This window comes from Salminus brasiliensis, chromosome 13 (genome assembly GCF_030463535.1).
Source record: "Salminus brasiliensis chromosome 13, fSalBra1.hap2, whole genome shotgun sequence".
In the NCBI taxonomy this organism is placed as follows: Eukaryota; Metazoa; Chordata; class Actinopteri; order Characiformes; family Bryconidae; genus Salminus; species Salminus brasiliensis.
Window position 1 is genome coordinate 35976266 of NC_132890.1, and position 144179 is coordinate 36120444.

Here is a 144179-nt window from a genome sequence, read left to right on the forward strand (position 1 = left end):
TCCTCGGCTGATTTCATGTGTGTAGAATATTTGGCGAACCCAAATTCTCGTCTGGCAGCGCCTTCACATTTTTTCTGGATCGACCTCATAACCTGCTTCAGCTGACATCTTTAATATCCACTTCTCAAATGGAGATTAACGTTATAGGCCAAAGGAGCTCCACAATCCCTTTCCTATGAGCTCCCCCCCACTGTTACATAAGAGAGAGACTGACCAGGGATTACTTGGAAATTCTTTGAAGGCATACAATACTAAGTAGGGGGAGGGTGAGGGGGCAAACTCATATACCTCAAAGCTCAGCAGGATCTGATATGAGGAGTTACCCAAATGCCTTGGAAAGGGACCAGTAGAACCAGCCCTTACTGACTGACAGTCCAGTAGAACCACAAACCCAAAAATCTCAATATCCCAGCAAAGTCCAGTTTACCAGCCGAGGCATGTCTGCCAATGGAGCCACAATCCACTATGCACTATATGTCCAAATATTTGTGGACACCCCTTTCTGATGAATGCATTCGGCTACTTTAAGTTGCACCTCTTGCTGACACAGATGTGCAAATGCACACACACAGCGTGTCTAGTCCCTGTAGAGAAGAAGTACTGCCAATAGAATAGGACTCTCTGGAGCAGATCAACATCATGAACCTATTGGCTCCATGCTGCCTAATGCCAGGTGTGGGCTATAGAGGGGTATAATTAAGCCCCCCAGCATTGAGCTGTGGAGCAGTGGAGGAACTGTGTTCTCTGGAATGATGATGGTGAGATGTGGTGTCCTGACCTGACTAAGGCTCTTGTTGCTGAATGCAATCAAATCCTCACAGCAATGCTTTTCCAAAATCTAGGAGCAAGCCTTTCCCCTCCCCCAACAAAAGCAGGATCAACTCTTTTTAATACCCTTGAGTTTAAAAGAAACAATAAATTCGCAGGTGTCCCAATACTTTTGTCAATTTAGAGTAGGCCTATTTTTTCATTTTAGCAGTATGCAAGTCAGTTTAACCCACACAAGTAAACTGATTAGACATCACTCAGACAGTCGAAACAGGTTGAGGGCATTTTGTGAAGCCTAAGTTTAGCCTCTTAGCTTCATCAGCTACATTTGCATGAAGTGTCGCTACAGCACGTCTCCTCCACCGCTGTATCCAATCTGTCCTGTTCAGTATTCTCCAGCAGCTTGCTAATCTCAAACATATTGCACCCCCGGGGCAAGGGGCATTAGAATCATGCTACAGCATCTCAGGCCGGGCCAGTGGGGTCGTTCAGTGTGTAAGCATACCAGCCCCCCCGCGGTTCCGCTCGCTTTCATCTCGGCCCAGAAACAGCACTGAACCCAGTGTCACTCTTTACACCCGGCTTTCTGAGACCTCCCTCTTTCAAACCCTGAAAACCTGAAAACCAATCAAATCCAGCGTTACTTCTTAATGTCTGTAGGGAACAAAGCCATTGAGGATTTGTTGGCATGTCTGATTTAAAGATGTCTAAGTTCACGTAGCTGGTGTAGCTGGTGTAGGAGGCCCAAATCTGATTTTCCCACCAAATCCGAGTCTCTTTAGGCTTTTTCACACTAAACTGACGTGAATGTGCAAAAGAGCAGTGAGTCACATGACCCGTTTTTTCCCCCCACATGACTAGCTTTTATACGAATGTCGAGTTGGATTTACGTAAAAAATCCGATCTTGCATTGCCACGTTCACACAGCAGATAAAGTGGCCCAAATCCAATTTTCTCATCCAATCTGATCGTTTTCGGCTGTTCTTTTTAACGTGACCCATATCCGACGTTCATCTTAACAGTCCACCCCCCCCATCTAAACATCTAAGTGGAGCATGAATTCCAATCTGACTGTTCAGACCGACCATCATTGCCGCGTATCAGATATCCGATTTCAGTACCACATATGAAAGTGGCCCAAATCAGAACCGAAAAAGTCTGATTCCTGCCGTTCACACTGCCACACAGATAACACACCCGTATCACACAGGACAAAAGAGATCGGACTTGGGTCGCTTTTGCCTGCTGTGTGAACGTAGCCGACGTTCTGATGCTGCAACATTGAAATCAGACTCGGATTTCCAATCCGACTCACGGCACGTTTATGGGTTTCTGGACATGTGAGTGTTTTACACTTTGCATCAGATGACTGGTAATCAGACCATGTACACGTTTCTCTGGATTGCAGGAAAAACCCAGAGTGCTTTGTGACTGGATTAAGATCCGATCACCCAAACCACATGGATCAGACATGGATCTTGACCTTTTCAGCGTAATCTGATGCATGTGTGTATAATAAGTAGTGACTTATGAATTCTTATGACTTCAATAAATAAGGTATCAGTAGACAAAACATACAGCGGCTCAATAGACCAACATCTCCAACATCTTCAGGACATTTAAGCCATTTACAATATTAGGACAAAAGTATTGGGACACCTGCTTATTCATTGTTTCTTGGTATTAAAAAGAGCTGATCCGGCTTCTGTTGAAGTAACTGTCTCTTCTGTCCTGGGAAGAAGACTTTCTACTAGATTCTGGAGGGAGGGAGCATTGCTGTGAGGATTTGATTGCATTCAGCAACAAGAGCATTAGTGAGGTCAGGATGTTGCAGGATGATCACCACCCCACCTCATTCCAAACGTACTGGATGGAGCTCCACCATCCATCATTCCAGAGAACACAGTTCCTCCACTGCTCCACAATGCTGGGGGGCTTTATACCCCTCTACTAGCCCACGCCTGGCATTATTAGGCAGCATGGTGCCCATAGAGTCATGTTTATCTCCCATTCTAATGGACGCATTCATCGGAAGGGGTGTCCACAGTTGTACAGAGTGGTTATCTGAACTACTGTGGCCTTTCTGTCAGCTCCAATTTATTGGAATTGTCTGACCATTCGGTCGACCCTTTGACGTCTGCAGTGTTTTCTTTAATGGACCATTATGAGTAAACCGTTGCGCTGAAAATTCCAGAAGATCCGCAGCAGAATGGCCACTAGGGGACCTGCGGGAAGAGGCTTTCCACACCTGCTTTAGGTACTGGGAGCTAAATGGACGCAATAAAAGGGGACCATGTTGGGGCCCTGAGGACGAGTTTGAGGTGCACGGCTGTACTGCCATAATGCTGCGTTTGGGACAGTCTATTAGACACAGACTGAACTATATGACCAAATAAATAAGACTAAGCTGAGGAGCTTCACTGAATATCCTTTAAAGCCTAGTGTTAGCTCAGGCAGCTTTACATGATACAAATAATAATAATAATAATAATAATAATAATAATAAACAGGACAACCAATAATATTTATTAAACCTTTGATCCAGTCTCTGGACGCTTTGATCTCTTCAAATAAAAGAAACTCCAATAAACTCCATATTTTAAATAAATCTGACCCTCTGTGCGACCCTCTATTAGCACCAGCTCGGGAAGAGGGCAGTGGAGCTCAGCGGTTAGAGCTCTGAGCTACTATTGAAGACAGGGTTGTGGGTTCGGTACCCAGGCTCGGCAAGCTGCCATTGTTGGGCCCTTGAGCAAGACCCTTAACCCTTTCTCCTCCCTAGTTAACTAGTGTGTGTGTGTGTGTGTGTGTGTGTGTGTGTGTTCACAACCACAGACGGGTCAAATGAGGAGGACACATTCAGCTGTACACAGTACAGTGACAGATATGTGCACCGTTACCTTTATACATAATAATAATGATGATAATAATAATAATAATATTAATAATAATGATAATAATAAAAAAGAGACCTAACCAGACTCGTACTTTCTGGTCATTACATGCATTTATTTGAGAGAGAAACAAACAAACAAACAAAAAAAAATGGCCATACACATCTCTTTGTGGTTACCAGCACATTTCTGATTAATTTAACAGGTCATTTAAAAATTACTAAAAATTAAAGCATTACAAACGTTGGGCTGGGGCAGCACAGAAGTGTCAGTTATTAAGGCCAACGGCCATCTGGACACGGAGGCCAACCTGTCCCGGGGCTTCAGCTTCGTGAACTTATTTCATTTCATACTACACACACCTGCAGCCAAAGTGCTCAAGATAGCAGCCAGCGGGCGCAAGCCTACACCTAGACCTTGGAATGGGGCGTAAAGCACACACACACACACACACACACACACACACACACACACACACACACACACACACACACACACACACACACACACACACACACACACACACACACAAAAATGGCTCAGAGCGTTGAACAGCACTGTATAGCCAGAGGTTTGTGGTCACTGGCCTAGCCCTGGAAACTGTAGGCTAACTGTAGCTTCTGGCTCCCCCCGCTGGCCGCAGCTTCACCCGACAGTAGTGTCTTCTTTGTACAGCATTCGTTCAGCCTCAGCCTTAATAGAGCTTTTTTCCCTCCCCTGAAACAGTCTGTGATCTCACACGGGAAAACAACAACAAAAAAAAATAACCCTGCACTCTCCCCAAAGTTCCAGCCCCGATTTATATATATATATAATATATGTATATATAGAACAACTTGAACCCCCCCAAAACGTAACTCCTTAAAAAAAAAGAGAAAAAAGTATAATTGCTCTTTATATCATCTGAAAATATACACCAAAGGGGAGAATCTTTAAAACCAAATCCCTCAGTAACAACTAATAAAAGACGAGGAAAGGGTGAGGAAAATAGAAATCACGCAAAAGAAAAAAAAACACGGCTCCAATAAGCCAGTAAAATAAATAGAAAGAAAATGATTCCTCAAAAGCAGCGAAGAAAAAAATAAAAAGGAGGAGAAGGACGCTTAAAGCCGAATCGAATCATGGTGGCACAAAGGGTGAAACCGGAAGAAGGCAGAAAGAGTGAGAGAGTGAGAGAGTGAGGGAGATCAGGAGCTACAAAAAAACACGTGACTTGGTTTTGACCTCAGAGCGCCAGGTCTCGTGTACGAGAGCGGTCCACAAACTCAGAAATTCGCTGGAAGGGGCGGATCTGAAAAATTCAGCAGTTTCTCGCTACAGAACAGCAGTTTGTTCAGCCAATGAAGAAACAACCCCCCCCCCCCCCCAAAAAAAACATACACACACACACACTCCTAAACATTCACTTGGGTTTCCAGAAGGCTTTAAAGACTGATCTCCTGCTTCGGTGGCCGAGAAAAAGGGTGAGATCTCAGAGTGTTTGCGGTCTTGGTCAACAATAACAACAACAACAGCAACGACAACGACGACGGCGGTCAAGGAGAACGTACAGCTAGCCGGACACCAAGACGGTTCCTGAGCAGGACCAAGAACCAGCAGGAACAAACAAAAACCAAGGAAAAGGGAATGCGGGTCACTTTGGCAGGTGTTTCTTTTCTTTTTTTTTTTTCCTTTTTTCTTTTTTCCTACATTACGCACACACACACACACACACACACACACACACACACTTATAAAGCAACCACCCAGCCACACCTCCTCAAGAAGCCCCCCAAACACACAAAATCAGTCCTGAAAGCCGAGGAGCATGACTGATTCAATGTCCCGCACAATCAGATCTTGTCAGTTCTCCAGGACCTTTCTCCTGCTACAGTAACTTCTGGCTGGGTGGGAGGGGCCAGTGAGAGATGGAGAGAGGCCGAGGTACGCCGCTGTCCACTGCTGGGTGTAATGAGAAGGACAGGAGAGAGAGAGACAGAGACAGAGTGTGTGTGTTTTTTCTTTTCTTTTCGGGGTGTGTGTGTGTGTGTGTGTGTGTGTGTGTGTGTGTGTGTGTGTGTGTCTTTGGTTTCTGTCTGGCTCCCAAATGTGCTGAAATCCATCACTGAAGGGGAATGTAGTGACGATGACAGAGAAACTGAAATGATCCTCTTCTCAGAGACGTTCAAAAAAATTATAATAATAATTATAATAATAATAATAAAGAAGGAGGAGGAGGAAGAGGAGGAAGAGGAGGAGGAGAACTGGTGTCCCGTTGGGTTTTTGAATGTAGTGAACGATTGGTGGCGGCGTCTCATGAGCACGCGATCCACAAAGTGTCTGTATTGAAGAGGAGGAGCTGTAGCTGAGTGACGTAGCACAGGGAGGATGGGAGCAGGAGACTCTGAGGTCCAGTGGCCAACAGACAGGACTACGTCTCTCTCTCCATGGGTGGACCCTGTGGGGGACAACAGAAGAGAGTTAAAGGGACAAACTGCCGGACCGCCGTCAGCAGACGCGTCACTGGCTGTATTTACGTGACCTTTTCACGTGACCCTTTTAACTCGCCGATCCTCCATCAAAATGTAACCGATCTGCCTCTGTAACGCTTTCTGACTGTTATCACGTCACCATGCACCAGGTGGTTGCTATGTGGTTGCTATAGTGTTTAGGTATTTGCTAGATGGTTGCGTTTGTGTGGCTACGGTCTCCCGGGTGGTTGCTATGGGGTTGCTACGTGGTTGCAAGATGGGTGCGCTATAGTGTTAATATCAAGTTTCTATGGCATTGTTTAGAAGTTGCTATGGAGTTACTATGGCATCCCACATGAGTGCTATTAGGTTGATATGGTATCCCACATGGATGCTACTGGATTGCCGAGTGGTTATAATAGTGTTGCTAGATGGTTGCTTTGGTGTTGCTATGATCTCTAAGTTGGTTGCTATGGGTTTGCTAAGTGGTTGCAGGATGGGTGCTATAGTGTTGATAGGTAGTTGCTATGGAGCTGCTAGGTGGTGGCTATGGAGTTACTAAGGTATCCCACATGAGTGCTATTAGGTTGCTAGATGAGTGCTATATTGTTGATAGGTAGTTGCTAATGAGTTGTTTAAGGGTTGCTATGGTATCCCACATGGATGCTACTGGGTTGCCGAGTGGTTAGAATAGTGTTGCTAGATGGTTGCTTTGGTGTTGCTACAGTCTCCCAGGTGGTTGATATGGGTTTGCTAAGTGGTTGCAAGATGGGTGCTACAGTGTTGATGGGTAGTTGCTATGGAGCTGCTAAATGGTTGCTGGGGGTTGGTATGATATCCTATCCTGGTATGATATGGATGCTACTGGGTTGCTATAGTGGTGCTAAGTTGGTGCTAGATGAGTGCTATAGTTTTGATAGGTAGTCGCTATTAAGCTGCTGGGTGGTTACTATGCAGTTACTATGGTATCCCACATGTATGCTATTACTAGGGGTTGCAATCTAATAGCACTCATGTGGAATACCATAGAAACTCCATAGCAACCACCTAGCAGCTCCATAGCAACTACCCATCAATGGTGCTAGATGAGTGCTATATTGTTGACAGATAGGTAGTTGTTCATGGGTTGCTATGGTATTCCACATAGATGCTATTGGGTGGCCGGGTGGTTGCCACGGTGTTGCTATGATGGTGCTATAGTGTTGATTTCCTCATATGTGTAAACGTAGTTGGCCATTAAAGCCTGATGCTGATTCTGACACAGGCTCTGGGATCCTCTGACTTACAGTGTGGGATAACCACATCCGCCTCATACCAGCATCCTGGAAAATAAAGGCAAAATTAGGACACTAAACGCGTCCCTGGCTGATCGGCTACATCCGAGGAGGACGGGATTTCAAATAAATTAGATTTTTAGCGGAGTCATTTCTGTAATAACCGAACAATAAGCCTTCAGATTAAGGGGTGAGATCAGGGAGCATTTGCTTTAAAAGGTTTTTACCATAACTACACCTCTAAGGCGTGTCTCTGCTCGTATCCAGACTGGCCTCTAAGAGGAGCTCTTCCAGGTCCTGTCCGCAGCTCAGCTCCGCGGTCACGCTCACTGCAAAAACACAGAAAACATGAGCATAAAAGGACCGGCTCTGAAGAATTAGCCACGATAATCCTCATCGTTCAGATAATCCTGCTGGAACTCACTGTGCTCCATGACGCAGCAGGCAGCTTTTGGTGCCTCCGGCTCCAGCAGGTGAAAGGCGAACTCTGGCTTGAGGCCGTTGGGCAGGGCGACAGTCTGGGCACTAATACACTCCGCCTCCTCCGTGGAGCTTTCGTCAGGAGAATCGGTCGAATCCTCCGTCCCTGTGGATGCGATGCGGCCTTGCTCCTCTGGGGGACCCTCTATGACAGGCTGCGAGGGAGCAGATGATGGCTCCTCCTCACCGGACGAGACCTGTTCCAGCGGAACCGACGTGTATGTTTCAGACTTGACCGGCTGACCCGTTTGGGGATTCTCCCTGTGTGGCTCTGGAGTCTGTTTCTCCTTCTGGGAGTTCTCTGGAGCTGGCAGCTCTGTTTTAGGGTCAGTGGGCTTTTTTGGGAGTTCACTGTTTGTTATTGGCTGTTTCTTATCAGCATCTATTAAGTGCTCAACCCGAGAGAGCGGGACATTATTCTCTGGACGCTCCTCACTGAGAGGCTTCCTCATGTCTCCTGGTGCTGAAGTCTGCTGGCTTGGAGTCTGTTGATCTTTTTCGGTCAGTACCTCTGCTGTCTCCTCAGTAGCCACAACTCTCTGGTGCTGCTCCGGCTGAACGGCGGCCTGTAGTAACGCCTGAGCGTCTTCCTGCTGTGGAGCTTGTGATCTAGACACAGGTTCTATTAGCGGTGTCTGTTCAGGCGGAGATGGCTTCGCTGCTGTGGCCTCAGACGGAGCTTGTGAAGATTCCAAGGTGCTGTTTTCTGTACTTGAACGTTTCTGCTTGGAAAAGGATTCAGAAGGTGCTTTAGTATCGGCTGGCTTGGCTGCTGCAGCTTTGCTCTCTGGCGCCCTCTCCTGGAGACTTTTGGCCAGGGCAATGAGCGGCTGCTGCTGTTCTGGTGGGCTCTCCACACGAGTTACCATGAAGATCTTGTGGCCCCTCCCGGGACTTGACACGGAGATGCATCGGCCAGGGGAAGGAGGGGCACCTGAAGGCATGCTGGCTTCTGTCACCATGATGCTCGAGACCACGGCTGGACTCTCAGATGAAGTAGGGGTGGGGCTGGGGATGGGGCTGGGGCTCGAGGTCAGGACAGTCTGTGAAGCACTGACTGCTACAGTTACCACTGACGCGGGGGGTGGGGTTTGTTTCAGGGGTAATGTCGGCACCGGGGGATTTACCACTTCGACATCATCCTCATCTTCATCATCGTCATCAGTATCGGAATCAGAATCATCCTGGGTGAGGGGATAGAGGTAGTCAGGTTTTACACTATTTTAGGACTAATACCTTTACCTGTACTGATTAATATACACACTTGATGCCATAGAAGAACCACTTTCGGTTCTATAAAGAATCGGAACCACTGACATACCATGAAGCATCAACACCATCCAGCTTTGCACTCATTTATAACTGGTTCCTGTTCAGAACTGGCTATCAGAAGACGGCTGTACCTGCGTGACGGGTGCTTGACCTTCATCCTCTTGGCTTTTGGCTGGCTTCTCACCGTCCTCCTCATCTTGGTTTATCTCTTGTGCAAGTTTCTCTCCCTCTACCTGATCTCCGGGCGTGGCGGAGTCTTCCTCCTCTTCTTCCGGAGGAGGCTCCTCAGTGGCAATTTCTGCCATGGATGCCGACTGCCTCATCTGCTGCTGCGACTCCTCTTTTTCTTTGGCCAGGACGAAGTTCCGCTTGCAGCCGTTCTGGATCTCAGCCAGGAGGGCGCGCTGTGTCTCAATAAAGCTTTTCACCTGAGAGGAACGGAGGAGGAAAGGCCGAGACAACGAGAGAGAGCGAGAGAGAGCGAGAGAGAGCGTGAGGGAAAACCTCAGCAGAAACTCTGTGCAGAGTGTGTTTATTCATGTTACCCCAAGTAAACAAGTACAGAGGTAAGCTGAGAAGTCAGAGGTTTGCGTGTTCAGCCAAGCTTTGTGTATCCACACTACACGGACAAAAGTATTGGGACACCTACAGGGTTTTTAAAACATTTAGGACATTCCATTCTAAATACATAGGCATTAATATGCTGTGCCTTCTTTGCAGCTTTGCAGTTATTGCCTATTCAACAGGAAGATGGATAAAGGCCTGACCTTCTTTAAGGTACGATCACATAAAAGCCGGGTGGGTAAAGTACACCTTTCACGGAGGACGGCTTCAGTAACTACACTCAGAAGGCAAGTTGCACGGGTCGAGCGTTCTGCTACACCCTGAGGAGAAGCCCAGCTAGATCCCCGGGATTTCTGTCATTGTGTGGACCAAGCTTGAAGGTTCGTACATGTTTGGCTGTAGAATCCCTATTCTCCCTATGTGCGCCATTATGTTGTGTATCTATAGATGGGCTGGAAACTCTCTTACAGATATCTGAACCTCAAGATCTGTGAAATCACAACTGCAGTTCAGAGTAAAAAGCTAAAAAAGCTGTATGAAGATGATGTGCCATCCTCCTCTTGTTTAGTCTTACTGTCTCTTTCTTGGGCTCTCGATCCAGGTCGAGACGGAGCAGTGAGGTGTTGACCTTCAGTGCGAGCGAGAGCGCCATCAGCCCCCCAGTCTTGATCTCGTTCTCCCGAAGGTCAAGGCGCAACAGCCTTGGGCTCTCAGCAATAAACTCGGCCACAGCCACGGCCCCTGGAACATGAGGGCACAGACTCAGCACACAGCAGGATTTTACAATATGGATGAAATTGTATCACTGACATTTTACTGAGTGTCTACTGTCTTTAAATAGGTGCACACTGCAATCACAGCATGTATCATGGCAAAACCTCAGATCTGCACCTCTGCTGTTCACATAATGTGATTCTGGCAGTTGTTTTACAAATTGTGTCAAAAGTAGATGAATCTGATTAATAGGCCAATAGAAATGCTCCAAAATGACCTGGAACATAGATATGACACACACACACACACACACACATGTATGTAAAACTGCTTTATATATATATATATATAAAAGCAGGTTTTCGCATGAAAAGCAGGTTTTCGCATGACAGTGATGATGTATACACCTTTTCTACACCTCCCTACATGTGGTTTAAGTTTTACCTTCACAGGCGAGCTTGGTGGAGGCCAGGCCCAGTCGGAGGACGGAGCGGTTGGCTATCAGTCCGTCCTTCAGCTTATGTACTCCTTCATTGCCAATCACGTTATGACCAAGGTTCAGAGTCTCCAAACTCTGGGTACATGGCTAGAGAGAGAGAGAAAATGAGAGACAGGCAGACACAAATATAAATACATTAGACAGGACATCTGGACGCTCTGACCAACATATTTATTAATTCATGAAAAAACAACTGAAAACTAAGAGACAGGAAAGCAGGGGAGCTTGTAAACAGAGCTTGTGCTTTGTTGTAAAAGAGAAAGAGAGAGAGAGGAATGAATGAGAAACCTGATCAGAAGAAAGACAACCAAACAAAAGACAAAATCTAAACAACCCATCAAAATAAGACACAGCGGCTGATCCTTTCTGTGTGATGCAACACCCATTCAACCCATTCTACACATGTAGCTTCAGTATCGCTGTAGTTAAACTAGTGTTACTCCACTGTTATCTCACATGGTCCAGACCGCCACTCCTCTTCAGAGCATTAGTTAGCAAAATATATAGGTTCATTAGTTTGGATTACTTTAAAAACACTTCAAAAGGAGGAGCTTATTTATATATTGTATATGTACACACACACACACTCTAAATGGACAAAAGTATTGGGACTGCTTGTTTATTGTTTCTTCTGAAGTCAAGACTATTATTATAAAAAACCCTGCTTTTGTTGGAGTAACTGTCCAAGGAAGAAGGCTTTCTACTAGATTTTGGAGGAGCATTGCTGTGAGGATTTGATTGCATTCAGTAACAAGAGCCTTGGTGAGGTCAGGATGTTGGAGGATGATTATGATGATGATGATGATGATGATGATCACCAACTCTCCAACCCATTCAAAAGTACAGAATACCACCATCGCAGCTCTTCCACTGCTGCACAGCTCAATGCTGGGGGGCTTTATACCCCTCTAGCCCACGCCTGGCATTAGGCAGCATGATGCCAGCAGGTTCATGTTTAGCATTGTTTGATTCTGCACTCAGCTTTGAGGCTCAGTATATTGCCCGTCTCCAGCCTTTACTTAATACTAGCGATGCAACAACCCTGATTCATTCCTCTATACTGGTTTCCAAGCTTCAGGACATTCAAAACCCAGCAGGACGTGTCACTCCTATTCTCAAAAGCCTTTCAGGGTCTGGCCCATACTCATCTTAGAGAGCTACTCCATCCCTACTGTACCTCTCGTACCCTCAGGTCCTCAGACAGCAGCTTTCTCACTGCCCACTACACTCTCCACCATCACAGCAGATCCTTCAGTGGTGTGGAAGCAAAACCTCTAAAATTCCCTACCCCAATCTCTTCAGGACTGTACTACTGTCTCGCACCTGTAGACCTTCCTCTCTAATCAATACTTTTGTCAATCATAGTTGAGTGTTTTTCATTCTCTCTGGTTGTTTCTGATATAAGGAATTATAATTATATATTTGTGACGCGAACATGAGAATATAAAATGCTATATATATGTATATAAAAACTAAATAAGAAACTACCCTACATTCTCAGTTTCTCTGGTTTTACTAGTTATAGGCAGTGTGTTTTAAGGAAATTAACATTTGTGTTGTATTTTATAAATCATGGACAACATTTCCCCTAAATTCCAAATAAAAATATTTACTATTTAGAGCATTTATTTCTTTGCAGAAATTACAACTGCTCAAATAATGCAGAGAAATGATGATGATAATTATAATGTAAAGAAGTTATTATTCAGATTTAAACACAGTACTAACATCTGAACTTTAAGAGCATTCAGAATCACTATGGTGAAATAATAACCTCGACGGCCAATCAGAGCCCTCATGTCTCGGCCGGCTCTCCACTAGTCTTTCACATTGCTGTTGGGACTTTATACCATTCATAGTCTGAAAATTCAGCGAACTATTATTATTATTATCATTCCTTTTCTTTTTATTATGTTTATCTGCTCCAGATAGTCATATTCTACTGCCTATACATCTCTACAGGGAATTAAAGTAGCTGAATGCATTCAAAAGGAGGGGTGTCCACAAACATTTGGACATACAGTGTGTGCCTGAACAGCAAGCAGCGCAAGTGAGCGGCAACGACGATCACGAAACGGCAAAATATGTCAAATAGAGCCTTGTTGATCATAATGGGAGAATTTTAAGGTGGAGCATCAGTGCGTCACTCTGCACTCTGATAAAGCTGCTGTTTATCAAAGGCAGTTAAACTATGCAAAACTAATAATGAGAAGCTGTGTGACTCACTGTAATATTTATAATGATATTGATCATGATGACGCAGTTCAGGAACATTTCAGTCAGAAATACCATCTTTTTTTCTATCACCAATATTACATTGGATATGCACTGAGGTTAAGGCACACGCCTCCGCAGTCTGGAGTTATTAACTCACAGGCACGTAGTTTGCTTCAATTTTGCTGCGACATACAAACAGCACTGAGCAGCAGTTATAGGCAGCAGTTCTTAAATATAGGTCGGAACTACTTTTCGTTGCGGATGTAAACAGCAGATGTCTTGTTAATCAGCTTTGTCCATTGTGTATCAATCGTCTCTGAATCTAATCATCAATTTATGTGATACAACGGCAGTATGATCATAATACATAGGAGACTGCATTCAAGTGCTGAAGGAGGCTTGCGCAAACACTCCCTCCTGAGTACTATTACATAAACAAACAAACAAACAAACAGAATTACAGGTATAAAGCTACTAATATATGAAATTAGACACAAAAAAAGACGATACATGGCTAAGCTTTGGGTTAGTTTTAGGTCACTAATGGAAAAGTATCTGGAACTCACACTGGCCCTTAGCTACTGGTCCCGTAATACCATAAAACCCTTACAGGCTGTGACAGCAGATGCCTTAAAATGGGCTTCTGAGTAGAACTCACCCAGACCCACAAACACACACGCCATCACTTCCACTGAGCTGCTGAAGCAGCATTACACTCCTCTGGGAGAGAGAGAGAGAGAGCGCGCGAGAGAGAGAGCGCCAGAGTATGTCCATCTCAGTCACACACTTCATTAACTACAGGATGCCAATGGGAGAGGCAGCAGGGCAGCAGCCACACACACAAACACACACACACTATATTACAATACTGAGATAGATGAAGGGAACTGGACAAGAGTAGAAGGGCACACAGACAGAAAGATGAATATGGCAGACAGCGTGTGGGTGTGGTGGTGCTGAGAGTGATGCATCGAAGCGATAGCAAAAGCACCGTCTGCCCGGGATCCAAATCAAGCTATTTTTGCTGCCTCCTACATGGAAAAAATACAGGTTACTGTCTGCATGGTAAAGTGGGAAAATACCTTCTGCAGACCATGGGATCCAAAATAGCTTGAGATTTTCGAGGACAGTGATTCCCAAACTGTTTACAGCCCTGTACCCCCTCAGACATTACACTCCCTACTGCGCCGCATAATCATAATTATATAGTCTGAATGTATCAGGACGTTTATGAAATGAGGACACAACTTACCGAATGCACTAAATAAGGCTATATTATAATATGTAATGTAAATAATAGGAAATGTGGTTGTGTATTATAAAAGTACGTATGTGTATGATAAAGAGGGGGGTTTTGCGTCAATATATTGTGCTATATTGTGATACAGCAAGCTAGGCAATATATTGTGTATTTTTTTTATCCATTTTTACAAAAACTGTATAAAACATATACACAGTAAAAATAATAAATAAAAAAACCCACCATCATATGCATTAAAGAAAAGATTACTTTTCATCCAATCAGAACAGTGGATGTGGACTTTTAAGCACCAAGCCAGCAGCTCAAAGGCACATATGGGAGAATCTGTGTATTTATTTGGATTTTTGTGTTTATTTATTTTAGGTTAAACACTACTTAAAATGGTAGAGGTTAATATCAATAATTAAAAAAATCAATAAATAAATAAAGTTTTGTTAATCTTTAAATTATGGATTTTGGAAAGGATCCATATATACATAGATAGATATACTGACAGACAGAAAGACAGACAGACACATCTCCATCTCTATATATATATCTATCTATACATATCTATCTATATCTATATATACACATATCTCTCTCTCTCTCTATCTATATCTATATCTATATCTATATCTATATATATATATATATATATATATATATATATATATTCCACTGTCCTCCAGCTGAGAGGCTTTATACCCCTCTAGCCGACATTTTAGTGCTTTTCCGTTTGTCGGAGTGTCTCTTGGATGATATGTGAATGTGTGGTATGCGTTAGAATTACCAGTGCAGCAGCGAGGTAACCCATGCCATTGTGTGTAAGCTGGTTGTTCCAGAGCACCAGGGTCACCAAGCCTTTCCTCTGCTCCTTCAGGCCCTCACACACGTATGCCAGCCCTGCACAGGACACTTCTATTTATAACAGTTTTATGATATTTAGAACATTTACCATAAAGCTAATCCATATCTGTGCTTATTCATCATGATGGCACAAAAAAAATAAACACAAAGAATTCACCACCACACCCTCAGAAACAATACACTGAAACACCAGCCTGATGCTCCGTATTTGGTATAAGAAGCTTCCACTGGTAAATAGTGCACCAATTCATTGTGTAAGCTCTGTAATAAGCTCTAACAAGCAAAATAATGCTAAGCAGGAACTGTGATGATTTTAATTACATAATGATATTGTCGCTGTCCAATGAAAAACATGCATCTCCAAAATAGCAACTTTACAGGAGAAGGAAGTCATGTATAGGCATGTATGGGAAAATCTGACATTGTATTTATTTAATATTGATTGTAATAAGTGTTTGTTGACTTTACGTTAAGTACATTTTTTTTCGTTAATTTAAATTCTGATTTACTTGTTTTTAAAAGAAAATCCAACAGTTTTGAAAAAAAAAATGAAGTGTATTTTTATAAGAGAACTGCGTTTCAGGCAGCTCGCCATGTCTGTCATTTAGTTAGTTAGTTAGTTGTGCCCCCGAGGATACAGGTCCCACAGTTTGGTAAACACCACTCTAAGACTCTTTATATAGGAACCTGATACATTATCATATTTTATCATCATAATACACTATATTTCTAAAAGGCTGGCGACTCTGGCTTGCCTACTTGCCAACAACTGCAAGGGTTTCTTCCAAAAATGTTCTTACGTATTTTCTTAACCTTACGACGGCCTCACACCTGTCTTACACTGTAGGAGTTCAATAGGTCCGCCTCTAAAATGATCAGTTTAAACATAAATTACAGAACTAATGTCTAATTTAACTGGATTAAAGTGGAGTTTGTTCCTAAAGTGCTGCTCGTGTCTATGCAAGGAAAACTCACTTTTAGCTCCTTTACTGAGGAACACTACATTCTGCTCTCCACTGCTCAGGTTCAACAAATATAGGAAGGATAAAAAGAATATTTAGCATCGTTTATGATGAGCTGTGAAATACAGCCTGAAAGACGATGTTCTAATCAATCGGTCTAAATCAGAAAAGGACACGTGTCTTAAAAAGAGCCTTTAAGAGAATATTTGATATTTTTTAAATTACTTTTTGAAGATTTCTGAATTCTGATGAATTTCTACGTTTTTTCTTAGGAAAGCTTTTGTGAATCCGGCCCCTGAAGACCTCAGCGCATGGCCGGGGGTAAGGAGTACAGGACCTTCAGGTCAGTTAAGTAGGAGGGCATCTCCAGCCACTAACACCCAAATGAGAGCGCGATGAAGAGAAATCTGTGCTCACTGCCCACTGACCTGAGTCCAGTATGTGGTTGTTCCTCAGGTCGAGGATCTGGATGTTGTAGTTGAATTTGAGAAGGTTGCCCAGCTGAGCCGAGTCCTGCAGGCCGTTCAGCTTATTATCAGCCAGATACAGCTCACGCAGGTTCATGTTCATCTTCAGAGCTGTAGCTGTGGATGGACACACACACACACACACACACACACACACACACACACACACACACACACATTATACATTAACTGGAATTTTTGAAGTAATTAAAATGTATTCATGTAGTATTTAATTACACTATGCACTCCTTTATAAAATCCAATAATTACTGTATTGTTTTTGTCTTCATGCCACTACTCTGAACAGCTCCTGCAGTCACATTCAGGTACTGACTCTACGTTTTAAACTGGTAACACTATCTGCAGTGGTGTTTTCAGATGTACACACTTCCCAGTAACATCTCAACAACATGATGATGAAAGGTGATGAAAATGAAATATTATTAAACCTTAATACTATTTGTATTCTTCTTGATGCGACTATACTTCTTATGTGTGTGTAGGTATGTGTGTATATGCAGGTAAGTTTGTGTGTGTGTGTGTGTGTGTGTGTCTTGCTTTGTTTTTATTTTTTTGTATTTCTTTTATGTTTGTCGGACCCCAGGAAGAATAGCTGCTATTGCAATAGCAGCTAATGAGGATCCAAATAAAACACTAAAACATAGCAGTGACAGAACAGAAGGGAAGCGCCTGAATACACTCCAATTATCAAGAGACTTTTAATTAACTGTATAAATTCATTAGTTTATTAGTTTATAATCTGCTGAATTCTGCTGTTCTTCACTTTATTCAGAGAGAGTCTAAACTTAGATCTGTAGACGTTCACCTGAGAGATCACTGATCATCTAACACCAGCTGCTGTAGACCTGCTGCTGACACCAGTCTGGAACTGGAGACTAACTGGAGTGAGGCTACGAGTGAGGGGCCAGGATGACTGTTAGGAAGTTAGGAGGTTAAGATTAAGACCAGGGTTAGGGTTAGAATTAGGTCCAGGACGATGATTAGGGTTAGGTTATGGGTTGAGGGTAAAATTGGGATTAGGACCAGATTTAAGGTTAGAATTAAGCCCAGGAAGATGGTATGGGTTAGGTGCTGGATTGAGGTTGAGGTTAGGATTAGGATCAGGGTTAGGGTTAGAATTAGGTTTTGGGTTAGAATTAGGTTTTGGGTTAGAATTAGGTTTTGGGTTGACATTAAGATTAGGGTTAGGATCAATGTTAGAATCAGGGCCAGGATAAGATTAGAAATCCGTTTCGGGTTGAGGTTAAGATTGGGATTAGGATCAGGGTTAGGTTTTGAGTTGAGGTTAAGGTTAGGATTAGGATCAGGTTGTGAGTTAGACTGGGTTAGGTTTTGGGTTGAGGGTAAGGTTAGGACCAGGGTTAGGGTTAGATTGTGGGTTGAGGTTAAGGTTAGGTTTAGGATCAGGGTTAGGTTGTGGGTTAGGCTGGGTTAGGTTTTGGGTTGAGGGGGTAAGGTTAAGATTAGGACCAGGGTTAGGGTTAGGTTTTGGGTTGTGGTTAAGGTTAGGATTAGGACCAGGGTCAGGTTGTGGGTTAGGCTGGGTTAGATTTTGGGTTGAGGGCAAGGTTAGGATTAGGATCAGGGTTAGGGTCAGGTTGTGCAACGACCCAACAGAGTGCACAAATCAGACGTTTGTATTTTTGGCAATACTTTGAAAACCTTTAATTAACATAATCCTAATAATAAAATAAATGTAGCCTAAGAGTGTCTAGCAGTGCTTCACTGCCCTCCCACTCTAATCCAACACTCCTAATCCAGTTAATCAAGACGTATTCTGGACCTTTTGAGAGGAAGGTGTGTTCCAACAGTGCTGCATCTACACCCTGCAGGGCGGAGTCCCTCCAGCAGCAGGACTGGGCACGTTTCAGCTGAATAATCCTCTAGCTTGGAGGCCGTTCTTCCTCTCAGTCTCACTGCTGGACACCTCCTTTTCTTTTCTGAACCACTGATAGTCTGATTAGATCCCAACTTCTCACCACAATGACCTCCCCAAACTCCACAACAGCAGCAACAGAGCTCGGGGTCATCTTCCCTGAGCTCCGATATATATATATATATATATATATTTAGTGTTGCAGATTAAAAAGTATCTCTCAAATCATCTTATTTTAATTTTCTACCTTTTTGCCATCTTCTCCTTCCCAATTTTATTTATATTAGTATAAATAAAGTATATAGAACTTTATATTTAATTAGCTACCTCCTGTCTCCTCTCTCTCTACCTCCCCTCACCACCACTGTGAACAATTCTGACTCAGAGTTTCTCACTTACCCAGTAGCATCAGTGGGCGTCCAGAGATACCAGCGTTTTCCAGGTGCAGCACTGCCAGACTACCGCTGATGCGCAAAGCGCGGGCCACAAATGGAGCCGAGTGATCTAGCAGAGGAGTGTTCCTCGCATCCAGGTACTGCAGGGAACTCGTCTGGACACACGCACCAAAATGCATTGTAAACATAACCCAGAAAACGCAGTTGCTAAACGGTTGATGCGTGGCTGCTATGGAATCCCAGGTGGTTTCTATGATGTTGCTAAGGACTTGGTTTTTGTTAAGTTGCTTCTATGGAGTTGCTAGATGGTTGCTATGCGGTTGCTAAGGTATCCCAGATGGATGCTATGGTGTCTCAATTGGGTATCATCATCATTATCGTATCCACTTAGTACAATTATGGGCCGTGGTGGCAATAGAGGGTATGCATGTGGCGTCACATCGCTGTCCATGGACTGTTGGTTCTTTGTTCACTTGGATGGATCGCGGTCAGGTCCAACTGCCTCTAACTTGAGCAACTGGGCTGTTTCCATCATAAAAGCAGCTATGCTGCAGAATGCTTTACCACTCAATCCAGCTAAAGTGGGCGTGCTCCAGCAGGATGTGACATCAGTGCATACCCTTTATAGGGCAAGCACAGAAGCTCAGGCATCCCTGTACCCAGCCTGTTCCACCAGCTCCTCCTGAAGGGCTCCCCAGGGCCTTCCTCGGGGCCTCCTCCCAGCTGGTTGTCTCTGGTATATCTTCAACAGGAGGCAGCTATAAGGCATCCTTATTAGATGCCCTAGTCCACCTGCCTCCACCTCCCATCAAAGCAATGCAGAAGCAGCTCTAGTTGCAAGATGTGACCCCAGACACCCAAAGAAAACTCCTGTCTGAAGGACTTGACATATATTGGAGGTGGAGCAACATGCAAAATCGAATCAGAAAGTCTAACTGTACAAAAAAAAAAGAAAAGGAAATGTGGGATAAAAAGAAGACCCAGTCGTCCTCACCTTCCTCATCATGTGGGCGGCGGCCTGCCAGCCACGGGTGCCGATGTGCTTGTTAAAGGAGATGTTGAGGTGAGTGGCAGACTCATAGTACTCGATCATGTCAAACAGCGCTGAGGCTCCCTGAGACAGAATGGAGAGGAGAAACGGAGTACATTAAAAAGTTCTAAAATTTGACTACCCAGTGTAAAAGCATGTGGCTAAAATCTCATCAGGATACAATGCAGATACTCTGCATTGATTAAGCAACAAAACACACAGCTGGCCGTCTTGGTAGCCAACAATAAAAATACCTAACCTTTTGCTCACTGTTTGATGGCTTTTGAAGACAAAAATCGTTAAAAAAAAAAAACATGACAAAAAACATGCAAAAACTAAACCAATTCTGCTCCCGAAACTCTCTTTTCAAAATCTGTATACATGGTTTGGACCAATAATGACCAAGAACTGCTGCTGAACTGTTTTATAGGAAGGAAGAGCTCTCTGCAAGTAGTAGAACCCCTCCCAGGGGAAAAATAAGATTGGCATCTCTGCTTTCCAAACGGATTTAAATATATAAATATATTATTACCATTATTTTAAAACAAACAATATCAGTCACCTGCAGCTTCTGATGTATCTGTAACAGATCTGCACTACATACCTGAAAATGCGGCTTTACTGCAGGGCTAAGAAAACCATAACCACAAGTTAACAGAGCATCTGTTCCAACTACTTAGCCTCTAAAAATAAAACAAAAAAAAGCTTAAAATTAAGTGTTTGTGGGACATCATATACTCTACATAGCTTTTTAGATTATAAGATAAGATAAGACACGATTGAGCACAGAAACAGCCACAGCTTAAAAATAAATAAATATATAAATACTGCAAAATACAGAAAATGAGTTTGGAGACGTTCCATCCTATAGAGAGTCTAAAGCTCAAGTAAAACAACCTTTAGAAAACCAAAAACCCTGTTTTTAATAAGTATCCATGTAGACCAGCAGCATTAGCAGCCCTTAAAACCTGTATGTAGAATTAAGTCGTGTAGTTTAGATGAAAGCGCATCATATATATTCATCCACAGCGGTTTCTGTATTCACTGAAGTTAAATCCGCTGTAAATCCGCCAGCGATCTATTTCAGCAGGTCTCATTCCTGCTGTGGATGTTCTACAGATGCTCACCACGCTCACTTTTCCCCGTCTGTCTGTTTCAGCCAGCGATGTAAACAGGACTCCTGAACTTCACCAACATCAAGTTTTAATAAGCAGTTTCAATTAATGCAGATCTAAACAGTTCTCATCATCTGAGGCTAAGCAGGGGTGCGGAGCTGCTCCAGCAAAACCCCAGGGATACACGGCAGAGGGCCTGCGTTACCATGGCGACGATCGGTCACACCTGCAGGGAGCTCCTACGACGGCAGGGCGGACCTGCTCTATTCACCTGTTCTCTCTCTCTCGCCTACCACAAGTGCATCCTGACGGGCCTAAACGCTCCAAGGACTCCGACATCATCTAAGTGTTGTTCAAATCGCTGAGTTTGCACCTTTATATCTTCCAACCTTTGAGGACATCAGAAGTGTGTGCATCAGGAAACGTGGATAACATGCGTGTTATCGTGTTAGTGTTAGTGTAGCTCAGTGTAGTTTCTTCTCCAGGCACTAGTAGAGCTCTCGAACACGAACCCTTCACACTCGCTTGCCCTCAGAGAACGATCCACTAGAGCACAGAGTGGTGCTCTTTATGGCACACGGGACAAACAGCCTACTTACAGAACAACAGACACACTACACTGTCTCTCTCTCTCGCTCGCTTGCTCATTCTCTCTCTCTTCCACATACACAACACTCTCGGAGTTCGGCATCATGCCATGTGGTCTTCTGCCTGTGGAACTTCGCACTGATCACTGCATACACAACCCAAAATAGGCAAAAACGCAGTTATGCACAGTTATAATTACAAAGACACACACTAGGTCTGCTAACCCAACCAGGCCTGACAGGACCCAATAAAATATCAGGTTTTGGGCTGATTCTACATGTAAAACATTCGGATCTTGATTTTATCTGGATGTAGTTGTCTGATAGTAGTAGTAGTAGTGTAGTTCTATCACTCTCCTGAAGGAAAACCGTGTGACCGTAGTGTGTGTGTCTCATATTGGAAACCTAACTCGGTCTTGCTGGATTATCCTCCACAATATTCAGAGGATCCATCCCTTTCTTACCCAGGCAGGTACTAGTTCAGGCTCTGGTCATTTCTAGGCTTGACTACTGCAGCTCGCTCCTGGCTGATTCGCTTATGATGAGGACCATCAGGCTCGGCTTGTCTTCAACCTTCTGAAGTTCACTCACGTCACCCGTCTGCTGCAGCCCCTTCACTGGCTCCCTGTAGGCCCTGATTCAAAACCCTGATGCTGGCCTACAAAGCCAAAACGGACCAGCCTCTGGCTATGGTCAGAACTGGATCTGTACCTCGAGTCCTTCGAGCCCCCTATCCCTTAGGAGGCATGGTAGACATGCATCCAGACTGTTCTCGGTCCTGCACCGAAGTGGTAGAACAAACTTCTCTTGGGTGTCCGAACAGCAGAGTCCAACGCTCGCTGTCCTCAAACCCAGACTGAAGACCCTCCTCTTCTGAGAGGACTTAGTGTGCAGAGTGTGTTGAGTATTAGGGTCTCCAGACTGACTTCTGTATTTAGTAGAGTCTAAGATTAGAGGGTCTTTTGGATTCTAGCAGATATAAACTAGCTAAGGGTATTCTCTGAGTGAACAGTGAAGCTCTTTTGTGAGTCGCTCTGGAGAAGAACTTCTGCTAGATGCCCTTAATGTAAATGAAAAATGCTCTTCCTCATTTATTTCACTTGTCTTGCACTCTATAGTTTATGGACAGAATATGAACTACTATTTGCAATTCTAGTAGATGCTATTTAATAAGCAAGTCACACAGTAACACCAGAAGTTCAACACCGGCATATAGAGTGAATAAGCTAGCAGTACTGGAGTTCACAATCATCGCTAAGCTGAGTTCAACTGGTGGAGGCAAGGTAATTACTTTTAACTGATTCAGCTCAGTTCTACACAACTACTCACGAAGACCTAATCCGAGATGCGATTAACAGGAAACAGAAGCCTTTCAGTAATTAAGCGTGGGAGAGCCAAAGAGCTTTGAGCTTTTTTTTTTTTCAGTGTGCTGGTTCTCTCAGATCTTCTGCTTTTAATGTCCAGTCGTGAGTAATGAGTCTGGAGTAAGCGCTCTGTGGGGTTAATGGGTTCCTGTAATAAAACAACAGACCCTGGAGTGACCACAGAGGTGACGGTTTGCAGTACTCATAGATTGAAAAGGATTTTGCTGTTCGATATAAAGATTATTGCTTGCAGACTCACCACATTAAACCATACAGGTCAGAGTACCACACCTGAGAGTTATAGAGCCTGAGGCTACAGTTCAGCTCTCCTGGCAAATAATGTACTAATAATTGATAATTTATAGTAAATGTACTTTTTTTAATGTATCGTATGCTCTTATTTTGCAGATTCCATTAAACGCTTGCGGTTGTATATTTTAGAGGTGTGGATCTCTTAGATTTGGAATATGCTGAGCAAGAATATGAGCATCTAAACGTAGACCAACATGCCCGTATTGCTCATATTTCCTAAACACAAGAGTATATATATATATATATATATATATATATATATATATATATATATATGTAATGTGTGTATGTGAATATATATATATAATATTAATAAATACATACATACAAATCTTACCAGGGCACAATTCAGATACTACTCACATGAAGTGACCAGGTGTAAACAGGTGTAAACTGGGTCCGTCAATATACCAACTGCCATCTCCAGAATAAAAGTTGGTAAAGGTTACTGATGAACATAACTCACATCCTCATCCAGGTTGGTCTGCTCCAGGTCCACCACTCTGAACTGCACTCTCTTAAAGATCTCCTCCAGAGATTCACATGCCTTATAGTCCAGTTTCTCTCCTAGAGTAGAGTGGAGAAAGAGTGACAAGCAAGATAAGCATCCAGTTAAGGGGAGAGGAAAAACCACCCTAACCCCCCAAAAAACTGACAAACAGACATGGCTAAAAAAAAGAAAAAGTGTACTTTAACGGGGAAACATTTGGTGAAAATATCTGATAATAATTATTATTATATTTATAATTTCTATAACAAAGTGAGATTATTTTTCACGTTTTGAACAGCTTTAAAAAGATCAAATAAAGGTCCTGAAGCTAATGTTTAAGCACACTGCGCGGTCAGTACTTAGTAACACCCCCTTTGGCAAGCACTTTCTGGAGCCAGCTAAGAGTCTCTTAGTTCTTGGGCTGTCTGGCAGGAGCTGCTCTTTCGAGGTCTGTTCACGGATTTTCGATGATGTTTAGGTCGTCATCTGAGGTAGTCGTTATGGGCTTTGTGGTGTGTTTAGGACCATTCTCCTGCTGTAGAAGCTCCTCCTCTTTTCATCTTCAGCTTTTTCCACAGACAGTGAGACGTAAGCCAGACGCTACTCTTCCCTCTACCAGTGGAATGGTCACTGTGCCACCGGCTGCAACACGAGCCCAAAGCATGACTGACCCACCCCTGTGCTTAACAGTTGGAGAGGTGTTCTTTTCATGAAATTCTGAAAATTCTCTTTTTTGCTGACCTGTGCTCATTGTGGCTAAAAAGTTCTGTTTTAATTGCTTTGCCCCACACAATGTTTTTATTGTTTAAAGAAATGAGGCTTATTAAGATTTCTGTTGATAATGTCTGATGATGAAATATGTGGTGAGGCTGCAGGAAAGGTCTTCTTCTAATTACTCTCCTATAAAGGTCATATTTGTGCAGGTGTCTCTGCACGGCAGAACAGTGCCTCTCCACTCCATACTCTGCTAAATCTCCCTGTTTTTCTTCTTCTTCAGTATACTGGGGTTTGATTTGCCTCTCTGGCAACCCTATTAACTATTGTCTCAATGTTTTTAGAAGTATGTTCTTCCAGACCTCAACCTCACCCCCACTATTCTTGTTAACCAGCATTTCATAATTCAATTTAATAGAGTTTTATGAACAAATTAACAAATTTCAAAAAGCAACTTTACAGAGATCCGGGTCCGAACCTCCTTTGAGCAAACTAGTGGCAACAGTGGCCAGTAAAAACATCCTCGGGTCGAGAGGAAGAATCCTTCAGAGGAACTGAGACTCAAGGGGAACTCGTCCTCCATTTACAGCATTTAGCTGATGCTCTTATCCAGAGCGACTTACAAGGTTACTCGTATTACAGTAGTGGGTCAGTGTAGCGTTAGGAGTCTTGCCAAAGGACTCTTATTGGTGTAGTGCAGCATAGTCACCCAGACCGGGATCGAACCCCAGCCTCCCACATGGTGTGGTAGCGCAGTGGCAGGTAATGGCATCATCTGCTTTAATTTAGAGAGCTAGGGAGCTGCTGATTGCTCAAATCTTGTCCCAACAATCAGCAGCCAACAATCAGAGCATTCATAAAGATAATCCTTTATCCTTTATTAGGATACACAGTGGGGAAATCCTCTGTCACAGCAGAAAAGGGATAGCAGGACACTCAGATGCCAAAACGTAGATAAATTACACTATATACACAATATAAAGTGCATACAAGACAGTGTCTTGTATGCACTGTGTCTATGTTGCACCATGGTCCTGGAGGAACGTTGTTTCGTTTCACTGTGTACTCTGTATGTAGTTGAAATGACAATAAACCCACTTGACTTGACAATATAAATAATAGAAGTAAAAAGCAATAACAATATTATTTACAGATTATATACAGGTAATTGCAAATGACTCTTAATTGCACATAATATATTTATAATCACCTGGCCTTTCCTCCCCAGGATCGTGCACAAGCCATAACCCTAGCGAGCGAATTGAGGTTTTGGAAAAGTTCAAATATCAGATCTTGCGGTTTCCAAACTTTTGCATGGTGCTTCTGTCCATTTTCCCACCCGTAAAATTGTCCACAAAATGATTCAACACGAATTTTGAACTACAAATGTTGAAAGTAATGTTTAATTTACTTAATAACTTCTGTTCATATTCTCCTCACTTACGTATTCGCAGAACACGAGAGAGATTTTGTCCTCAAAACTGTACTTAACTACAAAGCCTGAGGCTCAATGACCGAAATAAACAATGCGGTCAGAGCAGAAATGAGAGGGTATGGGGTGGGACGGGGTGGGACGGGGTGGGGTGGGTTCACAGTACACAACACACAAGCCCATTATACTTAACAATAATGCAGGCTTTACATAAAGACACAAGCCTGAGGGTGAAACAAATAAGGCTTGACTATTTAAAGCAACTCGAGTGACGAGTGACGTGTGTGTGTGTGTGTGTGTGTGTGTGTGTGTGAGAGAGAAAGATGGGGCCTCACCTTTAAGATCCAAGCACTCATTTCGCTGAGTCAGGTCTGTCAAGTCCTGCAATAAAGAAACATAAAGACTAGGCTGAAGAGACATGGAATACCAGCACTGCACTATAAGAACAAAAGTATTGGGACACCTACACCTCCCATTCTAAACCCATAGGCTGTATTAATCTGGAGCTGGTCCTCCTTTGTTTTGCAGCTCTACCAGCAGCAGCAGCAGGTCTGGAGCTCTGCTGCAGTTACTGAGTCAGTTGGAGGCTTTTCTGCACTCTGCTCTGAGCTCAGCACTCGGCCCTGACCCCGCTCTGTAACTTTACGTGGTCTGACAGACACTCGGTGGCTGAGCTGCTCTCTGTGAGCTGTTCCTCCTAAACTCTTCCACTGTTCAATAATAACACCACTCACAGCTGATGGAGGAAGATCTAGGAGGGAGGAAATGATAAAATTTCACCAGTTGACTTGTTGTTGGTGCAGCGGTGTCTCCTATTACATACAGAACCACGCTGGAGTTCAGTGAGCTCTTTAGGACCACCCATTCTTTCACTGATGGGTGGAAGAAAGGCCTACTGCAGGGCTTGGGGCCTGATTTTACACACCTGTGGGAACGGGGCTGAATCAGACACCTGAATTCAGTGAGTAAAATAGCACTGTTACATTTCACACAGCATTCCTCAATGCCACTACATGCAACTTGGTGAAAATTATATAAATTAAATCTTAATAAATTAAACTTAGTGTCCAGATTTTGCTTATTTGGTTATTATTTTATTATGAGGCTAGCATTGCTAACCAACACCAGACCTCAAATAGACCTCAAATATTTTTCCCCATCAAAATACACGCAAACACTTTTCTCAACCAGCTCAAACTGCATCCATGTCCTCATTAAGGGTGTGCAGAATGTGCAGAAGAGAGATTCTGGGTGACTGCAGACCTCCACGGTCTGTGTTTAAGGGAGTTAGCAAAGTTTGGACATCAAACCTGTGAAATTGTGTCTAAAAATCCAAATTTCATTCACATTTTTGTAAAACTGGAGCAAAGCACCCTGCGGAATAATCAGAAACTTGTCCATCAGGTTTGCCCTGAAGCGATAAATAGCTCAGGGTGTGTTAATGTCTCTAGGACGTAGCTGTGTGTGTATCATGCACTCACTGGGTGTAAGTGCAAATGTACATAACGGGCATGCATGCTTCAACATGCTCAGCGTGGGACGGTGAAAATGTCTGATGGATAGCATGGCAAAGTGTTTCTGTGTGTTTTCAGGTGGCAGAGGGCTCAGAGCTCCATCAGGCACGGACATGCCCCAAAACACATGGGAGAGTGAAGGCAGATGGCCAAGTCTTCCTCGAACCCCAGAGTGGCTATTACAGCTGCGCAACGTATCAGACGATAATTATTTTTTTAGGACGTGGTCATCGCAAAAAGCTCCAATTACAGCGGTACACCCAACACGCAAGCACACAGTCGAGCAGCCCATGCTATAACTGCACCGCTCAGCTAATGGAAGATCAGAAGGCGTATGGTGGACGTGTGGACCTGTAGCTACTGGGCTCAATTTTCTTAATATGCTTTATTCATCCCATCATTTATATGTTTTATAATCACTTGGTGAACAATAACTACCACTTGGACACTTTGGAGAAGTGTAATGAATTAAGTGTATTCATCAGCCATAACATTAGCACCACCTGCCACAACAGATCTGACCACTTCACAAGACCTCTAAAGGTATCCTGTTGAATCGGTCACCAAAACGGCAGCACCAGATCCATAAAGTCCTGTAATTGTTGAGGGGAGGTCTCCATGAGCGTCAATGACCTTTAGGTGCCCATGACCCTGTCGCCAGTTCACCAGCCGTCCTTTCTTGGAGCACTTTTGGTAGGTACTGACCACTGCATCATAACAGGCGCACCCCACAAGACCTGCCTGATGTTTTGGAGATGTTCTGACATCACAGTTTGGTTTGATTCAAACACCATGCTTTTAACACCTTCAAGAACTGACCGTTCAGTTATCCACCCCTTGACAGGAGCCACTTTTCACTTCAGTGGTGCTAATGTTATGGCTGATCGGTGTATATAGTCAAACTTTAGTAACTCCTTACAGTCTTAGCTGACCACTTTTGGATTGGATTGGCTAGCCGAGTCAAGAACTGTCATCTGATCACAATCCTAGAGTGTAATAAATTCTCAGAAAGGGACGTCCACTATAAACAGAAATGAAAGAACCTTCCACTGTCCGAAATGTCATTAAGAAATGGCAGTTAAGGGGAACTGTGGAAGTCAAAACAAGACCTGGGAGAAAACTCAGACCCATATGCTGGCCAGAAAGGCAAAGACAACTGCCATACCTATACTGCGTGACCTCATTGTCAAAAGGATTTAAAATATCTAGATTTGGGATTTTTGGAAACATGCTGTGGACGAAGTTAAAATGGAACACCAAAGTTTGGGGTTCGATCAGGAACTACAGCTGAAGTCCCAAAAAATCTCAAAATCCACAGGATCTGTTTTACTGAGCTTCTGAAACGGTCCTTACAGTTTCTTCTGCTAGGAGGAAGAACGAAGAACCATTCAATTGCTATTTGGGCTGCACACATAGGAATTCGTCTTCGTGGAGCAGTGGGCAGGCCTAGCTGTGGTACCTGAGGAGCAGATGGGGGTTAGGTGCCTTGCTCAAGGCAATTTATATAGCTTTTACAGCTGGTGTCGTCACAAAGCAGCTTCAGACGATCAGTAATTAGTGAAAGACAAGAAATCAACAACATATAAAAGACATTAAACCCAAGACCCCCAGTGAGCAGCCAACGGCCACAGTGGCAAGGAGAACCTCTCTCAGAGCTGGAGGAGGAAACCTTGGGAGGAGCCAAGACTCACAATGGGGACCCGACCCATCTACCCTCCTCTGATCAGAACTATTGATAAATTATTGATAAAAGTCACCAAACCATCTAAACTGTTGTACTGTACAAGTGTGCAAAATATTCATAATCATAATATAAATAATCATGGTGTAGTAGAACTTAATATAGTCATAGCAGTAATGATGGGTAATAGTGGTGATATTTATAGTGGCAGAGAGTTAAGAGTCCATTTAGGTTCGAACATGCTCATTCAGGATGCTCCTTAACTGTATTTAAATGGTGTTCCTTGACTGGAGCATCACTGAAAATCTGTGGGTAGATCATAAACAGGCTAAGGATAGAGCTACAAGTGTGAAGAGTGGGTGAAGGTTTCTAAAACTGGAACAGAAAGACAGCAAGCTGGCTACCAAACATGTTTGCAAGCTTACACACCCGAAGGGGGCGTTACTAGGTACGGACTTAAAATGTCTAATTTTTTGGCACATGCCAGAAACACTAATTATATTTGTTGTTTGTTGTATACATTACATACATTTCATGAACTTTAAATATATATATATATATATATATATATATATATATATATATATATATATATATATAATATTATTGTGTGTGTGTGATGCATGACTGCCGTTTTTTGACTGGATGATAATCCAAAACGGGTCAGCTGAGAAGGCTTGACCGAAGCAGCCTGTGAATTCTGTAAACTGCATAAAGACAAGAGATCAGCTGTCTGCCAACAGGGGGCATGCTGTACGAGCTTCCTCTGCCAAAACCAATAACCATCAGTGTGTACCAAGGTCGCATGACTGGCTGCATTCAGAGCCTCAGTCCGACATTCAACACTGACCTGCAAACAGGTCTGGCCATGGCCTTCGATATTACTATACCCGATACCACCGCTGTGCTGTGCCTGGACTGTGGGCAGTTACGCAATCAGTCATTACAGAGCAATGCCAGGGTCATGCAACTTATCAGCACTGAAGAAGCCCGACATAAACAACTGCACAGATGGACAGGAAGTTAGGGACGCAACTAATCGATTCCAACTACGGGAAACTACAGAAGTTTTGTTGATTTTCTGAATAAAAAAAGGGAAAAAACAAGGGGAGGACACCCTTCTGTCTGATTTAGCCGTACGCGACAGGATTACCGGGATCAGGGGCCTCTGGCAATGCCGCTTTAGAGTTTTGTGCAGACTGACCTCTTGACCCCAGAGTAATAAGCTGTAGACTTTGAAGAAGTAAGTCAAAAACACTGGGCTGAGAGCGCAATTTCTGACATACCCTACGTGGACAAAAGTATTGGGACACCTGCCACCTGCTTATGCTCAAGGTTCTCTACTAGATTTCGAGGCATTGCTGTGAGGATCTGATTGTTAGTGAGGTCAGGATGTTTGAGGATGATGATCATGATGATGATCACTATGCTACCTCTCCCCAACTGCTCCACAGCTCAATGCTGGGGGGCTTTATACCCGAAGTTAGAGCACACACACCTAGAGCAGTGGGCAGCCACCTCAGCGCCTGAGGAGCAATATGGGATTGGGTGCATTGCTTAAGGCCACCTTAGCCATGAATGCTGAGGTAGGACAAAGGGCCTTTCTTCACTCCCCACACCTCCGTCCAGTGCAGGGGTTCGAATCTTCAGCCCCCATCCTTACTCACTTCTAGTGGCCAGATTCAGGAAGATCGGACCCTAAGGCCCAAGACCAAATCAGAGGGTTTTGTATGTTATGCAAATGATCAAAAAAGTGGGCAGAGCCAAGTGGGTCCAAACTGCAGATTAAATTGCAGTTTTTCGAGTCAAGGACTAAGGGAGTAAATCATAATTTGGGATTAACAGCACCACCTTGAGGCTGACGAACCTCGTGTCGTAAATATGGGTAGCAGTAAAGACTACGGCCTACTGACCAACGTTTATGCCTATATGATTCACGGTTTGGTCTCAGGGGTTTCAGCACTAAATCCTTGAATCTCTAAAAGCTCAGTTATACTCTAACAAACAAAAGTCAGTAGTTCCTGAGCTGCGAGTTTCTTCTTCGCCAGGCCGTACAGCTGCGCTCATGTCTGATTGGAATGAATGGCTACACTGCCCCCACAGTTTCCAGTGGTACTGCTCCATTCCACCTGTATCCATAAACCCTTACAGAACGGGCCCAAATATGGAGGAAATGAACATTGAGCACAGACAGAAGGATTTGTTTTTATCTGTATTTAACCCTAAACATAAATAATCAATCAAAATTTTATTTATTTAACGATTTTTACAACCAATGTCACAAAGCAGCTTCACAGAGATCCGGGTCCGAGCCTCTTTCGGGCAAGCTAGTGGCAACAGTGGCAAGGAAAAACTCGCTCGGTTCGAGAGGAGATTAATTTTTAAGAACGTATCATATCCACTGATCTGTCGATAGCTTTTTTTAATATGCTAAATTACAGAAACACAGCCTTAATTTGGGGGTGAAAAGGGGTGATCTACTGTTTTACTGTCATACAAGAAACTTTAAAGAATTATTATGCGAAAACTGGCATTTCTTGCATTTCTGAGCTCCCCCTACAGTCCAGAAGAGTAGCTCACCACTAAAAGAACACGCTTTTCACATGCATTTCTGGACAAGCTGAAAGGTAAAGAATTGGTGGACTGAGGTCGGCAGAGTAATATGACAGGATTTCTAACAGGACTTCCTGAGTTAGGCAGCGTCACGTAGTTACCGCTCCACCCGAGTTACGTAGTGCCGTTAGCAGCGTGCCGAGCTCGGAGTAGCAACCACAGAGATGCTATTCTCCGTTACAGTCGGAGGAGCAGTTTTTCGAGTCAAGGACTAAGGGTAGAAGTCATAATTTGGGAGTAATAGCACCACCTTGAGGCCGACGAAGCTCGTGTCGTAAATATGGGTAACAGTAAAGACTACGGCCTACTGTCCAACGTTTATGCCTATGATTTTCTGAAGCTGCCAGTTTAATGTAAAATACTGCACCGACTGTAACAGGGTCAACTGCTGTTGTAAATGACGCAGTGGTGCGAGAGGAAGCCGAAGCAGACACAATGGCTCCATTAACTGATGAACTAAATAAGAGCTGGTTTCAACAATAATAGCAGAAATAATCTCTAGTTGTGGGCCTGAACAAACAAAGTACACCATCATGCCTTCCAGAACTGAGTAAAACAAGCCTCCCACTACAAGGCGGCGATTCAGGAACATTCTGGACCGATGAAGAGGGCAGATGGCCTGTACCTTCCTGCGTTGAGTCATTTTAGGAGAGAGAGAAAAATGCTTTGTACTTCTGAGACTTAATATTGCCGGATTATACTGCAGCTCCCCTGGCAGGTTGCCGACAGGTCTGTCAGCAGAGGAAAAAAATAAAGAATGTGTGTGTGTGTGTGTGTGTGAGAGAGAGAGAGAGAGAAAGGCCGAGAGAGTAAGGTATTGCAGGCAATGTTTTTAGTTTTTAGCATAGCTACAGTGCACATTGTAAAATGATGTATCCTGGATATGTACAGTATCTCTCACCAGGACGTTGAATGTATGCAGTTATGTGACGGAGAACTGCAAGGGTGATAAGGACCTGTGCCTCGATGCTACTGACGCCAAAACATTCAACACACGGCTGCCAACAAAAGGCCAGATACCCCCCACAGACCTTCAATATAGACTCCGTCCTCGGCACAATCACTGTGCGGCTTTCAGAAGGAGAAAAAAAACAATGTTGAAAAAATGGGAAAACTCAATACGCAATATACCCTCATAAAGACAGGCTTATCCGCCATCGCTTTACTGTCACGCAAAAAAGAAAGCTCCGGCAAATGAACTAAACAAAAGCAATGACAACATTTTTATGAGTATAATTATTATTATTATTTCTATTACTATTATTATGTTTAAGATTTTATTTGATTAATTCTGGAGCATTTCTATTGGTCCGTTTGTCAAGACATATTGATACAATGTACAAAACAAGTGCCAGATTCACATTATGTCCACAAAAAAAAAAAAAAAAAAAGGAGATACATGTTTTTTGCATAACAGCAAGAATTGACACCTTAACATGCATTTTCTTTAAAGATCTCAGCAATAGTAGCAGCTCAATGAATCTGAATGTTCAGTTCAAACCAGAATGTGTTATGTAAATAAAAAAGAACATTAATATCAATTGTTTATTGTTTTGGATTAAAATGTATTGTGTTATGAATAATCTTACAGTCGGCCCACACGTCAGACTCAACTTTGAAGCAACGCAAAACAACATAAATGGCTATAAATGGCAATTACGGGGTCCAAGCATAGACTGGCCCAATAAGACTGTATGTCTCAGCTCAGGGCTTTTAGCAGACAGACGATAATTAAAAGGTGGTCAGAGTTTACATATTTCAAATACCGACCTTTTCACCACCAACAAAAGAGGACTGTATATTTTTACAATTTTTTAACTCCCCAATTTAGATTAACCCCAATTACACCCACCCCACTCACAAGGACTCCCCCATCACTTTTATCACACAATGCTCCCGGCACTAAGAGGGTGAGGCCAACACATGCCTCCTCTCGTCCATGTGAGACCATTCAGCCACCGCCTCTTTTCAACCTGCCATCAATGCAGCATCACTAGGCAGCCAGATCTGCCAGATCAGCCATCAACGCAATCAAATCCTCACAGCAATGCTCCTCCAAAATCTAGTATAAAGCCTTCTTCCCTGGACAGTAGAGACAGTTACTCCAACAGAAGCAGGACAAACTCTTAACACCCTTAATTTTAGAAGAAACAACGAATAAACAGGTGTCCAAATACTTTTGTCCAACTCCTTTTTCACAACCTCTCCTGAGACTGACAGAATACCTCCTATGGCATGTGCAAAAGGTCCTGCCGCCGTCTGAACACATGGACGCATGTCTGATCATGTTATGAGATCAGAATGATTAATTATAGGATCAGGAGTTTTGGTTTTACGATATAATACACACAAATGCACAGATCTGAGAGGAAGATAGCAGCCTGAAAACGGCAAGAGCTGGAAACCTGTCCAAGCAAGTAATTAGGTGAGTAGCAGAGACTGTGCTCGCGTGTTCTCACACTCACAGAACACACACCCCCAGTGAATTCACCACGCTGGCTGCGTGCAGGAGCTCTGTAAACTGAAATAAAGAGAGCATTTAGTCGGGCATCTGCGCTGCCCCGGCCCTCCCACTCCCGGCCTGTGCCGCCGCCCTCCACGCTGCTGTCATAGGGGGCTTGGTGAAGTCATTTTTCCGAGGGTGAGCGAGTGATTAAAACTGAGAGGGGGGGTGAAAGTAAACTTTAACTGTGGAAAAAAACACGTCTCTCTCTCTCTCTCTCTCTCTCTCCCTCCCTCTCTCTCTCTCTCTCTCTCTCTCTCCCCCTCTCTCTCTCTCTCTCCCACTCTCTCGCTCACCCTAACTGCTCACTATTTTCTGTCCCTCAGGACTCCAGTGGAAATTTACCACGGGCCACTGGGGAGCTTTAGCAGGCCAATGTTTCTTTCCACAATAGTGTGTGATCTGCTCTCTCGCGCACTCCCTCGCTCTCTCTCTCTCTCTCCAACACACAGACACACACCTGCAGCCAGGTTAATGGACACTGTGCAAAGGCAAAGGTTGGGGGTTTGTGGAGGATGGGGTGGTCAGAGTGGAAAAACGCAAAACTGATGGCTGAAGAAATGAGATTCAGCAGTTAATGAACTGGATGTTTAGAGTAAAATTCATTAATTAATTAAATAAAAAAAATATATAAATAAAAACAAAAACACCTCCCCCTTTTAAATCCGTAGCCCCACCCCTAATCTACCTGGACTCTACCATTACTGTAGACAGGAGATAACAGAGATCACGGTCAACAGAATATATACAGACGGCATTTTCTTATTGTCCACATAACAGATATCAGGTAGCATCATCACTTTAATTCAGAACTTAACACCTCCCCTCACAGTTCACCCAGAAAAGAGAACCCCCCCCCCAAATTGACCCATCAGCTACCACAAGAGAGGGAGCTGGCTGGGCAGGTTCTGGTAAGTACAAAACACTCAATAATAGTGTCCATTAAAACGTCCATGAGCAAGCTTGGTGATTGGTCAAATATTCAGATTTCTTAAAGATTTGGAAGGTTGGAAGGTTCAATGGCACAAACGAGAGTACCCACAGTCTTAGGATTCGAACCGACGGTCTTCCAGCTGTAATATGAGTACGTCCTGTGTCGCTTCTGAAGTAGATTAGAGCCGATATGGCATTTAAACCCGGGATGAAGACAGAGGGGGGGGCACAGCATGTGTTAGTTGCTGTGTAATAGTGGGTGTCAGCTGGCATGTGTCTCTCTGTGCCAACAGCAGGCAGTGATAACATGTTCCCTCTGTCTCTCTCTGTGTGTCTGTCTCTCTCTGTGTGTCTGTCTCTCTCTGTGTGTCTGTCTCTCTCTGTGTGTCTGTCTCTCTCTGTGTCTCTGTCTCTCTCTCTCTCTCTGTGTCTCTCTCTCTCTGTGTCTCTGTCTCTCTCTCTGTGTCTCTGTCTCTCTCTGTGTCTCTGTCTCTCTCTGTGTCTCTGTCTCTCTCTCGTGCCTCTCTCTCGTGCCTCTCTCTCGTGCCTCTCTCTCGTGTCTCTCTCTCGTGTCTCTCTCTCGTGTCTCTCTCTCGTGTCTCTCTCTCTGTCTGTCTGTCTCTCCCACCATCTCCCTCGCTCGGTCAGTCTCTGTGTTTTCTTTGACTCAGCACAGAGCACACCGGAGCAATGACCCCCCGTCACCCCAGTCCAACAATGCATCTGTCCATCACACCATGCTGTGCTGTAGGCAGCTCAGATAAGCTGCATATGAACAGTTAGGAAAATGGGGTATGATCGATATATCGGAAGATTCTCTGATGCATTTTATGAAGCTAAATTATTTTAATTAGCTTAAAAGGTTGTAAATAATAATAATAGTAAATATAATCATTAGGACTAAAACTGTGGTGTAAAAAAATCAAAAAGCAACACTATGGAAAATTGGCATTTCGTGCTCCTGGGCTCCCCCTAGAGCTGGGCGATATGGAAAATTTCAATCTCGCGATATGTACAGACCTTTTACGATACACTATTTATCGCATAAATTTGTCATGGGGACAAAATGCACCAACAGTGTAAATGTTTCTAAAACAGTACTTGTACTGAGTACTGTGATATTTTACTCAAAACATGCTGATTACATCTTTGTAACCAAACGTGCAGGTAATCAATGCTTAAGCACTGCTGATATCCACTATCCACAATAAGCATTTTGTGTACCAAGATAACACAATATATCCCAATACGATAAAGTATTGTCATATTCCCCAGCTCTAGCTCCCCCTACAGTCAGGAAGGGTAATTCATGCTTTAAGCGAACACTAAAGAACGCATTTTTCTGGACAAGCTGAGCGAAACGGTACAGTCATGTGGACTGAGACGGTACAGTATTATCACAGGATTTTACACTTATATGACTCGAGTTGTCATATACTTGTCACTATACTAGGGCTGGGCGATACGATAAAAATACTACATCGCAATATTTAAAGACATTTTTCACGATACATGTAAAACACAGACTAAACACATCAGTATCTACAGATTCTTCTAAACTACAGTTCAGATCCTCTCCTGTACTGAATACAGTGATTTCTACTCAACATCTGCTGCTCTTCATCTAATGAACCCTTCAGTCTAATTACACTGTTAGTAATGAAACCTGCAGCTGATCAGTGTTTATTAAGCACTAACGGTCTCCTCCGTATGATTACAGAAGCTTATTGTGATCACTATAAGTATATAGTGGTATATAGTGCAGCCTGCAGTGCTGAGCCTGCAGTAATGACGGCAGCCACGCTATCCTCCACAGTACAGTCAGTGGAGAGCCACAATGATTCTGAAGTTATTTAAGAAATGTAGAAATGCTACATAGTGTTGCTTTAACACAAGTGCTGGCTACATGCTATCCTGATTCTAGATTAGGAGCAGCAATGATATGAGATTTTCAGGGTATGATTAAAGAAAATATTGCGGTTTTACGGCGTCACAGTATATGGTATTTCAAAGCTCTTAGCATTATCATCATTATTATTATTATTATTATTATTATTATACAGTGACCCTTAAAGATTTAAGTTTTTTTCCTGTTGAAAAAGCTGAACTACAGTTATTATAAATTATGAATAAAAGAGGATGTAAAACGTCATCCTTTTGGAAATAAGTCCATAAATAATATAAGATAATAATTTAAGAAAGCTGTAGGAAAGGTGGAACTCCAACGTTTTTGCGTCTAGCTATTGATTCTTCTCATTACTAATCATAATTAATCTGCTGATTATTTTTGCATTCATTGATTGATTGTTTTTCAAAACTCTGAAAATTGGTGAGATTCTCTGCTGGGTTGCAGTTTTATTTACCAATACCTGTACTAAGCAAATTTACACAATATGACAAGCATACATTTTCATAATATGGGACATCTAACAACTGCAACCCTTCTGTCTGTCTGTCTGTTACTTTACATTTAACATGTACTGGTACTATAACCATAGTGCTCACCAGCTCAGCCATATATTAATATATTATATTAATAAAATAACCTCAGACTCAAAAACATCTGGAAAATAAAAATCAGACTACAAACAATACTACAGTTGCCATAGCAACACTTCTAAACCACTACAGTTCCCATAATACCGAGCAAATCCAGGTTTTAAGCCCACTGTGGCCCCCTGTTTGGTACAGTGACCCCGGTTTGGTACCCAAATATGAATATTATTACACCCTCAAACGTGGTTCAATCACTTTTTTTTGTCAAAGAGACGTGCGAGAGATGAAGCGGTCAAGTTCTTTCTTCGATCCGTGTGTTCAAGTCCAGAACCAAGCCACAGTTTTAATACAAGTCTATAAGCAAAGCAAATCACACATGCCAGTATGTATGACTCAGGTGGGCAGGAGCGAACTCATTAGCATATTTAACACCCTGTCCCGGAGATGGAAGTGATAAAATCCTCTATTTTTATAATAAGAACTTCTTCTGAACTGCAGGAAAATCACTAAAGTCTATCCTGCTTCTGTTGGAGTGACTGTCTCTACTGTCCAGGGAAGTAGACTTTCTACTAGATTTTGAAGGAGCATTGCTGTGAGGATTTGATTGCATTCAACAATAAGAGCATTAGTGAGGTCAGGATATTGGATGATGATCACCACCACCCCACCTCACCATCCTCACCATCCTCAACTCCTCCCAAAAGTACTGGATGGAGCTCCACCATCCATCATTCCAGAGAACACAGTTCTTCCACTGCTCCACAGCTCAATGCTGGGGGGCTTTATACCCCTCTACTAGCCCACGCCTGGCATTATTAGGCAGCATGGAGCCACTAGCTTCATGTTGTTTATCTGCTCCAGAGGCATTTGCACATCTGTATCAGCAATGGATGCAATTTAAAACAGCTGAATGCTGCATTCATTAGAAGGGTGTCCACAAACATTTGGACACAGTGTATCTAAAAGAAGGCCGAATTCGAATAACACTGTGTTAAGGTTATCCCAATGGAGAACAATGAGGTGAGCTGCTGCTGTGCTCGAAGAGGCGATTGGCAGGACGGGGTGGGGTCCTCCCTCAGAATTCTCTGACTCCACCCCCTCAGCCACACTTCCCGAAATGAAAAACTGCTCCAATCTACACGATGCGTCGCTGAAAACACAGCAGGTCTGCTCAGAAGAGCGAGTGTTTTCACAGATACCAAACCAGCGGGCCGTAAATAACGCGTGATGATGCTGTCCCAGTGAGCAGAGGGGCATCCTTCGGGTCTTATTAGAGACGACACTGCGTGCTCCCTCACTCGTGTGCAGAAGGATGGCTTATACAGGCCGGTTTAATAACAGTAGCCTCAGTGTCTGGGTGGTGAATAATACCTGCGGCCAAACCTGTTTTATGAGCTTCTAGGAAAGGCTAACTGACCGGTAGCGGGACAGCACCGATACCACCAGGACAGCATCTTGGAGCTGTTTGCAGAAAACACCCAAAACACACGGCAAATTAGCTGACCCTGTGTGTGAAAGTGTGTGTGTGTGTGTGTGTGTGTGTTTATATATACGCAGATCATGGAGGTGTTCTGTGAATTGTTTTTGATCTGCAGAGTTGTGTGTGTGTGTGTCTGTGTGTGTGGTGATGACAGGAAATGGTGGTCTGTGTCGGTGCCTGTTTGCCTTACACTGAGGCCAGTGTTGCAGTGTGTGGGGGTAAGTGTGTGAGCCTAGGTGTGTGAGCCTATTACTCACATAGGCTTTGTAGACCTGTGAGACCGCTGAGCATTATGGGGATGGCTTCACAGTTGTGTGTGGGTATAGACTGCCTATGACAGATGCCAATCAGCCATAACATTAGCACCACTGACCGGTGAAAAAGTGAAAAACACTGATCATCCTCATCTACAGCGGCTCCTGTCTGTCCTAGGGTGGATCTACATATTAGGCAGCGGGTGAACAGTCAGTTCTTGAAGGTGATGAAGGTGTTGAACTGGGATGTTCTAGACAGCCTGGGTTAGAACATCTCCAAAAACATCAGGCAGGTCTTGACGAGCCCCCCTGTTATGCAGTGGTCAGGACAACTGGACAACTGAGTCATGAGTCACCTACAGCTCACTGAAGTGATCCATCGAGACTTCTGCAAGGATCTGCTGCTAACGTTAGTTAGTCTTGGAGCCAAATACCACAGCAGGACACCTTCAGAGGTCTTGTGGAGTCCATGTCTTGAATGGTCTGGGGTATAGTGGCAGAACGAGCAGGACCTTCTCAGTATCGGGGAGCTTTTACACAGCAGCATTATCAACGAGTGTAGAGGAGCGTTGTAGCCCATCCCTAACCCAAACTGCTGACCCAAGCAACTGGCTTGGCTTGAGCTCATGGTATAATTTGCGAATGTTTTTGGGAATGGAACTTATTTGTCTTATTGTTCAGAAATAATAAAATAAAATAATGAAATAATTAATAAGCATTACATGCATTTCTGTTGGACTGTTCATTTATAACTTCCTACATAACAAAGAACAGCCTTCACTTTAAAAAAAATAATAAAAAAAAAATGTAGGGGGTGGAAGAAAAAAAAAGGAAAGTGTGTGTGTGTGTGTGTAGGGGTGGTGGGGGGGTGGGGGGTACCTGGATCTGTTTGAGCACTTTGGGGATGGGTTTGCAGTTGAGTTTCTGGCAGGCTTGTCTGTAGGCATTCAGAATCTCCTCCACTGTCACATTCTGGGCTGCAGAGACACAAGGGCAAAGGGCACAAGGGTCAAGGCTCACACTAACACACACCGTTAACATTTTACACACACCCTGTACTTCAGTAAGCTCTCACAGTGCTAGAAAATAGCATAAAACACAGATGCAGCTCAGTGTGTGAAGAAGAATTGTGAAAAATGATATACTGTGATAATGTAAGACTAAGCTGATTATTACACCATAAAAAACTCCTCAAATGTGCCGAGTGGGCAGAAGTAGAGCTGGGCGATATGGAATATTTTAAATATATCACGGTATTTAAAGGCATTTTTACGATATTCGCTATTTATCATAATATTTCGTCATGTAGACAAAATGCACCAGAAGTGTAATAAAAAAACACTAATATCCAAATACCCATTCTGAGCACTGATTTTTCCTCAAAATAAGCTGAACTCCATTAAATACATTAAATAAGACTGATTACGCTCTTTATAATGAAAAGTGCATCTATAAGCACTGACGATATCCACGATACACTCATAAAGACATATTGTGTATCATGATAACAAAATATATCCTGATACGATAAAATATTGTCCTATCGCCCAGCTCTAGGCAGAAGCCCAGCGGACACTGAGGGGGTGATTTACTCCCTAAAGTAACTGGTTAAGATATTAAACACACTAACTACAAATACAACCAGTGACCAGTGACCAGGACAACCCCACCCACTGGTAACACTTAAGAGATACCAGAATCTAAAATTACCCAGAATGCTCGTCCTGGGTTTACTACAGTACACAGAGATCAGTAATTAGCCCAGCATGTCTCTGTCCCAGCACACACACACAGCCAGGCCCTCTCAAGCAGCAGCTCCAGTCAGCTGACTGTGCTGACCTCACAGCTGGGACAAAGGGGATGAAAGTATAAGAATGAAGTCACACAGCCCAAAACACACACACACACACACACACACACACACACACACACACACACACACACACACACACACACACACACACTCAGAGGGTCAGAGGGTCAAAGATTAAACCCGCTCCCTCTCTCCACTTCGGTTGGTGACTCTTTAACTACACCGTGAAGACGACAGTGTGAGAAGCAGAGGAGAGGCCAGAGGAACACACACCTCCTGTTCACAGAGCTCAACAAAGTAGGCCAGCTTTTATAGGTAGCTGAAGGCTTCTTGGCATTTTAACAGCACCTCGCCGACCTTTAGAGACACGAAACGGCCCAAATGGAGTCAGCCAACCCGGCGACCGTCAGAGGAAATGTTTCCAGGCTTGCTCTCACAGAGCGTCCTCTGATAGCTGCTGGATTCTAGTCCTGACCGTAACGCCACGTTAATGCCTGGGAGCTGTATGGGGACGCACTGTTCTTCAGCCTAAGGGTCTAAGAGTTCCTTCTAGGGGTTTTAACAGGCCCGTCACGATGACTATTGTATTTGGACAATATATATTGTGCCATAAATAACTGCAATAAACAAAAATTAGTCATTTTAACACAATTTCTGCCACTGATACTATAATAATAATAATAATAATAATAAGGCAATTGAACCCTTTTAAAGAGCAAGTCCTTTTTTGGTAATTCATACTGTCCGTCAAAAATGTGTAGTACAGTTGCACTAGGGCTGGGCGATATGGTAAAAGTACTATATCACGATATTTAAAGACATTTATCACGATACACTGTAACTGTAATCACAGACTAAACACATCAGTATCTGCAGATTCTTCTAAACTACAGTTCAGATCCTCTCCTGAACTGAATACAGTGATTTCTACTGAACATCTGCTGCTCTTCATCTAATGAACCCTTCAGTCTAATTACACTGTTAGTAATGAAACCTGCAGCTGATCAGTGTTTATTAAGCACTAACAGTCTCCTCCATATTAGAGAAGAATATTGGTATCACAATAACAATAATATTCATCCAATAATATAAAATAAATACTGTCATATTGCCCAGCTCTAAGTTGCACCAATACTTACACACAGTGTCGGTATCGGCAATAAATAGAGAGCACCGATACCATGAAGCTTACTGACACCCTACTCCCCCCCGCCCCCCCATACAGAACATTTTTATTAGCAGATTTTTTGTTATGAAACCAAATGTTTAAACAACCAGTAAACATTAAAAAGCTGAGCCAGATTCTGCTTCCCTACCTGCTCGTGTTTCTGCACTGTGGCCGTTTTTATTATTTCAGCTCTGAAACTTTTCAAATGTGCCGTTCCTCAACCAGTAAACGCTGCTCTTTCAAGCTTATTAGATCTGACTTGGGATCAGATATTAAAAAGTACAGCCTATAAAAAGTGGAACTCTATAAATATCAGGATTTAGAGCCGTCTCTCCAGTATTTAAGTCAGAGTTGGTATCGGTACCCTGTATCGGCAGAAAGCTGAAAATGTGGTATCGTTAAGGAAAATGTGGTATTAGTGCATCCCTAATTTACAGAATATAAAAAACAAATTAATTAATAAATAACCCATTAGTCTGGACACACCTTCACCTGGCGCAGTCCACTATCCGCATACGAAGGTGGGGTTATTACTGCATTGGTCATTAATCGCACCATACTCTTTTTTTTTTTCCATACCAAAGTCGCACATAGATGGTAGGGATGCACCGATCCGATATTCGGATCGGATATCAGTCCCGATATTAACAAAATTAGTTGGATCGGGTATCGGATAATTAGGCCAATCTATGGAACCGATCCTTTCACTTTAATTTGTTGGTGTAAGACTGCACTAAATGTGCAAATAAATAAATAAATAAATAAATAATTTAGTACATTTATATCGGTGTTAATTTGTTTATTATTATATAAAGTAATGATTAAGTCAGTCCTGATGCCTTAAGTCTTCCCTCACATGGTGAGATATACGGTTTATTAATTCAGCAATGGTATCGGACTGGTATGTGTTATGTTATGTATGTATCGGTATCAGAACTGAAAGCCGGATTGGCGCATCCCTAACAGATGGACCTGCTGCTCGCAGACTCTGGTCCCGCCTCTTACAGAAAGCAGACGAGAGAGCAGAACAGCGCGACAGGCTACAATATTGGGGACGTTTATTCTTATGTAAACACAGTGGGCGATAGCAAGGATGTCATAACCACATATGGTACGACAAGTCGAGAACCTAAGTACTGTGACGGGTCTAGATATTAAACACTCAACTGACGTCAGTACTTATGGACTGCACAAAGATAGCAGAACCGTATCTCTATTAGCCTCTATATGTTTGAATATGCTGGCAAAACACACTAACACACTCGCCACCACCAGGTCAGTCAGTGTCACTGCAGTGCTGAGAATGCTGACCCTCCACCCAAAAATACTACAGCCTGCTCTGTGGTGGTCAGTCCTGTGGGGTCCTAAGCAGTGAAGAACAAACAGGGTGAGAGGAGGAGGCTGATAAGAGAGTCTGCAGAGAAACAGGAGGAGACAGTCTGGAGTTACAGAACCATAAAATATAAAAGTAGGTGGTTTTAATGAAGTGGCCGGTCTGTGTATATCATTGGTTAATCATTATAAAGATATCTTTTGCAATATGTACACGACAAAAGGCTAAAGTATGCAAGTGAGTCCTCCAATCGATCAATATTTTGGAAGTTTGTGCTGCGAGGATCCTGACCGATCACAGTCCCAGGGACTGTCCACATTAATTTCATACAGAAAATGCTAATTAATTTCAGCCAAAATAACGCAAGTTCATCCTGAAGCATGTTAGAATCCTGACCACAACACAACAAAGACATCAGCAATCATAATAATCATGTTTTCCAATATTGTGGAACCTTTTAATATTTCTTAGAAAATAAATAAATAAATTAACAATTATTTTTTTAATCCAGCCGTCTTTATTTCTATATTAATTTACTGTAAAACATGGACAGCTAATCACAGCAATGTTCTGAAAAACTGAGAAATCTAAAAGCTAGTATCACACTGCTGTGTATTTGCCATCTCACTGCTATGCTAAGGTCAAAAACCCCCACAGACACACACAACTGCAGTGGCTGACCGGTCATCAGCACTGGGTTGTGTGTGTGTGTGTGTGTGTGTGTGGTGCTGAAGGCATTAATGAAAATAAACCGATTGGATGCAGTCGATCACCAACTCCTGTCTGCCCTAATGAGCTGGACGCCGTCACAAAGCTCAGTCCAAATTAGCCTAGCCTGGCTAATCACACGCTCTAATCACCCAACGTCTCAGAATATGGAAGATTATGCAAATTTATGCTGCTGAATATGTTCTCAGCAGGAGCCGTGTACCTCAACCAGCTCAAAAAACAGGAAAAACAATTTCCTAATAAACCGATGATGCGCTCACTTCTTCATGAATGTAGGAGTTTCCGAAAAGGCAGACGATAATCAGATTGAATTTGCCTCAAAACAAACCAATCCCCTTCCGTTCTACAGAAATGAAGTTGTAGAGACCAGAGGCAGAGCCAGACTCGCCTACTTATTAGGTAGACCTGCCCCCTTCTCCCAGGCCAACTCGGGTGTCTCAGACCGCCTTCACTGAGCTTTCAGTGCAGAAGCAGAGCAGATTTCCCCCTGGATTCCCAGGTTGTCCAGCAAGTGGACACTCCACCAGTAACTAGGCTCCTGCAGACCACCTTAACTTAACCCTAAATCCCAACTAGGTGTAGGGTAACATTTAACAGACAGTCTTTCACATTCAGTTTCAAAATTGACAAAGGCTTTAAATTCTATATTACTCAGATTAGATAAAAAGTAGAGATGCACCAATCCGATATTAGGATCGAAAATCGGCCCCGATATTAACAAAATGAGCTGGATCAGGTATCGGATAATTAAGCCGATCCATGGAACCGATCCTTACATTTAATTGTTTGGAGTGAGACTGCACTAAACGTTTAGATGTTTGCAATGTTTGATCACTGCTTGCTTGTTTGACTAAGTTACTTATTTATTCTCAGGTTCAGCTGCTAGATTTTATTTTGAATTACGCTAAATATTTAAAAATAGGATTGATTACTGTTGGTGTGTTTGACAAAGTGAAACTACTTATTTTCAGTTTTGGCTGATACATTTCATTTATTTTAATATATTTTAATAAGTTTTACTCCTTTTTTGTTTTGAATTTGAACGCTGTGTGAAGGTACTGCACCATTGTTTATTTTAATATTTTAATAAATAGCAATTTAGTACATTTATATCGGTGTTAATTTGTTATTTTAGTAGTAAGTAATGTTTAAGTCCATCCTGATGCCTTAAGTCACTCCCACATGGTGAGGTATACAGTTTATTAATTCAACAATGGTATTGGGTCAGTATCGGGTATCGACCGATATGCAAAGTTTATGTATTGGTATCGGAACAGAAAAAGCTGGATCGGTGCATCCCTAATAAAAAGCTACAATACAAGACATCATACCAGACCGAGACATCGTCCCTCTTCATATTCCAAACCTGCACCGCCTGCTGAACTGCTGAGCTTCAGACTTCTGCTCTGCATTGCAGACGTTTACAGCAGGAGGAATTAACAGCAGTCAGCGCTGACATGTGCCACAGAGGAGGAAGAGGAGGAGGAGGAGGAGGAGGACGACACGGGCACAAACCTCCTGCATGCATAAGAGAAGTGATGAGTAAAGGACGAGTTCAGACCGGGGGAGGGTGGGAGGGTGGGAGGGCACGGTGGGTTTGCGTGCAAATCTCTGCGAGTCAATCATTTATCCATTAGCAGAGGCTGGACTCTATTTCCCAGCTGAGTGGGCACTGTGGTGAGCGTGTGGCTCTGGCCCTGGCCGTTCTAACGCTGATTAATCACCTCCATATCAGAACAATTAGGCCACCAGCAGTCACTGCCCTGCTGCCTCCGCAGCTTGTTGCTACAGATCAGGCTGAGCTTTCGGATTCTGGCCGCAGAGGGTCAAGCGGCTTGTGGGCTTCTGAAAATCTGCAAACTTGCAGAGAAAAATAAACAAACAAATAAATAAATAAATAAATAAACAAACAAACAAACATCAGACGTCTGCAGCAGATCGCGCTGCCTGGCGGACTGGGTATGACTGGCCACCATAAGAGCCAACCAACCATAAACAGCAAACATAACCGGGGGGCAGCGGGACGTGGCACAGAGGAGACACGGAACACACTTTAGTCTTGTTTGCCCCCACCACCCCTTCGGCCTTCGTCTACCTCTTGCCGCCAAAGACTCAGACGCTGTTTTTTATCTCAAATTTAACCCAAATTCTGGCTCCAACGTCATAATTACACTTAAAGTACGGCTCGGCTCGACCCGCCATCCTTTAAGATCCACGGAAGACGAGCGTCCAGACTTTTTACTGTCCTGCACCGAAGTGGTGGAACGAACTTCCCCCGAGTGTCCGAACAGCAGCAGAGTCCAACGCTCGCTGTCCTCAAACCCAGACTGAAGACCCTCCTCTTCTGAGAGTGCTCAGGTGAAGAGAAGAGTATTATGGTCTCCATATTGCTAGCTGAGGTTCTTCTTGAGTAAACAGCAAAGCACTGGATAAGAGCGTCTGCCAAATGCCTTAAATGTAACTGTACGCTCATAAAGTCATGGCGGATCGGACGAGGATGAGGCATCAGCGTTTATACTCTTTAACTCTTCACTAACACACTATAGTCTGTATTAACTACCCCAGTATCGGACGCTAACTACACGACTTCAACCCGCTGCTGAACCGAACCGAACCCGGCCCATAACCCGCGTGCCTCACGTTACTCAGGAGATGCAGATCTGCACCACCGTTTGCACTGCTGTCCTAAAATGATAGAAAGGTGATGAACACCTTTAGGTGAGGCTGTGGTTGGGATGACGGGTTAGCAGAGGGAGCTGCAGAGGTCCCACAGCATATATTGGAGTCTACCCAACATACGAGGCAGATGTTGGCTTCTTATACGAATTGCAGTTCCACCTTAAATAGTGCTGCAGTACTGGATATGTACTAGCACCAGAATGTAGGTGCTTGCAATTTAAGGGGGAACTTAAACTTAGGGTTGCAAAGGCGTGGAAAATATCCAATACATTTCCAGTGATTTACTGGGAACTTTGGAAACTTATTGAAATTAATAGGAAATGTATAAATTAATCAATTATTTTTTCTTATTGAAATTAATAAATCAGTGTACCTTTTTTTTAAACAGCAAACATGAAGGCATAACAATACAAATAAATCTACCATGGGAATAAATGGGTACCTATCGGAATTAACTGGAATTACTGGGAATATTTGAAGTTAAAGCTGAGCAACTTTCATATAGTTAGCAAAAATGTACTGAAGCATAATCACAGCTAAAATAATTGAGACCAAAACAGCTAATTACAAAGCTGCTCCTCAATCCCAGGCACATGGCACACCAGAGCTATTACTGCAACCCTACTTAAAATGAAAATAAGAAACAATCTGCTCTTTTAATGCTGAATTTTCAGCATTAAACCAGTATAAATTGAGTTAGCCCAGTATAAATTACTAGATTACATCTGATATACTGTGATATGCGGCCTGTAGCGAGCCAACCAGCACAGACTCAGCCAGACTGATGAGACTGAGACAACGCTGGGGTAAGAATCATGTAGTGTAAATTATACTAAGCCTAAGAAGCTTCCAAGGGTTCATTTATGCCTGCTTCTAAACTCTGACTGCAAGTTCAGGTATTGTTTTGCCCAGAGCTTCGACTCTCTCAGCTTCATTAAGTTTTGCACTCACTGCTAAAATTCTCTGACCTTCATTTAAAATCTCAATCTACTTCAAGGCTCCTTCCTATTGACTTCCTCAAGTGCATTTTACGGCCTTACGGTTTACGCTTGTTTAGCTTGCCTTTCTTTGTCACTCCCCTGTGCTTGCAGCTTTTTCTCGTTCGCTGCTGCTTTTAGAAAGAAAAAGAAAAGTCACAGCAGGATGGAGGCAAGGTGTAGGTCAAAAAGGTTAAGAAGCCAGAAGACCGAACATTGGGGATGGGGAGGGGGACAGCGTTTGTTTGTGTGAAACAGTGTGAGGTGCAGAGAGAGAAAACGAGAGAGAGGGAGGAGGAAATGTAGGATGGGAGGTGGTGGTGGTATTTTGGGGGGGGGGGGGGGGGGGGGGGTAATATACTGGGTAAGCTCCACAGGCCTTGTGTACACCGTGTCCTTGGAAAAGCATTAGCTTGGAGAGTGCTTACAGAGCCTCAGTGTGGGTAAACATTCCCACAAACACACAGAAAGCCATTTCCCCAGATGGGAATACACACACACACACACACACACACACACACACACACACACACACACACACACACACACACACACTCTCTCTCTTTCTCTCTCTCAAACACACACTTGTTTTCTCTCTAGATTAATATCGTTCCAGCAGAATTTAACGGAAAAAAAAAATTATGAACATGAATTATTATTGATCACAGATCAGTCATCAATCAGCCGAGAAGTTTCTGAATTGGGCTTCCACGGTTAAAAACGGGAGATGCTAGGCTAACATTGCTAATAAACACTGGAGATAGACTGTCCCTTCTGCAAGAACACGCCCAAAACCACTCAAAACATCCAGACCTTCATTTGTTTCGTAAAGAGAAATGGCGAGGGTTCGAATACAGGTTAAAGCACTTATTTGAGTCTATTTAAACATTTTTAATAATAAATACATTCCTGAGCTCAACTGAGCTGATGGGTGTTTCAGTTTCAGAGTAAACCTTTAACTAGGACCTCACTTATAAACCACACACACACACACACACACACACACACACACAGGGAACAGAGGTCTCTCAATGTAAAAATACTATGTGCAATACCCCCCCCCCAACATGTGCAATTAAGAGTCATTTGCAATAAACCTGTAAACAATATTGTTATTGCTTTTTTTTTAATTCTTATTTATATTGTGTATATAGTGTAAATTATTTATCTACGTTTTTGTAACTGAGTGTCTTGCTATCCCTTTCTGCTGTTACACTGAGAATTTCCCCACTGTGGGACTAACAAAGGACTATCTTATCTTTTTACATTTTTCTCAATAATAAAAATGTATATTTTAAGATCTTAAAGCAAATAAATTAGATGTATTGTTTTGCAATGATAGAAATAAAAAGTGATTTTTCATTAGATTCAGACATCTATACTGGTGTTAGGTATAGCATAGTAGGACATTTGACGGGTATGGTACCTTGTACATCTGCTGAATATCAGTACTGGGAGGAAAAACTGCAACCAAATTCAAAATACAAAAGAATCCCATTAATTTAGTATTTTCAGAGTTTTAAAAATCAAACAATCAACAGAATAATGGAGAAAGTAACAATTATTTATTTATGTATTTACTTAAAATGATTACTTCATTTGTTTTAACTATAGTAAATATTTTGACCAATCAAAAGACCCTGTTACTGCTTTTAGGGTCAGCGTACGACAAGAAGAAAATGAATTGTGAAAAACTGTATACTGCGAGATTTTTTTGGGGAACGGTTCCTTTAAAGCAGGGAGGGGAACCCTGGTCCTGGAGGGCCGGCTAGTCTGTGTGTTGGAGCGGACCCCTCTGTGCTGGACCCTGACCCTTGGTTCTCACCAGGACACGGTTCTGCATCTTTAGTTGAAAAAACACTCCCAAAAGTTGTGAGCTAAAGACTTCAGAGTTTACCCCCGCAGGTGTGACCATCCATTAAGTGTGTTTATGGCTAATTACAGGTTGGGTAATTAGCAGCCCAAATTGGGGAGAAAATGGGTGAAAATCTGTTCAAATATATATATATATATATATATATATATATATATATATATATATATATATATATATATATATATATATATATATATCAGTCATATAGGAGCTTCTTTTTTATTATTATTTTAAATATCTAACACTATATATGCACTATATGCCATATAGTGTCTAAACTCCCATAAGCAAATCTATCTGAGAGTACCTACGATGTGCTCGATGCTTATTGAGGGTGCATCAATCTTCCATTACTTGCTCGAAACACTACCACTGAGCCTCTAGTGCTAAACTGATGGGCCACATTCAGGACCTGGAACTCATCACTTTTAAAGGTGACAGTTCTCTAACCCAGATATCATCAGTGTTGTGTTCTGGTGAGGGGGGTTAACAGAAAGACCTGCTTCCCTGCAGGAGCACATTTTAATGGATGGGTCTCTGCTGAGCAGATTCAGTGAACTGCAACAGGGGGCTTTCAGGGAGCTACGGTGGAAATGAACAGACACGTCGGGCCAGTAAGACCTGAGAGAAAAGGAGGAGGGGATCCATCACGGGTTCCTGCACTGGGGATTACCGGAGCTGTGTTTCAGATTAAACTCCACAATTCAGTCCTAAGGCATAAACTGCGCTACTGGTGGAGCTGCGTGTCAGCTGTAGCGTTGCTTTGTAAGGTGAAGCGTATCTGAAACCAGAAGTGGTAACGGCCTCGCTTCTCTAATCAGTGTAGTGTTTTAGCCTGGCTGTGAACCACAACCTGCACAACCTGCACAACCTACACAATCTACACAACAGTGGGCAACTTTAGATTTCAAGATCGTGGTTTGCTGCTTGCTGAGAGCAGATCGTCAGTAGTAGCATGTGAACAATAAACTTCTGCAAGGTGATTTATTTATTATTATTCCTTTCTTTAGTTTTGATCACTCACACACACATATATACACATACATAATATATATATATATATATATATATATATATATATATATATATATATATATATATATATATATATATATATCTCAATCATCTATCTATCTAGATTATATATATGATAGATAGAGATAGATATGCGCACATCCTCCCAAGTCCTAATGTACATAGTTATTCATTTTGCATGAAAAACAAGAACATTTACAGATAGGAAGTGGTGTGGGTATGGAAACACATTAATAATTCAGTATTATTAACAATTATCAATAATTGTAAGTTGCCAATGTCCACCTCAGTATCTGTACACTAGGAAAAAAAAGATGAAAAAACAAACAAACAAACAAACAAAAAAAAAAACACATTCATAAACATTCGCAAGATTAACCACACCACTAGACACACCCCAAACCCCCCCCACCCCGTCCAGCGTCTAACAGAGAGAGGCGTAAGTGGTAAGGACCTATAATGCTAGTGTTGAACATCTGCCACCAGAACAGCCCCATCCCAAAGTTCTACCAACAGAATCTCAGAATCTGTGGGAGTAGATCTATATGAAACCTGCAGATACACTACATGGACAAAAGTATTGGGACACCTGCTCGTTCACTGTTTATTCCTAAATCAAGGGTTATAAAAGAGCATCGTAATCATGGGAAAAGTGGCGAAACGTGCAAAAGTCATGTACTGAGTCTCTTAATTAATCAGGGGTGTTTTTTTTGTTCCCTTTAAGAGTCAGGTGCGGTCTGTCTGACTTTGGCGGGTTGCTGTTTCAGTGGGGTAAAGTGTGTGGGGGGGGGGGTGTACGAGCGCCGGGCTGCACGCGCCTGTGTTGACAATTCACTGCTGAGATAGCAACGAACGAACGTCTGACTGTTGACGAGCGTCTGTCTAGGCTGTTTTCAGTCAGTGGAGCTCCTGCTGTGTTTTCCGCTGCCAAGATACACAGCAATACTCCAGAAACTGACCTGAACACCCCTCATTTCGAGACCACCGCGCCCATCAGCGTAGAGATATTCACAAGCAGCGCTGCTGTTTAAACCACGCAGGCGGACGGAGGGAAGATAGACTGTTGGTGAGTGTGAGATAGCGATGAACATCGCGGTGCGCAAGATACGGCCTGATGCTTCACTACTTTTCATTTGCAACTGACGGGACCGATTCAGCACCCCTCAATTCTCTCTCTCTATCTGCAGACTACAGCTGACCAGCACAGACTCAGCCAGACTGAGAATCGGGGCTAAAACAAGTCCAAATTTATTTGTGTGTGTTAATAATCTCACTCTTTATTGCTCCTTTATTTTAGCTAATAAGTAAAGCCTCTGACCCACTGACCCAACTAAACTCTTGCTTCACTCCACCGAGACGCTCTGCCAAGTTCCAACTGTATCCAGTTACCCGGTGGCTGTTTGTGTTGGGCAGGGTGTCTGACTTCAGTCCCATTTATGCGAGGGAAATGCACGCCCGGGTGGATTTAAATACAGAGATAAGCTTTGCCGGTCTAACATTCCCCACCTCCAACTCCCCCCGCACCCCACACATGACTTCTCTGGTGGTCTTAACTAGCAGCTTATGGTTCACTGTCTTGCTGCTGTTCACTGAGTATCTGCTAATGTGGCTGGAGGCAGTTGGACACAATCGATAATGAGGAGTCAACCAGTTGCAGAGGCTGGCAACACTCGACAAGAATCAACAGCATTATCTTACTACACACACACACACACACACACACACACACACACACACACACACACACACACACACACACCAGAAATTCACAGTAAAAAAAAAAAAGTATTGGGACACCTGCTCATTTATAGCTTCTTCTGAAATCAAGGGTACTTAAGAGCTGATCCTTCTTCTGCTGGAGTGACTGTCTCTACTGTCCAGAGAAGAAGACTTTCTACTAGATTTTGGAGGAGCATTGCTGTGAGAATTTGATTGCATTAGCAACAAGAGCTAGTGTTAGTAAGGTTAGGATGTTGGATGATGATCATCACCACACCTCATCATCCCCAACTCATCCCAAAAGTACAGGATGGAGCTCCACCACCATCACTACTCCAGAGAACACAGTTCTTCCACTGCTCCACAGCTCCTCAATGCTGGGGGGCTTTATTTATACCCCTCTACTAGCCCACACCTGGCATTATTAGGCAGCATGGTGCCTATAGGTTCATGGTGTTTATTGATCTGCTCCAGAGAGTCCTATTCTATTGGCAGTACTTCTCTTCCGGTGCATTTGCACATCCATGTCAGCAATGGAAGCAAGCTAAAGTAGCTGAACGCATTCAATAGAAGCGGTGTCCACAAACTGGTCCTGTCCTTTAAGTGAAGCCAGCCTCAGAGGCTTGATGTGCCGCTTATGAGAATTCTCACTGAAAATGTGCGAGACGTTCCCCACGTCATCACCAAAGCCTCGCGGTCCTGGAAGACGAGGTGAGGATTGCGAAGCTCTAGTCTGCAAGATCAGGAGATAGAGTAACTGATCTACTGCAGGCGGTCCAGAGACATTCGTCATGGTAGAGATCTGACAAGAGGGGGGCGAGCTACACAGTGACCAATGAAAAATGACCATGACCCAGCAGACCTACAAGGTTCTGGGAAATGACACTTGCATCACTGCAAGCTGCTGGTTCCTACTGATGAACCCGAGTCAGGTAATGCTTCAGTTGCTGTTTCAACGGAGATTACAGACTCAGGCCAAATCAATACCCACAAAACGAAGCAGTACAGGAGACGAGACTCTACTGAAAGCAGAGAGAAGAGAGCGTAGAAACGTCCAGGGGGCACAGCTGCGATGTACGTCAGCGAGTTTAAGTGATGTGTGTATAATGAAGTGAACGATGACCGCCTCTCTGCAGCGTGGACTTCACTCTGAATCGATCAGGCTAGTTCCTGCCTGTGCCACACACACACACACACACACACACACACACACACACACACACACACACACACACACAGGAGACAGAAAAAACAGAGAAGCTCCAGCAGTGGATCCTGGAGTGCATCACAGGCCGAGCCCAAGCCATCAAGGCCGGTGGAGGAAGAAGCTGGAGTGCGGCAGTGAGGGAGTGGCTTGGTCTTGTTTGTGTATCGGGTTTCCTTTGTGGCGGTTCAGGCTGGACAGGTACAGGAGGTACAAAAGCCCAGAATGAAAACAAATGAGCTGTTTGACATTGAGCTTCATCTGCAGTGAAAAGATCAGCATGACCGCAAACACACGCTGAGAGCAGACAGTCGGTGCATATCCGCCCAGCCAGCCAGTCAGCCAGTCAGTCTCTAAAAGGGGCGCAGGGACGCTGATCTCCCTTATTCTGATCACAGTCATTTGCATTTACTGAAAACACATGAATTCAGACCTAATTTATATATATTACATAAATCACATCGATAAACTACACCCATCTATATAAACACGCTACATTTGACAGTCATTGCTGTGGTCACACGACCGTCTGCAGTAATGCACCCATGCATAGATTATGCTTATTGCTTAGTGCTTATTGCACTGTGCCGATTATTTATAGTTTCATAGCTCTGAGCCTTTTTTTCAAATGTGCAGCTCCTCAACCAGCACATGCTGTTCTTCTTAAGGAGTATCAGGATTTATAGCTGTCTATCGAGTATTTAGGTCAGAGTTGGTATCGGTACTTGGTATCGGCAGATGCTTGAAAATCGGGTATCGGTAACTGCATCCCTAACAAGCATGAAGAACTGTATAATCGGTCAGGTCAGGAACAGACACCCATCTTGGCTAACATCATACTGAGTGATTGCCATAAAAATGGACAGCTATCCAACTCACTCAGAAACCCCTCCGTACTTGATGGCGATGGTCAAAAGCCGATCTGCACCAAGAGCCCTTCCAGCTTCAAGTACGGCTCGGCTCGACCCTCCATCCTTTAAGATCCACGGAAGACGAGCGTCCAGACTTTTTACTGTCCTGCACCGAAGTGGTGGAACGAGCTTCCCCTGGGTGTCCGAACAGCAGAGTCCAACGCTCGCTGTCCTCAAACCCAGACTGAAGACCCTCCTCTTCTGAGAGGACTCAGGCGAAGAGAAGAGTATTATGGTCTCCATATTGACTTGTGTTTAGTAGAGTCTAAGATTAGAGGATCTGAGTTTTAGTCTATTTAAACTAGCTGAGGTTCTTCTTCAGTAAACAGTGAAGCTCTTTTGTAAGTCGCTCTGAAGAAGTGTGTCTGCTAAATGCCTTAAATGTAAATTATTATTATTATATTATTATTATTATTATTATTGTGTGTTTTACACACACACACACACACGAGAGACAAGCGCAGGTAAACATTCCTCATTCAAACGCGTCAATTAATCTTTCTTCAAATACCAAACCGCTGCCTCAACTCGATGTGGAAAGGTTACTACACGTCTGGTCTACACAAGATTCACAATTACAAATGCCATGCCTGGACGTACAACACTCAACCAGGCCAGCTCTGATCATTAAACACGCTGAGCTTCATTACACTGATGCCTCATTAGGTCAGACCGGCCCGGTGTCCCGGAACGGAATTTTCTGATATATTTAAAGTCCGTTCATTTTAGACCGTTTTCACACTTGTCCCGAATACATAAGTCCACACCCATGCCCGATTCTGGGCTTGTTTGGGGGAGGGACTCATTATCACTGGTTTGCGTTCACATAAAAACTCCATTGGAATTTCGAACGTTCATATTTTTGCACTATGGACCTAGGGCTTATTATCATCGTCATCATTATTATTATTATTATTATTATTATTATTAAGCTTGGATATAAACACTTAAACAGTGAAGAACAGCACTGTCTGGAGTCATGGCATTTCACTGTGCAGGAACTCCATTGTCTCAGGAGAAGGTTTTTAGCCATGCAGGTGAGAAGGCGAAGAAGCCGCGTGACGAAATAAGGAAAAGACGCAACGGGAGCAGATAGCTTCCACCTGCAAAGCAGACCGGACCAGAGTCCGCTTCAAGTGAACCCCAGACCACTGATCTCAGGATGACCAGAAATCGGTTCTCTGGGCTGGGCCTGGGCTCCAAAACCGCTTTCACATTTGACCAAACGTTACTGAACTCTTACTCAGAGGAAGTCCTAGTGTGGAAACTCCCTCAAAGTGTGGATGTTAGAATGCCCATCTCTACATTTACTTCTACATTTACAGCATTTAGCAGATGTTCTCCAGAGCGACTTACAAAAGAGCTTCACTGTTTACTGAAGAAGAACCTCAGCTAGTTTAAATAGACTAAAATTCAGATCCTCTAATCTTAGACTCTACTAAACACAAGTCAATATGGAGACCATAGTACTCTTCTCTTCACCTGAGTACTCTCAGAAGAGGAGGGTCTTCAGTCTGGGTTTGAGGACAGCGAGCGTTGGACTCTGCTGTTCGGACACCCAGGGGAAGTTCGTTCCACCACTTCGGTGCAGGACAGTAAAAAGTCTGGACGCTCGTCTTCTCTACAACACACGGTGTTTCTTCAGTATTGAGGAGTTCACGCTACACGATTTCCGCCCTGATCTTCCGCTCGCCGGCAGGTTTTAGAAGTTGATGAGAAAAACATCAGCACGGAGGCAAAGCGGTGTTCGCCTGGGGCTCAAAAATCAGCTCGCTGTGTGTGAATTATTCAAAGACCCGACCAGGTAACAATAAATAAATAAATAAATAAATAAAAATATACATACGTCCCTAACTCATATTTCTAACTTTAATACATAATATACACTAGAAACACTAGAAAATATACACACCTATCCGTACATATCTATCCAACGTTGTATGCAAAAGTTTGGGCACCCTTGGCCTATATATATATACATACATACACACACACACACACACACATATATATATATTTTAGTTCTGTTGGCGAGTAAAAAACCTGTAGTGTGAAGTGTGTCACAACCAGGTCATGTTATCACCCCCGTTATCATCTAGCCACAGGAAACGTGACCCAGCAGTCGTCTGTCTTCTTAAAAAACACAACTCCGTTCTATCAGTGTAAAACAAGAGGCAACGTGCCTCCGCCACAGGTATTCATTCATCTCCAGGTAACAAAAACAGACAAACAGTCTGCAGCTACACCACGCTATGTGACCCGCTATATCACTGCACCCATGCAAAAACCTCTATCTCTAAAACATCAGCTTTACAAGAAAAGGAAAAAACCCTTCTTATCTTTCAATGGAAGTCAATGTAAAAAGATTTCATTCCAAATCATTTCGGAGCATTTCTATTGGTCCGTTCATCAATCCTGAAATTCAATAATATAATGAACAACTGCCAGATTCACATTATAGAGAAAAGTGAAAACGTTAAAAATGGAGATACAAGGTTTGTTTGCGCAGCAACAATGCACAATATATGTCTAAATGTCTAGTCCCTGTAGAGAAGAAGTACTGCCAATAGAATAGGACTCTCTGGAGCAGATAAACATCCTGAACCCATTGGCACCATGCTGCCTAATAATGCCAGGTGTGGGCTATAGAGGGGTATAATTAAGCCCCCCAGCATTGAGCTGTGGAGCAGTGGAAGAACGGTGGTGGAGCTCCATCCAGTACTTTTGAATGGGATGGTTAGGGATGAGGTGAGGTTCTTGGCATTGAATGCAATCAAATCCTCACAGCAATGCCAGAAAATAGAAAACCTTCCCTGGACAGTAGAGACAGTTACTCCAACAAAAGCAGGATAAACTTTTTTTTTTTTGCTGTTTTGCAGGTGTCCCAATACTTTTGTCTTTTTAGAGAATATATGAAAAAATATTCTATATTCTATAATAATTCTAAAATATATATATATATATATATATAAATGAGACCAAGAGAGCCAGACATTATTTATAGTGGGACAATTCCTACATTTCCATTTACAGAGATGAGCCAAGTCTTGCCGGTAGGTACAGACATGAAAACTCACAAGCAGTGGAAAAGGTGACAGGTTCAGAAAGCAAACCTGTGTTTCAGGCTCCGGTGACATCTAATGCCTTAGTTCATGGAGTTCAACAACCAGGCAAATACAAGTCATGTGTATTATAATAAGGCCAGTCTAAAAACACTACCCTGCATTTGAACTCTGCCGGCATTATAAAGGTGCTCGGACCCTGACGATCTCCACTTGCAATATATTTTGTAGGCCGGGATCTCTCACTGCCTGTTCTCCTCACAGCAATGCTCCTCCAAAATCTAGTAGAAAGTCTTCTTCTCTGGACAGTAGAGACAGTCACTCCAACAAAAGCAGGATCAGCTCTGTTAATACCCTTGATTTCAGAAGAAGCAATGAAGGAGTAGGTGTCCCAATACTTCTGTCAATATAGCGTAGGTTAAAATCATCTAGCAATTCGTATCTCGAGCTCGCTACCAAAGCACGGATAAAAAGAAGACAGTGTGGCCGGCGGTGAAGAGAAGAAGCACTAGTAACCGATTTATTTTAGCAATATGCAAATGAAGATGATGAAGACACTCCCCACCCTTCAACTGACAGCATATCCCCAAGCTGCTTTTGTAGTTGGTCCACCCCCTGCCTGTTCTCCAGCTCCTCAATCAGTATTTTGCAGACCTCTTCCAGCACGGGTACCAAAGTTTGACTGCAAACAAACATCCGCCTCAGACTCCATGTGAAGTGGCTGAAACATCAGGTTTCCCCCATTTCCATAACATTAACACCACCTGCCTTAGTCCCCATTCGCCACAACAGATCTGACCATTCAAGGCATGGACTCCACAAGACTTCTGAAGGTGTCCTGCTGTGGTGTCTGGCACCAAGACTAACTAATGTCAGCAGCAGATCCTTTAAGGCCGGTCTGGTGTGAGGTGGGTGGGACATCCATGGGCATCAATGAGCCTTAGATGTCCATAAGTGACCCTCACAGAACATCCTTTTTTTGGTAGTTACTGACCACTGCATCCCACCTCAAAAAAACAACAAAAAAAACAAGACCTGCCTGATGTTTTGGAGATGTTCTGACCCAGTCGTTTATCTAGAACATCACAGTTTGGTACCTTCAAGAACTGACTGTTCACTCACTGCCTAATATGTAAAGCCTACCCTCAACAGAAGTCACTTTAGAGGTTACTTCACCTGGTACTAATGTTATGGCTGCTCGGTCCAAGTATAAGAACAGAAAACGGAACTTAAACTACTGGAATCATTTTTAGCAACTTTGGGAAAAAGCTTAATGCAAGGACAATATCTAGAAATATTAATATTATTTATTATATTCTACATAGAGTTTTTGTTGGATCTCCTAAAGCCCCTCAAAAACAGCAGCACTGATAATAATCACTAAATAAAAACAGCATTATTTTATTTATTATTTATGTAGCAACATTATTAATAAAGTCTGATAAAGCCAGAGGCAAACAGCCATTAGACTCAAACCTTACCGAAGGCTGGGGCCTTCTGGGCCTCCGTTAGCCCTGTTTAACACTGCAGTGTGCGAGAGATCAATGGCATCGCCACAAGGTCCCAGTGACATTGGCAAACGGTGCAATTACCCAGCAGAAGGTTGGCTGCATGGGTTGCAACAGACACAAAGTGTGTGTGTGCATTTCTGTCCGATGGCCTCCTGGCTCTCTGGAGCAGTACTGCTGTTTTGACCCAGGCTGATCCGGCCGGAGTACCGTGTGGAACGAGGAGAGATTTGACCAGAGATTCTGTTGGCAGGGCCCGCGGGACGCCAACAGACGATAACGAACAAGCAGTGCGGGCGAAAATAGCCCTTCCACTGGAGTCCGCACCGTCACCATCAACAGGGTGACTGTAGAGTCACTCGCACAGCAGCTGTGGTGCGGTCACGGGAGACATGACCCGAGTGTGACAATGTGTGTGTGTGTGTGTGTGTGTGTGTGTGTCTCAAAGTCAATGACACATGCTGGAAGCTCAGTCCTTCTTTTTCAGAACCGGTGATACCCCGGTGAAAACGGTGGAGGCTGTGAATCTCAAACCGCCTTCATCTCCATGTATGGATCAGATTAAGGTCAGTGTTCCCTCGTGCTTGGGAAACTTCCACTGTACTGCAGCTCTGTGAAGGAAATTCCAAGGAAATGGCAATATTCCTGTCTCTCCCAGACAAAGACCAGGGCTAAAATAATGGAAAAAGGCAAATTTATGTTAAAATGCTTAAAACAAATAAGCTCAAGTTTGCTCATCAAATCACTTCCCAAAGTAATATTATTAACTTTAATATATAATATACACTAGGAACCCACCCATACACCCATCCGTACATATCTATCCAACGCTGTATGCAAAAGTGTGTGCACCCTTGACAAAATGTTGCAGCAAACCCTGTGCAGCTAATCAAAAGCAAAGGAACTGTGCATTAGCAGAGCTTGAGAAAACGGCCTGTGCAGGAATTTGGACACCCTGAGCCCTGTTTCTTGGTAATGTCTCGGACGCTAATTGGCATACAGCAACTTTAAGATGCGCCCATTGCTGACACGGATGTGCAAATGCACACACTCAAACGTACTGCCAATAGAATAGGACCAGATCAACATCATGAGCCTATTGGTTCCATGCTGCCTAATAAAGCCAGGCGTGGGCTAGAGGGGTGTAAAGCCCCCCAGCTTCATTGAGCTGTGGAGCAGTGGCATCCAATACTTTTGGGAGGAGGTGGTGGTGGGGGGGGGGATCCTCCTCATCTAACCTCATGACCTCACTAACACTTTTATCACTGATTGCAATCAAAAGCTCACAGCAATGATTCTCCAAAACCTGGTAGAAAGCCTTCTTAGAATTAGTAGAGTTAGTTACTCCAACAGAAGACGAGAGTCCAAAAACTTTTGTCCGTATACTGTATGTAGTTGACTAGTCCTGTTTGCACTCCTGATATGGCAGACATGTGAATCCACAAGCGAGTCGGTACTACTGGTGTACTCAGTGAGGCTCTGGACTACGGATCAGTCCAGAAGAAATATACCCAGATGGAATGAGAGCATGCAAGCCAGCCAGCGGTCTGGAGCAGTACGAGACCTACAAGGACATTTCGATAATCTTCAAACCTTCACAGATTTCACTGAAAACGACAAGCTGGTGCATAGCAGACGCCAACGCATGACCGTCCCATAAAAATTTGACGGGTCGTATTTGGACATACCCATGCGTAAACCAGTAGGAGATGGTGTGGGGCGGGGCTTCAGTCAGTCACAGCTGCCCAATCCAGCTCTGAGACGTATAGTATGACCTGATGAGCAAACTCTCAGAAGAGCTTCAACGTTTGAATGGTTGTCTTGCTTGCACCATCTCCGCCCACAGCAGACCACTATTCTGAATATTACCTGGTGCTCGGACCACGTTCAGATTTCACTTGCCCATTTAAAAGACTAGGACGCACTGACCACCCAGGACGCGATGTGATCGGATCACTGAAACTTCATTTGGAGGCGCTCAGAGACGGATCTCGACCAAGTTTAAACTGAATGTGTTTTTCATGAACGGATACAGAGCGACAAGTGAAACTGCATCGGTCAAAAAAGCTACATTCGTTTTTTATAGTTATGATGGTCCCAATATATATTACATGTCTGTAATAACTGTTATTAATGTGGAATAATCAAGGCAATAGCAAGCAAGTGCAGATACTAGTGATATACTAGTGAGCTACGGGCCTTACCCAGCATTGCTACCGCAGCATTAGCACGACTGACTAGTTTAAGTGGATTCCAGCCTTATCTGGCACTACATCTGTAAAATGGGCTCGTTGGGCTGGTTTGAGACGAGTGCGAGTTACACCTGCAGATTATACTGTGCTCAGCAGGTTGGCTAGTTAGTTAGCTGTGTAAAGTGTAGTGCAAATGAAAAAAGAAACTGGAGGCCGGTCTAACGGGTCGGTACCGGTGTGGAGCAGTACACAGCGGCCTCAGTGACTACTTGACTCTGCAGTGGAAAGGAGGCCACGGTCATTAAGAGCGCTGTTAGTGTGTAATTACTTGATTGTAAGTGACACTTAATAAGAAGTGGGACTGCTATTATTGGATACTGGTTTCTCTGCGTGGTGTGTGTGTGTGTGTGTGTGCTAGTCTTTACCAGTACCAGTATTACAGTATTACAATGTGTTCCCTTTGTGTTCAAATAGTTTCACAGCACTGTAGAACCACCCCCCACTATTCCTTGGAACTGCTCAGGCCAGAACCGTAACGCCTTGGTGAGAAACTGCAGATTATATGATCAGGGCTGGGCGATATGATGAATATCGCGTATCGTGATAGAATATTTTAATCAGTATAGACGTGATCGCAGACAAAATAAATTAGTAGTGACCTATTTAGAACATCTGCTGCTCTTCATCTAATTAACCCTTCAGTCTAATTACACTGTTAGTAATGAAACACTCTCCTCCATATGATTAGAGAAGAATATTATCACAATAAAAAAAATGTAAAAAATTATCACGATACAATAAAATATCGTCGTATCGCCCAGCTCTAGCGCCAGTAAGCTTCATGGTAGCAGTGCTCTCTACTGCCGATACCGACACTGTGTGCAAGCGCCAGTATCAGCGTGGATACTGATAGGATATCGGTACAACGCTACTAAAAGGTATAATCTAATCTCATCTGATCTCACTGGGGACACATTTTATAATCAGAATCTGGCCAAAGTATATTTAGATACAATGAACGGCAATGCAAGGTGTAAACAGCCTCATATCCCATTAAGACAGTCAACACATTGGTGGTGGCCAACATTGCAGAGTTCAGTGCGTGATAAGCTGTCGATTCTGGGCGGTTTAAAAAATGTCCCTTTATAAAAGATTTACACTTTTAATAGACATTTAAATAATGTTCCTCAGGGTGTTCATACTAGGCTTGTACAACGACCAATAGATTAGCCACCAGAGGGGATTTCCAAGCAGGTGATTAGACAGATGTATAAAAATGGGCTGAGGTAATGTCAAGATCCTGGAAGGCCCGGTCACGCGGGGCATGAATCCGGACTTTCAGAACGTTCCTGGTTAATGATCAGTCACGACTGCTGGGTGGGCACATACAGCTCTGCACTACAGCGTCTTAAGCACTCATTCGGCTTCGGCCGGCCGCCTTGAAGACAACAGGAACTGAGGCTTAAGTCGGCCTCTTGTTTGAAGTGTGCAGCTTAGAGCAGTCACATTAAATCAGAGGGATAAAGAACAGAATTTTTATATATATATATATATATATATATATATAAGATCTGGCTGCATGCAAAAGTTTGGACACCCTTGTTTAAATAACATGCCTGGCTGATTTTCTAATAAACTTCAATATAGAAGGTTTCTGTACATTGTTTTTTTTGTGGGTCCCGAGAAAGAGAAGAAGCACAAGAACAAGAGTAAGAAGAGGAACAGCAACAAGAAACAAGAAAAAAGCAGAAGTAGTTTAACAAAAACCAAAAAACAAAAGAAAAAAAACCAACAACAAAATGTGCCCTAATCTACCCTTAAAAAAGTGCATTCAGCTACTTTAAGATGCACCCATTGCTGACACAGATATGCCAACACACACAAAAAGCTTGTCCAGTCCCTGTAGAGAAGGACTGCCAATAGAATAGGACTCTCTGCAGCAGATAAACATCATGAACCTACTGGCAACAACAACCAACAACATGCTGACCTCTCTAAGGCTCTTGTCGCTGAACACAATCAAATCCTCACAGCAATGCTCCCCCAAAATCTAGTAGAAAGCCTTCCTTCCTGGACAGTGGAGACAGTTACTCCAACAAAATCTGGATCAACTATTTTTAATACTCCTGATTTTGGAAGAAACAATGAATAAGCAGGTGTCCCAATACTTTTGTCCATATTGGGTATGTATTGTGTATTTTCCTTCACCTGCTTTAATCAGGGAGGGCCAGACTTTTGCATAAAACCGTATAACGTTCAGAACAAGGCGTCACAATCGCAGTGGATTCGGCCGGTATTCTTCAGGGCAGCGTCGGGCCAGCAGGTGTCCAGCAGCCAACCTCCTTCCCCTGCACCGAGAGCGATATGGCAAAGAAAGCAACAGCAGGCATTTATGCACCCTATTTAAAAACACACAGGAACGCTGGTGATGAAAACACAGCCCGAGTCCTACAGATATGAGGACGACACAGGCCAGCAAAGCAGGCAAATACCAAAAAAAATGCTCAGCCTGTGATGGTGGGCTAAACAGTAAAAAGCTGGTACAGAAAAAGACCAGAGCCAATCAGAGGACGGCTCCTGTTAACCTGATTGTGGGCCGTCGTGCTATTCCTTTGATAAAGGCTTATCGGTGGCATTTAAATGGCATCAAACACTATTTGCTCCAGGGAAGTCTCAACTACTGCTCACATGCAGTCACATGATTGAAGATTAAGGGGGATAGGGGGATAGGGGGAAGTGTGTGTGTGTGTGTGTGTGTGTGTGTGTGTGTGTGTAATGTAGGAAACAAAGCTGTAAAACTGGAAAGTCACAGAATATCAGGAAACTGAAACTCAGCCCAGGCCAGAATTGTAAAGCAGACCCCAAGGAAACTCATGGTACTTCCTTTTACCTTGCCAACGACCAATAGCAGAAGTGGCAGACTGGGAAATCATACCTCCCAGCCTGAACTAAGGAAATGCACATTGGAGCGCACAACATGAACAGTGCTGAAAATACATCCACACACTGTAACTGTGACGGACTACAGATGTTACTTTATGCTCCAAAGCTAAAAAGGTCATTTTATTTGTTATTTATTTGATGTTTTTAGTGAGCAGTTTATATAATGAGACTCTAGAGTTGGGCAATATGACAATATTTTATTGTATCGTGATAAATTCTGTTATTGTGGTACACAATATGCTTTTATGAGGGTATCGTGGATATCGTTGGTGCTTAAAGGGCACAGATTATTTACATGTCTCATTACAAAGTGTAATCAGTCTTATGTAATTCAATGGAGGAAAGTAAAGCTCAAGTAAAAATCACAGTACGGGAGAGTATCGACAGCAGTTTTTAAAAGATTTATGCTGTTTTGTCTACGTGACAAAATATTGTGATTAAAATCGTATAAATATAGTAAAAACTGTCTTTAAATATTTTGTTAAATATATTCCATACTGTCCAGCTCTATAAGACACTTCATTTTTATATGACTTTTAAACCTTATAGCCACGTTAATATATTATGTACCGTTATATCGTATCGTATATTAATATTAGGGATAGGGTTGCGAAATTGGGAAATTTACCATGGGAATAAAAGGGAATATCTGAAGCCAAAGGTGAGAAACTGAAAATACATCCAAATACTGTAATTCTGATGGACTACATATGTTACTTTATGCTCCAAAGCTAAAAAGATCATTGTATTCTTTTTATTAATTTTACTATTTATGATGCTGGATGTGTAAATAGGCCTATAGTCACAATAATTTTTGGGCGATATAATGTCCCAGAAATACATGCTAAATAAACTATTTTAGTCATTTTAAGACAATTTTATGCCACTAATATAAATATAATAGTAGTGGTGTAACATATCACAAAACCCACAGTTCAGATTGGATTATTTTGACGGGGTCTGTATCAGTGACTTATCCAGACATTGTTTGTTTGTATTAGTGTATTTGTATTGTTTTGTATTAGTTTGAAACTGTTGACACGTGTCATTGCTATTAGGGACTTATTTTGATACTATTAGTGGCTTTTATTGACACTTGTTTTAAAACTGATCATTTGCACTGATTTATTTTGACACTTTTTGTCAAAAAGTTTGTATTAGCAGCTTTTATTTTGAAACTGTTTCTAATAATGACTTATTTTAATACTATTAGTGGCTTTTATTGACTTGTTTTGACACTGTTAGTTTGCTGTGACATTTTGATACCGGTCGTTTGTCGAAGTTACCCATTTTAAACAGTTTGCTTATATAAGTGGCTTTTATTTGGAAACTGTTCGTTTGTATTAGTTTCCTATTTTGACATGGTCTGTTCGTTTGTATTAAAGACTTATTTTGGCGTGGTCTGTTAGTGATGTAGCGTGTGACTGCCTCTCCCTGTTCCACAGCAAAAAGTAATTGTGGAGTCGGTGGTTCGGAGGTCGTCTTACTTAAAGAGACTCCTCCTGTTTCCACACAGCCCGAGTCCACCTAAGACTCCCACACCTCCCACTAACATAACTCTGCTCTCCAATCTCACCCCAGACTGACGAAGCTGCAGACTGAGGGGATTACTACTGTAACAGTAGCAGGGGCAGTAAAACTGTACTCCATGCTGATATTGTGGTTAAACTTCGGCTTTTAATCTGCGGTTCACAGGCGTCCTGCCCTGCTCATAGTTAGCGCAAGGAACCTGCATGATGACGTCACCAACTAGTCGACTATAGCTGTTCAGACACTGCAACCCTAATGTACCTCCACGCTTGCCTCCCTGACGCCTAAGGCCCTACCTTGCCCCAGTGGCATGGAGTACAAACATAATACCCGAGTAAAACACAAATAAACATTGCCCACTGATACTTAAATACATCAGCGAAGTACAATTACTCGAGTATTTCCACTCCTAGCGAGCATTAGCTCATACAACACCACAGCCAAGACTACAGTCAGGCTGCATTCCTCTAGGCACTGCCTCGCCGCCTCGCAAAAGTAAAGGGACTCCTGAGCTGCTCACAGTGAACTTCAGAGGGTTGTTATTCTCCACTTCTCCTTCTCTTAGACGGAGCATGTACTAAGGCTCATATGAGGGCTGTCAGACAAAACACAGGGAGAAAAAGCCCAGAGGCCACTTTTTTATAGCGTCTTGTGAAAGAAAGAGTGGAGGAGTTGGAGGGCGAGCGAGGAATGAAGGCTTAGGGCGTAACAGGGACACTGCAGGCTTCAACCGGTTTCAACCTGGACCATGGCGATGACGACTACGTCTACTAAACGGGGTACAGGCGCTATAGGACATGATTAGGCTGACACGCGACAGCCTGGCGTGAAGCGACACAGCTGCCGCTCTTCATCTAATGAACCCTTCAGTCTAATTACACTGTTAGTAATGAAACCTGCAGCTGATCAGTGTTTATTAATCAGTAATAACACTCTCCTCCGTATGATTAGAAAAGAATATAATTGTATCGATATTTTATCAATACAATAAAATATCGTCATATCGCCCAGCTCCACCAAACAGCCATTAGCCAACATTAGATGATCTTCATGATCTACAGCAGCAGGTGAACAGCCAGTTCTTGAAGGTGTTGAAGGTGTTAAAGGAGGTAAAAATAGTCAAGCGTAAGAATCTGAGACACTCTGACCAGAACCAAACTGATGTTCTAGACTAGAACTGGGTCAGAACATCTCCAAAAACATCCTCAGGCAGGTCTGGTCTTGTGGAGTCTCAACATGCCTTGATTGGTGCTAATGTTATGGCGGGTCAGCGTAAACTCTTATAGCTGTTCTCGAATGTCTTTCTCAAGAACTGAACACAAAGCCAGCACTGGCAATGTCCCAGACCGAACAACGGGACCACTCAAACTGCAGTGTTTAGGCTTGAAAATCCTAATTATCCAAACTGAGCGTTTAGAGCGTTTACTGGCAACAATTAAGCGATTAGGTTGCCTTCGCTTGCGTAAGTTTCTTTCCTTCTTCAAGGTTTTCTTCATAAAACATCCCATTTCTGGCAGCAGACCAATTGTTCTCACAGCTAATGAAACCAGCCTTGGTCGTTTTCACAGCCTCTCCCAGCCGTGTCCTACTGACTCAGTGAAGCCAATTGCAGTTTAAAGAACAGACTACTGGCAATAAAGCAGAACCTTGGGCTAACGCGATAACCCACACAACACTTCCCTCTTCTCCGGCTGGGTGTCTGCAAGTCAGCATAACGTTACAGGGCTAAGCCAGGCCCGTCAATATAGTCTATATTAAGGGACAAGTGTGGAGGCTGTATTTTCCTTAAAAACGTTCTCCACTGGACCATTATCCACTACGACCGCAGCATTTTGAGGAACGACAGCTTGCATTGCAGGGTTTCCTTGAATGGCGTCAGGGTTAAACGGGAATTTCCAACAATTCTGGCTTGGGATGGCCCCTATCCTATCTGGGTACCTTAAGGCTGACAGTGATCCGATTCGATCTTTGTGTTTCTATAAATAATACAGCCCGGCAAATTGGGCAAATTGGGCAAATTGAGTGTTAAACACTACTGAAATCAGTGTGTTTTAGTGAGCAGTTTATATAATGAGACTCTAGAGCTGGGTAATATGACAATATTTTATTGTATTGTGATAAATGTTGTTATTGTGATGCTTTTATGAGGGTATCATGGATATCGTCAGTGCTTACAGAGCATGTTTCATTGCAAAAAGTGTAATCAGTCCTATTTGATTTAATGGAGTAAAGTAAAGCTAGAGTAAAACACAGCACTCAGTACGGGAGAGTATTGACAGACGTTTTTAAAGATTTACGCCGTTTTGTCTACATGACGAAATATTGTGATAAAGATATATACGTATATCGTAAAAAAAAAGTCTTTAAATATTTCGATAAATATTTTCCGTATTGCCCAGCTCTATAAAACACTTCATTTTTATATGACTGTTTTAAACCTTATAGCCACATTAATATATTATGTACAGTTATATTAATATTAGGGATAGGGATGAAAAATTGGGAAATTTACCATGGGAATAAAAAGGGAATATCTGAAGCTAAAGGCGAGAAACTTACACATAGTTGGTAAAAATATTCTGAAGCATAATCTTAACACACATTTGGACCAAAGGACTTCCTGAAGTCAGGTTTTGACTAGGTTCATATTTTCATTGACAGTAAAAGCATTGAAACGTTTAAGCAGCTATTAAATCAAGCTGTAATCTCGCAGGTGCATCATCTGCTAAATCAGAAAAGCCTAATAAGCATTTTATTTCACACCAGTTTACCAAAACTAAGTAGCTAGCAAGAGATCATCTTACCAAGGCTAGCATAGGATAGCTACCTATATTTTTTGCCTGGATAGGTTTCTGTTAATTACTTAATACTGTAATTTACTAGAAATGCATCCTAAATGTTTCAGCCTAATTAGGGATTTACAGATCCAACCTTTTTTATGATACCAATATCGATACATAGAGCGTTGTGTATCGTCCAACACCCCAAACTGATCCGATACCATTGATGAATTAATAAGTCATCTCTCACCATGTGCAATCAGGATCGACTTAAACATTACTTTACTAACTTTGTAAAACAAACCATAACAAATGAACCCAATTTCTATTCATTGGTCACTAAAATTAATAACTGAGCTCAGAATTTTATTCTGAAATTTGAAGTCTGTGAGCTCTGGCTTTTAAAAACGGCAAGGGGGATTTCAATCTGGAATTTACTGATATTTAGTGAAAAACATTGAACACTTCTGGGACTCAAACCAGGCCATGTATGTGGGTATTTTGGGCTGGATAGATATGGTAGCTAGATCGGGTAAGTCTTGCAGTTTGCTATGGTATGTGTGTCACATCTGTAGGTTACTCTGATCCTGAGTTATGAAGCCTGGAATACGGGCGGTGTGGAAATCAGGTTTAGTGAATGTACGTGACCGATATCCAATCCCAGTATCGGATCGGACCCTAATCAACATATCTAGTGCACTGAAACAACTCTTGGACCGCCCGGGGTCAGCCTTCTGATGGAGGCAGAGCTTCTCCAGGACTTTTTCGCCCCCCCCCTTGCCAGCAGAGGAAACTAACTGTATTATAAACTTTATATAAGGAGAACCAAGAAGGGAGGAGCTGCTCACTCCTCTTTAGTCTCACAGACTTCAAATTTCAGAATAAGTCCAGAGCCCAGACAGCACTGAGTCGAGGTCCAGCACAGTTATTATATTTATATTTTAATGACAAATACATAGAAATTGGGTTCATTAGTTATAGTTAGTTTGTAAATTGTAATAATTAGGTCAATTCTGATGCCTCAAGTCTCTGCCACATGTTGAGATATGATGTATTAATTCAACAACGGTATCGGCAGATGCGCAAAGTTCATGTATCAGTATCTGTATCAGGACAGAAAAAGATGGACTGGTGCATTTCTGTATGTGAAAACGTTTAAAATAGTGGTTTTTAGTTTATTTGAGGTTTTCCTGACCACATCCTGCTCACTTCTCTCCACTATAAATACATTTCCAAAACACGTACGGCCAAAGTCTGACCTCAAAACCGCTGTAAAGCAAGGTCTCAGTCGTCACACAGCATATATCCATCATTATCAATACCTACACATAAAACTGAATAACTTAACCTCTTCACGCGTCTGGCTCTCACCGCTTGAACAACTGTGCTTTTTAATCTACAGATTCACCTTCTCTCCTACTCCAAGACCAGATAAACACTGAACTGTCCAGCGAAGAGTCTCCCTGTAAAAGCAAGACAGAAACGTCCACATCCCCCTTCACCACACGGGTCATGAACCCTAATATTACACAGCAGACTTGGGCTCACTTGAGTCCACCATCTCAGTAAACCTCCAACCTCCTTGATCTGGGTCTTCAGACTAGCGTTTTCAACTTGGCTCCATTCTGAAGCGTGAGGTCCTGGCGTACACACTTCTCTCTCCTCATGCTGTGAGGAGTAACAGATAGGGCTGCGGTGTGTGTCGTAATGCAGTTGTTATGGAGCTGCTGAATAACCCCGAGTGCCTAGGTGATCGCATGTCTTTTTTTTAATTACAAAAACCTGGTAAAGACAGTTCCTCTCCATTGAGGACAGGTAACACGAGCCATTTTCAAAGGCTTGGCATCAAGGTGTGCATATTTTGATCTCAAGCTGAAATCACTGTTGCTTGGAGAGCTAAACAAGATACATCAAGGCATCAAGCAATCACGCTCACCAACATACACAGACCAGGCATTATCGTCAAGGGGTGGATCCACATATTAGGCAGCGAGTGAACGGTGAGTTCTTAGAAGGTGAAAAACAGAAAAATGGACAAGTAAAAGAATCTGAGACACTTTGACCATGTTCTAGATAGACGTCTGGGTCAGAACATCTCCAGAACATCAGGCCTTAGGTCTTGTTTCCTCCAGGTATGCAGTGGTCAGTACCTACCATAAGTGCTCCAAGAAAGGACATCCGATGAACCGGTGACAGGGTCATGGGCACCTCAGCCTCATTGACGCTCATCCAGCTCTTACCAACTTAATGAATCTAGGGGATCTACTCAGTATGAGGGACTAATGATATGAAAGTTAAGGCTGATTGGTGAATATAATAAACGGACGCAAAATTCTACAGATGTTAGAAAAATTCAGTCTTAGTAAATTATTAAGATGGGACCATCCAGTCATTTGGAGTGAGCTCAGTGTGGAATTGGCCTTCTCCTCAGAAGTCCTCAAGATCTGATCGTTTTAAGCGTATGGTATACAGGGCCTACTAATCAAAGTACTACTATCATCAAAGTTATTCCAGAAGAGTTACTTATTAGCATATTTGCATTTCCCAATTTTATTACTATTAAAAAAAAAATCTGACCGCAAATGCACTGATCTTCAAACATCCAGGAACAGGACGCAGCACCCCTGCATTAAATGAACCTACCATGTCTCCAGGGGTCCTTGGGCTCGACCGATCCAGAGACAATCTCCTCGTCAGAAGGGAACGTCACCCTCTTGGCTCCATGTTTAGGCCCAGCGCCCTCCTCCTGGGCCGGAGACGGGGAAGGAAACCCCGCGCTCGTAAAATCAGAAGACATCCTATTACCCCCTGCTTCTGGAGGCATCTGCGATTCCTTGTCTCCATCAGCGTGTGATGTTACAGAGTTTGCACCAGTACACCTGGAGGCACTTTCCTCTCTTGAAGTGGTCCCATGCGCCGTGGCCGGTTCGGATTCCAGAACCCCGCTTTCGTCCAGACTTAAATCCACACCGATGTCCATGTCCCCCTCGTCGGCCACAGAAGCAGCTTGGGAGGCCCGCGACACCGCCTCCTCTTGGCTGCGACTCTTCTGCTGTCCGCCGTTCCTCGACACCGCCTCGGCTGCGATGCTGATCCCATTGTTCTTTTGGAGGAACAGCTCCTCTTTACCTTTCTTGTCGAGGTTATCCTCGTTGCCCGTCGCTCTGCTCAGGACTGGGCCGCCGTCGCCCAAGGCCTCGGTGTCCGTGTCGGTCTCGGTGTCGCCGGCTTGCTTTCTTGCACCCCCGTCCATCAACTGAAGGCTGTTCCGCGGGATGATCTCCTCCGGGACGTGCGCTGTAGTGTTGACACCAGGTTTCGTGTTTAGAGCTTGATTCTCACTATTCATCTTCTCATTTCAGGAAAGACGCAGCACACCACTCACTGAACCTCACGAGTTATATGGTTGATAATCACAATATAATAACCTCTCGGTTTCAGACAAACTCTATCTAAATTGTACATTTGTTAAATAACACACACAGAGACACACACACACACAGAGAGAGACATTTCCACTGATCTTGCAAAATAGGGGACCACAGACTCAGTGAGGACCTCAGCTGAGACTCCTTCACCTGGTGGCCCAGGTAGCGTGACATTCAGGTTCTAGCTAGCCACACAGAACAGGAGAACCACGGAAACTAGACACTTTCGCTGGTGGTTCTCAGGTTCTCTGACTCTTAGGACTCACGTAGGACTAGTTTTGCGAGACTCCTATTTAATAAAATAAGCTTAACGAGGGAAAAGCCAACTTAGCCAACTAAGCCAACTTAGCCAAATTAGCTAGCTAGCTAACTTCTCCTCTTCCTCCTCTTCTTCTTCTTATTATTCCACTTCTGCAGCGACCTGCAAGGACAAATAACTATAATAACATTAATAATAAGTGTCTAGCCCACTAAAATATCCTCGCTGAGGAGAAATCCACCGTTATCGTGTCGCACCATGGGCGGAAAGTCCGTCACGGCGCGTCCATTAGCTAGGAGCTAACAGCTAGCTAGCTGACTGTTAGCAGCAGCCGCTACAGCGCCGAGCGCGCTTCATTTGCGGGGGAAAAAGAGCGAAATAAGCGCGAAATAAGCGAAGATTTCCGGGCTAAAACAGCGCTAAAGTGTCCTCGCCCAAGCCGCAGACGACTTCCAGCCGACCCGGGGGGAGAACGTCGGAGCGGAGGGAGGGGAAACCGCACTTAGCGTCACCGAGGCGCAGCGCATCGCAGTCCGCGGGTCGGCGCAGGAAAACCGGGCGTCATTCCGAGCCGCGGGCGCTGCGAGCAGGGCGGTCCGCAGACTCCGCGGCAGACTGGCCCCGGGTGTCTCAACGAGTTAACAGCTAGCGACCAGCCCAGTCCTGCGTGTCCGTGCGAGGGCAGAGGCGGCGGAGGGGCGCAGGCTGAGTTACGGGGGGAGGACAGGACCGCGCGCGCACGCTTCAACTCCAACAACTGTGTTGTTGTTCATCCGTCGCTACGTCATCACACACACCAGGAACATCGCTGCGGATTCGGCGGAGCACATTCGCGGCTCGCTGGTGAGTTCGTTTATAAAAACAAAACGAAAGTGAGGTAATTCATTAAAAAACAAAAAAACAAACAAAAAAAACAAAAAAAGGTGACCGGAACGCATTTCTCCGTCTTTTGGTCACAATAACTGAGATATGCTTTGAGTTTGTAGCTCAGTTTAATCGTAGGGTTAGTTTTGGCGAATCAGGGCTCTCTTCGCGCGCTCTGTCACTTTAATGTTCCTTTATTGTATTTAATTATTTTAAACTCTTTAAAATAACTTATTAATTCAGATATGTAATAAATTGACACGTGAAGAAAAAAAGTATTAATTAATTAATTAACTATGAGTGCCATTATGTGCTATTATTTTTGCTATTTTTTATAAAACAAATTAAAATAAAACTAGTATTTATTTATTATATTATATTATATTATTTATTTCACATATCTATACATTTGATATATTCTACCCTTCTTATCTTTTTTTAAACTTATTTCTTTCATAAATCAATGATTAATTATTCATTAATTATGAGTGCCATTATGTGCTATTATTGTTGTTATTTTTTATAAAACAAATTAAAATACAACTATTATTTTGATATAATATGTATGTGAGTGTATATATATATATATATATATGTAAATATATATATTTTCATTTTCCTATTACACTCTATATTTATTTCACATATCTATACATTTCATATATTCTACCCTTCTTATCTTTTTTAAAACTTATTTCTTTCAATTAATTAATGATTAATTATTAATTAATTATGAGTGCCATTATGTGCTATTATTTTTGAAATTTTTTCTATAAAACAAATTAAAATAATATTAGTATTTTTATGTTGTATATTAAAATGTGTGTGTGAGTGTATATATATTACTTATTTTCATTTTCTTATTACACTTTGTACATATTTTGTGTTTTATTTATGTATTTATTTCACATATCTATACATTTAATATATTCTACCCTTCGTACCTTATTTTTTTCACTTATTTCTTCTAATTAATTAATTATGAGTACCATTATGTGCTATTATTTTGGTATTTTTATAAAATAAATTAAAATAATATTAGTATTTTTATGTTGTATATTAAAATGTGTATGAGTATCTATATATATATATATATATATATATATATATATATATTGTTTTCATTTTCTTATTACACTCTGTACACATTTTGTTTTTTATTTATGTATTTATTTCACATCTATACATTTAATATATTCTATCCTTCTTATCTTATTTTTTCACTTATTTTCTTTTATTAATTAATGATTAATTATTAAGTGCTATTATGTGCTATTATGATGGACTGGGGGTTTAATATTGAGCTCCCTGTCAGAGCAGGTGAATAAGATGACGAAGGTGCTGTTATTAAACCCCTCAGTCCATCACTCAGATTAATCACTGTTTGTCTGCGCTGCCACATTTATACCTCTTCTAATCAGATTTGGAGCTTTTTAACTTCAGTAGCTGGATGCTGGGACCAGGTGTCTTTACTGTGGAGTTTGAAGTGCTGGGGCTGGGAAGTCCTGCACTTACTTTCTTTACTACTTTCTTTAAAAAAACATAAAATATTAGATTTAAAAGATCTGTTTAAAAGTTTTTTTCACAGAATTATGTTGCACTTTACACTTTTGAACAATTTGCAAATTTACACTCTGTATCGTCAATTATTCAACTGCACACTATGTACACACACAAGAAAGAAATAAAACAAGAACATTATATTAATTTATTATATTTACAAATTATATTAATTATATATATAGAATTGCTATAAAAAATATTTTAATTATTTTATTTTTAATTTATAAAAATATAAATAAATACAAATTAGTATTATTGTTGATGTTTTGTTTTTTATTTATATATTTATTTCATATATTCTACATCTATATCTTATTTTTTCATGTGACCGGACAGTTATCAAAAAATTTGACTGCTTTTGCCATAAATGACTAAATATGTGAACTTAATCAAATCAATTAAAATAAAATAAAATAAAATAAACTTTGATTTGATTTAATCCACTTCAAGCCACTTTTTAAAATACAATAAACATGAGTTTCTTTACATTAACATATGCAGGGAAGTTAGCTCTTGACCAGCATAACATATGATGGAGATCGATAGTCTCGCTGGTCTGTCAGGTCAGCATATCCAACTGGACCATGGATCAAGCCAGTCGTCAAGCTGTTCATATGGCTTTGATACCAGTGAGATAAAGCTGACTGACCAGTCTGCACAAGAATACTGGTCAAATAGCTTGGTCAGCAAGCTTTAGTCATATTGGTTGACATGTTGGTCAAGCTGGTAGACCCTCGAAACAATCAAAAACATACAGTCAAGTCATGTTTTTCCTGCTTCAGCACCTTCATCACCTTCAAGACCTGACTGTTCACTCACTGACTGATAATGTAGAGATGTAGATGAGGAGTCGTTGTCTAGAAGTTTTGTAAAGCTGCAGAAAGTCAGACTTCAGAGGCGTGTGATCAATAAGCTTTACTGGAATGTAAATGTGGGGCTTAGTCGGGACGTTTCACTGCAGCTCTCTTGAGTCTCTGCCACGGACACAGTCTTCATACTAGACTACAGACGTCTGCTGTGAGCTCGCTGGAGAGTGACGGGACGTGTGCAGGTGTGATGGATCTCTTATAAACCAATAGGGAGTCAGAATGGAGTCTGTTTATACTTCTCATCCAATCAGGATCAGACTCACACTTTCTGGATAGAGAGATTTATCTGGATATGTAAATGAAACAGGAGGAACGAGGCTGTTTTTAAAATGTAAGGAGGAGAAAGTTCAGATAATTGGGTGAAAATGTAAGAAGTAGAAGTAAAAAGTCTAAATAATAAATAAATAAATAAATAATTATTAGATAATTAAGTTTAGATCACCAACATTTCTACTTAAGTAAGATAACAAAGTATTTATACTTCATTACCTGACGCCTCTGCTGAAAGACAAATAAGCATGTGGACTGAGTCACATCGTTAGCAGTTAGCAGCGTGCTAAGCCCAGAGTAGCAAAGACAGCCATGCTATTCTCTGTAGTACAGGTGAATGGGGCGTCACAATGATTTTGAAGCTGCTATTTCAAGGTACAAATGCTACAGAATGCTGCTTTAACCACCACAGCTCTACTAATGCTGTAAACATCAGTGAATCTGCTAAATCTGCTAAAGCCAATTAGGCCCAAGATAACGTCCTAACCAGGCTCAACCTAATGTGCTCCGGTCTGTTAGATAAAGGTATTGTTCAATGTCCAATATGACATATAAAGATTAGCATATTTACATATTTAAATATGATTGGGGGACCTTAAACAGAAAACAGCAGCCCCTGCATCTTAAGTTTTTGTTTTACACACAACACCAGCAGGGGGCAGCACGTCATCACACAACTGCTTTAGTCCATGTTTGAAGACAGATGTGCTTTTGCCAGCCAGGGGTAATAGTATAATGTTATGTAGGATATATATATATATATATATATATATATATATATATATATATATATATATATATATATTAATTGACATTGACAATATATATATATATATATACTTTAAAGATATATAATGCATTCATCTACAACAGAAAAAAACTAATATTTCTACTAAGTAATGTCAATTAAATGTATTAATATATATTTATGTATATATAAATATTAACCCCCTTTAGAGTGACTGACCTAATTCTACAGCAGGTCCAGCAGGCAGCTGGTGCTACTAGTCTCACAGTTGGTGAAATGGGATTCACCCGAGTGAATGTGTATCAAGTGTTTGTAGTATAAAGACAGGAAGGTCCATTCAGTGGTTAATCAGTATTGTAATCGGCCTACAAATACACCAAAAAGACTACAGAACACTCCACCCAGCTCAGAGAAAAGCTTATTGAAGCATGTATGTCAGGGATTGGATACAAAAAGGATAAATAATAAATAATCCATCAATAAGAAATGGATGGAATATGGTCCATGGAAGGCCAATTACCCAGCTCCCATTAATGGGAACTCCCCCTATCACTAGCAATGCTGCCAACTCTAGGAGTGTGAAGACTAGCACATGTCTCCTCCGACACATGTGAAACCAGCCACCGCCTCTTTTCCAACTGCTGCTGATGTAGCATCGCTAGGTAGGAGGGAAATGGCTCCTCAGCTCCGATACCACAGCTACCCCAGACGCCTGTGCTGTGCTAGGACTGATGTGAGGAGGACGTGCCATCAACCCACCCCTGAGAGAGCAAGGCCAGCTGTGCTCACTCTGACTCCGGTTGCTGATGGCAAGCCACAATGACCCGGGATTCGATCTGCAGACCATAGTGGTAGCGCCTTAGGCTACCTACGTTTTGTAAGTTTTGTATTTGTAAGTATTGTGTACCTTTGGTCCAGATCCTTTGGGTTTCACTAAAGATCTTTACTGCGTCCCGTCGTCATCACCGCGTCTCCCTACGCTTAGTTTTGATTAGTCTGTAAAAGGCCCTTTGCAGCAAGATGAGTGATACAGATTACTCCCGTGTTCCTTTTATTTCTGTTAATAAATAAGGGTTAACTGACAGTTACAGTAGAGACAGGAATCGGCAGCGCAATCTGTTGCGCCCATACTGTAATCTGTGCACGTGAAGGGGAGACAGATTTCAGCACAACGCCGGTTCTTCTTCTTTTGTTGTTTAATGGGAGATGGTAGCCTGCCTCAACTGCATGAGTCCGAACCGTCCACACAGGTGTAAAGGTGAGTGAAATAGTCCCTCACTGTATATATATATATATATATATATACACAAAATACACTATACACACTCTATATACACACTATACACACTCTATATACACTATACACACACTGTACACACTCTATATACACACTATACACACTCTATATACACTATACACACACTGTACACACTCTATATACACACTATACACACTCTATATACACTATACACACACTGTACACACTCTATATACACACTGTACACACACTATACACACTCTATATACACACTATACACACTCTATATACACACTATACACTTCTATATACACACTATACACACTCTATATACACTATACACACACTGTACACACTCTATATACACACTGTACACACACTATACACACTCTATATACACACTATACACACTCTATATACACATTAATTTACTCTATACACACTCTATATACACACTATACACACTCTATATACACACTATACACACTCTATATACACATTAATTTACTCTATACACACTCTATATACACACTATACACACACTGTACACACTCTATATACACACTGTACACACACTATACACACTCTATATACACACTCTATATACACACTATACACACTCTATATACACCCTATACACACACTATACACACTATACATACTCTACATATACACACTATACACACTCTATATACACACTCTATACACACACTATACATATACACATTTTACACACTATACACACTCTATACACACAGTATACATACTCTACATATACACACTATATGCACACTGTACACACTTTATACACACTCTTTACACACTATACACACACTATACATACTCTACATATGCACACTACACACACTCTACTATACTACTATACTGTAGTAGATCGCTACAATAACAATAACTTTGTGAACGTCCAGACAGTTCTGATCCTGTATAGCATATATGGACACAGGCTGAATCCTGACAAATATGAGCTGTTTGTGGATGAGGGGCTTTAGCAATGTGAGAAGAGGATCAAAATCATGTTCTTCTCAAACCATAAAAGATCAGGTGACATTTACTGGCTGTTTGAGTGTTCTGGTACATTTTGGTACATTAAAATAATAAAATATGAGATGAATGTAGGAGACGGGCCCTGTAGGTTCAGGTGCCAACAGGCTGAATTATTGTGATGTCATACACAAACCTTCAGACAGATCCAGTTCAAATTTGGAAGCTCCTCCGGCTGTAGTTTTGGCCTCAGCTGAAGTGCAGCGCTGCTTCAGCGTTATCTTTCCCTGTTGTTTACGGGATGTTCTCTCTCTGTCCTTTTCGTCTGTCCGTCTCGGCCTCTCTAGGTAATAACCCTCAGACATGTTAGGTTTGAGGTTTAACGTTTGTAGTGGACAGAAACAATTACCAGACCACTTCAGGATTTCAGGGATTCCAGGCCTAATGTGACGAGCGAGGATGTAATTCAGTCGGGCGAGGGGAGAGAGAGCACAGGGACAGGAAACGGAGACCTCCCACGGGTAGACAAAAGTAAATATTTTAACATCAGATTGGAAGCGCTCACCACAGCTTGTTTTTTGGAAGTCTTTTCTGGCCTTTCTCTATTTCCTCTGCGATTATTAATGGCCGGCTTTTGTCACTGCCAATCTCCACGGTGCCCCGTTTGAGGAAAACCAACTGCATCCTTTCTACATTTCCTCTTCCCTGAAATAGTCAACGTCTTTTATTTATCATGTGCACAGAATGCTGAGGGGGTCCGTGTGTTGAAAGGCTCGGGGGGAGGCTCAGGTAGTTGCTCTGCAATTATACACAACACAGAACACCAAGAAAAAAAGAGGGTCCGGGACAGAAATGTAGAAAATACAGAGTACTTGTGCAGCCGAGGGTGTTGCCAGGAGGTTGCTATGGTATTTTAGGTGCATTATTAGAGCATTAGAGATTAGAGTATAATTAGGTGGTTGTTATGGTATATTAGATGGTCGCAGAGATGTTGCTCAGTGCTTGCTCAGAAATAAAAAGTGGTACCAGGGGTGTTTGTTATGTGGTAACCCTGGACTTGGAGGTGGCTGGTGGGGTATTTTTATTTCTGAGTGGTTGCTATGGTATCTCAGGTAGTGGCTATGATAATATCCCAGGAGGTTGATGGTGGCACATGAAGATTTTTATAACTGGTTTCTATGTGGAAACTGGGCATCCAATCAGAGACGCTATATACAGGCACATCTCTCAGATGAAGCATTCTGATTGGTTGGTTCAGTATTGATATCTTGAAAATTGGAGTACAGACAAACATGCATAATCTAAGTAATAAGCAGTTCCCTAGTATTGCTAGGGTGTTGCTAGATGGTTGCTAAGTGTTCCAGATAGTGGTCAGGGGCTTATGAAGCATACGTTGTAGTGTGGTTGCTATGGTATTGCTATGGTATGTATGTCCATGGTGGTTTCTATGAAATTGCTATATGGTGTTGGATCTGGTTGCTATGTTGTTGTTAGGTGGTTGCTGTGGTATTTTTGGTGGTTGCTAGGAGATACCATGGTGGTCCAGATGGTTGCAATGGTGTTGCTGAGTGGTACGAATGGTATCCCAGGTGGTTGCTAGGGTGTTTCTTGTGCACTTTTATCTTTATGAAATAAGATGTAAGATTCTGAAAGAGTGTCGCTGTGAGGATTTGATTGCATTCAGCGACAAGAGGTCAGGATGTTGGATTATCACCACCCCACCTCATCCAAAAGCACTGGAAGAAGCACCATCCATCATTCCAGAGAGGACAGTCTCAGTGCTGGGATTAGGCGATGATGCCGATTGGCTCATACAGTCTAAATATTGAGTCTAAATATTCAGACTTTCAGCCAAAATCTGATTTTTGCAGAGTTAGATACTCTGTACAGCCAAAATCGGATCCAAACCACACTTGGAGGTGATTTGAAATGCGAATTTCCGAATTTGAATTTGTACAGATACGTCTCAGTCTGGACGCTCTGGACGCTCTGGCCCCTTAAATCAGATTTTCCAGAGTGACTGAAGTGCAGGGATCCAAGCAGAGTGCCATAGGTTACTTACTGACACCTACGTCTGATCTGTCTGCAGTCTGAACATAGCCTTAGCCACATAGTCCCACTATTTATTGCTATGTGGAAACCATACGGCAAATCAAAAAGCCATATCCAAGCCCACCTCCTACAAAAACACTTCGGTTTGGAGCTGGTACACTATCAATAGCTCCAAAACTGTGGGGATAAATGGAGAAAAATATGGAGAACGTGTTTTTTATGACGGAAAAACACACCAGCAGTGTCTAAATGGCGTTAAAAGTACTTTTGCAGCAAATATAAAAAAGCAAGCGTAATAAATGAAGTATGATAAATAGTTAGTGAGGGCGAGACTGGGAAAGGTGGGCAGAGACAGAAGGAACGCAGGGGACGGAGTTCAGGTTCGTAAAAGCCTGTCTGTTGGCTGCCCCATGGGAAGGGCCATTTGAGGGAGCAGGCCTGGCCGGTCAGTGGCGCGAGACGCTGCGCTCCCTTCCAGCTGACCGCTCGCCCACTGGCAGGTGCGGACATGCCTTATTTGGCTCCACAGGAAGCAGCAGGCAGGTCTGCTTGAACTTCCTGTCAGGTGGGCCGTGGAATCCCTGAGTAAAGCCCTGCGTCGCCGTCTGATTTATTTCACACGCGGTCGGGAGCGAAAGTAGATCCAGCCCTGATCCCCCGTCATCGGGGAGCTCGTCTTCTAGTCAGTCCATTTCTTATCTCCTCTCCTCAGGAGATCCATTCGGCTGACAAAAGCCTGAGGATTTCTGGAATTTATCTGCTGCACATCGAAGAGAAAAGTGCAGGGCTTGCGGGGGGATTTAAGGCAGTTCAGTGGGGTTTAAAAAAAGAGCTGCATTATCAGATCAAGTATCAAACGCATCGCCGCAAGCCGCAAGCAGTCGGAGGAAATATGTGCACCGGAGTCCAGCCAATATATCTTCAATTAAGCCTTAAGAAGTTACTCACTTCAAAGTGAAGGTGTCAGAAAGGGCAGAGAAAATCCTCAGGGTGGCGTCTGGGACGGCCCACAACACCCTGTAATGCACCTAGACTCTATGTCCAAATATTTGTGGACACACCTTGCTACTTTTAGTTGCACCCATTGTTGACACAGATGTGCAAAGACACACATGCACAAGGCTTGTCTAGTCCCCATAGAGAAGTACTACCAATAGAATAGGACTCTCTGGAGCAGATCAACATCATGACCCTATTGGCTCCATGCTGCCTAATGCCAGGCGTGGGCTAGAGGGGTGTAAAGCCCCCCAGCATTGAGCTGTGGAGCAGTGGAAGAACTGTGTTACTTTTGGATGGGATAAGTTGGGACATTAGGGATGGATGAGGTGGAGTGGTGACCATCATCCAACATCCTGACCTCACTAACGCGCTCTTGTCGCTTAATGCAATCAAATCCTCACAGCAATGTAGAAATCCTCCTCCGAAATCTAGTAGAAAGCCTTCTTCCCTGGACAGTAGAGACAGTCACACCAAGAAATCTTTTAAATATCCTTAATTTTGGAAGAAACGATATAGTTTGAGTAGGTGTCCCAATACTTTTGTCCAAATAGTGTATCTTTTATCCAAGCTGGTCAGCCTGGTTGTAGTTGTTGGGCAAGTGAACTTCCAGCTCCTCAGCTGGCTTAACGAACACTTAGTGAACTCACCTGTCTGCACCTTCGTTGATGATGATGTGTGTGTGTGTGTGTGTGTTTGTGTGTGAAGCAGGTGCATTTGAACAGAAGCATCAGCATCAGGGGTGTGTGCTCCTTTCTTCACCCCTTCCCCTCCTCGTTTCTCTGGACGCTTGTAAATCCACAAACTCGCAGACTTGGAGGATTTCACCGTTTCTCCGCATCTGCTCTGCTTTTTTCTTCCTGAAGCTTTGTTTTATGGCGCCGTCAGGGGGAGGCTAGGGGAGCTGCCGTTAGGTCCCCAGGAAAGAATGAATCTTCTAAATAAACTGGATCCAAGAGTCAATTGTTGATGCTTTTCACACACCGGGAAGTGCTGCCGTGGTGAGGGTGAAGGATGTGTTGAAGGATGACTTCTTCTTCAGGCCGAGACAAGCTTGGCTGTTAACCCCCTCTGACCTGGCCATGGACCTTCATGGACTCTGACGAGGTCTAAAAACCCGAGTCTGGCCTTCGTTCCCGAAAGCTTTACCGACACACTCTGGGGGGGCTCGGCTGTTTACACAAAGCTGAGTTATGACTGTAATTACTTGCGTCGGTTTGACACAAGCTAATAGGCTCATGATTCATTCAGGAGTGGGAATTCAGTGGTGTTTGGACGGGCCTTTACGTCTTGATCCGTCTTGAGTCTCAGTCATCTGCCAGGTAGAGCAGAAAGGACTCTGTAATCACACTTAGACAAACACACACACACACACACACACACACATACACACATACACACACACATACACACACATGTCAACAAATGAACAGGCAGTGATAAGGGACAGCAAGTGTGGGAGAACAGTGTAGCACATTGGTGTTGTTGGTGATCGGATCACACTCGGATTCATTTGTCCACATGAAGTCCGTGTGCACTGTGACCGGATTACGGTCGGATCACTCAGACCGCACTCGGAGGTGGTTAACGATGGATCTCCTCTACATTTTAAAACAGCATAACGAATTTAGCACAACAAAATAATGGACTTTAAAAAAAAACAACCCCCAAAAAACTTTAATATGTTAAAAGTAATCAGGGTTGGGCGATATTACGATAATATCGATTATCGAAGGCACTTGAATATATGATAACACCCACATATTTATATCAGACTGTTCAGAACAGTCTCACCCTAGGTCACATAAAGCACCATGTGAGGAGATACTCTGACCCTAAACCTGAACAATGGTCCAGTTTTCTAAATTCCTCATATGTCCTGTGAAATCACACCTTTACTCATGTGGACGAATTGTTTTGGTGCTTGAAATGGGTTTACCAGAGTCTCCGCTTCACTAAAGCAGTGGAACTTATGAATGAAATAGTTTTAAACTATTATACTATTGGTTTCAGTTTCACACAAAACCACAGACATTAACATTTACAGCATTTAGCAGACACTCTTATCCAGAGAGCTTTGCTATTTACTCAAGAAGAACCTCAGCTAGTTTAAATAGACCACAAATCAAAGCTCATCTAATCTTAGACTCTACTGGAGACCATAGTACTCTACTCTTCACCCAAGTCCTCTCAGAAGAGGAGGGTCTTCAGTCTGGGTTTGAACAGCAGAGTTGCTCGAGTCCCGTAATTACAGATTACAGAGGCAGATGATGGACACATTAATCCACCAGTTAGACTCATTGAGAGGCGGAGGGAGTATCTCGACCCATCGACACTGCCTCTGGATGTGAGTCACGTATGATCTGGCAATATGATGCAATGGGGAGAGGTTGCTCTACAGATTCAGGGAATGTCCAGAAATTGCATTTCTGTGCTGTATTGTTGGGAAGATATTAATAGAAATATTGAGGAATGATGCAATTGATGCACCGGGGCGTTTGTAGACTCCACAGGGTTAATAATTACAATGAATCAAATCAAATCAAATGTATTTGTATAGCTTTTTACCACTGGTGGAATCAGTAATCAGTAAAAAGACGAGAAATCATCAATCTAAGAAGACCCCCAGTGAGCAAGTCAAAGACGACGGTGGCAACTTACTATTACAATCAGAGGTGTCAAGTTACATTTTACATACTTCACCCAATTATCTGAACTTTCTCCTCCTTACATTTTAAAAACAGCCTCGTTCCTCCTGTTTCATTTACATATCCAGATAAATCTCTCTATCCAGAAAGTGTGAGTCTGATCGTGGTTGGATGAGAAGTATAAACAGACTCCATTCTGACTCCCTATTGGTTTATAAGAGATCCATCACACCTGCACACGTCCCGTCACTCTCCAGCGAGCTCACAGCAGACGTCTGTAGTCTAGTATGAAGACAGTGTCCGTGGCAGAGACTCAAGAGAGCTGCAGTGAAACGTCCCGACTGAGCCCCACATTTACACTCCAATAAAGCTTATTGATCACACGCCTCTGAAGTCTGACTTTCTGCAGCTTTACAGAACTTCTAGACAACGACTCCTCATATTTTCCTCCATGAAGCTCATGTTGATGCTCAGTAGAGCACAGAGACGCTCCTTTAATAGAGCTGATATTACTGAAATGCTTCATTTTCAATGGGCAGATCTGCAGCTGAATCAGGAGCCTAGTGCAGCCCAACATTTTTAACATCAACATTTTAATAGATTATTCTCCTCATTATGACTTTTAGAGAAATGGGTTTTTGGGGAGAGGGTGGGGTAGTGCACTATAGACCCCTGTGGCGCAGCCTGAGCTGTCAGCCTTTGTTTTCCTTCCATTACTTTTGCTTTTCTACTTGAAGTTGTTCTGAAACCAGTACTTTTACACTTTTACTGGAGTAAAAAGCTTCAGTTGAAACTTCAGCTTCTATAGAAGTCTTTTAAAACCTAGTATCTCCACTCACTTCTACCTGAGGAATGAATGTTAGTACTTTTCACACCTTTGATTACAATAATAATAATAATAATAATAATAATGTGTATATTATTATTATGTGGCATGGCTCAGGATTCGAACTCGCGACCCCCGAGCCATAGCAGAAGCATCTTAGACTGCCGAGCCTCTGGCAGCTTCTTGAAGCCGCTGTTTTAAGGTGAATTGTTGCATAATGTTGCTTTAAAGCATCAATTTCAGCGTACGAAAGTCACATCAACAGATTTTGCTGGCATAGCAACAAGCAAACAAACACACATGTTCAGGCCTCATGGGCGCTGTAGCCACACTCTAGATGCAGGGCTCCTTTCTCAGCGGGGATAAATTTGGGGTAATTGACGCAACGTATAAAGAACCTGACAAGCACGGGCATCAATCATGCAGCTGGGAGCCGATATCGCGCTCACCCTCACAAAGTCCCGCTTCCTATTCCACCTATCCTTTCTTTTTCGGCCTGTCACCTTTATCTGCGTCCTGGTGCCAAACGTGAACGTGGGAAAGCCAAAAACCCCACCCCCCCACCCCCGTGCCCCTCGCCACAGGAAGTCACCAGCTTGTGTCGTTTTTCTTTTCTGTGTGTTAATCAGCCGGAGCAGGTTCTAGGCCGCACACGGGCTCTCCTCTTTCTCTTGTGTTTTCGGGGACGCCGCTGGGAGGGCAGGAAACAGGAAGGCTGCGGCAGGAGTGACAGGCCGGCCAGCAGGCCCTGCACTGATAGCTTCCATATGGGCGCCCGGTTTTCCAATCAGAAGAGAGCGTCTCCTCCTTAAAACGGCGGGCAAGCGGCAGCAGCGGCAGGAGCAGGGGAGATATAAAAGGCGTACACGGATTTGATCTGTCACCGAGCACCTGTGTGGGGGGATTGATGAGGGCCGGCCAGCGCACTTTCTGTTCCTCCGCCACGTCCTTAGAGGAGAGACAGCTCATTTTTCCTCCTCCTCCTCCTCCTCCTCCTCCTCCCCACACCCCACATCCACCCATCCATTCCACCTGTGCTCCTCTGCCCCCTTTCCTCTCTTCCATCTGTTTTCTCTTTCTCTCTCTTTCTCTCTTTCCTACCAATACCACCCTTCACCTTTTAATCTTCAAAGTGAAGAAGAGCAATGCCATTCAGAAATGAGTCCCTTTTAAAAGTTAAAAAAGCAGAGCTCTATACACCTCCGAATTCATCCACCTACTTCCATCAGCAGAACATCATCAATTAACACCCCTGACCCACGTCCATCGGCGGCTATACACGCCCATGCCTTGACAGTGCCTCCACCATGTTTGACAGATGGTGACAGATGATATGCTTCAGATCATGAACCATTTCTCTCCTTCTCCACTCTTAAAGCAGCATGACGCAGCATTTATACCTAAAATAGCAGCTTCAGAACCACGTTGATGCTCCACTGACTGTCACAGGGAGAATAGCGTCTCTGTCGCTGCTTCTCCGAACACTCTGAAACTCTGAAACGAAGAGGGCAGGACAACTACCATGAGATTACCCAGTGCTGCATAACCCAAGAGTCATGTTAGTGTAAACTCCTGTAATATGACTCTACCGCCTTAGCCCACATCTCATCCCATCTAGAACTCGTCCAGAAAAGCGTGTCCTTTAGTGCTGGCTTAAAGCACTAATTACCCGTACTGACTGTAGGGGGAGCCCAGGAGCGAGAAATTCCACTTAATCCAGGTTTTCTATCTGTCTAATCTGGCTTTTCTCCTCCTAAGTGTTACCAGTGGACTGCATCTCGAAGGAACCCTCTGTATTTACATTCATGAAGGAACCTGTTGATTGTAGACTTTGACTGTTGATAGTTGACTTGACTAGTTGTCTTCCGTGGTCATCCAGGTTTTTCCATCCAGGTTTTTTCCATCCAGAGTACTTCAGTGCATTTCTTCTGCAAGACTAATTTACCAGATGATTGATTTGGACACTCCTGAACGCTATATTGAGAGCTCCGATGAACCGCTACCAGCAACTGTCAGCTTTATCAGATATATCTTAATAAGTGGCTGCTATTTTACCACCAATCGGACGCGTATGTGGTCTGTATTAACACATGAAAGTAACAAAGTCTACCCAGCAGTCCAGCTAAAATGTCCGTGAAGAGTCAGTGATGGGACCAGGAGGGGTTAAGCATGGCCCCCATCGGGTTGTACGCTGCACAAGGGCTCTAGCTGGGACCCATGTGAGATTAAGGTGGACTGTACCAAGCCCAACTCACGTTCCACCCGTGTGAGCCCCACATGAGCATGCTGGCTGGGCTTTGTTGATGTGTCTTGTTTTTGCCATAGCTTTGGTTAACCCTGTTTACACCTGGTCACTTCACGAAGTTTGTAGATTGTATCCGGATAGGATTTCAGCCACATGCATTTACACTGGGTGGTCAGATGCGTCTCCGGTTAGTTAGGCTGAAATCAAATTGCTGTGTGACGGAATATGCAAATTTGCTCATTGCACAGTAATTATTACTGGTGTTTTGGCTGTACTGGGAGGGGTTTTGGTTGTACTGGGAGGGGTTTGGGCTGTACTGGGAGGGGTTTTGGTTGTACTGGGGGGGTTTGGCTGTACTGGGAGGGGTTTTGGCTGTACTGGGAGGAGTTTGGGCTGTACTGGGAAGGGTTTTTGTTGTCCTGGGAGGGGTTTTGGCCGTACTTGGAGGGGTTCTGTTTGTACTGGGAGGAGTTTGTACTTGGCTGTACTGGGAGGAGTTTTGGCTGTACTGAGAGGGGTTTTGGTTGTACTGGGAGGAGTCTTGGCTGTAGTGGGAGAGGTTTTGGCTGTACTGGGAAGGGTTTTTGTTGTACTGGGAGGGGTTTGGCTGTACTGGGAGGGGTTTTGGCTGTACTGGGAGGAGTTTGTACTTGGCTGTACTGGGAGGAGTTTTGGCTGTACTGGGAGGGGTTTTGGTTGTACTGGGAGGAGTTTTGGCTGTACTGGGAGAGGTTTTGGCTGTACTGGGAAGGGTTTTTGTTGTACTGGGAGGGGTTTTAGCTGTACTGGGGGGGGGTTGGTTGTACTGAGAGGGGTTCTGGTTGTACTGGGGGGGTTTGGCTGTACTGGGAGATGTTTTGGCTTTACTGGGAGCAGTTTTGGTTGTCCTGGGAGGGGTTTTGGCTGTCCTGGGGGGTTGGTTGTACTGGGAGGGGTTTTGGCTGTACTGGGGGGGGAGTTTAGTTGTACTGGGAGGGGTTTTGGTTGTACTGGGAGGGGGTTTGGCTGTACTGGGAAGGGTTTTTGTTGTACTGGGAAGGGTTTGTACTTGGCTGTACTGGGAGGAGTTTTGGCTGTACTGGGAGGGGTTTGGCTGTACCGGGAGGGGTTTTGGCTGTACTGGGAGGGGGTCTGACTATCTGGTTTAAATGAGTCCTGGCTGTGTTTGCATTTGTATGTGTCTCGGCCTTAATCGGATATAATCCTGATCCTCAAGGCGCATGAAGTGTAAACGGGGTCACTGACAAATGCGAATGTGCTTTATCTCCAAAAGAAACATCCAACCAAACAGGAAATCCTAAAATTCTACAAAACTGGAGAAAAGAGCTATAATTATCCACCTATATAATGAGATCTAGCTGTAACTCATTGTATGCATGAAGAGTCGATGATATAAAAAGGGTTAAATACTCACATCCATCCTGGAATGCATTGCAGAGCGCTTCCTGTGCTGGCTTCCCTGGGAAAGGCCTTAAAGAAGGTAAGCACCAAGTGTGTGTGTGTGTGTGTGTGTGTGTGTGTGTGTGTGTGTGCTGTAAGTCCTGGCATCCGCTCCCATCCAGAGAGTCGTTCAGAAGCTGTGGGGGCGACCACATTACCACCCACCTTTCGCCATCAAAATAGCATCATTACTGCCGTCATTAGATCTGCTCACAGTAACTGACATGCTTATTCAGGACGCCGTCCATATGCTGTCTGCTCCGGCCTCCGGAGGGCTCAAAAAGGGGGGTGTTGGGAGTCCAGAAAGGAGTTTTGGTTTGCAGTTTAAATCAGCGAATTCTCTCTCTTAGGTGACACGTCAGCTGTGTGGCCTCCTCAAGACAGTAGTGATTCACGCGTATCGCTGATAGATACTGCTGCTGTAAATCTTTCATCCTCACAGCGCAGCAGCTGGATTCCTGCTTTACGTGACAACATCTGGGCCATTCTTTTGAAATCTGAGCCCACGGCTTACCGCACCGGCTGTCGGGAGGCGACTGCAGAACTGGCCCGTCTTTAACTTGATAGATCTGTGACAGTATGTGAGGGACCTGTTGTTATGTTATGACTGACCAGCCATAACATTAGTACCACTGACTGAGGTGTAGTGAAAAACATGGATCGTCTTCATCTACAGTGGCTTCATCTGTAAATCTGCCAGCGTAAAAAGGGCAAGCGTTAGAATCTGAGTCAGAATCTGACTTTGACAAGAACCAAACTGTGATGTTCTAGATGATGACTGTGTCTAGAACATCTCCAGAACATCAGGCAGGTCTTGTGGGGGTTTTCTGGTTAGCAGTGGTCAGTACCTACCAAAAGACGGGGTCATGGGCATGTAAGGGCTCACTGATGCGATCCATTGAGGTCCCTCCCACTCACAACTTACAGGACTTACAGGACGTAAAGGATCTGCTGCTAATGTTGTTATCTTGGTGCCAGATAGCACAGCTGGACAGCTTCAGAGAGTCAATGCCTCAAATTGTCAAATCTGATGTGGTGAAACAAGGAGGACTGTGGCTACTGAGAGCTGGCTCTGTGATGTACGCCAGTCAACCCTGCTGAAAAATCCAGCTCAAGACCAGGTTCTACTGGGAGCTGGTTTCAGCTGATGGTCAAGGTGGTTAAAAAGCTGTTCATCAATATAAAAACACACCCTCATACCCTAATAATTTAGCTAGTTAACCAGTTCTTGATCAGCATAGTGTTGCATTGGATTTTGGTCAAGCTCGGGGAGGCTGATTATGCTGGTCGACCAGCTTAGTCATACTGGTCAACCGGCTTAGTCATGTTGGTCATGTTGGTTGATCACCTTATTCATACTGGTCATGCTGGTCAACCTGCTTAGTCATGCCGGTTAGCCAACTTATTCTTACTGGTCATGTTGGCTGATCACCTTATTCATACTGGTCATGCTGGTCGACTAGCTTAGTCATGCTGGTCATGTTGGTTGATCACCTTATTCATACTGGTCATACTGATCAACCAGCTTAGTCATGTTGGTTGATCACCTTATTCATACTGGTCATGCTGGTCGACCAGCTTATTCATACTGGTCGACCAGCTTAGTCATGCTGGTCAACCAGCTTAGTCATGCTGGTCAGCCAGCTTATTCATACTGGTCATGCTGGTCGACCAGCTTAGTCATGCTGGTTGATCACCTTGTTCATACTGTTCATGCTGGTTGACCTGCTTAGTCATGTTGGTCATGTTGGTTGATCACCTTATCCATACTGGTCATGCTGGCCATGTTGGTCGAAAGGCACCACTTATTATTATTCATCTCTATAATAATAATGATAATCATGTCTCCTCCTGTACACATTCTCATTACATGCAAGTAGGGTTGGCTTCCAGTTTTTTTTGTTGGTGGATCAATAACAAAAATCATCAAATCACCTTTAAATGATTTCAACACTAAAGAATATTCACATATTTGTTCTTTCATTCCCATTCATTCATCTCTATCAGGAAACCAGAACACCGGCCTGCACTGTTTAACAGAATCAATGGGCTGCTCTGCACGAAACTGATGCCATAAGAAACAGAGGGAGAGCAAGCGCCAGGTTTCTGTGTTTCTGTTACTAAACAGTTTATTTTTGTTGCTATGCGCAGTAGGTGCGGTGTGGCCATGGTGTATCCTCTTCCAGGTGGTCTGTCCAGCTGAGAGAGCAAAGGAAGAAGGAGGGAGGGGGGAGAAAAGGGGACGTACAGGAAGGGCTGCGCAACTACTTTGTGCCGTGCGGTGGTTTCCACCGAAGTCTCTGGTTGCCACGGTAACGGGGAAAGTCGTTACCCGCCCGCCCGGCGCACAGACTTACACTGCATGTCCAAATGTTTGTGGACACCTCTTCTAATTAATGCATGTAGGAAGCCTGTGGAAGAACTGTGTTCTCTGGAATGATGATTGGTGCTCCATCCAGTACTTTTGGGATGAGTAGGGGAGTTGGGGATGAGGTGAGGTGGCGATCATTGACGGTCCTGACCTCACTAACTCTCTTGTCGCTGAATGCAATCAATTCCTCACAGCAATGCTCCTCCGGAATCTAGTAGAAAGCTTTTTCCCTGGCCAGTAGAGATTTACTTACTCCAACAAAAGCTGGATCAACTTTTTTTTATTCCCTTGATTTCAGAAGAAACAATGAATAAGCAGGTGTCCCAATACTTTTGTCCATTTAGTGTACGTCCCCATGTGTTCCACAGTTTAAAAATAGCTTGCAGGGCGACCCTCAAAGCTTGCTGCTGACAGCTCAAGGTCCTCTGATGCATCTGGGCCTGCATGTGTTTGCATGAGAATGTGAGAAGGAAAGGCATATGTGCATGAAATAGAGCTGGGGTCTGTCTATGAGGATGTTTGCATATGTGTGTGTGTGTGTGTGTGTGTGTGTGTACGAACAGTGAGCTGGCCCAGGCCTGTACAGGCTGTATAATATTTTTGCTGGTTTGGTTTTCTCATTGCGGTGATGGATCTCCTGTGATTTATCTTATTGTGCTGTTGCTGAAGCCAGAAACGGAAGGGAGGTTGTCGATCGCTTGCTCTGTGCTCTGTGAAACTTCAGGCATCCACCGGCAGACCCTAAACACCTAGTCAGGGCCTTCTGTGTGGCGCGATTGTGGGATTCCATAAGCAGGGCAGAATGGGCAACTGATCTTTCCATGTGGTCTCCCAGGGCTGGGCAATATGAAGATACACTATATGTCCAAATATTTGTGGACACCTCTTAATAATAATGAATGTATTCAGTTACTTGCAGAAGTTGCAGAAGATCCTGTAAGGTCTGAGGTGGAGACTCCATGAGCATCAATGAGTTGCCCTGTTGCCGGTTCACCGGTTGTCCTTCCTTGGAGCACTTTTGGTAGGTGGTACTGACCAATGCATACCAGGAACACCCCACAAGACCCCCACTGCACCTATGCCATGGCAGCAGAATACGTTGGACATGACTGGACATTCTAGTTTTGCCTGTGATTGCTTACACACTCCCTGGTTGGCTGAGAAAGATTGGAGACCATAGGTTGGAATTAGTGAAGGCTAACAATGACGAAATAACAGCAATGCAAGATCAGCTTTGGGTTGGTCAGTTGTAGGCCACAATAAGGACCGTTGTCGATCAGTCTTGACCAGTTTTATGGATATTGCATAGTTAAAATGGTCTAATTATTGGGTTTACATATTTGGCCCAATCCATTCCCCCCTCACTCATATTCTAATATCCCTAGACACCTACTACCTCACGAGCTCTTCACAGGGGTTATCAGGCTGGCACCTCCTCAACATTCCTCAACCAGGTCTGGTGTCCCACATCCCACTGCCCCTTCAAACTCACCTCGCAGACCTACCATTAAACCAACCTCATAACTGTCGAGCTACATCAGCCTCCCTGGTGTCTAAGGCAGTACCAGTAATGGATGCTTAGTGCCACCAGTCATAACCAATGACTGTAGAAAGCATGGACAGCCCAATATCTCTCAAAAGTGAAGCAACCACAGGTCTAGTGCCTCTGCTGGCTGGTTGCAGTATGATGTGTATCTCCCCCCACCTCCACCACATGTTTCAATGACAAAACTCCGCCCATTTTCCATCTAATTATCTTCTCTAAACTGTCTTTCCATCTCCAGTGTCTCCAAATTCAAGCAGTTAGTTATTCCTGTGCTAATACTGGCCCCAGAAATCAGCTTTTAACCCTAACTCTGCTCTATCGAAAGAAGGCGGGGCTACATATAGGAAGTGATTGACAGACTTGGCTAGAAGAGACCGGTCGTCTGCAGCAGGACCTGCATGGCGCCCCCTTTCTGTTCAGTACATGGAGGTGCTAAGCTGCAGAGGAACTTACATGAGCTGCACTTTTACCGTTGGAGCGTCCACTTACCGGACAAACTAGGAATCCAGGGGAAAATCCGCTCTGCTGCTGCGCTGGAAGCTCAGTGAAGGCGGTCTGAGACACCTAACCTTGGTCTGGGAGAAGGGGGCAGGTCTACCAAATGAGTAGGTGAGTCTGGCTCCGCCTCTGGTCTCTACTGCGCAGACTTTGGTTGCATATTTGAGAGCATGGCGGACAGTTTTGGCTTGATGTCTGTAGTAGAACAGAAAGGAATGGAAGCACGGTGTCCGTGTTTCCTACAGTCATTGGTTCCAACAGTACACTCTCCAGCTGTTACTCAAAAGCAATTATAAAAAACAACATCTGTATCTATTCAGCTGACTCACCATTTCCCCATGATATCACTTCCTGTTAGCTGGAGTGAGTTCAGGAAGCGCGGCTCTATTTTCTTTTGCAGCCATTTTGCTTTTACTCACTGTCCTTCTCCAGTGACACAAAACACACCTATCTCATAAAACCAAAATAGAGCTGTAACCTTTTATTGCTGACACCGCTGACTGGCTCCAATGTCAGCACAGTTAAGCCAGGGTGAAGCTTATTACTTTTTGTTCTGAACTTCTGCCATTTTGCAACCAGGAGACTCTCTTTATAAAGCTCCGGTCGAGGATTTTGAACCAGACGAGCCCAATACAGCCCTACAGAGCCACCGAGCGCCTTTTTATGGCTCTCATTTTATGAAATGACCGAAGCCCATTTAGGCCTGCATTCAACGGCCCGCATTCAACACACTGGCCGTTGAATCAAAAGGCACTGCTGAAAACCTTAGCACAGGGGCGGACTTCCTTGAAGGAAAATGAAGATGTTACTGTGCCCTTCAATAAGCCTCTACTGTTTGATGGCAAAAACATGCTGACAGGGCCCTTTCCATCAGTTGTGCAACAGTAGCGGCTCTAGTTACAGAACCTGGCTTTCGTCGCAGAACCTTAAATCAGGTCAGAACATTAGATAAAAGGCTGACCAGCCGGGAAGGCCGAGCGCTATGTAGGCGTGCCACACTGGTCCAGTCAGCTGCAGACCTGTGCCCTGTATACTTCTCCCAACTCTCTGCTCTATAAATAGAGAAACCTCCATTGAGTTCATGCTCGGCGTCATCTACGTACAAACTGAACGTGACTCTGTCGGTGTTCTTCACTACAGTGGACAATAGATGCATCCCATGTGTGTGCTCTGGGGCCTGTTTTTCGCTGACTCGAATACGTGATTCCCAGACTGCAGCTGTGGTTTTTGTATGCAAATAAATTGGAACAGCCATCCTGTAAATCAATTATCATCGATATTAGAGAATGTTAGAGGTGTGACATGTTAGGAATGCTGTATTCTAGGGGTAGTACATGTTTGGTGACTCCTTTTAAGCCACTTTTGCTTTACATATAAGTGCTACAACCTGGTTTAGGTCGGGGTGCAACATGAAGAAAGATATCTGTAAAATATCTGTGCCCTGAAGGTCAGTGCTGAGAATGACCCACCACCCAAATACTACAGTCTGCTCTGTGGTGGTCAGTCCTGTGAGGTCCTGAGCATTGAAGAACGGCGTGAAAGGAGGCAATAAACTATACAGTGCTCCTATATGGTGAGTGGAGCTGACAGAATGGACAATGAGTGTAAAAACAAGGTGGTGGTTTTAATGAAGTGGTCAGTTGCTGTACTTTAACATACAGGCATTCCTAAATAGACTTTGGTGCCCTGATAACTGTACCCTAAAGGTTGCAAGGTCAAAATCCAAGCCGTGCCCCTTTGCCATCAGCAGCCAGAGTCTGAGCGAGCACAAAAGCGAGGGGTAGTGCACTATAGACCCCTGTGGCGCGGCCTAAGCTTTCGGCCTTTGTTCTCCTTCCATTACCTTTACTTTTCTACTTGAAGTCGTTCTGAAACCAGTACTTTTACACTTTTACTGGAGTAAAAAGCTTCAGTTGATACTTCAGCTTCTATAGAAGTCTTTTAAACCCTCGTATCTCCACTCACTTCTACCTGAGGAATGAATGTTAGAACTTTTGATGCCTTTGGATGGTCAGTCCTGTGGGGTCCTGAGCATTGAAGAATGGCGTAAAAGGAGGATAACTGAGAAAGTATGCAGAGATACAGATGGACTAGAGTCTGGAGAACTACACAGTGCTCATATATGGTCAGTGGAGCCAATATAACGGACAATAAGTGTAGAAACAAGGAGGTTGGTTTTAATGAAGTGGTCAGTTTCTGTACATTAACATACAGGCTTTCCTAAAAGTGTGCTTTCCTGTAAGTATAGGCTTACATTACCTAGATATACCATCTTCCACCCCAAACCTTATTGAGAAATATACTTAGGATAGTCTTTTTATTAAGCCTTTGTGTGGTCTAAGCCCACCTGTAGGTAGGAACCTCCATCATCTCCATCAACAAGCAGTGAGTTACAGTGTGGAAGGTACTCCGCAGGTCAACACCTCTCGCTATAGGAGAAACCTTAATCCTTGTGGAACCACAGCAGAGCCTAATAGAGCAGATATTCGATCCCACGCTGCTTTGTCTTAATGCTATATTAATACTAAGCCCACCTTCCGTATCCTAGCTAATATAGAGGCCTGGAGAAGAAGCGTATATACCTTTGTCCAGACTAGTAGACCCCTCCAGTGTGTGCAGTATGTGTTGCACAGAAGGACACTTTGCACCTGCACTCTAAAAACATATTTGGAGGTGTGTGTGTGTATGTGTGTGTGTGCAGGAGGAAGGGTGTTTAGGAGGACTACATAATTCTCTGATGCTCAGGGCGGTTTGACTGGGCTTTCATCACAGCACAGCACATTATCACGTCTTCAAGGGGCCATCCTGAGTGTCCAACACTTTCAGGAATATGAGGGAGATTCTAACAACCGCTTCCTAACTCAAAAACAAAGCTGTAAGCATAAGGTCAAATTGAGTATCGTTTCTGGATCATTATCGAGAACTTGGCCTTTATAATTCCTAGAGGGGAATTATCCTTATCAGGGCTGTCTAAGCTTTCTGAGAACCCTGGTGATTTCTGATGATTTCTGTTTTTCATTTATTAGAGACATTCTTGCTTGTTGTATTGAAAATCTGAAATCCTGTTTTCTCCCCAATGTGGCTCGCCAGTTATCCAACCCCTTACATACCCCCCCATCACATGTAATACTCAACATGCCTCTTCCGACAGATGCACAGCCAGCCAGCGCCTCTTTCTCCAAACCTCCGCCAATGCAACGTCACTGGTCAACCAACGCACTCAGCAGAAAGTGCCCTGTACCAGGTTCTGATGTATTGGCAGTGCCGACCAGCATTGCACAGGATAGTGATCCTAAACACACCTCAAACTCATCCACAATGGACTACCTCCAAAGGCCCAAGCTTCTAAAGGCTTTCACACATGGTCTTCACAGTCCCCCAATCTACGTTGACGTTGTCAAGAATAGGTAAATAGATGCTGGATGATTCATGAATGTCACATTTAGAAGCTTGGAAAAATGGGTGGAAATCCCTCAAACTAGAACTCTAAGACTCATTTACAGGCTGTGATACTCGCCAAAGGAGGTGTTACTAAATACTGACCATGCAGGGTGTCCAGAATTTTGCTTCAGGTCTTTTTTTGTTGTTGTTGTTATTTTGAAATGGTAAAAGATGCTTAAAATGTTGTAGAAATGTGTCATCTTTAATGTTATGCTTTTGGGAAATCAGGATATCTGAAAATGTCCACAATATCGATTCCCCCATTCCTCCAGGCCAGTGGGGTCCAGTCTCCCACTCGAAGCTGTACATTCTGGTCCACCTCAAACCCAAACCTGACCTGGAGTAATTAGATGGAGCTGAAGTCTACAGAAATGTCGATCCACAGGACGAGGGTCAGTGGGCCCTGCTTTAAGCCTTCTGACGTATCCAGCCACATCACTTTAGTTTTGGGAGAAGGGTCACTTCCTCATTCCCTTCCTCATTCCCTAAGCCCAATATATCCACCCACCTCCACCTCCACCCCATCTCCTCCCTTCTCCTCCAAGGCCCACTAGGGTCTCAGCTTAATGCTCCAACCACGAAGCCACCCTGAACTCCTTCCCCAATGTCTTCTGAGTTCGCCTCCTCGTTCCAGCCTTCCAGGGCGTGGTCCACACCAGCAAACCGCAAGTATGAGCCAGGTAGTCCAACCAGGGTTCAGTCAGAGGCTTCAGAGTCCTGCTACTCTACCCAGGCAGCGAGCTGTCTCTCATTCTCTCCCATGGCTTCTCACGGAGTCAGAAGCAGCCCAGCAGTGCTGAGCAACATGCAGCATTTTCATTCATTATCCTTTATACATTCCCAGCTTCAGACTTTCAGTCCTGAGTCCTGGAGCCATTTTTCAGCGCTGAGTGGTTCAGAAAGGACGGACAGATCGAGAAATAAATAAGAGCAATGAGCGGAAAACGGATCAGACGGACGGCGAAAAGGGGGATGGGATGAGAGTGTTTGAGCAATTGCGGGACGGAGCAGCGATCTGCTGGGAAGCGGTAGCTTGGGCCGGACGAATCCACAGATGTTTTAAAAGTGCTAATCTAATCTTTCTGCCAGGCCTCTATCCCTCCCGCCCCCCCACCTTCTTCTCCCTCTCCCTCTCCCCTCGCTTTCCCCCTTTTCCTTTCTCCCGGTTCTTTTGGAAGAATGCGCTGAAATGCGCTTTAATGTTCCTCAGGAGCATCATGTCCTGCATAGGGTCGATCGGTTGCACTTATTCATCTGCCTGTTAGCAGCCATGTTTTCAAGGAGGCTGGACATGTGCGAATGCAATGAGTAGTTTTTTTTTCTCCGAAAAGATAAAGGGGGGGGGGATGCGAAGAAAAGCGAAAGCTGTCTAAAAAAAGGCAGTTGTGAGACGAAAGCACAGCATTTGCTGTTGGTTGTAATGTCACCCTTGGCGACCATCCATCACATTCAATGAACTCTGCTTTTTACTCGTGTAGTCGTTTTATTCGTCGAGCACTGCTCGTTCACGTTTGCCCAGTCACTTTCCCATTCACTCGCTCTTCCGTCCGGCCTCCATAGCCTCTCAGTTATGAGCCCCCCTCTAAAAAAGAGGTCCATGTTGACCTGCTGCTGAAAAAAAGCACTGTATCCGAACGGCGCTCGAAAGCTGGGCTCCGTCGGAAAGTTTTAATATCCGCTTCCACCGGTCTACCTCCTCCCTCTTCTCTCCTTCCAGCGCCGGGCTCGGCTGAGGGATGGGAAGGTAGTGGAATACAGTAGCCACATTGAAATATAGCAGCAACTCCTCCAGATGCCGAGGAAGTACATGTTCGGGAGTGCAGAACGTAAAAAAAACTGTTTGAATCCAGAGGGGCTACCTGGGACCACCCAGGGAGAAAGGCTATAAGAAGACTATCAATAAAGAGCCCATAGAAATGAAATATGCTGTCACTACTCGTATGATGATGTATACAACATGTACAAAAGTTTGTGGACACCCTTTCTGATGAGTGCATTCAGGTACTTCAAGTTGCACCCACTGCTGACAGAGATGTACCAAAGCACACACACACACACACACACACACACAGCTTGTCTAGTCCATGTAGAGAAGAAGTACTGCCACTAGAATAGGACTCAGGAGCAGATCAACATCATGAACCTATCGGCTCCATGCTGCCTAATAATGCCAGGCGTGGGCTAGTAGAGGAGTATAAAGCCCCCCAGCATTGAGCTGTGTTCTCTGAAATGATGGATGGTGGAGCTCCATCCAGTACTTCTGGGATTAGTTAGGGATGATGAAGTGGGGCGGTGATAATCATACATCCTGACCTCACTAACCTCACTCTTGTCGCTGAATGCAATCAAATTCTCACAGCAATGCTCCTCCTTCAAAATCCAGTAGAAAGTCTTCTTCTCTGGACAGTAGAGGCAGTTACTCCAACAACAGCAGGATCAGCTCTTTAATACCCTTGATTTCAGAAGAAACAAAGAATTAGCAGGTGTCCCAATACTTTTGTCCATATAGTTTATTTGCAGTTTAGTTTATTCCTCAGAAGAACGATTTTTGATTCTCTAAAGCGCGGCTCTCAATCTGGCCCTCAGGTCAGGGACCACAACTGACAGTTCAGTCTTTCACTCCAACCCAACTCACCAATCATGAAGCCAAAAATGTGATGCCATAAAAGAATCACACGGTGAACCGGTGACCTCTGTGACCCCAAGATGATCCACACTTTGCTCTATGCCATGTAGATGTTTTGTGTTTCAGAACCATTTAATAGATCCTACTTTAAAGAACATTTTTAAACAAGAGAAGAACCTTTTGAGGTTCTGCAGGTTCCTGTTTCTACAATAAATATATTACATATAGGCTTTGCTAGAACCATGCATCCAAGCCAAGAACCACACACACTGCAAAAACTTGTATCCTTAAAAAATTGGATATTTACATTCTCAATCTAAACTTAAATATAAAGAACCTTCTTAACAATGGTTCTATAGCGACCCCTATGGTTAGCAGTCAGAGAACCTTTAAGGGGTCTTTTTAGTAGATTCCTTAACTCTTTTCCATGATAGTGAAGAATTTCCAGAACCTAAAAAAGACATTCAAAAACAAACGTATAGAATGTGCCATTGCTCTCTATATAACCATTTCCCCTGAAGAAACTCCTACTGAGGATGACCTATCTAGAACCCTTTTCATTAATATTTCATAAAAAAAATACAGTTAGCAGCATCTCAATGAGGTTCAAGCCAGGACTTTGAGTTGGCCAATTAAGAACTTTCATTTTAATCCTTTTAATGTGGACTTAGTCCAGAAACATACTCAGCGCAAGTTCGCCAACGCCATCGCCAACGTCCAGCAATCGCTCTCAACATGCAATCTTACTTTACTGAGGTTAAAATATTCAGTACTGTGAGGTGATGGAGGTCAAATCCATGTCAAAACTGGCCCTTAGCAGCGGCCTTCACCTTGCAACTCATCCACCCTTGATATTTTTGCCCAGTCTCTTCCTAGCAGTGACGGTTGATGGGCATAAGTAAGTCCTGGCAGTTCCGTAGATGTTTCTCTGGGTTCTTTAGTGACTTCCTGAATGATTCGTTCTGCGCTCTTGGAGGAAATTTGGTTTGCCGACCACCGTTCCAAGTTTTCTCTATTTGGAGATAATGGCTCTCGCTGTGGTTTCCTGAGGTCCTGGATTCTTCTCCATATAGAGATCTTTCTGATCATGGAATGGCGTCGGCTTGGCGAGACCTTTTAGCTCTTCTTCACATTGCTGGAATCTTCTACAGTGATGCTAAGATTCAACAGGGCTGGCAGTAATCGAGCCTGGGTGTGTCTAGTTAAATTGATCCCAGTTTTTAACAATATGTTCTCTCAAATTACAGATAACTGTGGCAAATATGCCAAAGTTGAAGAAATCTGGAGGGAGGTCATAATTTTTCAGAGGACGGTAAACGTCTAGAAGAAAAATGAATTAAATAATTTGCCTAGATATCTTCTTTTTATTGTATTCCTTTATTTGAAGTTGAAGTTGACGTTTTTCGTTAACGCTAAGGTAACAGGCTGTAAACGAAGGAATAAACTGAGGCAAGAAAGCTTCGTCCCACCGACGGCTGAAGTCGTAATGGGTTCGCCGTGTTGTGTTTTTGTTTACAGAGATGATGGCGTTGGGCACCATTACTGTCAACCCTTGGTCCCTGTCCGCATAGCACGTAGAATGTGAAATCCATAAAATATATTCTATGATGATTCCGTCTTGGCAAAAGCACTTGCTGACCTCCCTCCCCAACTTTCCTGCCTGTCGTTCCTCTGCACATTTCATAACATCTGGAGAAGGAGCAATGTCGGAGGAGTAAATGGCTGAACAGCTGTTGCTCGTCTCTCTCTCTCTCTCTGTCTATCTGTCTGTCTCTCTCTCTGTCTGTCTGTCTGTCTTTCTTCTCTCTCCTTGTTCCTCTTTGTAAGCATTCACCTTCTGCTGTGACAGGTGAACAGAGTATATGGTTGAACCATCTGGTGAATTTTTAAGATTTAGGCTATGTTGTTTTTTTAAATGAAAATAAATGGATATGATATAGTATAGAACTGAGTCTCAGTCCCTTCGTCAGTCCCTACAGGCTATGTATAGAAACTGAGCTGTGAAAAGAAAAAACTGATTGGTTTGGGAGATCATGAGGTCGATCCTCAGGGATGCGACAGCTATCCATGGCCAGGAGTCTAAGAGAGCACAGTTCTAGCAGGAATGGCAGTCAGCGCTCTTTGCCTAGCGCTGGTAGCATGGAGAGCTATGTAATGGGAGGGAATTGGCAATTCAATTGGGTAGAAAATATGAGGGAAATACAAAGTCATTGGATTTCGTGACGTCAGAATGTCACAAAAACAACGCATTTACATACATATGCCTCCATCAGAAATGTAGCTCCGCCCATTTACATTTACATTCCGCCCTTTTGGCCTGGTCTGAGACAAAATACAGGGCTCATTTGCATATGTCAATCTTTTTTCCTGCTTGTTATTGATTAATTCTGGAACTGAGACTCTGGTCTGGTGATGGGGGAATATTTCTTCCAAACTGTGGAACGATTTTAATATCAGTGCTAAATGCTGGACAATGGTTCATCCCTTTGCTCTTTTTGTTGAGTTTCAGTTGAAGTTTGATTCAATGTGTCGGTTCAGTGTTCTGTTCATGTTCATATGTTTGGTTCAGTTCGTTTGTCGGCTCACATGTTCCTGGTTTTGTTAATTATGTCATGTCTTGTTTAGTAATGTATTTCACCTGAGACAGGGGGTACTTAAGGAGCTCGGCTACAGAGCTCCTCGCCGAAAATTGTAGGTTCAGACTTGTGACTCAGATCACGGTTTGTTTAGGCCAGTTTGGTTCACAGTTCAGGTCCTCTAGCGTCCTCCTGTGCAAGTTTACTTTACCAATTTTAAAATATAATGAAAAAAATTAATTACAAATGAAAATGCACTTCCTAAATACATGACATCCTTAAAATTCCACTTTTGACAACCAAAAACTTATTTCTAAGGTGTTTCTAAGTGTTGCTCTCTCCATCAGCATATTCACAAACACCAAGCCTAAAGCCTTGAGTACTAAATTAAGCATTACATGGATTTTGGATTTTGGGTTTGGAAGCATATGAACCTTTATTTAATTTAATCTCCATTTTCTTCCCAATTTATATCACCAATTACCCAACCCATACATATTCCCCCCATTACAACCAACGCTCCCGACACTGGGAGGGTGAAGACCGACACACGCCTCCTCCAACACAGTGGTGCTCAGCCAGCCACCGCCTCTTTTTCCAAACTGCTGCCAATGCAGCATCACTGGGCAGCCAATGCGCTCTGAGGAAAGCTCCGTGTACCCGGTTCCAATACCCCAGCCAGCAGACGCCAGTACCAGCCAGCACTTCACTGGAGCGACGTGGTGAGAAAGCACCATCTACCCACCCTGGCGAGAGCAAGGCCGATTGCGCTCCCTCTCTCTCTCAGGGCCCCAAGTTTGTTTTGAATAAAAAATAAGAGTCCTGTAGGTGTAGATGTGCGGTGGACGCCTGAGCCGTCTTTTCCAGGGAGTGACGTAGAGCTAGACTTTGTCTGGGACCTGCTTAGCACCTCCTTGAGACATAACAGCCGAATCGCACGTCCCGAAGCCCAGACTGGTCATTAAACGCCAGGCTAAACGGCGCTCCCCCTGCTCAGCTATGGGAATGTATGTATGTGCTGATACATATATCTTCCCCCTGCAGCCACTTCCATCAGGTTGCTCGTCTCCGAGGCACACGTGTGGCTGCAGTGGAGTGTACGTAAAAAGAGCCAGGGGCGAAAAAGCAAGGAAGAGAGAGTAGAGGGGAGGAGCAGGGACGAATGCGATTTCCAGCCAAGCGGGGACAGCATCCGCATCGCCAGAGACACCTGTAAAAACATCATTTTTCATCCCGGGCAGCTCGGGAAGGAGTAGCTGGAGAGAGAGAAGAGATAAAGAGATAGAGAGATGGAGAGAGACAGACGGAGGGGTTTGGGTTTGTGTGCTAGACCTCTAAATCTATGCACTCTTGGGTTTTGCTCATGCTGGTAGTGCCTATATTAACCCTTTCCCACATGCCCCCCACCCCACCCCATTGTGAAGTGGAAGCTGCTGCAATAATTAATTACAAATATTAATAAATCTTTAATAACAGCTAAATTAATACTATGAGGAAGTCTCTCTCGTACGTCCCATCCCGGCTCTGAATCTAAAAGCAGTGTAGCAAGTTGCCAGTCAATCTATCCTGTCTCTGTAACTGGCCTTATTATGCAAAAATTTGGGCACCCCAATCAAAATATCTGTTACTGTGAAAATGATTTGATATGATTTCCCCAAAATAAAGTTAAAAATGACACATTTCCATTTATTACAGTCTCAAAATGACCAAAAGAAAGTGGGCCGGAGCTAACATTCGGCAACCCTGCATGGCCCAACACCCCTTTTGGCCAGTCTTCCAGTTCTTCACTTGGGGGGCTTAGGGGGCTTCTAATTCCATGAGATTCTTGGGCCAGCTTGCATACACTGCTCTTATTAAGGCCTATCCATAGATTGTCAATGATATTTAGATGGGGAGGCCGTGAGGGCCATGGCAAAACCTTCAGTTTGCACCCCTTGAGGTAGTCTTTTGGATTTTGAGGTGTGTTTAGGTTTGTTTAAGCTGTAGAAACCTATTTGTTAGAACAGGGTTAAACCCATTCCCAGCGTAGGTCAGTTAAAGTGTGGGATGGCGATATAATGTAGACAGAGAAGACACTGTTTTGTTACCCTGCTAGGACAAAGTAAACAAGTAAATTATTTAAAAGGTCAGACCAGACCTCGTGGCCTTTTGATGCCTTTTACAGCATCCAAAATGGCCTAAAGTGGCCCAGTGAAAGCAGGATGGCATATGCCGGTCAGACGTAATGGAGCTCCTGATGCGCTGAAAGCCGGAGGAAGCTTTATTCCCCAAAGACGAGGAAGCAGGAGAGGAGAGGTGAGGTTAGGCAGAGGATAGGGTGTCTGGCCTGTTCTTTAAGCTGTCCATCATTGAGGGGCCCAATGAGCCTCTTCTGCAATGGATTTACCACAGTTCTCATTTTAAACTAACAAGCTTTAAATAGCTGCCACTAAGAAACACATATGAAAAAAAGATATGTATGGACATATACTTTGATACTATGCAAATAAATTTAATTTCATTCCAAAATACATTTCACACTTAAATGTATTTTTATACTTATATATTGCCTATATACTAAATATATTTTAAAGTACGTGTATTATTTTATTCGAAAATATAAAAAAATACATTTAAATTTTTAAAAATTTAATATATATCTTATTTTTTAAGCGAGAACTAAAACTAATGTATTTAAAAATATATTTAGTAAAATTAATTAATTGGTCAATTTCATATATGCCAAATGTGTATTACAAATGTGTGTGTAAAATATTTCAAATTTCATTTGTGACATATTTTAATACATTGTAAAAATATATATTTCATAAATACATCCAGAAGAGTTTTCCCACATTCCAAATTGTGTTTTTAAAGTTTTTTAGTGAATGCAATGGTTTTATGTTGAAAATGTTTCTTTTTACACATGAAAAATCTATTTTTTTTTATGGTTATAGAGTCAAAGAACATTTTCCAGAAGTTTGCTGTGAGTGTACCCTACATGAAATATCACTTAGAGTGTACATTTATTAAAATGAGAATAATTACAAAAAATTATCATTGTAATTTGTGACCCCAAAAGTGGTGGGACAAATTTTACTGGAAAAAAAAAACATTTAAAATAAAGAACAAAACACAGGTTTGCTACTTGAGTTGACTGACTGACCAATACTGTGTGCAGGGCCATGTTTATATAGAATATTTAGACTGTTGGGACGTTTTCACACTTGGTGCGACTCGATTGGCTAGGTGTGAACACAGTAATCTCATTGTGATGCAGAGCAAAACCACCACATGGGTTCATTTGTGGTGATAAAGTGATCTGACTTCGATCCGACCCAACTATCAGGTGTACTCCCCTAATTTAAGCTAAATGGCTCCTGCAGCCAGGTGTTAACCAGGTAAACAGCCCAGACAATCAGGCTACTACAGCTATGAACAGAGGCCATCTGTGTTAAACTGCATAGACATACATATTAGTCCAGAACACAGAACCTCCCTCTATGTATTTACTTTCTAGCTCCGCCCCAGGCAGGTCTGACCAATAGGCAGAGAGGACTTTCTCAGGTGGTTTGTTGCTTTATATTTTGGTGTGCTTGAATTTTTACAAACCAAACCAAGAGTAAACTCTCCAAGTTAAATGGTGAGAGAGGGCTTCATGTGATGCTCGCTCCACCATTTAATGACCATATTTAACGTGAGTTAGAAACCCAGTGCAGGTGGATACGGGTGGGTCTTGTCATTAAAAAGTTCGAGAACCCCTGAATTCAACTAGAAGCTGTTAGCAACATGCCATGCTAAGTTTAGCTCAACCTGATTAGTGTCTAAAATTAAATTGAAAAAAAAAATACAAATATACCTATTTTTGAAGCCCCCCCCCCCCCCCACCACCACCACCACTGCTGTACCAAAATCGTACCGTACCATGAGGTCCAAAGCGTGGTGTGTACTGAACTGTGACCTTTGTGCACCGCTACACCCCTACTTGGCAGTGGAAAAGGCAAGAAAATCAGATGTGTGCAGACGTACCATGCCGTATACCGCACCAGCATGTGGAAAAGCGCCAATTGAGCGTAACTAGCCTGATGATTCTGAGCGTTTCAACAGGTTTCATATATAAACAGAGAGAAAAGCTGCAGAAGAACAAAGTGCGCACTCCTCGGAGTGAAGCTTAACTGAATCCAGGCTCTTCTCTCTGCACCTGCAGTTTGAGTTGAGGCCACCTTTGGTAGATTTATGGTGGTGAGAAGGTGTTCTATATGTTTGACTGGGTCAAGGCCACTGCTATCCGCCGCACAGGCCAACCCAACCTGCACACCTGACAAGATAAGCCAGCTATATCACCCTGCACTCCCTGGCGATGACCTACAAAACATCAGAGAGAGATAGGGAGGGAGGCGAGAGGTCAAAAGTTTCTGCACTCTGTAAAACGTCTCGCTAACAGACATTCACGCTATTCCCTTACCCACACTTCCTCATGCTCATTTAGGTCTGCATCTGCTCATGAAGTGCAGCTCTGGAAAAAATTAAGAGACCACTTCAATCTGCAGAATAAGAACGGCATAAAGTCCCAACAGCAATGTGAAAGACTAGTGGAGAGCCGGCCGAGACATAAGAGCTGTGATTGGCCGTCGAGGTTATTTCAGCATAGTGATTCTGAATGCTCTCAGAGTTCAGATATTAGCACTGTGTTTAGATCTGAATAATAACTTCTTTTATTATAATTATTATCATCATTTCTCTGCACTATTTGAGCAGTTGATTTTGAGCAGTTGATTTTTTTGCAAATAAATAAATAAATAATCTAAATAGTAATATTTTAATTTGGAATATAGGGAAAATGTTGTCCATGGTTTATGAAATACAATGCAAATGTTTATCACTGCCTATAACTAGTAAAACCAGAGAAACCGATCACATAGATTAGTCTCTTAATTTTTTCCGGAGTTGTATATCCTCACATATCGAAACCATCATGATTCCAGGAAAGGATTAATTATTATTATTAGGAGAATAATAATAATAGCAGCTTGTTACATCAGTGTATGGTTTTTGCACTGGTAAAGGCGATTCTTCAGGGGTTCTTTAGCAGTAAAGTAGTAGTGTTTCTTCTCTAAGTTAAATACTAGTAGTAGGGGTTACACATAGGGCCCAGCCCATTCTCTTCACCCCTACTCTAATCACCCACTACATCGCGAGCTCTTCACAGGGGTCATCAGTTAGGTACCTCATTTCAACAGTGTTTCACTGAACTAAGCCCACAACACCTCCAGGATAGGACAGACCTACAGTGAGGTCTGGTGTTCTTGTTGGATACTCTATGTTTATTTCTGATTGACCAGGCAAGCATTTTCACTTTCATGATTTCCCAATCAGCCATAAAATTAGCACTACCTCCCTAATACTAAGTAGGTCCCCCATGTGCTGCCTCAACAGATCTGATCATTTGAAGCATGGACTCCACAAGACCTCTGAAGGTATCCTAAAGGTGGTATCTGGCACCAAGACTAACGTTAGCAGCAGATCCTTTAAGTCCTGGATGTTGTGAGGTTGGGGGGGCCTCCATTAGCATCACTAAGCCTAAGGAGCCCATGACTCTTGACTCTTGACCTGCCTGATGTTCTGGAGATGTTTTGACCCAGTCATTGTGTAGAACATCCCAGTTTGGTTCCTGTCGCTTGTCCATTTTTACCCACTTCTACACCTTCATCATCTTCAAGAAATGACCGCCTAATAGATCCACTCCTTGACAGGAGCCACTGTCATGGCCAAGATTCTTTTTGTCTCACACTTATGCACACCTATACACACTTTACACACCAGCGGTGTTGAGCTGATGACAGCCAGTGAAGAGTGATTTGAAAGCTGAGGCTCGCTGCATCTGGATAGACTCCAGAAAGAAGCAACTCACTCTCTTTATCCCTCTCTCTCTCTCTCTCTCTCTCTCTCTCTCACACACACACACACACACAGAAAAGCCTGTTGTAAAGTAGTAAACCCCACACACTTTTCCATACATGTGCACTTTTGAGTGTGGCCTGCACTCTTGCACTCCAGTCTTCCTACCATTCCGGCTTAGCATGCCTGGAGGAATGAAGCACAGGTGAGTACAGAGCCTGCGGAGAGCCAAGCCACGATGATGCCCTCTGATGGACGAGAAGCAGATGGTGCTGATAGATAAGAACAAAGAGAGAGCGCGAGAGCGAGCGCGAAAGACAGAGAGAGTGTAGGAGTGAGAGTAAAGACAGATCTCAGACATGAACAGACTGATACGGCTTGTGGATGTTAGTTTTTTCACAGTCTGAGTCTTTAGGGACTAAGTGGTCAGATTTGTAGTTGTAAATGACCAAATCTGATTTGTACCTAATCAGACTGCAGTCATGTTTAATCACATATCCCAAGTGGTCATGCTAATTAGGGAGGGGCTTAACAGAGCTAACCGCTCACCTGAGTATATGAGAATATGCTCAGGTGTAGCATTGCTTAATGAGTGTAACTATGTCCTGCTGTGTATTATTCACATCAGCGTCACACTTTTACACTTTTATCGCATGAAGAGAACATGAGACTGACCTAACGATAGCTAACAGGCTAACTGCCCGGCTGAGGAGTCCAGCTGAAGACCAGCTTTTTTGTTTTAGATGGTCTTTGATGGGCAAGGTGGTTGAAAACTGGTCATCCAGGCAAAAACATATTCTATGTTATTAAACCAGCTGGTTAACCAGCTCTTGTATGCTGTTTCTCTTGTAGCTTGGTCATGCTGGTCGAAAAGCTTGGTCATGTTAGTCATGCTAGTCCACCAGCTTAGTTATGCTGGTCCACCTGCTTGATCATGCCGGTTTTGCTGGTCAGCCAGCTATGGTGATGCTAGTTGATAAGCTTAGACTTTCTGGTCATGATGGTCGATCAGCTTGGACATGTTCTTTGACCAGCTTGGTCCTGCTGGTCATGCTAGCCACCTGCTTCATCATGCGGGTTATGCTGGTCAGCCAGCTTGGTGATGTTACTTGATAAGCTTTCTGGTCATGATGGTCGATCAGCTTGGACATGCTCTTTCACCAGCTTGGTCCTGCTGGTCATGATGGTTATCAGCTTGGTGATACTGGTCAGCAATCCTAGTGTTGCTGGTCAGGATAGTCGACCAGTGCAAACATGCTAGTCATGCTGGTCTACCTGCTTGATCATGCTGGTTATTCTGGTCGACCATCTTGGTCCTGCTGGTCATGATGGATATCAGCTTGGTGATGCCAGTTGACGAGCCTAGTATTGCTGGTCAGGCTAGTCAACCAGGCCAATCATACTGGTCATGCTGATCAACCAGCATGATCATGCTTGGTCATACTGGTGGTCTAGTTTGGTCAGGTTGGCTATGCTTGTATTCCAGCTAAACTGTCAAACAAAATCAAACCTCATGCTGGTCAAGAGCTAAGCTGAGCAACTAGGTTATTTTTTTTCAGGTTATTTTTTTATCCAAAAAGCTTCCAGTAATATTAGACAGATTAGATAAGTTGAGACTTAATTAAGCTTGTTGTGGTTCAAACTGCACAGAATTAGCTGGATAGGAAAATTCAGACGTCACAAAGAAACTCTTGAAGAATACTCCCTTACAGTTCACTTTATTAGACCTTCCCACCTGCCTGATAGGTCTACTGTCGGCAGTCTGTTTTCCTCCATCCTCTACTTTAATCATCACCGGTCATTTTCTGACCACAGGGTCAGAGTGTTTCAGACATTATTTGATTATTTGGTGGTAGTAGTAGTAGCATGGTAGTGTGTGTGGCACTGGTAGGAGTGTATAAGGCACATCGGTGTCACTGTCAGGTTGAGGGTTGTCTACCTCCCAAAAATATCCACTGGAAAGGAAAATTAAAATGCAGAGACTTGCAAAGAGAGTGATATCAAAGACAATTCCTAGAGTGCGTGATCAATATTCTGTTTATTTTAAGACATTTTACTTCATCTTCAGACAACATCAGATTTTCCATAGACTGCAGCTGTTGAAGGCATCACACTGGTACAGTATAATCAGGAAATAATGACTGAACAGTTTCACAGACCTGGAAGCCTGGTGCCAAAATGAGCAATGGGTTTTCTGATTTTCTATGTTGCTTTGTTTTTTTTTTTTTCCTTTGATATACGTCACTTTTCAGACAAACAAACAGATTGGTCGAGGCTTTTGTAATGGTAACATGAGTGGGAAATGTAATTTACACAGTGTTATATAGAAAACATGTCTTCCTACCTTAAGGCTTAACAGATATGTGGTATTATGATGATATTCCTGTTTTATAGTTGAACACTGGGAAGCTACCATGATTCCACGACTCACAATTCCATTTTATACATAGATAAATGCAACCAGTTTTGAGCTACCTTCACTGTATTTGTGAGACCTTTTGCGATATGCATATCTGCAATATTTGTCAAGATTAAATACATCATACTTGTTTGCTATTTAAATAGATATACATATATATTTATATATATATAGATATGTTCTCTTAAATTAGATTTACTTTAAGACCATAGATGTTAATTGTTTAGCAACTGTGAACGTTTGACTGCAACGTAAATTAACATAGAAGATCCACCATAAATAAAAGCACTTATACATTCAAACAATAGCATAATAGTTACTCCAAATTAGTGTTAGGATTTAAATATTTTCTGGTGGGAAGTGCTTGCGGACAGTCATTCCTGTAATTGCACATCCGTTGGAGTATTATTTGTGTTGAGACATATAGTGATCTCATTTCTGCATGCACCGGCTTCTTTCCACATCACGGCAGTCAAAGCACATAGCATGGCTTGTCCTTTTTCTACGGGAGCTCGGCACATCTGCTGTTCCCTTTCGGAAGTGAAGGCAGTGTGAGAAAAAAGTGCGAGACGGGGACGGCAGAAAACACAACACGACACAGACACGACAGCTGCTGCACACAGCCCAGAACACAGCGGCGTAGGGGCAGGACGAGTGGGTGGGCAGCAGAACCATGTCAAGGTACACAACATACAGACATATATGGCTTGATGAGAGGGTAAATCAAAGCATCCAGAGGATTCCTGGAGTCCTTAGAGGTTCTGAGGGGTAAGAGCTTGAACATCGTCTTGACATCCCTTTCCTCTGGTCATTCTTTCACCTTTCCTTGCCTTTCCCTCTCGCTACCCCTTGCTATCGGCATCCGCAGCCTTCCACCACCATGTCCTGGTAGTTTTTTAACACCACGTGTTCGTCCTGGTCAAGGTAGAGTAACGCGATGGGGCTGAGGGCTGTGGGCACGCAGCAGGCCCGTGGCACGGCTCCATTGACGGAGTTCAGCAGTGTCTGCACCATAGCGTGGCTGGATGAGTTCATGTGGTCGGCCAGCGGGAAGCGGCACTCACCCAGGCAGAAGAAGGCGTCATAGCCGGTTGGCGCCACAATCCACTTGTTCCACCCCACGTCTTTGAAGTCCACGTAGAGCGGGTGGCGACGGCAACGGGCACGGGAGAGGCGCTTGAGCTTGGCGGACCGCCCGCCGCCGTTCCGCTTTACCCGCCTCTCCGTCCACCCCGCACGCCAGCCTGCCTCTGACCCCTGAACTCTGCCATTTCTAACCCTGCTCCCTCCCCTCCTGCCCCTGGGGGTCCTCTTTCCAAAGGGTACTAGTGGTTCACTGCGCCCGTCATGGCTGTAAGTGACCAGTAGGGGTCTCTGTCGTGTCCAGCTGTGCTCGTCCTGGCCTGCAGACCTGCGCACCCTTAGATGCCCCTCTGAGTCTACCTCTTCCTCCACAGGATGGCTGCTGTTGTCTGGGGTCACCTCCAGGATGAAGGACATGCTCCCTGACCAATCCGACAGCTTCTGGAACAGTTCACCCTCCAGGGGGAAGACCTCCCAGGACTTCCTGTTTTTAGGGTCTCTAGTCAGCTGCCTTGAATGGAGCATGGTGGGGTCTGAGTCAGTCGTGCCACCAAAGAGATACAGGGTGACAGTGTGAGGTTTGGAACTATGACCCATTTCTCCACGCTGGAAACGTAGCTCTGCTGAGACCACATTCTCAGAAGATGGGATTGAGGATAGGTTGAAGGCCATATGGATCCTGCCTTTTTTGTCACCAGGGTTAGGAAGGTCTGAAGACACTGGGAGGGGGGGGGGAGAAAGAAAAAGGTTTTTAGCTTGCAAAGTCTGTGGTCTTGATACTTGCTTAGATTACATGTTCCTTTCCATCGGGCTTCAGAAACTTCCCCTGTCTGGTTGCCCGGGTAATGGCATAATGGTGTACCTAATCATAATTACACATCATTTACCAAGGGCACTTTTCAAATCTGCTCCAAGATCTCTATACCAAAGCCAAGACTGAAACAGCAAACAGTTGGCCCATTGACTTGACCAGGTTTTTCATTGGACACGTTGGCAGCAAATGAGGACTAAAGGAGGTCTTACACATGGCTCTGCTCTGTTAGTGGTGAGATAAATTGCTACGGCAGCCAAAACAATCAGATCTGTTTCTGGCCAAATCTTAATTGCTCTTACCTGCATGGTGGAAGCTACGGACTGTGTTGGCTCCTTGTACGTGCTTGCTAGGGTAGCTGAAGTCTGGATCTTCTATTAGATGGTATTGTTCTGTGTGGAAGCGATAGAGGTCCAGGAGATACTGCGGCACCAGTGCCCCTGGTCGGGGGTTGGGATGGGACTGTAGGCCCAGTCGGGTCAGCAGAAGGTTCTGGATGGTCTGCGCCAAACTGGGATCCAGAGGGGTGACCAGGTTCCCATCAGAATGACTGGAACCCCCCTGGCGACCCGTCAAAGCTTGAGGTAGCAGCAGGGTCATTAGAACCAGAAGGCTAGCAGGGAACATTGTGGACCTAGAGTGAATGAAGGAGAACACATGTAATTTAACAGCAATGGTGGTCTTTTGTGTTTGGATGTGTCATGTCATGTCATGTGTTGAGCATTTTAAATAATTCTCTGTCCTGAAAACTGAAAATCTGTCCTAGACACATAAAAGTCGTTTGAAATATTTTTCATAGTCTGAGTAGCCAAAGGACTCTTAAAGGTTCGCCTTTTTAATCAGTTCCTCTCATTCCTGCTGGCTCTTTTGCACTATAGCTGCAGATTTACAGCTTTATTTGCTAGATTTGTCTCGACTACATGCTGTGAAAAAGGCATTGTGCTGTGTTTGTGTTGCTAATTTATTGGGCTTTGCTATAAGTGACAGTAAGTGCAGAAACAGCAGCATAAGGAAAAGGAGTAGCAGAGCAGAGGATATGGCTGTACTGTTTGATTTAGGGCTTCATGTGTTCTGTTAGACCAATTCATTAAAGCCCAGGTCTCTGTTGTTGATTTAGATGACAAATGAGAATAACCTACAGTGTCGAGCATCAGCATAATGGGTTGTGCTGTGCTGGTCTAAATTCTGGTGGAAACTGTAAGACACATTTGGTGTTTGTGGTGTTCTTCGATGGTCTGTACCAAGACCTACATAGTCTACGTAGACTGGTACTTAGTCCCTCCTCTCCTGTTGTGCAGTGGAAAGGTTTATGTAGCGTTATCTTGATCTCACATGAAGTTTAAGATTACTGAAACTCCTATATAGATCTTATCTTCGATCGTAATGCAAAGGAGCAAGTCTGTTGTGGTGACGGACGAATCATAAAGGTGTGTTTGAGACATCATTCGCTCGATTAAGCAGAAATTGGCGGAAGCACAGAGGGGTTTCCAGTGATCTAACTCAATGTTGTGTGAATTTAAACCCTTTAGTACACTTATGGTCTGAAGTGGAGGCCTGATCTTCCGGCCTCCACCTTTCTTCTTCATATGAAGCAGTATTTGTCTTGGCGATAACATATGGAATCCACTTTCACATCCATAAACCTCTCATGCTATCATGGCAGAGTCAATCTGCGAGGAGATAGGGCCCACAATGGTCCGAATACTTGCTGCTAATCTTATCTAATCAGGGCTTGATGAAAGCTAAAAGCAAACTGTAGAGCTTACAAAATCTGTCCCCAGCACTGTAGGGTAGGACTGGGGGTTTGAGGATACCACAGCAGTTGCTTGTGGTCTTAGGTAATGTGAGGACAGTACGACATGATCTGACACAGAAATGTTCTGTAGGGGGATTGTCCCAGTCCAAAAATACGTTTCTCACACACACACAACCTGTCTGTCATGTACTGTCATTTTACTACGGTTAAGAATTGATCTTTGGTTTAGAATTAGGATTAAGGTTAGGTGAAGGAGTAGATTAAGGTGTAGGTTAAAGTTGGGTTTAGATGTAAGTTAGGATTAGGGTTTAGGTGTAGATTAAGGTGTATTTTAACGGTAGTATAAGATTAGGTTAAGGTGTAGATTAAGGTGTAGATTAAGGTATAGGTTAAGATTCGGTTTAGGTGTAGATTAAGGTGTAGATTAAGGTTAGGTATAGGTGTAGATTAATGTTAGGATGCGATTAGGGTTAGGTGTAGGTTAAGGTTAGGTATAAATTTAGATTACGGTGTAGATTAAGGTTAGGTTTAGGTGTAGATTAAGGTTAGGTTTGGGTGTAAATTAAGATGGGTAGGTTAGGTTTAGTTTTATATTTATGTTAGAATGCGATTAGGTTTAGGTGTGGATTAAGGTATAGGTTAAGATTAGGTTTAGGTGTATATTAAGGTTAGATTAAGCTTAGGTTTATATGTAGATTAAAGTTAGGTTTGGGTGTAGATTAAAATGTAGGTTAAGATTAGGTTTAGATGTATATTAAGGTTAGAATAAGATTGGGTATAGGTGTCGATTAAGGGGTAGGTTAAGATTAGGAGAAGATTAGGTGTAGATCTAGATTAAGGTGTAGGTTGAGGTAAGGTTTAGGTGTAGATTAAGGTTAGGTTTGGGTGTAGATTAAGATGGGTAGGTTAATATTAGGTTTAGGTGTACATTAAGGTTAGAATGAGATTGGGTTTAGGTGTAGACTAAGGGGTAGGTTAAGGTTAGGAGAAGATTAAGTGTAGGTTTAGATTAAGGTTAGGTTAAGATTAGGTTTAGGTGTAGATTAAGGTTAGGTTTGGGTGTAGATTAAGATAGGTAGGTTAATATTAGGTTTAGGTGTACATTAAGGTTAGGATGAGGGAGGGTGGGTGGGTTAAGACTAGGTATATGTGTAGATTACGGTTAGGTTTAGGCGTAGATTAATGTGTAAATTAAGATTAGGTTTAGCCGTAGATTAATGTGTAAATTAAGATTAGGTTTAGGCGTAGATTAAGGTGTAAATTAAGATTAGGTTTAGGCATAGATTAAGGTGTAAATTAAGATTAGGTTTAGGCGTAGATTATGGTGTAAATTAAGATTAGGTTTAGGTGTAGATTAATGTGTAAATTAAGATTACGTTTAGGCATAGATTAAGGTGTAAATTAAGATTAGGAGAAGATTAGGTGTGGATCTAGATTAAAGTGTAGGTTGAGGTAAGGTTTAGGTGTAGATTAAGGTTAGGTTTGGGTGTAGATTAAGATGGGTAGGTTAATATTAGGTTTAGGTGTACATTAAGGTTAGAATGAGATTGGGTTTAGGTGTAGACTAAGGGGTAGGTTAAGGTTAGGAGAAGATTAAGTGTAGGTTTAGATTAAGGTGTAGGTTGAGGTAAAGTTTAGGTGTAGATTAAGGTTAGGTTTGGGTGTAGATTAAGATGGGTAGGTTATTATTAGGTTTAGGTGCACATTAAGGTTAGGTTAAGATTAGGTTTAGGTGTAGATTAAGGTTAGGTTTGGGTGTAGATTAAGATAGGTAGGTTAATATTAGGTTTAGGTGTACATTAAGGTTAGGATGAGATTGGGTTTAGGTGTAGACTAAAAGGTGGGTTAAGACTAGGTGTATGTGTAGATTACGGTTAGGTTTAGGCGTAGATTAATGTGTAAATTAAGATTAGGTTTAGGCGTAGATTAATGTGTAAATTAAGATTAAGTTTAGGCATAGATTAAGGTGTAAATTAAGATTAGGTTTAGGCGTAGATTATGGTGTAAATTAAGATTAGGTTTAGGTGTAGATTAAGGTGTAAATTAAGATTAGGTTTAGGTGTAGATTAAGGTGTAAATTAAGATTAAGTTTAGGCGTAGATTAAGGTGTAAATTAAGATTAGGTTTAGGCGTAGATTAAAGTAATACCATTACATTTCACATGTTTGTATACATGTTTTGGCTTGGTTTCAGTAATGTTAACGAGTTTAACGAGTCGATTCTCAGCTGTGAGTCTAGAGATCAGGCTGAATGGTCACAGAAGGTTCTACTAGGTTGTAACGTACTTGCTGGGGTCATTCCTACACCCTGGAACTGGACTGGAATGAGGAGGACGTTGGTGATGTCATATGAGGGTAGGAACGTTGGATGGAACTGCTGTTTTCTTGAAGTTCTCCTAATGCGATTCTTAATGCTGTGGTTTTGGAAAGCCAGGCCAGCACGTGCTGACCCAGCGTTCTCCAACACCGACTGGGTCACACTGCTTTGGCTTGGTAGTTCTTATCCTAAGCTCTTCAGCATTTACATTGTGATGGTTAATGGATGAAGATTATTCCACATTCTGCCATCACTGCAGTCCCAACAATATGCTCAAATGTCCCAACAATAAACCGGGTGGCTATTTTTTTCTAGGTGCTAGACGCTCGCAGGTAAGGTCCAGATGTATCTGTTCATATACAATAAATCCCAAACTTACTGTTGGAGGCCTTAGTGAGCGCTAATGCCTCTAACATTGGCATTGGCCCTTACATGGGCAGGAACACACTGCTACATTAGCATGCTAACAGTAGACTGCTGGTGTTTGCGACTGTTGGGTCAGTGTGCCATGAGCTTTAGTTATAATACGAGGCAGACAGATGCCTGAATCTCAGCCCCCCCACATCTTTTCTTTGTGTCTCCCTTGCTTCCCCTCCTTCACCAAACTTGTGACAGTGGCCTCGTGGACAATCAGGACCAGACAGTCCACCACGCCTACAGCATCCTGCAGTAAAATAGATTAAGTGACCCCTACTCAGAAGAACTTTGCTGAGGTGAGCTTCCGCAGGTCTGACCGCACCAGCAGATTATCTGCACCTAACTGAAACCCAAGGCGCCAAGCTCAACTTGGCAGCTGCGGCAGCCTTCGCCCCTTTAGCTCCGCTGTGTGTGTTTATGTTTGGCGAGTGTCTCAGTGTCACAGTGTGATTGGGTTCTCCCCATGTAGCTGTTTCCTCCGAGGGGAGAGGAGTAATCAGGGGTAGGAAGGAGGGGCAGGGGGGGAGAAAGCGTTTATTAGATTTCGGGCTGACCCTGGAACAGAAGGCGGAATGACCCCGGCAGACGCGGGGGAGCTAGGCTCGTGCCATCGCTGCGGTCATGTGACCTGACGCCCTTAGATTCGGCAGCGCTGAGAGTGAAGGATTTGCTGTTTTCCCTCTCTCACTCTGTTCCCCTTTCTTGCTCTTTTTTCGCCTTATCTCTCGCCTTCCTGTTACCATTTTTCCTCGGACTGAAATGGATATATCATTGTTCAAAAGGGCACTGTTGCTAGTTACACACACACACACACACACACACACACACACACAAAGGACTGTTTTTGTCCACTCAGTTAAATAAATGAGACCAGCTTTTGTTAAAACAGGGGTAAATTGCTGGTCTTGACATTATAGGTCACTCCTGTTTGTCCTCATGTTGCACCCACACATTACCAAGCTTTTACTTATGGTGATCAGTCAGACGTCCCACGTCCTGGGGACAGTAAGTCCCCACAAACTCATGCATCTCATGACTGTGTGGATTATTTCAGCACCTTGCCAGGTTGCAGAGCCCAGGCCTGTGTATGTTTTGCAAGGCTGGGGCCGGTAGGGGACTGAGATCATTTATCCTGAGCCACTGTCTTCATGTTACGCTCTGTCCCTCCGTCCCTCCACTCTCTCTTCCTGTTGTTTTTCCCTTCTTTCTTGCCCTGGACTACTTCTCCCTCGCTCACTCTCCTCTTCCCATTCTCACTTTCTCTTAAAACAACACATGCTAAAGCTAAAGCCGTGGCAGAGGGAAATGCACGGCAGTGTGATGCAGGCAAATGTATATGTACACGCACACGGAAATATATATCTCATATATAATAATATGTCCTAAGCTGTAATTACAGTATGTCACATGTCTGTTACATACATCTGAGTGTCTACATGTAATATGACTTGTGTATATTTTATATGCTAGTATCCATATGTATTCATGATACATTCCATTAACACGTGCCTATATGTAATAACATGCTTTATGTCTGATAAACAGGTAAGAGCTTATATGTAATAACATGACTTGTGTATCATAAACAATTACATTTCTATATGTAATAACATGCCACAGATATTATATACATGTAAGGCCCTATATGTAATAACATGCCTCAGGTGTTATAAACATGTAAGTACATTTGTTATAACATGGTATATGTATTATAATCAATTAAATACCTATATGTAATAACATGCCCCATGTATTATATACATGTAAGGACCTATATGTAGTAACATGCCACAGATATTATATACATGTAAGGACCTATATGTAATAACATGCCACAGATATTATATACATGTAAGGCCCTATATGTAATACCATGCCTCAGGTGTTATAAACATGTAAGTACATTTGTTATAACATGGTCTATGTATTATAAACAATTAAATACCTATATGTAATAACATGCCACAGGTGTTATAAACATGTAAGTGCCTACATGTTATAATATGCCTCAGGTGTTATAAACATGTAAGTACATTTGTTATAACATGGTCTATGTATTATAATCAATTATATACCTATATGTAAAAACATGCCCCATGTATTATATACATGGTACTAAGTACTTATATGTAATACTGACATCTATTCCAATCTAAATCTATTATACATATGCAAACACCTATATAAAATAATATACACAGATCAGCCATAACATTAGTACCACTAGTAACAGATCTGAGCATTTGAAGCATGGACCTCTGAAGGTGTCCTGTAGTATCTGGACACCTTCAGGCATTAGCAGCAGATCCTTTAAGTCCTGTAAGTTGTGAAGTAGGCAGGGCCTCCATCGAGTGCCATCGACCCTGTCGCCAGTTCCCCAGCTGTCCTTTTTTTCTGAGCACTTTTGGTAGATACTGACCACTGCATACCAGGAACACCCTGCAGGACCTGCCTGATGTTCTGGAGATGTTCTGCCCCAGTCGTCTAGGATATCACAGTTTGGTTCTTGTCACAGTGTCTCAGATTCCTACGCTTGTCCATTTTTACCTGCTTCCACACCTTCATCACCTTCAAGAGCTGCCTAATATATCCACCCACAGATGGTCAAACTGGTACTAATGTTTTGGCTGATAGTTGCATAGTATGTATTTGAAAAAGTTTGTGCTGATAATGTATGAAAACACACACACACAGACACACACACACACACACACACACACATACATACATTCTTTCCCTCCTGTCCAGGGCTGTGTATGAAAACTTGCAGATTGAGATGCAGACAGAGGGAAACCTGTGGCTCCGCTCTCCTGCATTAAGGAGATGAAATCATTAGAATAATACTCCAGGTAGCCTGCAGGGTGGTTTTATTGGAGTGTATTAGCACTCCGCTATAATTTATTCCAGCTGGGCCGATTAAGGGCTAATGATATGGGTCTGCCTGCCTCCTGCACAGACTACAGCATTAAGAAAACCGCCACCACTCACATAAACACACACACAGACATATATAGACAGGTAATTCCACAGACACACAGCGTACTTACATAGACCTGCCTTTGAAACTCATTATTCCACACAGGAGTGCGCAGATAGATGACGGACGACAAACACACACACACACACACTGTGATGCTTGCCAAGGTTTAGCTCAGAGCAGACTAAAGGAGTCCTAAAGGACGAGTGGAGTAGACAAGACAAGACATTGCCTCATAGATTCTGCTCTGTGGGCAGCTTCCTGGACTGGGTTTAGGCCTAGCCTTGGACTAAGCTGTAGTGCCAGTAGAAAAGGTGGGTTAAGCCTACTCCTGGACGGCAAGGAGCATGCTTAATCCCTGGCCAGGGATGGACTCTCAGTTTACTGAGATGGTATCACACCAGCACTCCCTTACATACATCAGCTACAGCTCCTTATTATTGCAATAAACACTTTAATAACTTAATAACTTACTTAGTTAATAACAATTTAATAAATTAATCTGTTTCAATACACATGCCTAGTTGAAAAGTACCTATATTATAGGTACATGACATTACAGTATATACAGGACAGTGTCCTCCATCCTTATCCCATCATCATTCTTTTTGCCATTTTTCACTTTTAGACATAATTTGTATATGGCAGTTGACTTGTACACTTTATCAAAGTCTCACCATGAATGGATAGAATATAAAAATGTTTCAAAATGGCCTGAAATAAAATAATTTTACATTGACATCCATTAAAAGTTCAGGAAGTCCTGTAAAATGGCCACATTTGGAGATGCAAGCTTTTTGCATGACAGCAACAACATAGCAGATTATAGCTGCATAATATTTGTATCCACTGATCAGCCATAACATTAGTACCACCGACAAAGGTGAACCAAACTGGGATGTTCTAGACGTTCTAGGGTCAGAACATTTCCAACACATCAGGCAGGGCTTGTGGGGTGTTCCCAGTATGATCCCAGGAGTCAGTACCTACCAAAAGTGGTCCAAGAAAGGACAACCGGTGAACCGGCAACAGTGTCATGGACACCTAAGGCTCTCAGGGATGCTCATGGAGGCCCTGCCCACCTCACAACTTACAGGACATGTAAGGTGCCAGATACCACAGGATGCCTGCAGAGGTCTTGTGGAGTACAGGCAGGAAAGAGACCTACTCAGTATTAGGTAGGTGGTCCTAATGTTATGGACATTTGGTGTATACGCTATATTAGAGTGTGTTCCAGCCACAGACTATGATCCACTACTGCACTACTGCCAGTGAGATCACACAGTCATCGAGCATTTCTACACATACGATCTGTCCCCGAGCCAAACCTTCCTTTTTTCCTCTGTGCTGTCATCTCTGGAAAGCAAACAAGTGTCCCTCCCATCCATTTCTCTCTGCCCTGTGCTGCCCGTCCCTCTATCCGGGTGGACAGTGAGGAAATCATGACAATTAAGAGGTATGTGCTGGGAAAAGGGAAAAGGCTCGCAGACGACGCTTGCGGAAAAGGTCAGTGTCCTGCAACTCCATGCCTCTGTGGTCCAACCTGAACGTGCACTCAGACGGAGTCCAGGTTCGGGCGGTGTGAGTGAGCTTTTTGGACACAGACAATGAGCTGTAACTCGACACTGTGTTTAAACACACGACACACACGGGCTTAGCTTACAGTACAGCGCTGAACTGAGGAGGCGTGTGTGTGGTTCTACGTGCAGTACAGTATAGGCTCATACTTAATACTTAACTAAATACAAGCGCTAAAAAACGCTGCTGTAGACGAGGAACCACTTTTGGCTCCATATAGGGTCTTTTTTTTGAAGAGATGTTGGTGGGAAGAGCATGGAGAAACTTTACAATGATGTTTTTTTAACCCCTTAAACAGCCTATGTCCCGCCGGTGGGCCGAAAGTGTTATTACACACTATATTACCAGAGAACAGCCTCACCAGTCTGTACAGAAGTCCCTGTAGTTACTGAGGAGTAGTAGTATAAGTACAGTCTCACCTCTGGGATCTGAACGCTCAGTGACGCCACATCCAGGCTTAATTCTACAGATTCGTCAAATTTGTCTACTACTAAGTCTTTCCACAACAAACAGCGCATCCCGCAAATGCAGGAATTTTCTGTTCCACCTCAACCCCTTAAACAGCCTATGTCCCGCCGGTGGGCCGAAAGTGTTATTACACACTATATTACCAGAGAACAGCCGAACCACTCTGTACAGAAGTCCCTGTAGTTTTGGGAGGGGATTACAGATCACAGATGGATAAGACGTACTTGTGAAATAGTTAAACCGCAGAAAAGGATCTAATTTTCTTACATCACTCAAAGAACCCTCTGTAGCACCTTTACTCGAGCATCTGCCATTAAGACAAACTGAACATGTGCTGCAAAAGTTGCAGAACATCAAACTTAACATTATAATAAATTTTTGAATTCATTACTTTTCCTAAAATGCTAGAAATATTGAGTCAAACATTTAAAATGAGCTTTAAGTTTGTTGTTTATAATGTTAAAATGTACACAGTCCAACATTAGACAGTGTTATAACAGTGTAATAACAAAAAACGATTAACCCCTTAACTACAGGGGCTTCTGTATGAACTGGTGGAGCTGTTATAGAAGCTGGTAACAGAAGTTTGTAATAACACTTTCGGGCCGCCGGTGAGCCACAGCCTGTTTAAGGGGTTAAAATGACCAGTGACTCCAAACTTTTGAACGTGAAGTGTGAAATATCATCATTCCCTGTTAATGGACTGAATAAACGGCTGAGTGGATCTGTACATACAGGTTAAGTCCAGGGAACGTTTGGAAAGTTGTATACTTACAGGGGAATTCCACCAAAGTTCCCAAATTTCTGCATAATTCTGTAAATAAATTCTATTTAAAAATGAATCTTTTTTTAATATAATTTTTTATTGTTTATTTATTACAGTGGTCGACACCCATAACTTTTTTTCTATCAATTATGGCCAGTAATCCTGCACCTGTCTTCTGAATTAATACTGAAATTGAATTAATACATAATTTTATTTATTATTTAATTAAATGAATGTGTGTGTGTGTGTGTGTGTGATTTCCAAACTTTCAGACTTAGTTTAAGTCTATCAGTTGTTCTTGACATAGTATCAGAATTTTATAATGAATGGACCAACAGAAATGCTTTGACTTCCATTAAAACTTAAGAAGGTTTTTTTCCCTCTCCTGAAAAGTTGCTGTTTTGCAGATACAAGTTTTTGCAAGACTGCAAGAGTGTGTGTTGTTGGTGATGGTGTGCGTGTGTGTGGTACTTACGTCCAGGTGTAGTGGGAGGTGTGCAGAGTCCATGGTTTGTCCTTGAGCTCCAGCGTTACGGACCCTCGTCACTTGCGCTCTCCTGAGAAGCCGGTTTCCTCCCTTTCACTCTCTCTCTCTCTCTCTCTCTCTCTCTCTCTCTCTCTCTCAGCCTCCCTCTATCTCTCTCCGTGCTGGTAGTTGTCGGGCAGTGGCGGGCTTGACTCCATGCTGCGGGGCCGAGCGAGGGAGTGAAAGATGGAGCGAGGGAGGGACGAGCGACCCTCTGCGCTCACGCACTCATCCTGCTGTCAGCTTCAGATAAGCGCTCGCTTAAAAAATATCCACCGGCTTCCCGCTGGCCCCTGGACCTCTGCTCCACTCTCTCACCTCCTCCACCCCGTCACAGCCACTGCTGCCGCCACCGCTGCCGGCACTGTCCCTCAGGCACCACTGAACCGAGGAGGCAACGTGGATGAGCCCTGGAGGAGAGAGGGAGGTGTGGTGGGCGAGTGGTTGGTGGAGCGGTGGAAGTTTGGAAGTTTCGTCTCTGACCGGTGAAAATTCCCCCTGTCCAGTCTTTCTTATCCCTGGCTTCGGAACTGCCTGTCTCCTTTTCCTCTCTCGCGCTGTCTCTCCTTCTCCTTCTCACTCTCCTCCCCTTTTTCCTCTCTCTCTCTCTCTCTCTCTCGCTCTCGCTCTCGCTCTCTGTCCAGCTGGTAAACTCAGTTAAACTCTAATTGACTTTCCTGTCCATTCGGATCCTCCCTGATAGTGATGTCACTAAAAGAGAGCCCCCCCTCTCCTCCCCTTCACCCTTGGACACATAAACACACACATACACACACACACACACACATATACACACACACACTCACACACACACACACACAGATAAGGTCAGGACTGAGTCGGATATGCAGCAGGTCAGATCGCTGCTCTGCTGCTGTGCTGCTCTGCGCGTCAGTCTCAGTGTTGTTACTATTGTAGGAGACAGGAAAACACACAGGCGATAGAGCAGCGGCAGAGACCCGGCATCCCTCACACTGCTGGACCTTCACTGAACACTCCAGCGTTCAGCTCACACTGCTGGACCTTCACTGAACACTCCAGCGTTCAGCTCACACTGCTGGACCTTCACTGAACACTCCAGCGTTCAGCTCACACTGCTGGACCTTCACTGAACACTCCAGCGTTCAGCTCACACTGCTGGACCTTCACTGAACACTACAGCGTTCAGCTCACACTGCTGGACCTTCACTGAACACTCCAGCGCTCAGCTCACACTGCTGGACCTTCACTGAACACTCCAGCGTTCAGCTCACACTGCTGGACCTTCACTGAACACTCCAACGTTCAGCTCACACTGCTGGACCTTCACTGAACACTCCAGCGTTCAGCTCACACTGCTGGACCTTCAATGAACACTCCAGCGTACAGAGTGACTCAGTAAAGACCAGCGTCTGCACTAATTACTGACACAACCCAAACACTCAGAAACCAAACCTGCACCTACACCTACTACACCTAACCTACTGCACCTACACCTAACCTACTACACCTACACCTAACCTACTACACCTAACCTACTGCACCTACACCTAACCTACTACACCCACACCTACCCTACTATACCTAACCTACTACACCTATCCTACTACACTTACACCTACACTTAACCTACTACACCTACACTTAAACATAACCTACTACACCTCAACCTATACCTAAACTTAACCTACTACACCTCAACCTACACCTAAACTTAACCTACTACACCTACACCGAACCTACTACAGTCAAACTTAACCTACTACACCTAAACTTAACCTACTACACCTAAACATAATCTACTACACCTAAACCTACACTTACATGAACCTATTACACCTCATTAATTCCTTATTTAGAAGCTCCCTAATGAAGAAACGTAGAACGCTGTAACACTGCTGTTTTCTCAGTTCTTCTTCGAGGACATCCCAGGCTGAGATGTGTATTTGGCAAAACAGCATCACCAATGGACAGAAGCTCCTTGCCAATGGAAAAAAAAAAGTATTCAGGAAGCTTCTTGTACAAATGTTCAGAATTTCTTGTTGTACACATTAGACATATGTACGGATGTTATGAGGTCCAGTTGAAATGAACACAAGACAAACAGTTCCAGCCCACTTTTGACAATGTTGACATTTGACAATTGTTTATTAAATGAACCTGAAATGAAATTAAGAGCTGCTGAGGCAGCTGTCAAAATCGAAATAATAAATTGGACAATTTTTGATTGCTGTTTTCAACAAAAGTTGTTTTTTAGTAAGTACTAATATTGTCCCATTTTAATTTACCCCCAGAAATCAGTTTAACCCTTACTCTACTCTATCGTAAGAAGGCAGAGCTACACTAAGGAATTAAGTGATTGACAGAAAGCTGGACCTGCATGGCATCCTTTCTGGATGGAGGGGATGAGCTGTAGAGGAACTTACATGAGCTGCACTTTTACTGTTGGAGCGTCCACCTACCGACAAACTGGGAATCCAGGGGGAAATCCGCTCTGCTTCTGCACTGGAAGCTCAGTGAAGGCGGTCTGAGACACTAAGACTCAATGTAGGAGAAAGGGGCGGGTCTACCAAATGAGTAGGTGAGTCTGTCTCTGCCTCTGGTCTCTACTGCGCAGACTTTGGTTGCAGATTTGACAACATGGCGGACAGTTTTGCTTCATTTCTGTTTTTTTAACATGAACACCATATTAAGGTTTACAGTCTTAACAGTCTCTTCATGAAGGATCATTACTGTGAGGATTTGACAAGAGCATTAGTAAGGTGTTTGATGATTCCCAGCTTATCCCAAAAGTACTGGATGGAGCTCCACCACCATCATTCCAGAGAACACAGCTCTTCTACTGCTCCACAGCTCAATGCTGGGGGGCTTTATACCCCTCTACTAGCCCTTTTCTGGCATTAGGCAGCATGGAGCCGATAGGTTCATGATGTTTATCTGCTCCAGGGAGTCCTATTCTATTGGAGGTACTTCTTCTCTACAGAGACTATAGATACAGAAGTGTGTGTGTGTGTGCATTTACACATCAAAGTCAGCAATGGGTGCAACAAAGTAGCTGAATGCATTCATTAGAGGTGTCCACAAACATTTGGACATAAAGTATTGACTTCTAATATTGACTTCTAGTGTTTGTTAGCCACATTAGCCATGTAGCTCCAGTTTGAAACTACGAAAGGTGAATTTGGACACCAAACATGTCCTGATTGATCGACTACATCAGCGGTATTGATTGATTTTTTTCCTAAATGCGTAAAAATTCAGGAAAATGCTGGTGCAGTAGGTTCATTTCACTTGATAAGATCAGAAAATGTGTAGAAATCAGATTAATATTCTGTTCAGCAATCTCTTAATGCTAAGTATCAGATATATTGTCCGCATTTAAGCCGCTTCCACCTGCCAAGATGCCGTTTTTTTACAGTGGACTGAGTGTTTTGGACGTTTATCCGTCCGTGTGTTTGTTCTGGACTGAGTAATGATGGACGGAGAGGGCTAACGAGGAGGCAAGATTGATTCGCTGTCGGCGAGGAGACCCATCAATCAGGAGAGGGTGAGGAGGGGGATGAAAGTAGGAGAGCTGGTGGAATAAGAGAGAGGGTGAAGGGGTGAAGAATAAGAGGCAAAAAAGTAGAAGAGAGAGAAAGCGAGAAAGGCAGAGAGGAAGAAGGAGGTACGGAGAGAGAGAGAGAGAGAGAGAGAGAGAGAGAGAGAGTGGGCGAGTGAGGTGCCATCGTCCTTCCTGTAGGGTGAACCAAATTGGTATGCGCATAGCGGGGCAATGAGAAAACGTCTCTAACCTCAGAAGACTGATTGGATTGCATCCGTTGAATCACTCAGCCACCCTCCCCGCTCCTCCGACTCCACCTTCTTTAATACACAGAATCCCAAATTCCCTTGTTTCGCCCACAATAGGATGAGTGCATGGCACCGCTGCAGGGAACGGCAGGGTACAGAACATTTGGAGGCCCCGACTGACATCCTACCTGACCCCCATGACCTTATTCATGTTTGATATTATTCTGTATGAACACTGTCGAGCTATAGAATAACACTCAGCTCATTTTGATTAAAAACATGTTATATATAAAAACAAAACACTGGAAAAATGATAAAACTGCAGGACCCTTAATTGACCCTGACACAGTATGTTGGGCGACAGACAATTCTAAGGGCCTGTGATTGACAGGGGCCCTAAAAATGTATTAATTGAATGTTGAATTGTTAGTTGTTGAGTTGTGGGACCCCTGATTCAAATGTCTTGACCCAATGCTAAATTGCAAGACTTTACCATTTACATATTTTTACCGTGATGCATCAAGGTAAGAATAGTGGTGGTGGTTGGTTGGTGTGGTGCAACAGATAACACCACTACCTGCCAGTGAGCTACCACACCATGTGGGAGACAAAGGATAAAAGGATAAAGGTGCACGTATTCGTCACTGTACAGTGTGGACTGTACAGCGAAATGTGTCCTCCGCATTTAACCCATCTGGTAGTGAACACACACTCACACACACACATGTGTTAGGGGCAGTGAGTACACACACACACCCAGAGCGGTGGGCAGCCAACTCCAGCGCCCGGGGAGCAGAGAGGGTAAAGGGCCTTGCTCAAGGGCCCAACAGTAGCAGCTTGCCGAGCCCGGGAATCGAACCCACAACCCTGTTATCGATATCCCGGCGCTCTAACCGCTGAGCCACCACTGCCCCACTGACTGCCCCACTGACTGGGGTTCAATTCCCAGTCTGGGTGACTGTGCTGTGCTACATCTCTTAGAGTCCCTGGGCAAGACTCCTAACACCACAAACTTAAAAACTGACACATCAAACTGCTGATCATTCTGGACTTATATTATGCAAATGAGCTGAGTGAAAAAAAATTAAAAACATAAAAATGTGTTTTTTATCAATTTGTCAAAATTTTCCATTTTCTTCCCAATAATTTAGAATCCACCCATTCGTAGCTTCCCCTAGCTCTAGCAATGCTTCCCCCACTAGGAGGGTAAGGATTTGACACACGTCTATGTGAAGCCACTGCTTCTTTTCCAACTGCCGCTAATGAGACATTGCCAGGCAGCTACATGCTCAAGTCACATGACTCTCTTGACCGAAAACGACTGGACCTAGCCATGGTCCGATCATCACACACAGCATTCCTTTATTATTATTATTATTTATTCAATTTATTATAATTTTTGCCAATTAGCGCACCCCCTTGAAGCTACTACTAGCAATGTTCCCGACACTAGGAGGGCACCGGGCCCCAAGCTCCACCACACCAGATAACAGACGCCTGTGCCGGCCAATGTTGCTTAAGAGTGAAAAAGGGAGGGAGCGCCATCTACCCCCCCGGAGGGAGCACAGGCAATTGCATAGCTCAGCATTCAAACCCATGACCCCTGGGTCATAGTGGTAGCGCAATAGACCACTGGGCCACTCAGAGCCCCCGAAAAATGTTAAGAAAACTATATTGGGTCAGTCTGGACTTGGGTCAGAGCTAGCCTGTCTGTCTTCACTCTGCTCAGATGATTATTGCGTAAGTATTTCTAGCAGTTGCAGTTCAATCTGGGAAAGCTGGGAGGGCCGTAGCCCCCTCATTTCGCCCCCTGCGTCCCACGTCCCTGCATTCCGCTGCAGACACTTTCCCGACGTGATTTTCAGTAACTTCACAGCTGAGGTATCAACAAACGTCTGCATTCCGCCCCGGAAAAGTTGTGCTTTCCATCAATACATCAATATGTTCGCTTTTGTCAGTGCTTGTCTGTTAGTCAGTGGATTAAATACATCGTCCTGTAGATCTAATCAAATTAGGGATCAGCTTTAAAATGCCCTCCAGAATGGCAGCAGACTCTAGCTCAACTTTTGAGAGCTTTAAAAAAACGACTTTCAGAAATAGAGACTGTTATTATGAAGAATGTTGAAAAATTGGAAACGCCTTTCTAGGGCAGCTGTGACCAAGCTGGAGAAATGCCTGAGTGGGATGCATCCCTGTACAGCCAGACAGCAATACATAGCAGCGGTAGGAGCATAAACTGAAAACAGCTACTGACAGAACTGAGGAAAATGGTGACGCATCTGCAAATCACAATTTTTTTAAATATATAAAAATGTAATTCCTGGTTTTGTGTCTGGTTTGCTGAAGCAGAGAGCAGACAGCAGACAGTAGATAGGGGATTGTATCACTTCAGTCAGAAATAATGGTATCTCCAGGCAGCCTCTTCTAGGCTAAGGCCTTACAGGGTTAACAGCCTCCCAAGACAGACTTTCATTCATAAAATCCGCCCTCTCTTACTGAGTGACCGTTTCAATGTCCTCCTCCTCCTCCTCCTCCTTCCAGGCTGGATGTGATCGCGGCTATCAGGCCCAAGGGGAAAGGACAGAGACTTCAGGTCTGCAGAATCAATGAGAATCACTAAGACCATCGTCCAAGTAGCCGTTCGATCGCTGAGGAAAGATGCTTTACACGTGTCGTTTCCGATTTACCAAACGCTTTAAGATGATCCGGCTAGTTTCCAGCTAAAACTGTAGTATGTGACTGTGAACACCTGGGGTACTTCATTTAATCAGTAAGCCAGGTAGCCCAAAGGCAAGCCTGACCAATAGGAGAAAAGGTCATTTGTTTTTGAGTTATCCAGTTATCCAGCTTAACTGAGAAATAATAAAATATTTCGTATCTAATATAAATTATGAAATATCTACAATAAATTATTCTGTATCTACTATTAATGATTTGGCATCTGCACTAAATGTGTCTAGTATAAATAACATAGTTTCTACTACAAATGATTCACAATCTACTACAAAAGAGTCAGTATATACAATAAAAGATTCATTATGTAATATAAATGATTCAGTGTCTACAACAAAAGATTCCGTATCTAATATATAAATGAGTCAGTATATACAATAAATGATTCAGTATTTAATTTAAATGATTCCGTATATACAATAAAAAATAAATTCTCTAATATAAATTATTCAGTGTCTAATTTAAATAACGTGGTATGTACTATAAATGATTCAGTATTTTATTATGCAGTATTTACTGTCAATTATTCGGTATCTAATATAAATTATGTGCTATCTACTATAAATGATCCAGTATGTACTATAAAGGATTCCATATTCACAATAAATGATTCAGTATCTACAATAAAGGGATCGGTATCTAATATAAATGAAGCAATATCTATTATACATGATTCAGTATCTTCAATAAATGATTCAGTATCTGAAATAAGTGATTCAGTATCTACAATAAAGAATTCGGTATCTACTAGAAATGATTTAGTATCTACTGTAAATGACTCAGTATCTACAATAAAGAATTCGGTATCTAATATAAATGATGCCATATCTACTATAAATGATTTAGTATCTACAATAAACAATTCCATAACTAATTTAAATGATTCAGTATTTCATATAAGTGATTCAGTAATTGCTATGAAACAAATATATAACTTTATACACCTTTAACGTAGTGGAGGGTGATGAACCGGAGTTTGGGCTCCATACCTGGATTAACCCTTGATCTGAGATCTGAAAGAACAGAGACCTGTAGCATACACTCCTTCCGTAGCGACAGCAAGACACGTTATGGCTTTACGCCGATAGGCCTTGGCACACAGCCAGGAAACGAGAGATGGATCTTATCTCAGAGCGCTCTGTTTGCACAGGTGACCCCCCCACAACCCCCACCAGTCTTTTTTCGACTGACAGGGCAAACTGAGAGAGTGAGGACAAATCATTGTCAGAGGTTACTGGCTGAAGTTAAACCACTTAGCTGTAAACAAGCAATGACTCAACTCATCTAACAGCAGAATAACATACGTTTAGTATCTGATTATAGTTATAAATATGTACATGATGCACAGGTGTTCGTTCCAAAGAACTCAAGGGTCACCTTATCTACAGAAGGTGGAAGTCTTGGTGTAGTCATGGATGATCAGTTATCGTTCTCAAGTCATGTTGCAGTTCTGACTCGGTCCTGCAGATTCCTCCTGTACAACATCCGGAGAATTCCACCCTTCCTCTCTAGAGAGTCGTCCAGGTGCTCGTTCAGTCTCTCGTCACTTCGAGACTTGACTGCTGCAATCCTCTCAAAGATTCTTGAATGTTCCTTCTACAACCAACTGTCTCTCTTTCTTACTCTGAACAATCTACAGGACCCTATCCAGTCTGGATAGGGTCAAAGCAGCGCAGCACAGCACAGCTGAAACTGCTCTCATTGCAGTTACAGAGGAGCTCCATGCAGCTAAAGCTGCCAGACTGTCCTCGGTTCTGATCCTTCTTGACCTCTCCGCAGCTTTTGACACAGTGGACCACAAGATCCTCCTGTCTATCTTTGCCAGCCTTGGAATTACCGGCTCTGCATGGCGATGGTTTGCATCGTACCTGCAGGGACGCTCGTAACAGGTAACGTGGCAGGGCGACACGTCCGCTCCTTGTAGTCTCTCCACTGGCGTTCCACAAGGCTCGGTTCTTGGTCCTCTTCTTTTCTCACTCTACACTCTACGCTCTCTTGGTAAATTGATATCCTCTCATGGATTCTCTTACCACTGTTACGCCGACGACACTCAACTCATGCTTTCTTTCCCACGCTGACACACAGGTCTCCACCCGCATCTCAGTGTGCCTCGCTGACGTCTCTTCTTGGGTGGCGGCTCACCACCTCAAACTTAACCACAGGAAAATAGAGTTGCTGTACATCCAGGGGCCAGGGGGTCACTTTGCCGTCAACGGCCAAGAGAAAGAGAGTCCCATGGGATGCAGCCATGGTAATGTAAAATTTTACAGCATTAACATTAGCGCTGTTCCTATTAGCATGTGTACGTTATCAACCATGTGCTTCACCTCCAAAATCAAGAAGCTTTCCACTAGATATTAAGTGGATCACGCCGGACCTGTGGACAGCTGGGCCTTCTGTAATACATGCATCAGACGTCACCTTATCCCCCTAATTTTGGTTCGATTCCAAACATGTAGGTATGAACGCAAAGCTAGCTTGGTCCAGCTCAAGAGAACCAAACTACAAGTATAAACACACCCTGAAGTTTAACGCAGCGGTTCTACACCCGAACTGATGTGAACATGCTGCTGGTTCTGGTTTGTAGAGAGTGAGAGTGGAGGGATGTATGATAAAGATGGTGGTTGGTGTGGCGCAACAGATAACACCCGTCAGTGAGCTATCACAGCATGTAGGAGACTGGGGTTTGAGTCCCTGTCTGACTATGCTGTGCTACACCAATAAGAGTCCTTGAGCAAGCATCTTACTCAGGTTTGTGGATGGTGGAGCAGATGGATGCTAGTGTTTCAGGGTGCTCCCGTGTCTGTGTTACCTTCTGGCTCTCTCCTTTTAAAAAGGTTGTTACAGTCAGACCTGCCGGAGTCGTCAGACACTCTCTGATACTGCTCAGCATTCTCTGATCTCTATAAAATCCTCTCAGAACTAACTCTCTCTCTTCACCTTCTCTGAGTAAACGGCCGACCTGCTGGAAGACTGACCGCTGGTGTCCCCTCTACCAGTGTCAGACCAGCTGCCACCGCAAGACCAGCTGCACACACTCCTACCACTGCTACCTGCCTAATGACCATGTTAAAACCTAAATAGACTCTTAACTATCTGCCACTATTATTAAGACTCAGGCTATAGCATCACTTTCTCTCTCTCTCTCAATTGAACGTTGGTTGACGGTCCATTTTGATAGGAATTCCAAAGTGCATTTCTGCAGAGATAAGATTCCTTTGTCCTTAGGTCAGTGTTTTTTTTAGTGAGACAGAAAGACAGAGAGTGAGAGACAGAGATGGTGACCCGTGCCCATTCTCCTCATTGACCTCCTCTCTGAGACAATGTGAGGCGACTGGTTTCCTCTTAGTGCCCCAGTAATGGCAACGCTGCCAGCATGCGCTTGGCAAGTTCTCCTACTCTGGGTTTCATGATAAAACTCATGCGCTCATCACACATACACACACACACACTCGCGCATACACACACACACACACACACACAGCATTGTCCTGACACCCTGCCTCTTCCTCCCTCCTGTAGAACGCATTCCAATGATATCATCAGCGAAAACGTTGAAGACAAGGTCACCAGGCGGGCAAACCCAGGCCAGGGAGTGTATGTGTGTGTCTCCCTGTCCTCGCGTTTTTTCGTCCCTGTCCTATCTGTCCCTACGCTGATTCTCTGAATGAGCACAGGTTAGATGTGTAGTGAGGTGAGAGACGCTCCGGAGACAGCATGTCCTGTACTAGCAGCAGGACCTCATGGCCTTCATGGCATCCCCAAAGGCCCACTTAACAGAACTCGCCCCTTTTAACCAATGAATGTAATGGATATTCAGTTGAATTTCCTAAATTTAATAATGACAAATATGCCAAACGTCATTCAGATAGGTGTGGTGTTACTGTGTTCAAGCGTAATCTGAGGCCGCAGTGTCAGCACACTTCCAGGACAGTTGTACAGTGCAACCTCCTAGAAGCTCACTCTTCCTGCGGTCAGTTTATTGCTGTCCAAATGGGACAGTTTTATCACTGAGGAAAAGTGTAAAACATTTCATGACATATGTGCCCCTGATAAACTAATCCAGTCTGAATAGGGCTTTATTCATACTGGCCCTGGTAAGACTGATATCGCAGCGGTCAGCGCATGCTCCGGTAGACAGATCTTTTCAATTTCAATTCTTTAGAATCTTCAAAAAGCTTTGGTTACCCCTTCTAATATGTTTTACATTTTAAACTTTATTTAGATGAAATGTCCAGTTATTAGAGCTTCTTTCAGATGATTTATATGCTAGAATCAAATGAAACAATTTTGACTATTTTCCTATAGAATATAATTTGGATTTTTGATAGAACATCTGAAAATTACAGTGTTCAACACTGTAAACAGTATAAGATCCCGAGGACCTTTTGAAGGTTCTTCAGTTTAAACTGGTGCAGGAACCTTTAAAGGTGCTTTGAGAAACCTTCAAGAAAGGGTTTATAGAAAAAAAGGTTCCATGAAGTTTCTATAAACCACTATATAAGAGGCTCCTCCACAGTTTCAAACTGAAGAACCTCCAAAAGTTCCTCAATGACTTTGTATAATTGTAAATGAATGCAATGTAGAAGACGTTGGTCAGCCTTACACTACATTTACATTCATGGTATTCAGTAGACGCTCTAATCCAGAGGGACCTGCTTTGCTGATCAAGATATGCAATACACTTATCAAAAGATATTTTGATAAATGCAATTGTGCTTATTTAGAGGGTTTAAGAGAGATATGCCTCCAGTCAGAATCTGAAGACAACGAGGGACTGTTTGTACACACAGTGGAACTTTATTACCTTGAAATTGCCTTGAAATTCCTGAATAAGGTACTTGAAACATTTTAGGTGCCTCAAAGAGCCTTCATTTTCTACAATTTCCACAAGTTCCTCAGAGAACCACTCTTTACAAAAGGGTTCCTTGAGGCCTCTTGTGGTCTTCTGCCAGTGTGGCAAGGTGAGGAACCCCAGAAGGTGCTTTGAGTGTCCTTTAATTTGAACATAGTAGAGTGTCAGAAGATGGAAAGGAAAGTATAAGTTGAGGGTCTTCAGCAAAGCAGTTGCAGGAGAAGTCTTGAGAAAATATTATATCAATTTATAATATCGAAAGAGCGGAAAGAGCGCCATCTACCCACCTGGAGAAAACACGGCCAATTGTGCCTTTTCTAACTCTGGCTGCTGATGGCAAAGCGGTGTGGCTCGGGATTTGATCTCCATAAGGCAGAGAATAGTGTTGATGCTTGTCCTCCTTGCATCATACATGAAGACCTCTACTTGAAGCTGGAGGGCCTCTTGGTACACATTGGGTTTGGATTAGGGAGGGACTCAAATTCTCCAGATGTTGTAGCAGACTAACCTGCATGACCAAATTATGGTTTGCAACATGAGTAGAGAAGAATGACTGGTCATTCATAACCACACCACTGTGGAATGAACAAGGAGATCCTGAAGGAAATAAGAAGATCACAACTGGGAGCTGTAGTTTCAGGGATGTGCAGCAGTTCAGTCTCACTGGGATAGACTTTAGATGAGGGGTTTCCGCTATGAGCTGTCAGGCTGACATGCCAAGAAGCATATAGAGACTCCTACAGAAACTCAGTACACTGTAAAACATGAAGGTGCCTTAAAAAACCCTGAATAAGGTAGATGAAACATTTTCCACAATTTCCACACAGAGTTCCTCAGAGAACCACCCTTTCCAAGAAGGTTCCTTGAGGCCTCTTAAGGTCTTCTGCCAGTGTGGCAAGGTGAGGAACCCCAAAAGGTGGCTTGACTGTCCTTTAATTCAAACATAATAGAGTGTCAGAAGGTGAAAAGGAAAGGATGAGGTAAGGGTCATCAGCAAAGCAGTTACAGGAGAAGCCTTGAGAAGATATTATATCAATAACATGTATCCTAGATTGATCTTGATTTCCTATCATTTCTTGGAGAAGTATACGTTCATGGATGAGAGCTCCAATCCTACAGACATAGAGGGACCTCTGGACTGCAGATCAATGTCAGCTCAGTCAGGAATCAACCGAAGAGGCCTCACTGACACTCCCCAAAACATCTCTAATGTTTCCACTCATGAAATCACCTGCCAAACTCAGGTTCATCTTATGGATTCCCTAAAGTCAAATGAACTCTGCTGACCCATCATTCACAGTGGAAGTGATAGCAGGTCTTTTGATATGTGTAGTACAATGAGATGCTGGAGCTGTCGTCTTGCTGCTTGCACGCAATCACTCAGGTTTGTGGACGGGGGAGCAGATGGATGCTAGCGTTTCAGGGTGCTCCCGTGTCTGTGTTACCTTCTGGCTCTCTCCTTTTAATTAGGCTGTTATAGTCAGACCTGCCGGAGTCGTCAGACACTCTCTGATACTGCTCAACATTCTCAGCTCTCCATAAAATCCTCTCAGAACTAACTCTGTCTCTTCACCTTCTCCAACCAAATGACCGTCCACTCATCCAGCTCGACCTACTGGAAGACTGACCGCTGGTGTCCACATTACCAGCGTCAGACCAGCTGCCAGACTGTTGACCAGGCCTGCCCCCTACCAGACCAGCTACATACCATCCTACCACTGCTACCTGCCTAATGACCATGTTAAAACCTAAATGGACTCTATCTAACTATCTGCCACTATTAATATCCCCACTCTTACCCATCATTACTCTCATTACTCTGACCACCACTGCCATGACTATATTCAGTTCTACTACACCATGATTATTATATTATGATTATAATCAGAGCAGTTTAACAGTTTAGATGATTTGGTGACTTTTATCAATAATTTATTAATAGTTCTGATCAGAGGAGGGTAGATGGGTCGGGTCCTCCTTGTGAGTCTTGGCTCCTCCCAAGGTTTCTTCCTCCAGCTCTGAGGGAGTTTCTCTTTGCCACTGTGATCTTTGGCTGCTCACTGGGGGTCTTAGGTTTTCACGTCTTTTTCTGTTGTTGATTTCTTGTCTTTTACTAATTACTGATTGTGTAGCTGCTTTGTGACAATAACAGTTATAAAAATCTATATAAATAAATTTGATTTGATTTGTGTATAACCGCTGTACAGGCCCTGCAGTCACAGTCAAGGGGCGTGTACAGTCGAGGCACATGGCCGAGGCTGTTATTGCCAGGCGTCGTCACAGACACAGCGTGACTCGTGTCGGGCTTGGCCACATCAGTTCCTTCAGGAAGAGCGGGCTTAAATTTCTTTAGAAGAGAAAAGAGGAAAAAGGCTGACTTGGAGCGAAAGCATGGTTTGGAGCTTGGCCAGACAGAAGAAGGAGAAACATCCTTCGTTTCAGAGACCTGCTCTTCCTCTGCTTAGCAATCTCCCAGAAAGACCTTTTATTGCAGTTTTCATGGAACATTGAAATAACAGATCACTGCTTGATTTGGGTAGCAGGGCAGTCATGTTTCCCTCTGTACACCAACCTCACACGAGTGGAAACGCCTGGAATTCTGGGAAGCATGCACCAGAGGGAGATTATGTAAAAGCAGTAGTAGTCAAAGTAAAAGGAGTAAATAAAAGGGAAGAAAATGATGTGAGCTGACGGGTTTGAGGTTTCCTTAATCATTTGAACTAAAGATCATTACCTTATGCTGGTCTACACTCTTTAAAATTAAGGTTCCTGAATGGTTGAACCTACAGTTCTCCCAGAAGAGGCAATTTCGCTTTACTTGTTGGCACAAGAACTGCCTCTTGTTTGCCTAGAAAAGATCTTTTCTCATACTGGCGGTCTTAAGACTACATTTAGCCACAAATCTAGCACGTATCTGAGCTGCTGGAGGAGCTGTAGTCTTAGGTAAGCTGAGTTTGGATCTACTTGCTTGAAATAGTATAATAAAGGGAAGTGGTGTGAAGATGTACTGTGTCAAAGTCTGTAGCGAAAGCATACACACTCACAATCACTACTGCAGCATTAGCAGTGCACAGGCCATCGGCCTTGCCCAGCATCGCTACTGTGGCATTAGCATTGCTGTCATGCAAGGTTAGCATTGCACCCATCACGACTGCCGACCTCGGCCAAGATTGCTACAGCAGCATTAGCATTGCTACTGCAGCATTAGGATCACTATCGCAGCATTAGAATTATTATTGCAGTGATAGCATCACTATTGCAGAGTAAGCAACTCTATCGCACCGACCTCACCCAGCATCACTACCGCAGCATTAGCATTGCTGTAGTGGTGGTGGCATCGCTATCCCGATGTAAGCATTGCTCCCGTCATGACCGCCAACCTCATCCAGCATCGTATCCGTGGTGTTAACAATTTAGCCTCGGCATTAGCAACAATAGCCCACACTGGCTGCCATCCTCACCCAGCATCGCTACCGCAGCATTAGCATTGCTACTTTGGCATTAGGATCACTACTGATTAGAATCATCATTGCAGTGTTAGCATCACTATCACAGCTTTAGCATTGGTATTGCAGCTTTAGCATCAATAACACAATGTTAGCGTCGCTATCGCAGCGTAAGCAACTCTATCACACCGGCCTTGCCCAGCATGTCAAGTGCTGCGTTAGTCGCAAGCTATGTCCGTGAGGTCCTGGGCCCTTCAGATCTGCACACTAGTAAATATGGGTCTACATCTTAAGGCTCTGAGGCCTAATGACCCTTTTTCAACATAAAGAAAGAGCAGATAGAACAAACTCCCCATTATTGAACTGCCGCTGACCAGCCTATGCAGCCAATGGGAGCCCGGCAAAACGAGGCCTGCCTGGACTTTCTTGTATTCGACCCTCCCATGCTTGTTTACGATCCCTGTTCCCTCAGCAAGCATTCACTGAACGTTCTAAAGCATCCAAAAGTCTCTTCTGGGCATGTCCATTTCTCAGAGTGTGTTCATGTCTGATAACTCGACACCTCTGACGAAAAAGACTTCATAGAGGAATGTCAAACATCTGCCTGGGTTTTCTTATCACCTGCTCTGAATAAATCCCAGTGTCATTTGTGTGGTTATTACAGCGGAGAGGAACTCATTAACTACTGTTAAGTCTATCAGTGCGATAAGCTCTATCCACCTGCTGTAACCTGCACCTGTTAGAACATAAAATGACCCCTGACCACAGCGCTCCAAATACAAGATACCATCTTAAACTGTCTGCTTGACCTGATACAATCAAACAAGCTGGTGGTGTTTTTACAATGCCCACTTCACATATTCCTCTGCATATATGTTAGATACAGCAGCAGCAGCATTCGTCTTAAAGGGGAATTCCACCATCGGTTCCACAGATTAATGTGCAATACAAACATCCAATAATGTCTGAAACCAGTGGTTTGATGTGAAAAGGCTCATTATAGAGACATTTACTGACAGATTTCTGTAAAAAGCAGGTTTTCCATCCAGCAGTTTTTGCTATTTTTTTATTTAAAAAAGCCCAAAATTTGAAAAACACCAAAATATTGCAAAAATATTTTTGTTACAACAAGGAGAACAAATTAGAATACTTTTTTTTGGAATGAACGCTAGCATATCAAGCAGGTGAAATGTGAGTTAGGTGGGCTTTGAGTGGGTTTGTACATGTGTTGTTACCATGACCCAGTTGGGCTTCCCAAATGAGCCCCACTGTTTCAGCCATTTGTCCCATCTAGGCCCCATGTGTACTGTACAACCCTAGATGGGACCCATGTTTACCCCCTCCTGGTACCATCACTCACCCTGGTGTCACTCCTACTCACAGTTTACCATTTAGGCAGTGGCCATAATCAGATTTATGTAGGGTACTTGACTGAGCTTTTACAGCATGAGGTCAAAATTTAGTGTATGTTGGACCCTTAGACCCTAGTGTTGGACCCTTAAGGCAGTAAGAAAATGAAATGGCATCACACACAGCATTTCTTTCTTTCTTTCTTTATTATTATTATTTTTTTTATTTATTTTTTTTACTTATTATTTTTTATTATTATTTACTTATTATTTTGTCAAATGTTTCCCAATGTTTTCTCCCAATCTGGTTCTGGCAATTAACCCACCCCTTTCTAGCTCCCCCTAGCACTAGAAGGCACTAGATGGCATCGGCTGGCCAACATCACTGTCTAAGAAACTAAGAAACCCCCCATAAGACTGATGCAGTTTGGTTATATGTATATATATGGAGAGAGAGAGAGAGAGAGAGAGAATACCTGGAAACTTCCAAGGGTTAACCAGCTCAAGCAACCATCAGCATGGAAAGATCTCACCCTGCAATTAGCTAGCATTTTGTTTACTGGCTGAGAGTGGTGCACAGAGAGTGAGGGTGGGGCTCATGGGGCGGGGGGCCAAGGGTTAGCAGTGCTCCACGGACGGGTTTGGAGAAGAGGGGGAAGAGTAGAAATAACAGGAAGCGTGCTCTCCTCCACTCGTGTAAACGTGTCTGGGTGACTGGCCGTTTGCAATAAATAAACAGGGCCTTACGAGAGAAGTCCGGAGCGATGCCGGATTTTTTTTTTTCCTCCGAAATGTGAAAAATGCAGAATCCAAACAGGAACACCTGCGTCTCACCCACCAAGCCGGTCGCAACGCCATGACAACCAGCCGCAGTGTGTGTAAATAGTTTATAGTAGAGCATGGGATGGAGGGAGACGGACGAGGGAAGGCAGGGCCAAAAGGAAGAAAACAGAGAGATAGAGAGAGATAGAGAGAGAGAGAGAGAGAGAGAGAGAGAGAGAGAGTCTACTTTTAAACTTGCTTCATGAATGTTTCCTATTTTATTTTCTGACTGCCTTAGGGGTCCAATACTAGGGTCCAAGAGTCCAACATACATTTGACCTCATGCTGTGAAAGCTCAGTCGAGTACCCTACATATCTGATTATGGCCACTGCCTAAATGGTAAACTGTGAGCAGGAGTGAAACTAGAGGGGCTACGCCTTTACTAACCCAGCTAACCTGTCCATGTGGGGCCTGTATGGGTCACCCAACTGGGAACCAGAAAGGTTTGGCCCCAAAAATGAATGCCCACCAAGGTGAGTGATGGTACCAGAAGGGGGTAAACACGGGTCCCATCAAGGATTGTACAGTACACATGGGGCCTAGATGGGACAAATGGCTGGAACAATGGCGCTCATTTGGGAAGCCCAACTGGGTCATGGTAACAACACATGTACAAACCCACTCAAAGCCCATGTCCAGCAGGAACCCTCCTAACTCACATTTCACATTTTCATGTGAGCCCAACATAAGTGTGTTGGCTAGCAATGCCCCAGATCATGTGATTGCACAAGAGAAATTAGTGACAGATCTGATGACCCCTCTTACCTTCTCCACTCCTTATTACTTGTTCTACTGTAGAGTTCATTTTTGCATCAAACATGTAGTGGTTACATTTCTGTACACACTCTTAGCCTAATACTTGGTTGATGCACATTTGACAGCAATTACAGCTTCTGAGTATATTGGGAAAGAAGCTACGAGCTTGGCACAGTTGTTTCCAGACATTGTTGCCCATTCCTCTTGGCGTATCCTTGCAAGCTCCATCAGGTTGGATGGGGAGCGTCGGTACACAGCCATGTTCAGCTCCTTCCACAGATGTTCAATTGGATTCAGGTCTGGGCTCTGGCTGGGCCGCTCAAGGACATTCACAGGCTTTCTCTGAAGCCACCCCTTTGTTTTTTTGGCTGAGTGCTTCAGGTCGTTGTCATGCTGGAAGGTAAACCTTCGCCCCAGTCTGAGGTTCAGAGTGCTCTGGATCAGGTTTTCTCCAAGGATCTCTGTGTTCTCAGCTGCATTCATCTTTCCCTCTATAAGGACTAGTCGCCCCAGTACCGCTCCTAAAAACATCCCCAAATCATGATGCTACCACCACCATGCCAGGAGATGAGTGATGCCTAGTTTGGTAGTCAGGCTGAAAAGTTCAAGTTTGGTTTCATCAGATCAGAGTCCTCATTTGAGAGTCCTCTCGGTGCCTTTTGGAAAACTCCAAGCAAGACTGACATGTGCCTTTTACTAAGAAGTGGCTTCTGTCAGGCCACTCTACCTTCAAGGCATGATTTGTGGAGTGCTGCCTGGATGGTTGATCTTCTGAAAGGCTCTCTTATCTCCACAAGGAGCTCTGTCAGAGTGATCCCCAGGTTCCTGCTCACCTCCCTGGCCAAGGCCCGTCTTCCTCGATTGCTCAGTTTGGCCGGGCGGGCAGATCTAGGAAGAATTCCTAGAGGTTTCAGACTTTTTCCATTTACGAATGTTGGTGGCCACTGGGCTCTTCTGGACCCATAGAGCTGCAGCAATTGTTCTGTACCCTTCACCAAAACGATGCCATGACACAAATCTGTTTCTGAGGTCTTTTGACCCAATGGCTTGGGGTTCGCTCTGTCATGCACTGCACTGTCAGCTGTGGGACCTTATATAGACAGGCGTTGGCAATCCCTAGTCACGTCCAATCAACTGAATTTACCTCAGGTGGACTCCAATTAAGTTGTAGAAACATCTCAAGCAGCACCAGTGGAAACAACATGCACCTCAGCTCACTTTTGGGTGTCAATGGTGTGCACACTCCAAAATACACCAGAACAGAAGGCAGGCCTACTTCCAGCTCTGGACCTGGCTTGTTCCGGCACAAATTAAGCTCTGATAATGGCTCTTCTGAGAGGATTAAGAATTATGGCATACAAAGGTCAAGGGTTTACTGCAGCTCTACACACGCACTGTACATTCCTTAAACAGCCCTCCTGAAGAGATCTCAGATGGACGTCCAGCTCATCCTGTGCGGGGAAGCTCCTGTCACAGAGTTGCAAGTGCGGCAGATAGCGTTTCACCTGCAGGTGGTGTTATAAAACATAAGTAGCTGAGATGAAGCTCAAGGAGAGCGGAGGGGGAAAGAGAGGGCTGGAAGGACAGGCCGAGTGAAACGGTGGGTCATAACTCAGGGAGCTGTGGGATGGGTCAGCCCCAGGTATTATTTATGTTTGCATGAAGTCTCAGGGCCGTGCTCAGGCCCAGATGGCGGGGTTAGTGGACAGAGGCTTCCACAGGTGTGCCAATACACTGTTCTATCCCTGCCTGTCTCCACTGGGCCATTGGGTCACTGCAGGGCCCCCCGAGAGGTCGGACTCAGTGCACAGCTCCAGTGTACACAGACCGTTACCAAAAACAGGTGCCTCTTGAGAGCAGGGGAGCAGAGAGGGGGGCTTGTCTGAATTTCTAGAGAAACAGGGTTGATCTGGGGTTTGTTTGCCTGAGACTCACAGCTGTAAACTTTGGCATTCTGTCAGTATCTGGCTCTGGCATGGCTCCGGTGCATGGAGTAAGATCAGGCAGGTACAGAAAGGTACAGGTTTTATTCCAAGATTTGATTCAATTCAGTTCAATTCAAATCAAATGTATTTCTATAGGCTTTTCCGAGGTCCGAGCCTTTTCTAATCTGTTATATATCTATTTGTTTTAGAAAAATATCAAAATCTGTGAAGTTAACGTTGAGACATTTCTTTAATTCAGCTCAAATGTATTTCTATGGCACTTTCCACAACAACAGTTTGCACAAATCAGCCTCAGGTCAAAGAGATCCGAGTACGAGACACTTTTGAGCAAGCCAGGGGCAGCAGGGAAGGAAAATCTCCCTCAGATCGAGAGGAAGAAACCTTGAGAGGAACCAAGACTCAACAGGGGAACCCGTCCTCCTCTGGTCTACACTGGATAGCACGACAAATAACAGAGACACGAGTAACTGGATGAAAATAATGGGATAGTAAAGAGAGGCCACAGCTTTTCGTTGTCTTGAATCTGCTCTGCTCTTTTAAGGTCTGTTCACAGATTTTCAATGATGTTTAGGTTAGGGGTCTGTGAGGGCCATGGTATAACCTTCAGCTTCTACCTCTTGAGGAAGTCCATTGTGGTGAGTTTAGGATCATTATCCTGCTGTTTTTTCTTTTTAAAGATGCTGAGATGTAGGAGATTTTGTTTGCTTCCAGAATTTGCTGTTTTGCTATTTAATTGAATCCATTCTTCCCTCTGCCAGTCAACGTTTCCACGGAAGACGAGCGTTCTGTCCTGCACCGAAGTGGTGGAACGAACTTCCCCTGGGTGTCCGAACAGCAGAGTCCAACGCTCGCTGTCTTCAAACCCAGATTGAAGACCCTCCTCTTCTGAGAGGACTCAGGCGAAGAGAAGAGTATTATGGTCTCCATATTGACTTGTGTTTAGTAGAGTCTAAGATTAGAGGATCTGAATTTTAGTCTATTTAAACTAGCTGAGGTTCTTCTTCAGTAAACAGTGAAGCGCTCTGGAGAAGAGCATCTGC

The 144179-nt window shown here is 43.4% G+C and overlaps 2 protein-coding genes across 4 annotated transcripts; both read right to left on the reverse strand.

Moving 5' to 3' along the window:
- Nucleotides 1–3756: 3756 nt before the first annotated feature.
- On the reverse strand, nt 3757–73408 carry ppp1r37 (protein phosphatase 1, regulatory subunit 37). 2 transcript variants are annotated; one of them, XM_072694514.1, is made up of 14 exons: nt 71584–73408; nt 40361–40458; nt 26343–26388; nt 23838–23938; nt 19958–20077; nt 18968–19118; nt 16633–16788; nt 15166–15278; nt 10861–11002; nt 10277–10443; nt 9270–9566; nt 7811–9050; nt 7625–7715; nt 3757–6099 (listed from the first exon to the last, which is right to left on the reverse strand). In XM_072694514.1, exons 1-13 carry the CDS (start codon nt 72287–72289, stop codon nt 7627–7629), a joined length of 3426 nt encoding a protein of 1141 aa, XP_072550615.1. In that variant the 5' UTR covers nt 72290–73408; the 3' UTR covers nt 3757–6099; nt 7625–7626. The 2 variants fall into 2 exon arrangements, with proteins under 2 accessions (XP_072550615.1, XP_072550614.1); XM_072694513.1 differs by having other exon boundaries at nt 7614–7715.
- A 36959-nt stretch (nt 73409–110367) lies between these two features.
- On the reverse strand, nt 110368–124033 carry bmp16 (bone morphogenetic protein 16). 2 transcript variants are annotated; one of them, XM_072695016.1, is made up of 3 exons: nt 123410–124033; nt 112959–113290; nt 110368–112564 (listed from the first exon to the last, which is right to left on the reverse strand). In XM_072695016.1, exons 2-3 carry the CDS (start codon nt 113281–113283, stop codon nt 111615–111617), a joined length of 1275 nt encoding a protein of 424 aa, XP_072551117.1. In that variant the 5' UTR covers nt 113284–113290; nt 123410–124033; the 3' UTR covers nt 110368–111614. The 2 variants fall into 2 exon arrangements, with proteins under 2 accessions (XP_072551117.1, XP_072551118.1); XM_072695017.1 differs by lacking the exon at nt 123410–124033 and having other exon boundaries at nt 112959–113758.
- Nucleotides 124034–144179: the final 20146 nt, after the last annotated feature.

Bases quoted from the DNA above. Each gene is read 5' to 3' on its own strand.
- ppp1r37 (XM_072694514.1), bottom strand. From the start codon at position 72,289: ATGAATAGTGAGAATCAAGCTCTAAACACGAAACCTGGTGTCAACACT. The intron at 9,567-10,276 runs GTAAGACTAAAC...CGTTCCTCTCAG, and splicing joins GAGAGCCCAAGAAAGAGACA to GTGAAAAGCTTTATTGAGAC. The intron at 7,716-7,810 runs GTGAGTTCCAGC...GTGTTTTTGCAG, and splicing joins CTGCTGCGTCATGGAGCACA to TGAGCGTGACCGCGGAGCTG.
- bmp16 (XM_072695016.1), bottom strand. From the start codon at position 113,283: ATGTTCCCTGCTAGCCTTCTGGTTCTAATGACCCTGCTGCTACCTCAA. The intron at 112,565-112,958 runs GTAAGAGCAATT...CCCCCCTCCCAG, and splicing joins CCGTAGCTTCCACCATGCAG to TGTCTTCAGACCTTCCTAAC.